Source organism: Barbatula barbatula, assembly GCF_947034865.1.
Source record: "Barbatula barbatula genome assembly, chromosome: 9".
Taxonomy (NCBI): Eukaryota; Metazoa; Chordata; class Actinopteri; order Cypriniformes; family Nemacheilidae; genus Barbatula; species Barbatula barbatula.
In genome coordinates, this window is record NC_136772.1 from 9,887,145 (window position 1) to 10,001,940 (window position 114,796).

The 114,796-nt window shown below is 38.9% G+C and overlaps 6 protein-coding genes across 17 annotated transcripts; 2 read left to right on the top strand and 4 right to left on the bottom strand.

Annotated features, from left to right (window-relative positions):
• Positions 1-8,783: 8,783 nt before the first annotated feature.
• On the bottom strand, positions 8,784-22,138 carry LOC306898289 (serine/threonine-protein kinase pim-3-like). The gene is made up of 9 exons (XM_079463637.1): positions 22,079-22,138; positions 11,315-11,557; positions 10,929-11,033; positions 10,668-10,829; positions 10,330-10,518; positions 10,075-10,160; positions 9,870-9,926; positions 9,280-9,640; positions 8,784-9,165 (listed from the first exon to the last, which is right to left on the bottom strand). Exons 4-9 carry the CDS (start codon positions 10,672-10,674, stop codon positions 8,948-8,950), a joined length of 918 nt encoding a protein of 305 aa, XP_079319763.1. The 5' UTR covers positions 10,675-10,829; positions 10,929-11,033; positions 11,315-11,557; positions 22,079-22,138; the 3' UTR covers positions 8,784-8,947.
• creb1b (cAMP responsive element binding protein 1b) lies at positions 13,634-20,871 on the top strand. Of its 4 annotated transcripts, none has more exons than XM_079463503.1 (9): positions 13,634-13,799; positions 16,365-16,436; positions 16,512-16,686; positions 16,778-16,927; positions 17,082-17,182; positions 17,257-17,396; positions 17,563-17,745; positions 18,326-18,479; positions 18,627-20,871. In XM_079463503.1, the coding sequence occupies exons 3-9, from the start codon at positions 16,582-16,584 to the stop codon at positions 18,769-18,771; spliced, it is 978 nt and encodes a 325-aa protein (XP_079319629.1). In that variant the 5' UTR covers positions 13,634-13,799; positions 16,365-16,436; positions 16,512-16,581; the 3' UTR covers positions 18,772-20,871. The 4 variants fall into 4 exon arrangements, with proteins under 4 accessions (XP_079319629.1, XP_079319628.1, XP_079319630.1 ...); XM_079463502.1 differs by having other exon boundaries at positions 13,664-13,799; positions 16,574-16,686; XM_079463504.1 differs by having other exon boundaries at positions 13,716-13,959.
• Positions 22,139-23,374: 1,236 nt separating the features above from the next.
• ccnyl1 (cyclin Y-like 1) lies at positions 23,375-32,797 on the top strand. The gene is made up of 10 exons (XM_079465032.1): positions 23,375-24,418; positions 27,443-27,517; positions 28,496-28,530; positions 28,611-28,711; positions 28,903-28,938; positions 29,047-29,098; positions 29,491-29,610; positions 29,914-30,080; positions 32,136-32,298; positions 32,409-32,797. Exons 1-10 carry the CDS (start codon positions 24,265-24,267, stop codon positions 32,523-32,525), a joined length of 1,020 nt encoding a protein of 339 aa, XP_079321158.1. The 5' UTR covers positions 23,375-24,264; the 3' UTR covers positions 32,526-32,797.
• Positions 32,798-33,284: 487 nt separating this feature from the next.
• Positions 33,285-37,339, bottom strand: fzd5 (frizzled class receptor 5). Its single transcript, XM_079465031.1, has 3 exons — positions 36,828-37,339; positions 36,580-36,694; positions 33,285-36,456 (listed from the first exon to the last, which is right to left on the bottom strand). The coding sequence occupies exons 2-3, from the start codon at positions 36,597-36,599 to the stop codon at positions 34,686-34,688; spliced, it is 1,791 nt and encodes a 596-aa protein (XP_079321157.1). The 5' UTR covers positions 36,600-36,694; positions 36,828-37,339; the 3' UTR covers positions 33,285-34,685.
• A 4,516-nt stretch (positions 37,340-41,855) lies between these two features.
• On the bottom strand, positions 41,856-75,923 carry plekhm3 (pleckstrin homology domain containing, family M, member 3). 7 transcript variants are annotated; one of them, XM_079464204.1, is made up of 9 exons: positions 75,876-75,919; positions 75,652-75,784; positions 73,309-74,189; positions 69,215-70,159; positions 62,941-63,086; positions 62,662-62,855; positions 54,016-54,079; positions 47,458-47,615; positions 41,856-44,884 (listed from the first exon to the last, which is right to left on the bottom strand). In XM_079464204.1, exons 3-9 carry the CDS (start codon positions 73,760-73,762, stop codon positions 44,713-44,715), a joined length of 2,133 nt encoding a protein of 710 aa, XP_079320330.1. In that variant the 5' UTR covers positions 73,763-74,189; positions 75,652-75,784; positions 75,876-75,919; the 3' UTR covers positions 41,856-44,712. The 7 variants fall into 7 exon arrangements, with proteins under 7 accessions (XP_079320330.1, XP_079320329.1, XP_079320331.1 ...); XM_079464203.1 differs by lacking the exon at positions 75,652-75,784 and having other exon boundaries at positions 75,876-75,923; XM_079464205.1 differs by lacking the exon at positions 75,652-75,784 and having other exon boundaries at positions 73,309-73,959; positions 75,876-75,912.
• Positions 75,924-79,285: 3,362 nt separating this feature from the next.
• Positions 79,286-88,237, bottom strand: idh1 (isocitrate dehydrogenase (NADP(+)) 1). Of its 3 annotated transcripts, XM_079463562.1 has the most exons (11): positions 88,104-88,230; positions 87,684-87,784; positions 86,640-86,887; positions 85,724-85,853; positions 82,649-82,940; positions 82,344-82,449; positions 81,581-81,758; positions 81,219-81,370; positions 80,973-81,113; positions 80,687-80,849; positions 79,286-80,552 (listed from the first exon to the last, which is right to left on the bottom strand). In XM_079463562.1, the coding sequence occupies exons 4-11, from the start codon at positions 85,843-85,845 to the stop codon at positions 80,459-80,461; spliced, it is 1,248 nt and encodes a 415-aa protein (XP_079319688.1). In that variant the 5' UTR covers positions 85,846-85,853; positions 86,640-86,887; positions 87,684-87,784; positions 88,104-88,230; the 3' UTR covers positions 79,286-80,458. The 3 variants fall into 3 exon arrangements, with proteins under 3 accessions (XP_079319688.1, XP_079319687.1, XP_079319686.1); XM_079463561.1 differs by having other exon boundaries at positions 87,684-88,236; XM_079463560.1 differs by lacking the exons at positions 86,640-86,887; positions 87,684-87,784 and having other exon boundaries at positions 88,104-88,237.
• Positions 88,238-114,796: the final 26,559 nt, after the last annotated feature.

The following is a 114,796-nucleotide window of genomic DNA, read 5'->3' on the forward strand; positions in this document are numbered from 1 at the left end:
TACACCGATTCTGAAGATTTAATTAATATTTCTTGACTTTCATAACGTTATTAATTCATATATTAATATTAAGACTATTAATATTTAACATTAAACTGGTTATGTTTCTTAAAACTTCTATATACAAAGCACAAATGCATTGCATTTTCCTGTCCTCTTTTGATTGACCGGATATATCGGCCATGATCTCATGGCTGTTTTAAAAAAAAATGTTTTTATCGACAGATACCGATCATTGGCCGATATATATCGGTGCATCTCTAATAATTAACATATTTGGGTAGTTGACAAATATAATATATATATATAAATAATATAAAGCACAAAATAAGAAAACAAACTGTTAATTATATTTTAATTTTATTCACATTCATATTTAGCCTATAATATAAAATTGCATAAGAGAGATTTGTCTTCATTGTTCTCTAAATTTTAGCCGTCACACCATAGGACACATTTTTGGTTTATTTGTCAACTACCCGCATGTAAGTGATTCTGAAAATGACAACTACTAGATTTCTGGAGGATTGCCTCTTACACAAGATCGCTTCCTCTGCATCATCCAGCATGCAAAGGATCTAACAATGTCACAGTACCAATACAAGAGATGATGTTGCATCTGATTTACGTTTTATTATTGTTTCACTTTAATTAGGATTGAGCAATCAGCTATTGTCTCATGAAAGTGTATGACACATGGCCCGGAATATAAATTTCACAAACACTCCAAATCCCAATGCAGCAATAAGAGCGGACACACTGTGTTGTAATTCACCATATGTTTAACTATTCCGACATTAAAATGTGAAGGACCCTCTAATATAAAGCCTTGTGATTAACTGCCTTAGGAAGCGGATTTAAAACTGTTCTTTTAGCGCAAATGGATATGGTAGCCAATAAAGAAAGGCATCTGTTTTGTGTGAGCATCCTTTCCTGATGAAATGTGGAATCTCACACCTGCTACCTGTCTCTTTTAGACCAGAGGGGATTTCCTAAAAATATTACACGCCACAGGATACGAAGCTAACATCGCGTGGCAGCTTAAAAGCAGTTGTTCTCCATTTTGTAGGTCACTTTGGCTCTGCATTGTTTCATTGTCGACTATAATGTATTCATTTCAGTATGCCCAAAGCACAGAAAGGTCTGAATATTTCCAATTATTGGGAAAGCATCAGGCAGAGCTGCTGTAATTAAAACCCGGTTGACACTGAAGATAGTCAGCGCTCTCACAGGTCACCAGCTCACATGCCCCAGGCCTTATCCTGCACAGTAATTGCCACCCGATTTAATTATGTTTTAACATCTTGATACGGAACCATGTGACAAATACCTGTTAAGAGAAAATGCGAACGTTGCTTTATTCTTTAAATTCTGCTATTTCATACATGTTGTTGTTTCGATCCTGTGCGTCAGATTTGCGATTTCGTTACATTTTGAATGTATTACACCGTAAGAACGCTGTTTATAAATACATCAAGTTTTAACAAGCACTGACTGTGTGGTGCGCTCAGAGAAATACCTGACAGTTCTGTCAGCCCAGGTGAGAAATACGACTGGAGAAAGAGAGGATTTCAGCATTCGAAAAAAAAAAGCAAAACATTTTAATCAAATCCCTTCTGGTCTAATAGTTCATGACATGAATGACTGATTTGTTACAAGGTCGCAGTCACAGGGTGATGAGAAGAATTTATATACAGACAAATGCTCAATGGTCCACAGTCACGTCCGTGAATATACTGGGGCACTTAGTCTGAAAATGAACATGAACGCAAAATATTTTTTTCATGAGTCACTGCAGATTTTAAATCACGTTCTGCAGCACGACTCAATACATTATTCATATCAAGCTTATAAACCAGGTGACCTGCTATGCCATTAATATGCTGATCTAGTGCCAGTTTTTTCTATGCCATGACCTTATTCAATACCAAAACAAACTAAATTTCAAGGCTGGCAATACGACTTTATGGACATTTACTCGTCATTATGAAGCTCCCATATATACTCAAGTCTCACTTATTAAAGTCTTGGCTCAGTGACAGTGACAGTTTTAATAAAGCGCTAAAGATTATCAGTCAATCACTGATGACTCATAACAAGAGGCCGATAAAAACTATTATAAATACAATAGTTGTTTAACACATTAAAACACCGTCAAATAAAAGCTGTGCGTAATGCAAAATCAAAACAAAACTTCAAACAGATACTTCGAATCACGCTACCAAGCGGTTTTAAGATAAACAAATCCAATCATAAAATAAGTGAAAATCTCAAATGTCATTACTCTGAGATGCAATTGAAGGTAGCAACAATTTCTTTTAAAACACAACTCTAAGAAGTAGGCCTTTAAACTTTACTTAAAGGAACAGTTCACCCAAAAATGAAAATGATGTCCTGATAGTGGCCATGTTTTGTTACAAGCATTTTTGTTCATCGGAACAAAGAAATGTATACAACTTGAGGGTGAGTAAATGATGACAGAATTTTTTGTTTGGGGTGAACTGTCACTTTAAAATTACAAACAGGACTTACTGCGGTGATAACACAACATGTAAGAACCGTGTTTCATCAACGAGCACCTCCAACTTAAAAACAAATAAAAGAACCAAATATCAAAGCAAACCTTTTAATGTTCAAGAAAATAGTAATAATAAAACCCTGTGTGGAGTTACCTGGAATTTGCATAATTCTTCAAAGTTAAAAGAATATTTCAGAGGCAAATGATGCAGGCGTGTCGTAAAGTTCTGGTGACGAACGCGGCATTTTTCATTTTGTTCCAATATGATAACTTCTCCTCTGTGCGGGAGCTTTCGTCACCACCACTTGCCGGAAAAACAAGCCTCTGGTTCACGAGCAGCCGAGGGATAACGGAAGTTAGACATTAATGTATCATAAACGCATCGATTCGCTTTCAAAACTTTCGTTATGACCACAGCGCCGTGTCGCGCAGTTCTTTGATCGACGGATGCACTATTTGGAGCTTCAAAAAATTGCCTCCCAAATTCACTACCATTCTGTTGCTTGTAAGAAAAATTATAAATGGTATTAAAACTCCAACTGCATTATTCTTCAAAAAGACATATTCAGTCAGGATGCCTTGAGAGTGAGTAAAACATGGGGACATTTTGTTTAGCCTCTGAAATATCCCTTTAAATCTTATTAAATTGCCTTCTTTTTTTATACCTTCCTACATGGCAAAATAACTTCCAGTATAAAAATTTCTGTTAAAATGTTTTTATTAATAAATTCATTACTTCTATATAAAACTACTTAAATATCCTAATTTAACAAAGTCCTAGTCCTGGTTTTTAACTAATCCCTGTGCGGGAAACTGCCCCTTATTGTTTTTTAGAGTTTACTTTTAAAGTTAAGCTATCATTGCGCTATAAGAACATACTCATTTACTTTTTACAACTTAGTCCACTTAAGTCTATTGTGAGAACTGTACAACCTTTATGTGAATATTAATATTATAAGTTAATATCCACTTTACACCTCCCCTTGGATGTAAACTGGCTGTAAGGGTTACGGTCAGCACACCATGATGCTCGGGTCCAGAGAGTGCACCTGGTTGTGTAACACCCTAGTGCTTCTCCACAGGGGCCATGCATTATGCAGCGATTGCATTTCCATGCTGCTTCCTCCTGCACGGAAGTAAAAATAGAAACGCAGACCTCTGTGCTCCTGCTCCGTTGTTTACGACTGTTCAGTCCTCTCTCGCTCCTGAGCACCAGCGGTTATTACTCAAGCACGTACACATCAACACCACCATACTGGAGATATTAAGACCAGAAGGGGTCAGGCTACACAAGGAGACAATGTCCTGAGATGTCAAAGATCCCAAAACACAAAGCTTTTTATGACTGTGCATGAATAGGAAATAAATGCAATCGCTGTGCTAAATACATTACATTTTACTATACTGTTTTTTTTTAAATAAACAACATGTTTTGACTGGTAACGTGATGTAGATTTACAAATTACATATTGAATCTGATGTCTCTTTGGGAATTTTGAGTGACAACTTCGCTTTAGCACTACCAACTTTGTGTATATTTTAAAACAACAGACAAGGCCAATGAGATTTCCTCCGGGTATACAATATCTCTGTCTGTTTATTGTTGTCACCATTGCAGTTCTAGTGCCTATTATAAGGAACAGCACGGTATAAAAAGCAAGTTCAACTTTACTGACAGCTACACTGAGGCAGCCTTTGAGCCCACGCATCAATAAAAACTCCGGCTCTTACTTTTTCTTTAAGTCTACCGATTTTAAGACAAGCAGACACACAAACAAGAGAAAAAAAGAGAAAGAAACAAGACGGAAGTACATACCCACAGGATGAAAGTGGCAACATTCGAAACAAGAAATGAAAAATGCCATTCTTAATTGAAATCACATCCATAGTTTCATTTCTGTTTTATAATGATAAATCTGTTGGCATCTGAAAAATCTGATTTGTGATTCTCCTTGTGTATTCTCCTAATCTTGTTTCAGAACATGGATTTGTTTTCTTAATTTTTTGGGTTTCATAATTAGTTATAAGAATATAAATCAGTATCTATAATCTTTAAGAATCGTCAAAAAGACATTTCTTCCATCAGCATCTGACTGATCAGTTCTGACTTCTAAGTATTTTTTTGTACAAAAAAAGAGTTGAAAAGAGATAGGTCTCATATAGCCTACCACAGTATACAGAGCTGTTTTATTACACGCATGCTTTTTGTTATCCTTATGTTTTTCCAATTGCTTCAATTGTACACCGCATTTGTAAGTCGCTTTGGATAAAAGCATCTGCAAAATGACTAAATGTAAATGTAAAATACACTGCAAACTATTGGCCATTGAGTGGAAAATTATCATAACATATGATTTTCTTATTCTAAGTATGAGTATATGGAAAAGAATATGGTATAAGATGCAAACGAATAAATTATAATCAATTTGTTAATATTAATCCATCAGGAAGACCATCGGACAGCTGACTTTGAAGCCCTGTACCTTGCATTACAAACACAGCTCCAATACAGTACCGGCATGACTCTTGAAATACATGAACTAGGCAGCTCTCTCTCCTTCATCTGACAACGTTTGATGAATTTTCATTTGGTGATGTGCAGGGTCTGCAGTATTGAAAAGGCTTTAATGTATCCCAGTATATTCTTTTCATCCTCTCCCTCTTTTTTTTTACCTTAAGCACCCTCACTGCACCTTCCACCATCAATGGAACAGTTCCCCCTAACTCATGCACAGGAAGTCCTGTTTATCCTAATGGGTCCTCTTAATGTGAGAGGAAGATACAACCACGCCAGACTCAAACAAGACACTGCGAGAAAAGGAGCATTTTCTCGAGGGATGATGCGCCGCAGGAGCTCCAACACGAGAAAGATGTGGAGGAGGGGGTGAGGAGCACCAGGAAGAGAGAAAGGAGAGAGTCTCTCTATGGCCAACTCTGAATCTAGTTCCCTCTCAAGGTCAACCTCAGTGCTGGATACATACACAAAAACAGCATGCGTGCAATGTGCACCCCAATAGTTGCATATAACAGAAAAGCTCTTCAAAAGATTCTTCTGGATATATGCATTCAATAACAACCACAATTGTATCATACGAGCCAAGCAACTTGCACAATATGGGTAATTTTAACGTGCCGGGGTTATGATAACAGAGCAAATTCTTTTATTGATTTGCCGTATATCACAGTTTTCCCCTATCATCACTCCATAGGTCTACCGTCATCCCACGCACCATCGTAAAGATAATTTCACATATTGCACAGATTTGTCACTATTTCCCTGAAGACATCCACCAAGCACAAATTCATGGCTGTTCATTAACAAGACGGTCAATTCCCCAAACAATGTGCTTCGTGTCACAATAAAAAGCAGGTTTTATGGCTTGTAGCAGTAAAGCGCTATTAAACAGATAAAGCACACCAAACGGGCATCTGGAGGATTATAAAAAGGGCTGCCACACGAATAAACTCACACACCCAAAACACATAGCCATTCAGAGAGAGGGGTTATTGAGTGCATGCTGTAAAAACTGCATAAATGCTGCCCCCGTGAGGGCGATCTCGCTGTAAATGTGCGCCTCCGCAACACCTTTTCGATTGTCCAATGGATTTTTCAGTCTTCTCCCGAAACAGGCTTAATGCTGCCCCCTTGTGTTAGCAGCGTAGAACTATGGCTCACAATTTGAACGTTGTAGGGATATAACAACATTCACCCCCCATGTAGGATTATTCTCTCTACTAACATCTGGGAAGACTGAGTAACAGCTTCTTCCCCCTGGCTATTAAGTTACTCTGTCTGTCTGTCTGTCTGTCTACCTCCCTAACATCACCTCAAAGACATTTCTCATGGACCTCAAGTATATATGTGCTTATACTATTGTTATGCTGATATTTAATGCTACTGGGTATATAATGTGTCACAGGACACTGTATTTTGTATTAGCATATGGGAAATAAATACTGTAACAAGAATACTGTGATAAAGGAAGGTCACAAAATTCACTTCATCTTTTTTGTCCATCTTTAACTACAATGACGATTTTAACACATGGTGCTAATAATAGGGGTGATTTGCCTTTCCGGTCTTGATCATTTATCTTAAATTAATTAATAATTATGAGCATTACCTAAATGAATATTTTGCCTTTGATGAATTACCATTATAGATACAGTGTTAAAGGTTTCTGTCTAAATATAACATTTAGATTTAAGTCGGATGTCTATTTGCAAATCTCTAATTGTAAATAGCGTGACAACTATTTTTATGTCGCTGCAAGTCACTTTTTTTTATTAAAGAATTGCATTAGAGATGCTTCTGTTGGATGCAAAGAAATGAAAGGTTTTTGTTACATTGGTGATCCACGTTTCTCTTGCCACTGTTCTTGCCTTACACATCAAAATAAATGTAAGGTATAACCTAATGTGTTCATCATGACGTCATGAAAACAATTAAAACAATATTCATATTCAAACAATGCTTGGTTTTGTAGTAGACAATTCTTTGAAAAGCAAAAACTGTGAGAGAAAATTAAGTTTACTTTTATTTCATATTAAGTAATTTATACGAGTTTTACCCACTTTGGCACAAAGGTAGACTTGTTTTGCCGTGTATCTATTAAACTGAAAACTCTGTTATACCAAGTCAGTGTTTCCGCTCATATCTCAACAAACAATGATCCAATAGTCTGTAAACAGTATAATTTGTGAACATTATCGTTGATTAAAAAACAAATAATAAACCCCTGACATGTCTCAAGTTTACTTTTTCCACCATTTCATATTTAAATGGCTATGAAATAAAAAATCTGATGTCCTTGATGGCACATTTCTTTTCACTGACATTACACATTCTAATGAATAAAATTTTAGTTTGGCCATTATTTCCCTGGGATCCAGTAAACATTTGTTTTCGCGGTTGTCGCTTTGATTATAATCCTTGACAGGCAGGCAATTTAACCAATAGTTACTTGCAGGTACGGCACATAATCGACCAATAGACTGTTTCATCGGACGCGCATGTGCCTAACCCCGTCATCTTCAGGTTTGTGTTTGGCTAGGGTCTATTATGTAACTATTTATATTGAATTTAATTTATGTTAATATTGATTTGTATTATTATTTTACTGTATCATAATTGTATTAAATAAACGCTTAGTTTAATTTTGTTGTGTTTGTTTTATTAAATAAAACATTTGTTGATGTTTGATTGCATTTAAAGAAACCGTATGGCACATTGACATCTATCAGTTGAGCTTGATTCACAGTCTTAATTCTAAATATTGAAGAGACAAGTTTAGCCAAGTAACAGACACAAGACCGCTGAAGAACGCATATCGAGAAACGGCCATTGTGTTTTTTAGAAACACTTGAGGGGCCTCATTAGTAAAACGTGTGTACGCAAAGATTTGATCGTAAAGCATGCAATAATGCACTTTGAGAAATGATTGTAAAATCGAATTACATTTACATTTTACATTTTGTCATTAAGCAGACGCTTTATCCAAAGAAATTTTCAGGGAGAAGTAAGCGATACGTCATACTGGAGCAATAATACAGTAGGTGCTAATACAAAGTTACTAGTTTCAACAAAAGCCAGACTGATACCTTTTGAGAGAAAGAGAGGGTTAGGGTTAAATTTAAGAGCAGTTTCGACGAAACATTTTATAAATGAGGCCCCAGGTTTGTGCTGAGTGACAAGAGAGGAAATGACGGAGTGTAGAATGTTTAAAATAAACTATCTTTTTTTGCACTTCTACAAAAGATGGTGCTCCAACTCGCCCGCACTACTCCCTGCTCTAATTACTCTTGTATATGGGCTTTAACAAGATCATACTGAGATGGGGGAAGTCGCCAATAGCTCTGCCTAATTGGTGTATCATCGAGTAAGGGGATTTCATGTACTACCAAGTTGGTACACCCCAAATCTCTGCCACCTTGCTAAAAACTATACTATACATCAGTAGCAAAGCGTTAGATTGTTCTTCTTCCACGATAGACAAATTTGACCTCAGTCTAACCTGGCACAATGTGATTTCCTGCCTCAACTGACTGAATAAAAAATACAGCTGGTTAATTGCTAATATGCTGAGATGACAGTGACCTCTTGTCCTAAAGATGACCATCCATGACGCTACATAACCAACTAAAAACTTACTATACAACTTACTTTAAAAACAAAACCTTCGAAGCATTCTCTTCTTACAAAATAAGATTAATACTAAACATATAGATACAAGTGTTAAATCAATATTAACTGTCAAAGGTGATTCATATTCAACCAGTTTTATTGTCAGCTATTTTTCTGAAACCAGGGGTGACGTTCGATCTCCTCAAAAGTGGGACGTTTATCTGGAGTTTTACGAAGACACCAACGAAGCAAGTGTTGGCATTCTGTTAAACAAACATAGTCCTTGTCTTCAATAAAACAGAAGATCAAATCACTTCCTTATTTAGTCTTGTGATCTTAATCTTACGTTTAGAGAGGAATCTCGGTACAGAGAGTCTTCGTTCGATGATGTCCTCTATGGTGGAGAACGGGATTGAACCAATCAGAACTTCATATAGTAGTATGCCTACAGACCAGACGGTCGTAGTTCTCGCTTGGTACCGTCCGAAGCGAAACAACTCAGGTGGAGCATAGAGAGTAGTGCCTGAGAGAACAAAATGGATGAAAATAAACAAAAAACGTCCCAGTCAAAATAACCTGTAGTCACTATCACTTAAAATCGTTCAGGTCTTCTCTGAGGGACTCTGCTAGAACCAACCTGCATACTCTTCGTAGGAGTCCTTCAGAAACTCTCCACACCCGAAATCCAGAAGCTTGAGTTCGCCCGTGTCTGTGCAGATGAGGACATTTTCGGGCTTGACATCCCGGTGCAGGACTCCTCTGTTCTCGCAGTGTTTCAGAGCGTTGACCAGCTGCAGAGTCACCACTTTGGCCATCTTCTCGTCCATATCCTCATTGAGGTTGGAGAACGTCACCAGATCCATGCATGGATCGGGACGCTCCATGATCAGCACATAATGTTTTGGCTGCTCAAACCACTCCAGAAGGCGCACGATGTTGGGACAGGCTGGAGGTGAACTCACGCGTAACATCAATGCCACCTCCAATGGCATTGAACCCTGCAATGAAGGAAGAGGTTCCTAGTTCCGTTATTTTTATTGCGCTTTCTTTAAAGGCTGAATTTGGATGTGCAGTGACCCCCGAAATTGCAAACAAATGATATAATAGACATTTTTAGGAAGGTTTGACACCCAAAAGAATTTCAAATTAATTTTTGTGTGTTTTGCATGTTCTATTGAATTTGATACTTTGTTGTTTAATGCAAAACAGATTCAAAGTGGAACTTACAGTTTGAGAGTCCTCCACCTTATCTGCCGACTCTTTAGGGACGTACTTGATGGCAACCTACAGAACAAGAAAAAACATATATTCAACTTACAGATTGTGTGAAACAAGTATGAGGGTGAAACCTGTAATGTAGATTTTGGGCTCTGTTGAGATCAATTCTAAAATAAGCCTAATAGAAAAGATAAATAGATAAAGCCTAACTTACTTCCAATCCATCAGATATGCGGGTCCCAGCATACACAACACCAAATCCACCTTCCCCCAGTTTAGGACCTTGTATATATGGCAGTCCTTTCAGGAGAAAACATGTCAGAGTAAAATAAAAGCAATGATGAAATACTAAAGGAGGAACATTTTTAGTCAATGTCATTTTCACTCACATCAAGCATAGGTTAGATATGTTTACACACATGTAAACACATGGACTTAGAAATGGTATTTCCTGTGAGCTCAATCTTACCTTCAATGGTATGGAGGTCGCTTTCATCGCTCTGAGCTTTCGGAGTGCTCTCCTCTTGGGCCTGTTCTGTAGAATTCGATGAGAGCAGCCCTGAATTCCAAGATGACTCCTTCCTTGGCTGTCCAGGCATCTTCTTCAAACTTGATTGTTGCGCATCTTCCATGCTTTTCTGAGCTTTCTGCAAGAGATCTGAAGAACCTGATAATGAACAAAAACAGGTCAAGTGCAGCGACTAGTAAACTTAATCATCTTTCACTAAGTATCTGTGGAACACAGAGCGTTGTTTAAAACAAAATCATTGAAAAGATTTGCAATTAATTTTATAAGCACGGTCATACCTTCCATGGCACGGAGGCCTGATGTGATGGAGAAGGGAGAGGTCAGGTCTTCCTTTCTAAGCTTCACATCTGGACACTCGCTGTCTTGATGTTTTTCCACTTTTCTATTCGACGAGGACGGTCCAGAAGAACAAACTCTTTTCTGGGACGGACCAGTGGAACCTAAAGTGAACAGCACATTGGGAAGAGGTGCGATGAAGCCACTCGGTTGTTGAAGCTAAGTTGGTTTCTTAAGAGATTTGCAAAAGGGGTCATCCTTACCCTGGCTCTCTGACAATGTCAGCCTCTTGCTTAGATATTCGCTGTCTTGTTTCTCATTCTTGCTTTTTCGGACAACACGTCTATTGTGCGAGGCATCTTTAGAACCTGAATATGTGGGATCAAAATGAAATTTGTCATGTATCATTGCAGACCTCATATTTTTTGTTGAAGTTGAATTTGCAATTTTTGTCAAATAATTGGCATGGTTAACTTTAGCTTTACTAAAATTTGTTTATTGTTTTCTTGCTATATTGACCTAAATATGTGGAAAATCATATTAACTGAACCACACCCTTTCCACACATCATTAACATTGCACTACAACATGTATCAATAATAAAGAAATCATAATTAAAAAAAGAAAATATGTTGTGCAGATCTCTTACCTGGCACTTCATCTCCCTCAAACTTGGATGTTGACACCGGTGAACCCTGCAGCTCAAAGGACAGAGTTGCTGTGATGGCACTCTGCTGCTTTGACTTGCTCGGCTTTGACGGGGGTTCCAGAAAGAGGTTACTCCTCTTCCTTCCTTCATCTTTCTGGTCAGACCGGGTCAAAGGACTTCTGGACCTGTAGCGCTTGGTTCCTTCACAAGAAGTGTTTTCCCTCCGGTGAAGGTAATGTGAGGCTGAAATAATAGCATTAGGTGAAAACAAATACATTTTTATTATTCTACCATCATTAAACTTGATATGACAGTGTTTATAGTAAAAACGGGTATCTGTGGGGCAAAACAGGACACCTGTCATTGAAGACTTCAGTGTTGTATAAATGTTTTTTTATAAAGCTGCTTTGATCCAATGTTCACAGGAAAAATAAATTAAATGTTGCCATCTTGTTCATGCTTTTACAAAAACAACATCGATGACTCATAAAATAAATGAAGCACATAAAATAAGCATTAAAAATGTTGTATCCATGTTCCATGGAGAGTGAAGTCTGCTCTGAGAAGAATACAAACTAAATAAGTGATCAAATTTGATTCAATGTTTACATTATCTTGTGGGTGTTTTGTTTTTGTTATTAATAAAGCCCATATTCCTAATGACGCTGTTGTTTGCCTTTTTGACGAAAGGCAAACTTTTTGTCCTGATGGTTTGGTTAAAAACAAATATTGCTCAAATTGACGATTCGGCCATCGCTTTTGGCTTCTGCTAGGTTTCTGATAGAAACATTTGATGGTGTGGTAACGTTAACTTCATTACAGCGTTTTATCCTTAGTGAGATTCACCCAAAATGTGACACGTTATAACTGATGCTCGTCTGCCCTATATGTCATGAATATTTACCGAAACACCACAAATAGCCTACTGTATGAGACATAAACAAAAAATAAATAACAACGTAGAGATACTTACCTCGCTTTTCAGATCCTCTGAACGCCATTTGTGCAATCGACAATATATTTGTACCCCAAAGAATAAACTTTTCGCACTAAAAGCTTTCTCAAAATATCAAACGCTTTGACGAAAAAACAAACTCAAGAGACCAGTGTAGCTATGAGTCGCCTGAATTCGCCCACAGAGAAAACGCGCTAAAACATCGGCGTTCACCTTTATGACGAAACATGTTTTGCTTCGCGTTTTCGTTTTAGGCGCCGGTTTGTACTCAAAACTCATATCAAACATTAGAAAAAACATCGGAGGCCGTGTGTATATGTGCTTGACACAACGTGAGGTCGTATTTATTTTCAATGTGTGGAACTTTCGACGCACATTTCGGATTGAATGTGCAATGGCTCATTACTAATGGTCAGAAACCAGTTGTTATGGTTTGGTTATAAGCAATGTAGTAATAACAAAACAAAACGATTGGTTTATACTTCGATTTATACAGAAAGCACTGTTTGTACTTTAAAGTTGTGTCTCTGTCTATTTCATATTTCCCTGTACGTTGTAAAGAAAGCTTATTACTTATTCGCTTTTCTTTTGGATGCTGACATCATGAAGTGGGATGAGAAGGCTTATGTCTAGTGTAAATTAACCAACATATACTTAACTTTGCAAAGCTTATAAATTCGTTGCTTAACGCATTGTGTGCTTGCATACACAAGTTTTGTGTGTGTTGACTTACCCAAATTTGAATGACACATGTTCCCTAAAGTATTTACTCCGTGAATTAAATGAATCCCTATCCACGTTTTTATAGATTTGTGCACATGTTTTATTCGTGATGACGTTGAATACGGTAGATATTTCTCTATTATTTCTGTAATACGTTACAATTGTAATGATATTACGACTTCAAGTAGGCTATGTAAACCCCGCATTTAGAAACCGCCGTTTTTAGGACAAGCCGTTAAAACCGGAAGCGGGTTTTTAGCATACTTGTGTTTTACATCGTAGAATAAAACGTGTATAAAATATTTAGTTTTTGTTTATCACAGACATTAACCAAGACTCACTAAAAAACATTGACTTTGTGGCGATGGACAGAGCACTCAAGAAAAACAATACATATGCCATTGCACAAACATTGGATTTTTTGAGAATAAAGAGGTAACGTATTTATAACCACCTTTCTGACACCCCAACGGTACAACAACGCCATGCCTGTATGCTAAACTATTGTCCGTAAAAGAAACATTTTGTTGAGGCGCACACGTTTACACATTCTTTGAGTTGACAGATAAAATCCTCGCAATGCTTCGTTCGGCTTCGTCTGATTTCGTTAACACTCGTCATTTTCCGCCACGCTCTCGGCCACTCTCGCTCAGTGCAGTGGGGCTGATGATCGGATTTTCGTCTCGTTCTCTGTGTTGTTGTTCTCGGTGACGCGACGGAGGTGTAGCCTGACGCGGTCTCTTACGTGTCGGCCTGAATAAAAGTGGAGCTCCGAAGGCTCGAGAGTGACGGAGAGAGTCTGTATCGGTAAGAGGAGACAAGTGTCCGGAGGGAAAGGGCTCGTCCTAAATGGCACATACGTCTGGTTTGGGTTCGGCCCGTTGGAAACAAAGAGATCATGGCGGCTGTCTCTAGTTGTTGCATGCAGAGGGAGGGGAAGCAAACGGGAGACCATCATGAACCCAGGGTGGGAAATCTGGATGCATGGATGATCATTTAAAATGCATCGGGTGCACAATATGTCCGGTTTTCTGTGCAATTGTTCATATAATCGTTGTGAGGTTTTCCCTCCTTGGTGGCTTTTTACACATCCTCGCAAGAAAAATGTACTGCTGGGTGTATCGAGGGTATAAATACTGTTATATCATTCTGGGAATTGTTTGCTCTGATTCAGTGTGCTTGAAGCGTTGAGCAGTTTATTGGACACACCCCGATCATATTGCAAATGGTTTACATGGTTTTATACTTTTAAGAAATGCTGTTGTTAGAAAGCTACGACTACCCAACATCAAACATATGCACGCTATTTGATGGTGTGTGTGGTCAAGGAAAACATGACTTCTAGACATAACACATGAATAATAAACAAAACCAATATTTTAATATGTATTGCACTGTACACATGATTATGCCCTTTGGGTTAAAATTTGCATTGACGTTATTCCCGATCTGTCAACAGTGTAAATGTTTTTGATACAGAAAAGTGTTTTATTGATCAAATCAAAATCAGCAGGTGGTCATAGAATGCATGCAAATAGCTATTGATATAAAGACCCACGAATGATCTGCCGCTTCGTGTTTCCAAGAAATATCTGTGTGGCAGAAAATAGGATTTGAAAAGTAGAGGGAGAACTATGCATGACCAATCAAACCGCAGAGCGTCATGAGGTCACATTACTGCCTGTTCACACTTTCTGCCATGCTCGATCTTTTTCTGTCTCTTTCAGTTTCAAATAATCAAAATCATTGTTTTACATGCAACATTTACATATGTCCAAAACAGAGACGCTGATAGGAAAAAGTCCCATTAATGGTAATAAAGATAACATTACAATAAGGTTTGATAGTTTAAAAAACATTCTCTCTTGTATATAGACCCAAGATGGCTGCGAGCATTTTTACATAAATAATGACTGCATGGAAGTCATACTGTTCTACAGTCCTATAGCCTTCCTATCCATATGATGTAATCCAATCCAATTATATATAGCTTTTTAATATCTGCTGCTTAGGAAGTCAGGGCAGCACTCACAGTATATTCTAATGCACTATCAATAAAAAATATGCTGTGCGATGATATCTTTATTACAGTACTTACATTTTATCACTGACCGGTGCTAGAGTCATTTTATACTCTCATATTAGTCATTATTGTACACAAAGGCAGAAAGGGAGACTGAAGGAGCATCTGGGGGCTCTGCACTGTTAATGTTACTTAAATGAGAAGAACTTCTTTAAATTCACCCTGGGAGTTTTTAGTTATTTCCAATGTGCACTGTAAAGAATCGAAAAGAGCTTTATTGTCAAGTGTGCTTTACACACACAAGAAATTTGTCTTAGTGACAGAAGCTTCCAGTGCACATGTGGTTGAAGGTGACAAGACATGGAACAAAAAAGCGAAAAATAAATTTGTAAAGACAGGACACTTTTGACAAAAGACAATATATGACAAGAGCAACAGAGTAACAGACTATAGTGTATGTACAGATGTATATGAAATAGTATTAAATCAGTAGCCAACGTATAATAAATCAATAGATATGAGTATATGTAAAGTAGGGAGTTGTTTCTATTACTTTGGCTTTTGATAAACAGCCCCCCCCCCCCATATTTTGGACTAAAATGTTGAAAGTCGGCATTGATTGTCCTCTGACCCCATTTAACTGTGCAGTTGATGTTCAATGCACAACACATATACAGTGTGTAAGCAACTTTATCTGCATAGGCGAAGTTCTATATTAGAAAAATATAGGCTTTTATTTAATTTTGTATCTTACACCTGCTTAAGCATGCAGGTGCGTTGTTTTTGATAGCGGTGTGATATCAGTTTGTTTAGAGGGATAGTTCACTCCAAAATAAAAATTCTGTCATCATTCTAAAATCTGTATAAATGTCTTTGTTCTGATGAACACAGAGAAAGTTATTTGGATGAATGCTTGTAACCAAGCTGGTCTTGAACCCCATTGACTTACAAGCATTCGTCTAAATATCTTTTTCTAAGTTTAACCAAACAAAGACATTTAAACCGGTTTGGAACAACAAGACAGTGGGTTTTTGGTTGCATTATCCCTTTAAAGTGCCATTTTATAGCTCAAATTAATAATCGAACCATTTTAAACTCTTTATAGCTTATTTTTGTTGTATCTTTAACCCCAAAAAAGATTACAAATAGCTTTTTAAAGACAGTTTAATCAATGAAGAGAACAGGGTTTGTTGAATAAAAGACCCATTACATCAGTTGGTAGTTATGGGTGGATGCTTGAATACACAGAGTACACTGCATTTGTTTGTCCTCACGTTTTTAGAAATATATTTTGGTAGAGACATAAATGTTACTGTCTAATGTAGCAACTTTTCTGGGTTTGTTAACAGATTTTCCCCGAGCGAGGATTCACAGGAGTTAGAAGACGGTGTGAAGATTCTCTCTAGGAGTCCCATTTATAGGTAAGTAGTGAGAATGAGAATTAGCTGAAGTCATTTGAATTCTTATTTCCTTTTTTTCATTTCACATTTTTTGAGGTGTTGGCTCAGATGAAAAAACATAAGGTTCTTCACGTATGTTCCTTGTCCTGGCTCACCAGCTAACTCAATGACCATGGAGTCGGGAACCGATGCCCAGCAGGGTGCAGAGACTGCTGTTTCTGAAATTGAAACCCAACAGATCACCCAGGCTCAAATCGCCACTCTTGCACAGGTAGGAACTAAGAAGACGCATCCTTTTGAAATTAACTTATTTAAAAAAAAACAGAAAGGCCGTGTTTAAATGTGTATCGTGTTGGGTGTAGGTGACAATGGCTGCAGGAGGACACGTAACTGCCACGGGGCCAACTGTCACGCTTGTGCAGCTGCCAAATGGTCAGACAGTGCAGGTGCATGGAGTTATCCAGGCAGCTCAACCTTCAGTCATTCAGTCACCACAGGTGCAAACTGTCCAGGTAGGACACTGTAACAGTTCCAGCATATCTCTTAATGTCCTTGACTGTTGAAAAGTGTATATACTCATTCCTACATGATTCCAATAAGACAAATGTACATTATCTGTAATTTGTGTATACGGATTGTAATTAGGCATTTTGTTATCTCTGTCAGATTTCTACAGTAGCAGAGAGCGAGGACTCACAAGAGTCTGTGGACAGTGTGACCGACTCTCAAAAACGGAGAGAGATCCTTTCTAGACGCCCCTCTTATAGGTATTTATAGACTTACATGATGACAAAACACTTATAAGGAAATCTTCCAGTCTACAGCGGTTTTTGATCTATAGGAAAATCCTGAATGACCTGTCATCAGACGCTCCAGGAGTTCCGAGAATCGAAGAGGAGAAATCTGAGGAGGACTGTGGACCTGCCATCACTACAGTGACCATGCCAACCCCTATTTATCAGACCAGCAGCGGCCAGTACAGTATGTGCATATATATCCATCTTTTTATTGTTCGATAATTGAGGAATTGACCCTGCAGCTTCCTCATGAGCCTGACAGCTCAAGTATACGTGGTTCTTAGCTGTATCATGCCAGATGCAAACCTTGTAAATAATCGCTAACAGCCTCATTCCCATTTCTTCATCAGTCGCTATTACGCAAGGTGGAGCTATTCAACTGGCCAATAACGGCACAGATGGGGTGCAGGGGTTGCAGACCCTCACAATGACAAATGCAGGAGGTGCCCAGCAAGGCACTACCATCCTGCAATACGCCCAGACCAGTGATGGTCAACAGATTCTTGTGCCAAGCAATCAGGTGGTTGTACAGGGTGAGTTGAACTATACTGTCTTCCTACAGTCAACATTTAGGATTTGGGTCTCTTAAAGGAACAGTTCACCTAAAAATTTTTTAATTCTGTCATATTCACTTCCCCTTAAATTTTCCCAAATCTGTATAAAGTTCTTTGTTCTGATAAACACGGAAACAGATATTTGGAAGAATGCTTGTAACCGAACAGATCTTGGCTTTGTTCTTTTGGACACAATAGAAGATATTTTGAAGAAAATAGGAAAGCAAACAGTTCCGTTTTGACGACCATTGTAATTCTTCCTGCTATGATTATCAATGGTGGCCAACAACTGTTTGGTTACAAGCATTCTTCCAGATATCGTTCTCTGTGTTCCTCAGAACAAAGTTTATATAGATTAAGACCAACTCTAAGATAATTAAATGATAGAATTTTATTTTGGGGTGAACTATCCCTTTAAAAGCAACAGGAATCAGTATTTGAAATGCATTTATCTTTCCAAATGGAAAACAGAATATAATTTTTTTATTCATCTGCAGCTTTGTTTTCTCTGTAATCTGTAGTAACCGATTGCTTGTTGGCTCACACATGTACCCTACAGCTGCTTCTGGAGATGTTCAGGCCTATCAAATCCGTACTGCCCCCACCAGCACAATTGCCCCAGGTGTGGTCATGGCATCCTCCCCCGCCATGCCAAATCAAGGAGGCACTGAAGAGGTCACACGCAAAAGGGAAGTCCGCCTTATGAAAAACAGGTACAAACCAAACATGTTCTTTAAACATTAAGTCTGGGTCTATCGATACTCTCTCGCATGAGATTCTCTTATGTGAGCTTTGCTAATTTCCAGACAGATAAACATAATTTGCATTAAGATAAGCAAATGGTTTTTGTTTTTTTACAGGGAAGCTGCGCGGGAGTGCCGTCGGAAGAAGAAGGAATATGTCAAGTGTCTGGAGAACCGTGTGGCTGTTTTGGAGAACCAGAACAAAACTCTCATAGAGGAACTCAAAGCTCTCAAGGACCTGTACTGTCACAAATCGGAGTGACACGGCACCAGTTCTCTTCTCATTCTGTCGGATTTACTCATACAGGGACTAAAGGTTGAGTGAGCCAGACACGGACGCATGTTTTCTAGATGTTTTCTTTTTTATTGCTGAAAAACTACCTGTTTGAACACACAAGAACATGAGGGAACAGAACAGACACCTCCTGGCCAAAAAAATCTTTTGAATTATTGGATCATGTCATTAAAGACAAAAAAATGCTGGAAAAACTTTACTGTGGACATAAACAAAGTAGTACATTCTCCACCGTCTTCAGTCCAGGACTTAAACTGGGGGGTTTTGTGGGTAATGTCAGCTTTTTTCAGTGTGTTGGTGTATACTGTAAGTGGGTGACACATTTTAAAAAGAGATATAGATAATGATAAAGAACAATTTAAGTGACATCTCTGTAGTGCAGTAGAAATCATCTCTAAGCTGAGAAATGGAGTTGACAACATTCCCTCTTGAGATTTAAAAAGTTGAACGTGTCTGACTGTTACGCTTATTTTGTGTATAGTGCTCTTGTGATTTAAGTTCATGTTTTTACCTTAAATGTCATCTAACTTTCAGAAGTACAATATATAAAAGTTTTATTGATTTAAAGATTCTATGCCATTTATAAAATGAAATATTAATGTGTACACAGAACAGGATTATTACCCCCAAATATTTCATATTTTTCAATTTGGGAGAGGTAATTTTTTTAAATTAATTTTATTGTTCACAATTTTGCCATTAGTACAGTAGTAGCAACAAATGCACAAACAAAAAAATCGTTTTGGACATTGTCACTTAATTCAGTAAAATCATAGGAATTGGGGATTTTGAGCAATATTTTCAAGTTAGGATGATTCTTGACACATTTGGCATATTACTCATGTTAAGCTTTGTCTATCATAGACCTATTGGATGTAATACTGCATTCTGTCTCTGGCATTATTAGGCTAAAGCATGTTTTGTAAATGTTATATTGTTGACTTTGGTATCATAATATGGTCAATTTTCTATTGCGTCACTACAAACGTGGAGACAATGTCTTCACGTGATCACACTAGTAGAAAGTAAAACATTATCAGTCTTTTATGGCATATGCTTTTTGGCAGCTATTTCATAAAAAGATCTGTAAAATATGTTTCTCTCTGTTTATGTTTGTCTGCATTAAATAATTGTCTGGCTTTTTTAAGAAGAAAAAAAATGTAATTTTGGATGCATGTTTGTCTTTATCAGCATTAGTTTTTTCACTCCTGGCCTGTGACAAATTGCCTTGGCTTTTTGAACGGTTGACAGATTATCTAGAAAGAGAGATTAAAAGTTCTTGCAACCCTTTCCAAATTAAACCCTGGAAAATACTCTTTTTAAATTAAGTGTAGATTGTTTAAAAGCAAAGCTAACAATTCGAACAAAGACATTTAAAAATGGGTCACAGCGAAGTGTTGTCATCTATTTAAAATAACATAACTCACTCTGACACAGGTTTTAAATTGAATGTTCAATTCAAGCGGAAGAAATTAAAGAAGCCAGGACGGATCTACTCTCTCACTGAGGCTGTGCAAGATGACACACCTCACTCTGATCCCATAAAAAGCAATAATAATATTCTGACCCAAGAATTTAAATGTGAATTGGCTCATTAAAGAACAGATCAACTTAAAAGTTTCAACTTTTAGGGGAAAAAAACATTCAGTTTTGATGATAAGATGTTTTTGTATGTGTCTTTATCTTTAATGAATCTTCTATGTGTTGGGGTTGACCTAATGCCATGCAGGCTAAAGAGCATGCGTGTTAAATTCATGCATATGCATTATCAATCAATTGCAAGCAATGCTTGATGTTAAAAACATTATTCAACTCATTTTTGGATAAACACATCATGCACTTTTTGTATGAGCTGTCACGTTTTGGACACTATGTACAGTAATGTTGGGTTTTATAGTGTTTCAAATGTATAGAGATGTGTACTATGTGATATGGCTTACATTTTTAGAAGCTTTTCACTCTAATTGTTACAAAACAATTGTGTATAACCATTGTTGTTTCCCCACTACCTTTTGTACACAATAATGTAAAGCTTTAATAAAATATTAATTCTACATGAGGTATTGTAACTGCTGTGCACAAGTGTGCTCTTTGAACATCGGAGTTGCATGCCTATAAAGTAAAAGCTAACAACTAACTTTTTTAGTTTCTGTAACAATTTGTTTAAATTGTGTAATTAGCCATTTGCATAGAATGCCTTGGTTAAAACTATAGTTAAGATCCATTTATGCAGTGCTCGAATTGAATCAAGTCTTATGTGGGATGGCTGGGTGCGGGTGGGGGTTAGTCTCACAATATACAATTTATACAAAATACACAATATATTTGATCATAATATGCCTAACTATATACTAATTAAAAACATGCTTACATAAAAGAACAGGCTTTTACTGTATTTTGGATCAAATCAATGCTGGCTTGGCGAACAGAAATTACCTTTGAACGGTAGTGTTTCGGCATCCAACCATTTTGCCTTAGAGACGGAAAAACGGGGACACTTCTGTACGCGTCACAGTAGTTTTAATTGACAGAAACATTTTACTTGTACGGTCAACGGAAAGTCGGCCATCCCATCGCTCACCCCCTACGAACCACGACAAACAATTTGACACACCGGATATAAATGAAACGGAAGTGACCACATCAAAACACGTGATTACAAATAACCAATAGGAAGATAAATGAATTAAGGCCACTACAGATAGTGTAAGTCCAACAGAATAATTCTAGAATTATTTACTATTTTCCCTAAAAACAACTGGATGATTGACACTTTAAATGCATGAAACTAGGTTATTAGATATTACAAATATAAATTGTGACAAGACCGGCTGTAAATCAGTGTGTTAGTGTTGTCGGGATTTTTCAACGATTTCAGTGCAGTTTACCTAGTTACGTCCAGTAGGTGGCGACAAGGGACTGTTATGAGTGAGTTTGTCAGTCAGCGGACTATTCAACCATTTCAGTCCAAAAGTCTGCTTTATTCAGGAACTAACTTTGGCCGTCAATATGTCAATCATAGCTATTTCATGAGTGAATCCCGCGTTTACCGTGCATGTGTCTTAGCATGAAAAACACGTTTTGTACAATTCTGAATGGATTATATATAGCACACAAACCGCAAAACCTTTATAATAACTAAAAAGCCGTCACTTCATCAAGATGATCTCTAGCACCCACAACCAGGTCCAATAATAATTTACGCAAGGAATACAAAGGCCCAGACATGGAGTTTATACATACAGTGGAAAGATATAGAGAGAGAGAAAATTACCTCTAAAGTTTCCTCTTCCCGACCCGGAGTGGAGGTTTATTATTCTCCATTGTTTAGCTGAAGTTCAACGAGGCAAATCAAGCTAATCAACGATATCCTAGCGGTCTTTAGACGTGGGGCGGGGCGTTTCAAATTTAAAGAGACACGACAACTAGGCCAACAAACTTAATATCATTTTTTGTACAAATTCACGAAATTGACCATATCCATTGCAAGAATTTAATCACATTTGTCATTATCATTTTTACTCAAATAAAAATATCTGAAATATCCCCCAGCACCCCTTCAATCCGAGCACTGAATTTATGTGACATTTTCCTAAACTAAAAACAGGGATATTAAGACAAATTTGTCAGAACAACTGAAATTGTTCAAAGAAAGTCCTCAAGGTCACGTATTTGAAAGTTATTCCACATAGAAGTTGACTCCATAAATTAATACGTTTTAATTATGATAATTATTGTTATTTAACGTTATTTATATATTTTCCAAACTTGCTTGCGTGATATTAAATTACCCCTTGATAAGAATTATTCTTTGGTCATATAAACATGGCATTTGCCATGTATGTAGCATATAACAAGAGCACATTTAACTTAACGTCATCATGAAACGGAAGTTACTATTGACTTATTTTCCGTATCGTGACGTGTATCCGTGAAACGGCTTCTGAAAATAGAAAAAGCAGAGGGTTGACTTGCCCTTCTTTTGATTGGTTTGTTGTCAATTGGGCCTGCAGGGGAGGGCTAAAATGCCTGGCCATTGGACAGTCGATAAAGTCCTACCTCTTTTTTATTTCTTACGTCATGTGGTGAAAAGTTGTGATGTTTTTAATGAAAGATGAATGAATTGCCAATGCATTAAAAAATAACGGTGGGCACCTATAAATCATTAATTCTGCACCTATAAATAATTTATAATAATCACTGCAAAACTGTGTAAAACCCTTAGACATTTCCTGTTTGATTGCATGGTGACTTTAACGTATGTTTCTTGATGACAAATAATAAAAAATTTCATACAAAATTAAATGGATAAGTATTTTCATTTTGGAGAGTATAACTAGACACAGCAATGGTATAGCACAAAATATACAGTACATGCTTTATTGCGCTGCATGCCATACAGAAGCATTCCTAACATTTCCTTTCTATTATATTCCCACGAAAAGAAAGAGGTGTGTAAATGGGCGGGGGTTTAATCCCCAGCCCTCCGACGTGAGTGACAGGCCTACTCGCCAACCCGTGAACACTTCTCTATTTTGTTTTGATATATTACCCAATCGCAACTAACGGAATGTAAAAACAGGCGGGTCACTTCTGCGTCACTCGTAGCAGATGGCGGAGGTGGTGAGGAGCGGATCGCTTCTGCTGCTGCACTGGCCGGCGGGGCGGAGGGACTAACAGGGGACTCCGACGAGACCCGGTGGACGAAATTGTATAACTTAACACAATTCTGCAGTTTGATTTAGGCGCAAGTGAAGGGACGGGACTTTATTCACGCTCTGCGTCTGAAGGTCTAATTTCCTCCCGTTGGCAGCACCGAGGCCTGAGGATTTAGAGTGCTCATTGGATCTAGAGTTTCGACCAACACACAGATCTTCTCGTTAAATTAAGGATTAATACTCGGAAGTTCATTCTACAAGGGCTATTTCACCTGTTAGCGATCTGAACTGTCGAACCGGGTTCGGTTATTGAGAATTCATGTTTTCAAGCCAGAGTTTAAGGGATGGTTTAGCTCAGTTAGCTCACCGGCTAATAACTCACTCATTCACAATGAATCAATATTAGCAGTTAGCAGTTAGCATTTAGGGTTAATTTAAAAAAGAAATCTGTATTCCGATCGATATGTTGAATTGATATGTCGTCTTACTCGTGTATTACATCCGGCTGTATTGATTTCTTGGATGCTAAAGCCTTAGATCCTCTTTGGCACTTTGTGAATGCATGGAGTCGCATTAAATAGACTGGCACAGATAAGTTAGTAAAGTATCTTGAACCCAGTGCACTGGCAGTAAATGCAGACCCTGTTTCAGTGTGTTCATATCATCCCTTTAAACACCTTCATACAGTTCTCATTCATTAGATCCATTGATTCACATCTGATGACAGAAGCAGTCCAGGCGTGAGATTTTCAGGTGTTTGTCATAGGGTAGCACACCTGAGCAGGTGTTTGAGTGTGTCATCATGGGGAATACAGTATCCTGCTGCGTGTCCCCCAGTGGGAGCCCAAAACTTCCCCGGCAGCTGGAACGTCTGGACGACTATCAGAACAGTACGGACCTGAGCGACGATACAGGTCCATATCTACAGCACATCAGTGATCGAGAGGTGCCTGACGGTAAGTTCTGTTGGTTGATGTTTATTCATGGGTTGCTTAGTCTTACAAGATCTTCCTTTTGAGTTAAAGTGCTCGACTTCAAAATTTCAGGTAAGTGTGGTAGAACTGGAATTGAACTTCGGAGAAGGCAGATCTCAAGACTGAGCACCCCAATTGAGACTAGAAGGTTGCGGACCTGTCAACTGTCACACCAGTGACCTTGATCATTACACTAAATACTTTTTTTATGTTATTCTTGTTTTCATCTATTCTCAGTTTAACCAACTTTGGCCAGCACACGGTATATGCCAGCGTTTCCTGCTGGTGTGATCTGACTCCTTGACCTCATGTGCGTGTCAGGTTTCTCTTAAAAGCCAAACATGTTTAGTGCTGTTGGTTTTCTTTGAACTGGACAGTCTTAAGATATTTCCAGTTGAAATATTACATTCAGGCAGTCATGTACAGTAAAGACTGATGTCTTGAGGAAAAGAGTTACCTACATTACTGGACTATATTCGATTTATGGAACTTTTGAGGTGTGCGTGTTAAATATGAGGAGGTTAAAATAGTTTGCAGGCTTTACTGCTGTTTATTTAGGCTGTGCTAATTTACCCTCTGGGAAACACACATAGTCTCACATACACACAAATAACTTTCTCAATTTAGAGCTGTGTAAACCGTACCGTTGCGCCTGTGGTTAATCCTTCACGATTAGAATAGTCTGTGTCACGGTTAATTTTCTTGGATGTGAAAGTAACTGAGATTCTAAGGTTAATTAACAGAGACGATAAAAATGTGTGCCATTCCTGGCATCCCAATGATGTAGATCTTTGGGACAGCTGCATTCTGTCTCCTCATCTCTCTCTATCTTTGGGAATCTCCACTAGGCACATTTCTTTCATGGGTGTAGAGGTTTGAAGTCACTTTGCTGAATGGATTTCATGTTGATCTGATCACCATTATAAAGAACCATACATGTTATTTTGGTGTGCCACCCAATAGTTGTGTTTGTCATTGAGGACATCTGCCCCACCCCCAGGGGTTATTTTTGACTCTGGGGGAGAATGGGAGTATCAGCTGAGTATACACTGCAGAATGGGTGAATCACAGTTTTTACCACATGTATTGAAAGTACTTCATGTAAAGTGGTATTAGTGATTGCTTTGCCAAGTAATACAGTTAACCTGACTTGGTTCTTTATGGCTGCAAAATAATAGATACTTGAGAAATAATTTCAATATTAACTACCCATTTTATAGAACTACGTTCCATTTATTATTGTCATTTTTAACTACAAACGTCAAATAGATTTATCTGTTTTAGTTTTACAGAGTGCGTTTTAAGATTCATCTTAAGATTCAAAGCGATTTTCCCCAAAAAAGCATTCTCTCATTATTTACTCACCCTCTTGTCATTTTAAGCCCGTATGTCTTTCTTTCTTCTGCAGAACACAAATAAATGGTGTTAACTCAACAAAATCATTACCCATTCACTTCACACAAAACCAACGCAAGTCAATAGGTGCTGTTAAGGTTGACTCGATTTTTTTTGGGTGAACTGTCCCTTTAATGCGAAATCCACCAAGTAAAGAACACTAAAAAAAAGTACATGACTGTATTAAAAAGCACAAGGGCCACATTTCAGAGTTAGCAAACAAATAATTGTCTCTAGTCTGCCGTGTCACCAGGCAAACCTGCACCTCCCTGTTGGCCAGCATTCTCTCATAGGCTACACCTCAAATACAACAAAAGTTCAGTCAATAAATGTCTTCAACATGACGTCGCTTTGGAATGCTGTTCATTGTTTTCTAGTTGATGGATGTGATAAATCTCTAGACTGGCACTGCCAGGTTGTCATTTAGAAGAGTTTCAGTTTGAATGCGCCTTAGTTTAGCACTTGGGAATACATTTTGTTATGCTGTTATCATTCTGTAGCATGATAGTAGATGGCCATATAGGGTCTTAGATTGACTCTTTTGTGCAAAAGGACATTATGCAAGCTTTTGCTCCACCATGGGAGTAGTTGAACTAATGGGATATATAATAGATGGGATGGAAATTATGGATAGAAAGGCCCATTATAGTGCCTCTTCGTTGTTTGTCTTCTGACACTTTAAGTATGCAATTGTGTGTGAAGTGCTTGTATTATTTATGGGTTGTGTTTCAATCCATAGACTGCAGGATAAAATACATAACCTATACCTCATTACATATATCTTCTGTTCACCTGTGCTACACCTCCTGCCAGGTTTAAAACTCTTATGACATGGTTTACGGCTGTCCAAACATCTCCTTGGAGTGTGTTTACTGTACAACTTAACAGCATTGGCACACAACCTTGGTCACGGTTTCCATTCAATTCCAATGGAATGCCTCATTGGCTTATGCCAGACAGTTTTCTATGCCGTGATCTTGGGCACACAATCCTAAACTTTGGGAGTCGAAATGCCTGACCAAGAGACAGATTATCCAGACAGTTGATATTTCTTGCATTTTTTTATTGATGGTGACTGATGGATGCTGATCAAATGCATCTGAAATTTATGATTCTGATGGACTAGCACAGCTCTTGTGTCACCCGCCAGCGTGGGCGGAGCGCAGGATGTGAGGTCTCTGTGTTCTACACTAGTGCCCATACAATGGCTTCATTGTGCCTGCTGTGCCCGCCGCTTCTCTCACCCCTGTGGCCAAAGCGGGTTGCAGCATGCCCCTGCCAATCAGTCTGCTTGTTAACAGTGGACCGACGCACAACCTCCCTTGTGGGGGTTGTTTTACTATGTTGTGAAAGAATGCTGTGTGGATGTGACTGAATGCATCTTCTGAGAGACAGGAAGGTATGGGGAGAGAAAGGAGGAGAAATGTTGCAGGCAGGACTCAAACTTGTGATACCCATAAGCACCAGGGCTTGATATGTTTTCTACATCTTTGTTAACCACAGCTTCCATTTTCACTTTCATTTTTAGTACATCTTCACTGCTCCTATAGTGTTTATATTTGTAATATTTGTCCCATCTACTGTCGATTGATGTTTCGTCTTTTCTTTTAGATTTGGCTTTTGAGTCGAACCCCTCAGATCACGCCCGCGCCAGCACCATCTTCCTTAGCAAGTCACAGACAGACGGTGAGTATTTTCAACGTGAATCATTTGAAACAAAGCTGTTTAGTCATTTAGTCACTTCTGTAATGCTGGTATTGGGCTGAGCCAAAGATAATATATATTAGCAAGGTGCGACGCCATTACAATGAATAGGGAGGAAAGCTACTCTCAATATGGCCGCTCTAGCAAAGAAAGTTAAAAGATCCAATCATCAATCGATACAGCCTGACAATTCCCCTGGGCAGGGCTCTTGTGAGGCGCTTGCCAGACTGTGCCGATGCATAGTAGCTAAAGCCACTCCGAAAGAGGTGTTTTTTAGCACAATTGAAGTCTAGCAAAACAAAGTTATGTTACAGTCCGTGTAAGGTTTAATTATTGATCAGAAATATGCTATTTAATTGTGATTTTCAACAGCAATTTTAGAAAAATTCTGACTTCCACCATTCAAGGCGATATGACTGTTGACCTGCTATGACGTAAATAGCTGCCCAGAGGTGCTGTGAACATGGCTGCCGAGTGGTACTACTTCCGTAAACAGTCTTTAGCTGTTATTTAGTTAATAATTTAACATTTCAGATACTAAATATCAGAGATATAATATAACTTATGTGCTGACCATAAGAATGAAGGTCAGTTTAATTCAGATTCACTCATAATGTCATCATTTAAAAAGTGTTTGCAATAAATTAGTGAATGGTATATTCCTATTAATACATGTAAGAGGGTCACAAGTTGACCAGCCAAACACTGTTTACTTTATCTCAGCAAACCCAGATATTTCTCCCTCTCAAATAAAATAAGCATGGCCAGAATAGCACCTTCCTGCTGTGGCATTGGTTGTTTTGTTTTGTGTGCTGCTGCCTCTACACCGCATAGGGTCCGAGTCCAGGATGCGTGTACCAGTGCAACATAAGCGAATAAAAAACTGAGTCCACGTTTACATGGACAGCCGTACAGCTTTGTCGATACACTTGATCATAAAACCTTTGTTTATGTTTTTAGTTCGGGACAGGAGGAAAAGCAATCACATAAATCACGTAAGTGGATATGGCATGTGAAGTTGGCATCAGGGTTAATGAATATTCTGTAAGTATATTAACTTTGCTTCTTTCCGAAGGTTTCTCCTGGTTTGCTCTCGAAGAAGTACAGCTCCTGCTCAACGATATTCATTGATGATAGCACCGTTAGTCAACCCAACCTTAAGAGCACAATCAAATGGTATGTGATGTTTTGTTGCATACCTTTTAAGAACAAGTTTTGTTTATAATACAAAATATTTAATCAGTAACTTGTAAGTGCACAAAAATAAGTTTCACTGCATGAAATAACAGTTAGCTATGAAGTAAGCGGTGATTTGTTTTTCTTTGTCTTGCCATTGTATCTGACCTTCTTTCTGTTTTCTGTTGCAGTGTTACATTAGCAATATATTATCACATTAAAAACAGGTAGGTTTCAATGTTTTTTCCACTAGCAAATAATTTGCGATGTATTGAGGTTTTGCACGTAAAGTTTGAATATGTTCAGTGGTTTGAAGTGTCATTAATTCATTATAGGGACTCGGATAGGTCATTGGACATCTTTGATGAAAAATTGCACCCCTTGTCTGTAAGTAAATCGACTGTTTTTATATCTATCCATGTTAGTCCCTGTATTTAAAGTCTCTTCAGAAGAAAATCGCTTCGAACTTACAGCTTTGTATTTGACCTAATGTGTGATTTTGTATCCAAATGAAATTCAATTAGGAAACGTTAAATGGTATATCCGGATATATGATATAATATGTCCATGTTATTGCTATTGACAAGAATGTATAAACAGATCAAATTCCATCACTTGCGAGAACAGTCAGTCCTTAAAGTTCCAATAAAAAAACTGGGTGCAGTGTGAACAAAATGTACTTTAGATATAAAAGTCAATCATGTTGCATTGCGACACCAGAAATATTTCCCCGACACCCTACCTAGACGTATGATTCATATTCATCCTGTCTGTGTCAGAGAGAGCAGGTTCCAGATGATTACTGCCGAACAGACCCAGAACACAAACTCATCTATCGGTTTGTCCGGACGCTGTTCAGTGCGGCACAGCTCACGGCTGAGTGTGCAATCGTCACTCTGGTAAGTGTCCAAGTCATCTTGTAAATAGTTTTTTATCAAAAGTGACTATTTCTTGAATAGTGATGGAGTTTAGGGTTATGGCCACTAGAGGGCAGCAGAGCTCCAGAATCATTTGACCATCCAACCTGTCTTGCTCCTAAATCACTTCCAGCATCTCCTTTTACATACAGTTAAATAGAGCACTGTTCACATCCAGTCAGTGTGGCTCATTCAATAGTAAAAAACAATCTACCGTTCTGTATATACACAAACTCCAGTCTGCTGAGAACAAACATGTTAACGTACACGCTGTCTTTGCTCCAGGTATATTTGGAGAGGCTGTTAACGTACGCCGAGTTGGACATTTGCCCGTCTAACTGGAAGAGGATCGTGCTGGGGGCCATCCTGCTGGCCTCGAAAGTCTGGGATGATCAAGCGGTGTGGAATGTAGACTACTGTCAGATCCTCAAAGACATCACTGTTGAGGACATGTGAGTGAGGGCTGAAATTATACAGGCAACAGTCTGCTCTTTCCATTCATACCAATATATTTAATTTTCTACAGCATATTTATATAATGTTACTTCAAGATGACCGCTGTAAGTTTACTCACTTGCATTGTTTAAGAAAATGATTGCTCATTCAAACTTATGCTTTGCTGTTTTGACAACCTAATCCAATGTAAGTGACATAAATTTCAATATGCCCTAAAAAACTACTGTTTTAAACACTCTAGGATACAAAAATGTAGAGATGTTTAAAGGGAAAGTTCAACCAAAAAGGAAAATACTGCCATGAAATACTCAATAGTGGTTCCAAACCTGTACACATTTCTTTGTTTGATTGAACATATAAAAAAATAAACAATGCTCCAAACAATTAAGGGAACACCTAAATGATACTGTATTGGATCTCAATGAATGAAATATCCAGGTTAAGACTGTTCACTAATATACTTTGCATAATATTCTGAGAACAAAATAATGTAATGTGCAGTATATGTTGCTACTTGACGGCTTCGGATACATGAGATCCCACAATTGAACCTAATTTAGGTCTGGGGAACATGAGGGCCAGTCAATGTCACCAGTGCCTTCATCATCCAGAAACTACCTACAGACTCTAGCAACATGAGGTTCGGCATTGTCATGCACTAGGAGGACCCTGCACTGCACCAGCAAAAGATCTGAGTACTTCATAGCACATGGTGGTCTGACCTTCTGAGAATGGTCCTCCCCATTGTACTTTTTGTCACTTTTATTTGCACCAAAACAAGTAAAAATGGTTTACAATCATTAAGCTTGCTTATTGGGTTGATTGACATTCCTTAAGGTCAACTGACTTGTTATGCTGCGACGATCGGGTGTTCCCTTAATATTTTTGAGCAGTGTACTTGTAGGAATGCTTGTAACCAAACAGTTCTTGGACCCCATTGACCAACATTGTAGAAAAAATTACAATGGTAGTCAAAGTCCCCCAGAACTGTTTGCTGTTCTATATTCTTTCAAATATATTTTGTGTATAACAGATCTAAAGGATATACGTAACGTTTCTTACTACGGTAGGTAATGGGATCCAAGAACTGTTGTGTTATAAGCGTTCTGCCAAATATCTTTCTCTGTGTTCATCAGTTCATCAAATGTATACAGATTTGTAACAACTGGAGGGGGTGAGTAAATGGGAGAACTAGCCCTTTAAGTTGATCAGTCTTGGTATTAAAACAAAAATGCACCATGAAAAAGATGAGTCGTCTCGTGCAGTACTGTGTATTACTTCACTCCTCTTCTGAGATATTTCAGTCTAAAACTCACCCTACTTCCCCTGTCCCTGGAACAAGCGCATAAGATTTTCAAAAACATGTAGCGCAGCACTTCAAAACCTTGTTTTAGTGTTTGTTCTCTAGCCTCAATATCCATATAAATGACACAGACAGGGTCTGTGTGTACGTGTGTCTGGTTTGCGAACTTGTACCTGATTGTCTATGTTAAAGGCCACGGCCCTCTTCTCTCCACTCTGCCCCTCCGCTCTATTTTCATCCCTTTCATTGAAGCCGTCTTTGTGAGCCCGGGCTGGCGGGCTTCAAGTGCTCTCAGAGCCTCTCTACAATGGTCCAGGCTCTCGCCCACTCCATTTGTTGCCCCTAGCAACCGCCTCCCTACACGGCACACCACCCGTACCCACCTCAACCTTATGTCTTGCTTTTCCCAAAACATTCGGGTCACTGTCTCCACTGTGACCATCTCCGTGCTTGCTCTTAGATGCAGTGGAGCATCTCCATGATCAAGATCTGTTATTTAGTATGAAGAGTTTATTAGAGTATTAAGAGTAATGTAACCTTTATGATGTAACCTCAAGTCTTTGTGTTAAAATGTATACGGGAAAGTGTATATTGTAGGTATTGTGACTGACTGGACATGATTGTTTCAATATTTTGCTTATTTCAGTTTATTTGTATAGTTAATGATATAAGAATTTCTAAAAGCATAAAGATTATACATATGTTACACATGTCCACTTCAATCATTCATTCACATTCCTCTTGTCAGGAACGAGATGGAGAGACAATTTCTGGAGCTGCTGCAGTTTAACATTAATGTACCGTCTAGCGTCTACGCCAGGTTTTACTTCGACCTGCGATCCCTCGCAGATGACAACAACCTGAGCTTCCCTCTGGAGCCTCTGAGCAATGAACGGGCTCAGAAACTAGAGGTGGGCAACAGATCCCTTAACATTTCAACTGTATAACTCAATCTAAAAAAAAGACAGAACTGATTTTCTCATCCTCCAACACCAAGTTTATGACATGTTTTTTTTTATAGGCAATCTCAAGACTGTGTGAAGATAAATACAAGGACTTGAGCAGGGCAGCCATGAGGAGATCGTTTAGCGCAGATAACCTAATCGGCATCCGCAGATCCAATGCTGTTCTTTCATAGAGCGTTTCTTCCGATTGGTTTCTGCTTTGAGACAGTGCTCGATGGATGAAACCTGTTTTCTCTCCCCGCCTCTGGCTGCAACAGTACGGCAGCCAACAGATCCTACAAACACTTGACTCAACTGATGCAGAACAACATAGAGACAAGAACAGACTGAATGTTTTTTTTGTTTGTTTTTTGCTTACTATGTAGGCTACTAGCTGTGAACTTTGTCAGTTTTTAATGGAAATCATTTGCAGATGGAGTATTTTAAATAAACACTAATCATGTATGAGTCTGCATTTATGCTGGAGCATTGTGTCTTGGGTTTCCTTATAGAAGTTATCCGTGGTGTTATGCAGTTCTTTCAGATATTTTTTACTTTATCTGGTTTAAAAGGTTATTTCACCCAAAAATTATTTACCCTCATGTAATTCCAAATGTATAAAACCGTGTCTACACCAGATGCGACAAATTATATTGGGTTCTTTCGCGTTTCTAATGTCTTTTATCACATCCTGTATAGACACTGTAAGACAACATTGGCCCCCATTGACTTTGTATGGAAACAAAATCACGGAGACATCTCAAAATGTTTCTTATGTGGAAGACAAAAGATGATAAAGTCATACATGTTTTGAACAACCATTGATAACAGAATTTTATTTTTGGATGAACTAGCCCTTTAAATGCCAAAAGTGTTTAGTCCCTGTAATATATAGGGCTAAAACATGTCATCTGAAGAAAATGTGTTTATGGCCTTAATATCTGTTTAGGGACAGCGGTGTAAATGTTTACCCCTGAAGAGCCCTGACACTATTGAGGACAATAAATGATTGACTAAACATCGAACTTGCAGGTTCACAGATTGCTGCACACTTTTATTCTCTAACAGTAAGAGAAACAAGAAACATGTAAGACACTTTTCATAAATATCTAAAAATCTCTTTAAAACAGTAGCACTCATATTTTTTACTAAACAAAATATGTACAAGTTGCAGTCCGGACTCTGGTCTTTTTCTTAATTTACAATTGAATTGACCCCAACAATTCTGTACACAAACACGAGCAATATAACTGTAAGTGATGCAGAGGAAATTGGCTAGAGCTCAGAGTTCGCTTAGGATCATTTAAGAATTTCAAAAGTGGAAAACCTATTTCTAAACCAAAAATAATTCAAAACAGATACAAAAACAGAGGTTAACAGGTTTAAACTTGAGCATTCAATCCAAATAAGCATTTGACATATCGAGATCAAAACAGACACATGCTCTACAGTGTTGAAAACTTAATATTTGGCATTTTTTCTCAACAAAGCTAGTGTGTCTGCTGGGTAACAGTTAAACCTTGTGTGAAGGTTGAACCACCGACCACAAGAGGGAAGTCAAGCTCAGATTATAAAACTAAATATTCTTTAAACTGCCTTATTGATCTTCAAGATACATCCTATCCTTTAACACTGCCCAACAGATGCTAACCAACAATCCATTAGCAGTGAAAAGAAGGACATTGATAAACTGTAAGTAATGAATTTAACACTAGACTACCGCATTTTCCTCCCAATTTCTTACATGTTGTATTAACCTGCTCAGTAAGCAGTAAAAGGTGTTGCTGTCATTCATAGATGACCCATACAAGCCTCACGTTTTACCTATAAAATACATTTGTAAATTATATTAGGATGGCGTTTAAAATTATGCCACAAAACAACGTCTAACCCACATGCTGATAAAGTCTCAAACACGACAGAGCGACTGTTAGCTGCATTATCACAACGTTCTTCAAACGCATATTTACAAGAATAAACAAATAAATAAAACATCACCATCAACAGTAAGAACTTGATTCAAGCATTAACCATCTCAGATCTTTTTTTCCATAATTCATGCTCTAAAAGCCACAGACAATGACTAAAATGATGGTGACACTTTTGTTTAGTACAGTATAGTAGAATTTCACTGCTTTCGGAATTAGATTCATGAACGAGAAGTGTTCGACTACAATGAAACAACCAAGAGTCTATAAAAATCCTTCATAGTGTAACTGTGTTGTCCATCACATCAGTTGCAGAGATGTCACTGGAAGGTCGAACAGACACCTGCTCATTCAGAGTCACGACCTGCACTACATGCGTCACTCGCTTGCAGAATTTATTAAGGATGGGGACAATCCAGCCAATGTTCAAACGTGTGAGGATGGGGCTGATTTGTGGTAGGTCCCAGTGGGGGCCGTTCCGGCTCGGGCCGTTAGGCCATTACTGGCCTCACTGTACATGGACGAGGCCAACACAGGCAGCTTACGGGTTCTACAGGGGACGTAACGTGCCACAAAGCGCCTCCACGACTCCAGAGTCTTCCCTGACCAGATCCATACGCCTGAAGTGATGCCTACCACCAGACACATGAAATACTTCAGCATGAAGACTGCATAGTCTGGGCCCATGTCCAAGCGCTGGCGTTCAGACGGGCACGAACAGGCCAGCGCCCGCTCCCAGCCTGGCCTGAAATGTTGCTCGTACACTAGGCAGGCCACTACGATAGTTGCGGGCACAGTGTAAAGGACTGTAAACAGCCCAATCCGGATCATTAACTTTTCTAGCTTGTCCGTCTTAGTTCCTCCTTGCTTAATGACGCTACGGATTCTGAACAGCGAAACGAAGCCGGCGAGCAGGAAGAGCGATCCGGTGAAGAGGTAAACCACAAGAGGGGCCAACACAAAGCCACGCAGGCTTTCCAGGCTCTGGTTGCCGACGTAACAGATGCCCGCCAAAGGGTCGCCATCCACCGAACTTAAGGCTAGTACAGCAATAGACTTGACGCTAGGCACAAGCCAAGCAGCGAGGTGAAAATACTGCGAGTAGCCTGCGATAGCCTCATTTCCCCATTTCATCCCCGCTGCCAGGAACCAAGTAAAAGACAGCACCACCCACCAGATGGAGCTGGCCATTCCAAAAAAGTATATGAGAAGGAAGACCAGCGTGCAAAGCGCCGGACCCGTGGTGTCGTAGAGAATGTGCTGTTGATCGCCAGAGCCCTCGCAAGCCACCCGCTCATGGCCCGCAAGCAGTCGTATGATATACCCCAGCGACACAAACAGATAACAAGCAGCCAGAAAGATAATAGGCCTCTCTGGATATTTGAAACGCTCCATGTCTATAAGAAAAGTGGCAACGGTGGTGAACGTGGAGACGAAGCACAGCACCGACCACAGGCCTATCCAAAAGGTCGTAAATGTCCGCTCATCCGAAGAAAAGTAAGGTTGGTGGCATGGCAAAGCACAGTTGGGCACAGAGCCCGTATGCACACGGTTATAAAGAAGATGCGCTTCTTTTTTGATGGGCACCAGGGGGTCTCTGCACCGGCACTCACGGTCACATTTCTGGGGCGAAGCTGATTTGGCAGTGGCTTTGTGCCTCTGCGTTTCCTTAGGGGTGGGTTTGGGGAAGGGAGGCGATAGAGTCGTGGTCTCGCTGCTGTTGCGGTCCATACACAGCCGATCGGTATCGCCCAGCATGGGCAGCTGCTCACAACTCATCCGCTCTGGCCACTCGAACCCATACTGGATCATGAGAGGAGAGCAGCCCCTCTTGGCTCTCTCACACACGGATCTGCACGGCGGCAGGGGCTTTTTATAGTCCTGGAGACAAATGGGAGTGTACATGCTGCAGAGGAAGAAAAGCAAGTCAGGGGAGCAACGGATGCGGACGAGCGGCCAGAACTGGTGCACTTCCAGGCCGACTTCCTCTTGGGTGTCATGATTGAATTGGTTGGGCATGTACGTGAGGTTGTAACCGATGCCTTTGCACATGGGGACCGTGATGGCCTCACACACTATATCCTTAGAGGCAGCATCACAGAACCGAGACAAGAGGAGAAAATGCAGGTAAAATCCAACCAGGTGCATCCCCGACGTCGCCACGGGGAAATGAGGCTTGTCTGCAGGTTTCCTCATACTGAAAAAAAGATGCATTTCAATTCTCGAGTATTTTCTCAGCTCGGCTTTTTCCTCTTTCTTCTTTTTTGTCGTTTTTTAATTTATTGCTGCTTTTCGGAAAGAAGAAATCCCAAAAGGAAACCTTAATAGCTCCAGCAGCATGTCCGCGGTCCACAAGGTTGTAAATCACGGTGAAGTTTCATTCCAGACCTCGAGCGCACTTTCTTCCAACTGTGCGAGTGCATTTCAAAAACGGCCTGAAACGAGTTAAAGAGCAACTTTAGTGAAGCGAAACAATAATCCGCTTGCTTTGTTATAAATTGAGCAATTTTCCACTCCTCCCTCACAGAGAAATAAAAGTCATGAGTAGAAATAAAAGTCTAAACTTACCCTAAAAATGCATCCGTGGACTGAATGCTCGATCAATCATTCACCGAGTATACGTGTAAAGGCCGAAAGTTCATTTCCCGCAGATTTTTTGTAAAGAAGTAACACTTCAAGCGTCAGTTTCCCTTCGACTTACATTCCTGTCGCAGGTGAACGCATCCGATGATCCCTCGAAAGGTTACGACTCACAACCAAAAAACCCCCAAAAGCACAAAATGAGCGACGAAAATATCAGGAAAAAAATAAAACCCCGACGCACAAAAAGGCAAATTAATTTCCAGGCATAATAAACCCTGCAAAATAAAATCACCTCACGCGTCAGAATTGAACGCAACAGGTTTCAGGTGCTGCCTGCCACGTTACCTTTAATGCGCGTCCTAACAGTCCTCCGGAGTTCTTTCCCCCCACTTTATGATCCATAAACCCCACAATTCCAAATTAAACTCTTTTCCATCATAAACCACAGATATCTGCAGAGTTCGAGCGGTGAGCTGCCTCCTGCGTGCCGCACAGCCAGTAATAATTCACTCAGAGGTTCAGTAGAGTGAAAATACTCCACCCGCATCGACACGCCCACAACTTTACACGCCACGCCCCTTTCACCAGAGGCCACCGACAGCCCGCTCCGTCCATCGCCTTCCATCCGTGCTCGGTATTACTTTCGCATCTGCCGTATTGAAAATGGCATGTTTGTGCAACAGGTGTCATCGTATTGTATGAAACCGAGCTTTTAAATAGTCATGAAGGGAGGGTCGAGGAAAAGGTGATTGTTAAACTGCATGAGCTTATAAAATGAGTCGGTAGTCGGAGGACATCCGAGGGGATCTGTTGAATGTGTGTGTGTGTGTGTGACTATGAAAAGGCCTTGAATGTCTTGTGCAAGTGTATCCTGTATTACTTCTGTGTTGTTTACCCACTGGGCCCATTCAATACAGACGGAGCTGTGCAAACATTCACATAATGACTCCTAACTCAGGCTTAATCACTCATGCCTTAACATGACAAAGAAAGCGAGCAAGAGGAGCAACCTGCCACACTGGTACTGCTATGATGCACTGGAGTTCAGAGGTTGTGTGCGTTATTGTGATGTTGGGAATACATCCCATAAAAAAACGACACAGGGTTTAGAATAAGCATAAATGGCACGGCATTACATCACCTCTAGAGCTGTTTGTGTGCAGGAACCCTTCGATTAAATGTCCGCTCGTGCAGTAACAGTATGTATGTTTCAACTGTGAATTGTATGATATTTTATCAAATATGTTTTAGAATTTTTCTATTCATTAAATTATATTTATTGATATATTAATTTGTTTTATTTGTATTAGTAATTGAATTAATTGATTTATTTGACTTAATTTGATTTAATTTAGTTTTTTGGCTGTTGGGGCAAGCATCATTTTCCATCCTGATGCAATTGCATTTCCACTATCTAAAGTCCTCTGCCCAAGTATTCACACAGGTAGACCTTGGAATTCTTTGAAATTCTCTAAGGAGGGTTACCTCTCTCTTCTCTTTCTCGTTGTTGATTCAGTATGTAATCTCACAGATTTCTAAGGTCCAAAGGTCTTCCAGGGTGTGTATGTAAGTGCGTAAGTGAACGATCAGGCGGCTCCATCGGGTATTTCTACTGCTCAATAACACTTTGGTTACGTTGGCTAACAGCACGTTTGAATAGAAGACACGAGTAAACAGAAAGTCTACATGCCAAAGACTAGCTCAGGAATCAATCATTGAGACACGCGCGGCCATAAATGTGCGTACATTGTAACGCTCGAGATGTTTGATTGTGGCTATGGTAACCAAATCAATCATGCCAGACATTTGTGCACCTGTTTATTGGTTACCTATGCACAATGTCACACATTAACTCCTGAACCCCATCTTGAGGTAATCACCACCAGCTTCCTGTTTATATACTGCGTCCATGGAAATGAGGCCCCGTAGACTAGTGTACAAACTAATAAGTATCCAATGTAACGCTAAATAAAAATGCTTCCCTGTTCCAATGGCAATAACATTAAAATGGTGCGATTGAAATAAGTCTCAGTCATGCTCTAGATAAGGTGAGCTTGGGTTTGCTTTACTTGAGCAGTGGAGCGTTGCTGTCCTTGTGGAGTGATTCAGTTAAATGATGTTGATGAGGTGTGGTTCTGTAATGTCTCATGGGCATGAAAACATACCATGGTGGTTGGTTTTCCCTGTCTTGTCCTGCAAGCTTGAACACATGTCTGCGCGCATGCCTTTATCTGATACATGACTCTCTGTCTGCGTGAGGACGGACAACAATTCATTCACAATAATGTGTGATGTAATCTGACTAAATTAGCTTTTATGTTCTTGATTTGCTTTGCTTTTCTTGTCTCGGTCACAGACAGATGACAAGATACGAGACGCTGCTTTTGTGTGGTTGGAGGAGTGCAGATAGTGAATGGACCTGGAGCTGCTTTAGATGGAATTGTTTTTTTCTGCTGCATTTATGCAATTACGTTTTTTAAAACAAATGTCATTTTTAATGGAAGTGTATGATGTCAGGAGTCCTTTCAGAGTAACCATAGGTGCAGTTCAATACATTAAAGTGTCAGTTTGCCCAAAAATAAACATTCTGTCATCATTTTATCACCCTCTAGTTGTTCGACATTGTACAGATTTCTTTATTCTGATAAACACGGAGAAAGATATTTCAAAGAATGCTTGTAACCAAACAGTTCTTGGCCACCATTGACTAACATAGTAGGAAGAATTACAATTGTAGAGACAGATGACAAGATACGAGACGCTGCTTAATATCTTCTTCCGTGTAAAACCAAACAAAGCTATTTACAATGTCATTTTTTGTATGTGACTCATAATGTGATTTATGAGCCTCAAATGCGCCTCAAATACACACATCAATGCACACGTATCCCATCTGACATTGTAAATGGACGTTGAGTAACTTGTCTTTGTGCAGCAGGTGCACGTTAGAAGACCACTGTTCTTACGTGTACTGGGAAGATTGAAGCCGACATTCTAACCCCTTTACATGAGAAGCAGACCCTAGCGTTCCATCCCATGTCACTATTGTCTCCGGCGCTCTATTCTGCCTTCGTCTTTTTCTCCTTAAACCGCCCTTTTGTTGTCTTTTTTCATGGCATTTCTGGCCCTGTGTTGTCAGAGCCCTAAATGAGTCTTGACTGGCCTGTGGGCCACTGGAGAAGCACAAAGGAGAACGTTCCCTTCGCTACATTGGAGCCATTGTGCCTTTCAACAATGCACTAATTGGCGATGACAATTAAGCCTGACCAACACTCAGGTTCAATTTGCCCACTCCTCAATACAAATCACGGGCAAATGAGTTGGACCGCGCACAAGCAGCTCGTACACAAACACATTCACACGGCCCCGCAAAAACAACAGATATCCTCATGTGCATAACATAACTAGCAAATATACCCTCCCACTCCTGAGACTCCTGTATTGGATGTGAAGGAACGTAGTGAAGAAGTCTCATACTGTGACAACCATGGAACGGTGGAATGGATTTATTTTAATGGTCAAGACTTTACACAAAGCAGCAGGTTTATTTATTAGATAAACTCTAAACATAATTTATCAGTTCTTTGTGTGCAAACAAAAACGAAAACGAAAAAAACCGACAAAAATCAATCCCACAGATCCTCAAAAACACATCTTCCTGGCAAGAAAATCTTCACCGTTCCAAACAAGGACACAGCAAGTCCAGATATGTGTGAAAACACCTTTTTAAAGTAATCTTTGACAACGAGCTGTCACACACATTAAGACCATAATGGAGTTTGGGATCAGCAGGACGCCTCGATTTTAAGCTCATGCTCGAAAACCAGCTTTAAGAGTTAGTGAACAAACACATCCGCACAAAAACACACACAAAGAGGAGACTTGGCATGTTCCGGCCCATCAGCAGTGGCTAGATCCTGGTGGATTATTCTCTGTCAGAGAAAGGCTTTGGAGCGCACTAAGGCCAGGACAAATTACTGCTCTCTTTCAAGAGAAGAAAATGGGAGGGGAGGAGAAAAAACATGAGGGAAGTGTTGAAAAAGTAAACCAGGGAGGAAGCGTCTGGGGTGGCCGACCATTAGCTTTACCCAGGCATCAGTCAGTTAAGAATTTGGGGAGGTTTGTCAGACCGTGTTTAACTAGTCTGGTTCTTTTTTCCTGCATGTTAAAAAGTCTAAAACCATAAATGAAAATGCAATTAATAGTGTAAACTGTATAGTGTAAGTAACTGAATAATAAAGTACAGTTTTATTGTTAATAGGAATTAAAAGCTCAGTGAAAAAGTTAGAATCTTGAATTTTTTAACTTCTTATTTTGTAAGTAATTTGTCCACAATTTTTCTGTGGAACACAAAAGAAGATATTTTAAGAAATGTCTCTGTGGTTTTGTGTCCATACAATGGAAGTCAACAGGTTAAATATTGTTTGGTTACCAATGTTTTTCAAAATATCTTCTTTAGTCAGTCGTATAAGTTAGAACCTTTCATCTTAACATTTTATTGTTTTAACATTTTTCCAATCCCAAAACTTTATTTCCAGGTTTTTCAACATGGACTCTGACTACAAGGCCACATTGAATGTTGGCCAAATATTTAATATCCCCTCAAGAAAATACACTGCCATGGTTACTGTTCTCAGTAAAACCATGATATCACTCGACAGAATTTCAAATGTTTATATGTGGTGCAGTTAAATCGGGACCACAATGCATCAGTTTAGCAAAAATTAGAAGCCTCATGCTGTGGTCTATAACAGGTCCAGTGGTTGTTGGTGTAACTCCAGACAGAAGCACATACAAGCATGTGGTTTTTAATTTGGGATTAGCTCATGAGTCAGCACCTGGACCTGCTCTGCTGCACCCGGACCCAAAAGGCAACACCATGACCACAGTCACGGCGTGATGCATTTCTTCCACTTCTAGCAGGTCCAGAAACTCACCTTGGATTCTGATCAGGAAAAGAATCCATGGAGTCAATTCAGATTATTTAATAAGTGATCAAACATACCAAATGTTAGAATGTGTGAAGTAATTTATTTTATTGGCATCAGTGGTAAAAAAACAAGGAACCTGCAACATTACTGAAAACAATTGTCTGTAGTTGCATAACAGGTTGTCTATAGTGGCGAGTTTACAGGGCGCAATCCAGAAACTGAATAGAAATACAATAAATACCAATGAAACAAAAACCTGATGACACAAATATACAACAGAGATCAACATGATGGCTGAAAAAATGTAAAATACCTTAGCAAAAACATGAAAACAAACACAAATTTGGTGTACAGAAATGACAAAAACAAAACAATAAATTAAATTCAGATCCTTTTGCTCAATCCTCATGACCTTTTCCAGTGATAAGAGTCCCTGATTCAGTGTCAGATATTGCAAGTGATAAAACCATAATACACCAAACTCACAAAGCTAACAGATTTCAAATACACTATTTAATCCTACAGTTTCATTGTTTCCTCAGAAACCGTAAAACATGATGCAGTTCAAGCCTCGAAAAGAAAATGACAAGATCTCTCATGGGAAAACAAGAGACTGCCAGATTCCAGGACCCACAGTCTGGGGTGATTCCATTTTTTAGCAAGGTAAGTAAAGGTGTTCGCCTTTAAAAACAAAACAAGCGATTACATTATGATATCTTCTATAGCCTGATATCCTGATTAGATTAAATACTGAAACATTTTCCTCTCACAAACTGAATGACTATAGCTTGCTAACAGAAGAACATCAACAGGCTTACGCATTGGCTTTCAATTTTAGACAGGCCAAGAGACAGACTAATAAATACATTCTGAACAACTACCAATCATTCATCCATCTCTAAACACATCTAAACTAAGAATGTATTCATTCAAACTTTAAGTATTCTTAGTACAAATGTCTCAAAGTAACACACAAGGTAAAAAAAAATTAACATAAAAATGTACACTGTAACAAATGATATGTACGTTAAAGTTGACCTAGTCCCACTTTCATGCTCTCAAAGGTACAGTTTACCCCAAAATAAAAAGCTTTCAGAATTTACTCACCCTTGAGTTGTTCTAAATCTGTATAAATGTATTTGTTTCGATGAACACAGATAAAGATATTCAGAGGAAGCATGGTTAGCAAACTGTTCTGGGCCACCAATGACTACCATAGTAGGAAGAATTACAATGTATCTTCAAAATATCTTTTTTTTTGTGTACAGCAGAACAAAGAAATCTGTAAAGCAATTTTGGTAGTCAATGGTGGCCAAGACCTGTTTGGTTACAAGCATTTTCCCAAATATCTTTCTCTGTGTTCATCAGAACATATACATTTATACAGATTTGCATCAACTTGAGGATGAGTAAGAGAAGACAGAATTTTCTTTTTTGGGTTAACAGTTCCTTTAAGAAGCCACAACTGTTGGTCAGAAAGATCTAAATCTGAGCTAAAGGTCCATGTTGTGAGCAACTTGAAGCAATTGTCCACCACTTCTAAGTGCTTTAAATTTGTAGCCTAGGTGTGCTGGTAAGGTGATCTAACAGATCCAAGATCTAAAAAGTAACGAATTAAATATAATAGGGATTTTAAGTGTAACAAAAAGCGAATTAAAATGTCAGTCGGATGAATACATGTGGGCGATGGAAATGGCCAGACATAAAAAAAAATCTGTAACCTGTTCACATTTGGTTTCTTTGGAGAATAACAGACCTGAACATCAATAGCAGGACATAAAATAAGGCAGCAAGAGCAAAAGAAGTGATTATTGCCAATTCTTGTCAACTTGGAGAGGTCAGCTGGACGACTTGAATTATGAGCTTGTCCATGTCGGGTTTGCTTTACAGTTCTTGTTAAAAGGACCTTACCAATACTAAACCATGCCAGAGAACTCTGGACTGTAATTTTGGGGCTTGGTGGCTAAGGATAGTTTGTAATCATAGTATAGGCGGTTATCAAGAACACCATGTTTCTGCTGCTCATAGGCAGGGCCACTGAGTGTTGATAAACACTCGCGCAACTCTCCGACTCCAGCTGGACGGGAAAAAAAACACCAACCCTATATCCCGCTACACCGTGCTTCGAATCATCAGTCATGCTGAATGTGACATCAGTTAAAAACATATGGTGACATACTGTAACCTAAAGTGCAAAACACTGATCATAAAAAGAATATAATTGACAGTGAAACAGCTTAAGCCGTGTCCAGGTTACCCCTCAACACGAGAATCTGTTTTTTCCTTCATAAAACGTAAAAGTGCAAGAATGAGATCATGTGAAAGGGAGCGTATAGTTTGAACAGGAAAGCAGATGTACCCCTCCCAGGTAGTTAAGCAGATGATATTTCGTTTCTAAGGATGTTTATCTTCAAACGTTGAGAACTTCAGCATCCTAGGTTAACTCCAACACGGAAGAAACCCAAATGCAACAGCCAGACGTCCACCTCGCAGCGTTCATTTTGTCAGAACCATTAATGGATTAGAAGCTCTATGTGTGTCCAAAAATTGGTTTGAATCATCGCTCTTGGATTGTGAGTCTGCCACAAAGTGCATTATTTTACATCTGTCAGCGAGCGTGTTTACGTGCGAGTGTGCTAGCGTACTTCGCCTGTATTTGTCGGTTGGCCCCTGCTGTCATTTGGTAGATGAAAGGGAAGGGTAAATTGGTATCATTATGAAGCCTCTGCTCTTCCGGAGCTGAATTATTGTTTCTGCGTCCATCTCTCTCAGGTGAGAGAGAAAGTAAAAAAGAAAAACATTGCTGTGTCTCTGTCACTGAGCACTTCCACCAGGAGACCGCAGAGTCTTGTTTTTCACGGATACGCGCACAAGCACAGCGGCACTTTATTAGTGTATTGGGCTCCTTCAGAGAGCTGCAGTGCTCTTCGTGAACCATCTCAGGTGTCCAGCTCAAAGCAGCCCAGCACTTCATCGTCCGGGCTGCCGTGAGGGCCGTGCCTCCTCCAGAACGACGCCGGTTTCTTGTGCAGCTCTCTGCGCACACAGCGTGGGCACGGCTGGGCTCGCATTCGGCACTCGGCGTGGAAGACGGCACTGCAGCCCTCACACCTGAGAAACGAAGAATATCAAATAGTCAAGACATTTAAAAAAAATGAGTTTTGGATGCATTGTAAATGCATAAATAAAAGTGAAGCGACACCAGATTTAGAAAAAAGTACAGATAGGTTGAGTAAAAAACAGCACTGGCTGACAGATATAAATATAACACAAAAATATATAATATACAGACTCATTCTGTACTAGAACAATTAGATGTTTCTATAAACAGAAATTTCCTCTTTCTCTAAACCAACATGGGCGGTAGTTTTTGGACTGCCAAGCCCAAACTAAATTCCGAGTTCACTTCTGGCCAAGAGGTGTGGCTATACTGTTCAAAGTTACTCCTGGTGGTCAATTTCTTAAAATAGTACACTTTGCATACAGGCACCATTAAAAACAATATATAACGTTACTCAAACTCATCTTTACTACACATAAACACACGCTACAGGAGAAATTTAATACGCGCCATGAATAGTAGCTGAGACCACGGAAAGTCTATTTGAAATCTGCCTCCATAAATAAATAATACTTTCCAATGTTTTCAGGTCTAAAAGCCATACAGTTATGGTACTTGCTCATCTGTGAGGTGTGGTGGTGGTTTGTGGAATTTATGGATTTACACTGGGGCGTGGAAACAACTTTAGCACTTATGGCTGCACGCTAGCATGTGTTGGTTACAGATACAAAAGCAAACGCACACAAACACACCCATAACATTCTGGATAAGCTAAACAGGCCGAACAGTAAAGCGGTTAATATAACACCTGGATCCAGCTGGACTAACATATCTATATCATTGAATCCAAATGTGTAGATACTAGGGCTAATAATAATAATAATAATTCAAAATTAACCTCAATTGTTTGTAGTTTAAACATGTTAAAGCACACACATAACAGAGATACGATATTTGTCACTAGCCCCAAAGCAATTCTCCATCACTCATCTCATTCACGTTGTGTTTTACTGTTAATAATATTTAAAGTCACCATGAAATCAATTTGTTTTTCAATAGAATGTTGCATTGTATAATGGATTAATCCATGCATGTCATTATTATTATTTTAAATTCATGTCCCCCTCAAATGAAATCTCTTCTCTGCATGACATATATCTTCGCCTGTGCTTCTGACTGTCCATTTGCATGGCTTCCAACAATGCAATTAATTCCCATAGAACAAAATCAAGCCCCACCTAATACCTCAATCCACAATTTGTTGCACTCAGATTTGTCACAATTGTGACCCTGGACAACAAAACCAGTCATAAAGGTACATTTTGTGATTTATACATCATCTGAAAACTGAATGCATTCTATTGGTGTATGGCTTGTTAGGATAGGACAATATTTGGCCGAAGTACAACTATTTGAAAATCTGGAATCTGAGGGTGCAAAAGAAATCTAAATACTGAGAAAATCTCGTTGAAAGTTGTAAATCAGAGGCGCTGTAGCAGGTCGTTGCTATGAAGAAGCAGGTTTGTTTTAACATTCTCTATTGGCTTGCCGCTGTAATGATGTTGTGGAGAGTAGATGAACCAGAAAGCGAAAATTCTAAGCTTGAGTGGGTAATTCAGCGACAAGTTTGTAGGTGTTTTCTGACATTTGTGACATTATTTTCCATTCACAAAAAAATTGGAATGAAAGGGAAATTTACAAAAAATCTTCATGGAACATGATCTTTACTTAATATCCTAATGACTCCTGGCATAAAAGGAAAATCTATAATTTTCACCATTTAATGTATTATTGGCTATTGCTACAAATATACCCATGCTACGTATGACTGGTTTTGTGGTCCAGGGTCACAATTTTGAAAAATTACAACTTCCGTTCCATGGTGTCTTTAAGACTTGTTATACATTAATGTTAAACATAATTATTAACTTTCTGAAATACTTGATTCTGATTGGTCCGTTGCGACATTCCCCGGGTCTGTTATCCCCCAGAATATCTAGGTTAATCATTTTAACATCAAAGTTTAACAAAGGTCCCGATCCAATTTAAATGCTTTAATCTCAGATCAACCAACAGTCATTCAGGCTTTATCAGTTTTCCACAGCCCTGAGTGAGGTGCTATGTTTAAATACTTGCATCTGGTCACCTAACAGCTCTTTACTACACAGTGAGGTGAAGAAATTCTTGTCTGGTGTGAAATGCACAGAAGTTTATCAGCTGCCAGCCATAATCGGAGCCTGCTTAAAGATGCTGGAGGGATTAACTGTCCTCTAACACACACTGACCTATGCTCCATTATACCTCACACGCCTTCAATTCACTGCCTGCTGGGTGTGACTGACATAAGAAAGGAAAGGACAATCATCAGATATGAGCTGACCGTTCGGTACAGAGCTGTGAGATCAACAACACCATTATCATCATTAGTGATGAAGATGATATTTAATGCATTTATGATATTTAATCAAACGCTATCCATCTGGTTCAAACTGACTTTGATTTTGTCATCAAGTACAATGAAATGTATACATTTTTTGCCAATACTTTTGGTGACCGCAGCATGCAGCATTCACACCTTTCTAGACCTTCGAGGTTAAAGATGAACGGTGACTGTAGGTCTAACCTTTTGGTGGCGTTCTCCTGGAAGGGATAGATGACCTGGCTGTTGTGGCACAGCTCACAGATGAAGCCCTTCTCTCGACACAGACTGCAGCTGTACACGTGAGAGCTGGCAAACTTGATTACCTTCGAGAGGAAGGGAGAAAGCTTTCCATCTATAACCTACAGGAAAGAAAAAGATCAAAGTTATACAGTTACCTACAACTCTTACCGTGGGGCAAATCTGCGTAACAGATTGAAGTATGATAAAATGTGTTAAACAGAATTCAGAGCAGTCTTGTAGCTGGAAAACATAAGATGGAAAGCCATGGAGGAGGAACTTTGGGAATATTGAAGTTTTCAAACGTGACTCTTGTGAATCCGCTATCACATAAGTTTGACATAAAAAAGCAGCTGGAGTCAAAAATAAGAAACCTCTATTATTCAACGGACGGTAATCCTGTTAACAGTTACATGTCCATCTGAGAGTTTTAGCAACTGGACAAACACTTCAAGCGTTAAATGGGAGAACAAAACAAGAAAAAAAAGACAGCACACGAGGAATCAGGAATGAAACCTAATGAATGCTTCGAGAGTGGGGGGATGGCGATGGATCGAGGGTGGGGTAATTCCTTTCGGGAGACTGTTTGTAAAAAATAATATGTGAATGCCATTTATCGGGCAGAGTAGTTAAAAACCGGCATGGTCTTTGAAAGTGGGCTGCTGAAGAAGGCGTATTGTAGGCAGCTGAATGAGACAGGGGAAGGGGCCTAGACTTCCAGTGCATATTCACCAAGGGGGCAGAGACAAGTGGCTACACCTGGCAGCACTGCGGCGGACCAATTAAAGGGCCTGCCAGCATTCTTCAGCCCTTCCACAAGGAGCCGACCAAAGAATGGTGGAGGAGAAGAGGGGACAGTGAAGGAGAGCTTGCGAGGGTGGGACGGGAGGGCCAGGGGGAAGAGACAATAAAGGAGGGACCACCACAGTCTCCCACGAAAGACGCGCGTGCACGCACACATGCGCAGCATGAGCAAGGAGAATGGGGTGGAAGGGGGAAGGTTTGTGTGGGAAGGGGAGTCTACGCATAAAGACACTGTGACCGGAGGATCTGCGAAGTCTCAAGTCTGTGACACAAATGCACTGAAGCTGTATTAAAAGAATAGGAAATTATTCAACCTAATGTTGTTCACAACCTGTACGACTTACTTTTGAGAAATGGTTTATGCAATGGAAGTCAATTAATAAAGGTTTGGAATGACACAAGGGTAAGTAAATGATGATGAATTTTTCTTTTTTGTTGTTTAAATAAACTGTTCTCTTAAGCGACTGGAATAAACTGGAATTATATTTCCCCTTCCAACAGAGCTCGGAATACAACACCAGTATAACCAAAAACCCACAACGCTATAAAGCAGTCACTGTCACTGCCCAATAAACACAGAGGTGATACTGTTGGCAAGCTTTCTCAGCATAGGCAACAAGAGAGCCCTCAACTATCCATCCATCAAAAAGCTTTCAGTTCAGACATCCCTGTTTTTCACCGGCCAGGCTGACTGAACCTGGAGGCAATAACCTGACTTTTCCCATGCGGGAGAGTAATATAGCGAGGCATTAAGGAAACGTTGCAAGCCACCAATCAAAGCGTCCCGGGGTAAAGATGATATATACCCCTCTTGATCAATGCTGGCGGGGGGAGTAATTAAACGTTTTAATAATTTAGAAGGGCCGCTGAGATACAGAGAGTTCACTTACACCAGGCTTGATGGGAGAAAGCTTTACTGAGAGAGCTTGAGGGCTGTTAAACAGAGTTACTGACAATGAATTCGAAGTGTGAATTTATGTATGAAAAGTGAGGTGTTTGAGAGAACCAGAAGCTGAAATGCAATTATTAATATTAAATGAGCCGAGTTTAGAGTAGCTGTATTTCACACCTACCTTTTATACTTTCTCTCAGTTTAAAGTCATTTAATCATACTTTTTTTGCTATTATTCTACAATATATGGACTATGGAAAGTATGAAACAGCTCAAATACTGAATTATGATAAAAAAAATTCTAAATAGATGCAAACTACTGTAATAAAGAATATAGTCTCACTTTGGCTTTTTGCAATTTATCAACCAGCTTTAAAAGGTCTTACGGATCCTTTATCAGTATTATTCAATGTGTTCCCATCACTTCCGTGCTTTTATTGGCAACTTTTTCTTTATTATTCGGTCCAAGTCATTGATTCAAAATCATTTTTAAACCGTAGCGTAAGACACACATCCGTTCCAAATGAAAGACTTACAGGACGACTGATAAAAATTCAGGGTTTCACATAATTTCTTTACATTTTTTTCACAATACATATCTTTCAATTGTATTACTTAAAAGAGAATATTAACTTGTCTTTGCATTATTTGAGGTCTTTTATCCCCCACATATATCCTTTCCTAAACTATCCTCTATCACCATGAACTCAAATCAGCATCTCTATCCTTGTTACGAGGGGCATGGGTGATGTCCGCCAAATCACCACCACCCCCCAAATCCCCCACCTTCCTCCTGTCTTGCCTATGCTTTGTCGTCAGCAGCTTAATCCCCTAAAACCACAGTTTAGTGCCTACTTCTTCATCCCCTCCTCAGCCCTGGTCTTAATGTCCTCACCCGCTCCATTAAACGGCAGAGAAAGGGCCCAGATTAGACAGATAATAAGAGTGTGAGCTCTGTTTGGATAACACTGTTCATGCCAAGACCTTGCAAAACAGGATTAAAACTAGCGTGTAAAGAAGAGAGAGGGTCCACCACCAGGGTATCGCGTGAGGTGGACACGAGGGACATGGTATGAGGATTTATCCCGTACATGGATAAAGAAACAAGGGTTTTGAAATGAATTAAAAGGGAATTTCCAAAAATGAAAATTCTGAATGAAAGTTCATTTTCTCACCCTCAGTTTGTTTTTTCAGTAATTTTCAGTTCTGGGACATTATCCACTACCATAGAAGGAAAATAAATATTTTAAATATATATATGCTTTATCGAACACACATTTTGATATATTGAAGAATCCAGGTGCACCCGTTCTGGGGTATTTGACTACCATTTCATTTTTCCAACTATGTTAGTCAGTGATGTTCCAGAACTGAAAATTGCTAACATTCATCCAAATATCTTTCTTTGCGTTCATCTGAACAAAGTAATTTATACAGTTCTGAGACAAAGAAGGTGAGTAAATGAAGATAGAAATGTCCTTTTTTGGTGAAGTGTCCCTTTAACCACCCTTATAAAAGAGTTACTGCCACAAGATCGTGCACATTTCTCCAAAACATGTAAATCCTTACGCGTTTAATTCTTGCAAACCGCTGGGGAGACTGCTGCGATTGACTTTGACACAATAGATACAATACAATTACAGTAGCATTTATATAATGCTCTACGTGTGGGTCAGGTTGGGCCTCTTTGAAAATTGTTTAACTCTTTAAAAAGCCACATCAAACAAAACACAGTGGCCAAACAAAGATGGCTTCTGGGCGAGCCTTACGCAAACAAATATGGTCAATGAGGTCATTTTTCATAAAAGAACACAGCCAAAACCCTGGTTTAATTGTTAAAAGTGAATAGGCAAGAGCATTTGGTTTTGGTCTATGGTGCTTGGAGGCTTGCTTAGAGATAGTTCAGCATTCGGTGACCTCTACACGAAGGCAGAGCATTCCAGAGGCAGAGGACCTGGTATTAAGTAGCAACACTAAAAGAAAATGGCTCCTTAATAAGGTAAGCCAATTAAGAGGCTGAAAGAGACAGCGATGTGATGTGAATGGGAAATGCCTCAAATTTGGGCCTCACAGAAGCAATGAATAAGGGTTTGAAGCAGTGGGGGAGAGTATAAAGGCTTTCCAACAAATGCAATGAATGAAAACTCCACAAGGAGTGGCGAAAGTAGGAAAAGATGCATGTAGGTGCCAAATTTTCCCAACTAATGCTATTTGTTGAAATTAAACAGAGAAAGCAGCACATCACTTGCAGTATTGCAGAAGAGAATGTAGAAATGTAAAGAAGGACAGTAAGGTGTTGTCAGGCGATGGGATGTTAGAGAAGAATAGAAGGGAACAGAAGCAGAGGGAGGACTGTTACGCTTTGTTCTTCTGCCTGTTGCTCCTGAATGGCAGCAATTAGTTAGCTGAGTGGGGGGGGGACACCGGGTAGAGAGAGAGCGAGTAAACGGACTCCAGCCTCACACCAGGAGACCGAAGGGAGTGGGGTTGTGGGACAGGAGAAAATATGTTCTGAGAGTAACAGAAGAGTGACAAAAAAATCAGCAGGGGGTAGGAGGAGAGAGAGAACGAAAGGGGAGGAAGAACAATAAAAGCGAAATACAGTTACATACTTTACGTCTTACAGCAGAACATAAGGATGTATAAAACAATGAATATTAGTTTTATAATATTAGCAATTCTTTCTTCTCCTTAATATGAAGATGATAATCAGATTATTTGTTTCTATCCTGAGAACAATGTATTCCATGTTTCTCAATTACTTTTCTATTTCGATCTAATTGAAGCATACAAAATAAGATTTACTAACATATATACATACGTACGTATATACATATATATATACATACATGGAAAGACACATTTTTTATCATAGCAATATACACAATTGCACAATTAGCCACAACTAGACAATCTATTTATGATTTGGGCAGCAAATAAATGCCATGCCATGACTTTTCTTTCAATAAGAGGTTATTTTATTTGTAGTTATGTAACTATCAATTGTAACCTTTAGTGAAATTTGTCGTCAGGTTTTCGCTTCTTTGTCAAAGCAGGTACCGTATTTACAAAATACGCTCTGTAGAGCAGTGTGTCCATGTAGGACTCCTGTAGAACAACATGGGGAATTCCATGCAAGGGGACCGCTGTGTATGTAGATAGAAATAGGTCATTATAAGGTAATAAAAACATAATGCTTCATTATGTACGGTCTTTAAACACCTCTAAAGACATACAGTAGTTATATTATATTGCATTTCTGCCAATAGATCCTCCAAAACAAACACACATCGGACCTTTGAAATTTGCCTGTTATTGCAAAGAATAAGGAGAAAAAAACTGTTGGTTAGGCAAAATGAAGTCAACCATTTCAATGACTAAACTAAAGACTTCCAATGCACTGTTTAAAGAAAACCTCCAGATGGATTTACATGTGCATTTCAGGTGACAAGAAGGTTTATTGGAGTATCTTAACTCTTAACGCTCTGGGTTTTTGTGCATATATCTACAGTAACTCGGAGTAACACTTCAGCAAAGGGTGTGAAAAAACACACACACAGTACATTCTCACAGCCTCTTAACTCCAACTGCCAGATGAGACTGAGCAGACACACAGTCCACATTGTGATGATGTGTGCTACAGGTGTGTGTGTGTGTGTGTGTGTGTGTGTGTGTGTGTGAAAATGTGATGACGTCTTTTATGTGTACAGTGTCAGAATCTGATATGTCCAGGAGGTGTGTGTATATATATAGTGGCCCATAAAGAATGTCAACACTTAAGCCACACTTAAAAATCTGTGAACTTCATTGCATTACTGTACATAGCAAAATATCATAGCAGGTAGCATTTAAAATGTAGTATAAACATACATTTAACACATTTCACACAGAAGTTTGTTGAAATAGACAAAAGTATTTGTTTTTCTGGTGATGAACTGCTCCTGTGTTTCCTTTGCTTTGACACCTATGTGAACCTGAGGGCAACTGACTTCATCCATAAATAAGCTGGAAAATGTGCTTGTAAAAATGTTCAAACAAGTTATTTCTGAAGAAAGCATACTTTTGCTTTTTGCTATGCAATGCAATGAAGATCTAATTTTACATGATCAAAGGGCCATAATGTAATGCATCTTCTTCACCTCAATTTAGCGAATCTGTGTATAAGATGTTTACAAAAGAAAAAATAATAATTTACAAAGTTCTACAAATCATCCACCATTTATTAAACAGACATACAGCCCTGGAAAAAATAAGAGAGACCATTTCTTCATTTAATCAGCATTTCTAGATATATTGTGGCTATTCCAGTCCAATGTCTGTGGAATTTCAACAAAATCAAAGGGGCAGGAGTGACAAAGTCATCCAACAGCAATGTGAAAGACTGACAGAATGACAGGAAACTGTGATAAAATCAAGGTTATCACATGACATTATTTTGGGAACTTTTCCTAAAAACATGTACAAATATTACTGTTGTATTATGAACTTGTTCTCTATGCAGTATTTGAGGTCTGAAAACAGAGCATCTCTTCTTTAATTTCAACCAGTGTCTACAGTTTTCATTTTCTGCAAATAAATGCAAATAGAAACAACCTTTTTATTTGAAATTTGTGCGAAATATTGTTAGTAGTTTACAGAATGAAATGATCATGTTACCTAAAAACATACCAATAAATAGTAAATGTTGAAATCAGCAAATCGGATTCTGTAAAAAATCGTCTGTATAGTGCATCTTACACTATGAATGTAAATTAGGTAAAATGTAAAAAAGCATAAAGCTGTTTTTTGCAGGCTTAGTTAAATGTACAAAAAGAAAGAAAACGTACCTGCTGTAAATCTGCCAATGAATAGAGGTGTACATGCTGTAACAGATATTCCCTTGGAAAGATCCTGCAGAAAGAGCAGAAAAAACACATTAGCATGAAAAGCATATCAATCAGGGATGTAACCATATCAAAATCTCGGTATATCGCCCACGGAACAATATTTATTGCAATATTTAAAATGACAGACGGTGACTTGGAAACGTTCCATAAGCGTCCTTTTCTTTATCCTCTAATCATAACTGTTTTTAGAGGCATGAGGTATAGTTTGAGATGGGTCAAATGACCTAAAAATCCCTTTTATAAAATTAATTTGCACCAGATGGACCTTGCCAAAGGTAATAACTATTATTTCTTCTAACATTCTCTATGTTCGGCCCGGAAGACCTATCGTTTCATACAGTAATGTGAACACAATATTATTGAGAACATTTTGCTATTCCGATAGCAAAGTATCAATAATATTGTTACATCCCTAATATCAATATTTTGTTAGTTCATAACATAAATCTGTACATTTCTAAAAAAAACATTTATTGCATTGCTGCGACTCACATCCGCTCGCAAGTTCGTTATTTTAAATGTAGACACGCAGCAGGCACATGCATCAGGGCCACATCGAGATGAAAATAGTTAAACATTTCATAGTGCCCCGCGCGCACCTCGGGGGTCATTTGACTAGAGAAAGCGTAGCGGCTCGCGTTTTCCGTACGGTTTTAGACATAAAATGTGAATCGCCCCTTAGGCTGCACGGACCAACATAGAAAACCATTCCATGAGCAACACTAGTATCCTGTCATCCCGCCTCCGTAACCATGACAACATGGGTCCAAATTGATTGGAAATGGGGTTAATTCAATTGAATTGGAAAAAGGCTGTAAAATAGGCATTTAAAAGCACTACCCCTTATTATGGGTGAAGTGGGGCGGCTCTGTCTCTCTCTCTCTCCATCTGGCTGGCTATTGTGGCCCTCTTCACCTCTCTCCTCCCATGAGTCTACTCTGGCGCTCTCGCGCTCTCATTCACCCACGGCTGCTCACATTACAAACTCAAGGGCCCACAGAATCATTTGGAAAAGAGGGGATGGGAGTGGGAAAGCAACAGGCATATTGTGAATGGGGGAGTGAGGGAGGACAGGCGGAGAATGAGAGGAAATAAAAGATACAAAATATAACTGAAAAGAGACACACAGGGTGGAAACTTTGAGGGTAACGTGGATGCTCAACATCTCATCTTGTACTACATGACTGGATAGATCATAATAAGCAAAGACATCGGACCAACAGAACAGAAAAATCCTCCTAATGAAATGTGCATAAAATAATTCACTCGGACACATTGCCAATAGCACAGCCCCACCACAGACAAGCATGATAATATTATAAAGATCCCAACAGGATAATTGGGTCGATTCAATAGTCTGGTATTGTAATTTTCAATGCATCTTTAACCCTAAACCACTAATAGTTTCTCCCCTCAGCGGACGTTTGTTGAGAATTGATTCTTGAGACCCAACAATGTAGCTCAGAGACACCAGTGAGATATTTCTGTGGCATTCATGCTCCCAAAATGGAAAGCAAAACGGGTAGTTTTGAGCTCTAATGATCCATTTAGGGATATTATGGAGACGAAGCGACATATCATTTCAAATGGCGAGCAGCTGTAATTTCGAGTGTGCCTTTTTAGTGTTTGCATAGTTCAAGTTCTGAGACCTCTGTCTATTACTTTGTGGTTTGTGGTAGAGCTCAGTTGTTCTTCTTCACTGCAGTAATCTCAGCGCTGGCAGAAGGAAAGCATGGCGGCACTCCAGACAGCCCCATTCACGGCTCATCCCCCAGGCCTCATTAGGCCGAGCCATCATTACAGCACTAATCTAAAGTCTAAACTGAGGCACGGACGCAGGGGGTGGGATGTTTACTAAGCTGGGGATGAATTCTCTTTTCATTTGTTTATGGAAGGCTTAAGGGTCAATAGACAAGAGTTGCAGCAGGTGTCATTAGTACAAATAAAGCTGCTGAAAGCTGCTTTGTTACTATGCGTTTGACACATGGCATGTCAAAAATGATACTTTATCAAGAGCCGGGTTTATCTGTGGTTTAAGAAATGAATGCTGTAGTGCCCATAGAGGGGGTGAGAATGTGTTTACCTGAAATGACCGGGCTGTACTGTTTTCAGAGGGGGAGGACAGTGTGCGCGTGTTCTTCAAAGTAATGAGAACGCTATAGGATGAGACACTTGAAAAATACATTTGTCACCCAAATTCAATGTTCGGTCATTATTACTCACTTTCAAGTCGTTTCAAAACACCAAACTTTTGGAAAATAAAGTAATTATTGAAAATAATCTCTTGATTGCTATTTTCCATGTATTGAAAGTGAATGAGCACGGGGCTGTAAATATGCAAAAAAGCAGAATAATGAAAGTAGTATTGGGCAATTCCAGGGTTATGGATGTGACACTAAGTAAAAACTTGAAAAATACATTATTAGAGAATGTATTTATTACAAAGATATTGAATTATCTGTTTATATTTGACTAAACACCTGATGATAAACTGATGTCTACATACCGTACAAACCAGAAGCAATAATACCCAACAAATGGAGAAATGATGGCTCTTCATTGAGCATAAAATAGTTAAATCTATTTTATAAATGAGGAATTTATGAGCAATATGGACCATTATGGATGTGACAGTTCACTTACCGAACTATAGAAGACTTTGTTTTAAAAACAAAAGATACTTTAAAAACTTTAAAAGAGTTTCCACATAGGTATTGAAGCCACCAAATACTGACATCTGACTTATTAGTATGAAGAAAAGCATTGGTAAAAATTAAACATTTTATCGTAAGGTTAACATTCATGAAATAGTCAGATTCAGGAAATTTCAGGCTGTCCCTCTAACAAAGCTGTCTTATGTCACTCAGCTCTACATACCGCTTTAGCTTGGTAATAATTTTGCAGTAAACAATTATGTTCCTGTCTCGAAAACTTGGCTCAGAAACTATTTTTTACATCTGGATGAAGACAAAACAAATTGTTTAATTAAAACCAAACGATAAAACTGACTTTAGTACTGTTTACTTGGGCTCTCTCACCCAATACTGTGTACATGCCGCCAAGAACTTGGGTTTTACATTCGACAGTGGTCTCAATCAATGCCACTGTGAGTTCCGGTTTTTATCATCTCCAAAGATTGGCAAAGGTGAAACCTCTCCTGAGTAGGAAGAGCTTCGAGACTGTGATCTAGTTCTTCATTTCCTCGCTGCTTGATTACTGTAATTCGCTGTTTTATGGGCTGGCGGTGTCTGCTGTACACCGACTTCAGCTGGTTGAAAATGCAGCTGCCCGTCTGCTCACAGGCTGTCGCAAACGGGTCCACATCACAACAATTTAATGTTCATTACATTGGCTACAGATCCAATAGAGTATTGAGTTCAAAATGTAGCTTTTCGTTTATAAAGCTGTAAATAATCTTGCTCTGTAGTACCTCTCGGAGTTGATCATTGCTCATAATCCAGCCAAATAACTCAGATCACAGCCTGCTCTAATGCTACAGGTTCTCAGATCTGAGGTAGGGATGATAGAGCCTTCTCCGTTGCTGGCCCGAGGCTCTGCAACAATCTGGCAGCATCTATTAAAGCTGCCTCAACTGTGCCACAAATGTTAAAGTTTGTTAAAAACTAAGCTTTTCTCTCGTGTGTTTCTCGATCTGTGATTTGTTCCTTTTTCTTTCCATTTATTTATGTATTTCTATTTTAATGTTGTGTTAACAGTAGGTATATGAAAGTTGTACAGCGCCTTGGCAGATGCAAGTTGTTTTAAGAGTGCTTTATAAATTAATTGAAATGAAAATATGACTCGAGAAAACCAGATTTTATTATGATTTTGCGATGTCCGTTTTGTAATCTGAAAATTGTGCAGCCCACAATTCATTCAATTTTATTACATAGACTAAACAGGAAAAACACAACATGAGTGTGAGTAAATGACAACGGAAATTGTATTTTTAGTTGAACTATCCCTTTGAGATAACAAATCAGTCTTTACTTGACAGATTTAGAGCCTTGGTGAGACACCAGTGCTTAATAAAAGAATCTGCAAGCCGCAGACCACAAAGCTTTACATACCCACAAATCTGATAGAACAAGTGAGGTATTACTGAACATCTTAGGAAGGCTGACAAAGAAGAGATACAGCATTGACAGGATTCCACGGTCTAATGCGGTATCTCCACTATGACAAGAAGAAATCCTAACTTAATCCCTGCGGATGTGTTGTAATGCTGATTTGGTCGATTTAGTCAAGCTTGTTCAAGTCAGGATGTGTAAAAATGAACCTGGATCTTGCTCTCCTTTAATCTCGCAGTTACCCATGGACATGGTGAACTTCTATCTCCTCGTGCGTAAATTAATCTCTGCTCATGGAAAATATGATATATGAATCTTTTGTCCTTTCTCAAGGTAAATATATATATACCACTTGGAGGAGTGTTTGCAGTGTTGGTAACCAGGCGATATGGAGCTTGTTGTCAAACAGAAGAACACCGAATGCACCCACCGTTATCAGTGGGTGGAAAGCACACAACCGAGAGGCCAATGTTGATTTTGCTGTCGAGCAGGCTTGTTTTTACAAATGGTTGTGATGAAAGAATCTTACTCCGGAACCAGATTATTTTTGAGAGAATGCCATTTGGTGTAATGTTACTTGTAATAGCTTAACAAACAGGCAGCCACAGAAACTTCTCAAAGAAAAAATATGTTTCTTAAAAATCTTTTATCCAAATACAAAATGTACGCATGCATAGTCTCATTTTTATAGGTTAGAGGAATAGTTCACACAAAAAAATAACATTTGTAATCTGACATGACATGCGAGTTTGTGCAAAATTATAATTAAAGTCAGTACAGCAATGAAGCAGAATTTTTTTTTTTGAATAAATAAGAACTTAAAATGTAGTCTCGACCTCACTATTTTAAGACTTTAGGACAGGGTTTTCAAAATGGGGTCCGGGACTCCCAGGGGCATCCAGAAGATTCTAGGGGTTCCCAGTACATTATTACGGTTACATTTTGAAGTGTGCATATTTGTTCTAAGTGTTTATCTCTTCTTCTTCAAAAAAGAGATGACTCAGTTTTTCAAATTGAGTCATGCTCAATAAAAACATGATTTAAAACAAATTATCTCTTTTTGGAACTAAACTCTTCATATATACACATTAACCTTGTTTGTGTGTGTGTGTATATATATGATTTTAGATTAGAGATAGAGAGATAGAGAGATAGAGGGCGACAGAAGTTACCTTTTTATTAAACTAATTCTTTAAGGCAGCTATTGATGGTGCTTTAGATCAAGCTCAATGGTGTGGGCTGTGACATTTCTCCCCCTCCCGCTATGGCTTAGAGTAAACACACTGCTGAGCCGCTCATGAGCGTCCGGACCGGGCGATGGATGGGTAAGGTAATATTTTAGCGCCACTGCCCTCATCAATCCTGCAATGTTTTGAAAAGCGAAGCATTAGCCGTTGCCTGCTAATAGCCTGGTTGTAAACACCAGCCATCTTGCAGAGCCTCCTGTTAGGGTCAACACTGCTGCACCCCGCTGGACCCCGTAAACAAGGCGGCCAGATAAAGTCACCGCTCAGCGGGCAGCTGGGAGAGCTCCGAGAAAATGGACCTCAGAGGGAAAATTCAGTTCAAGCCGAGGTTGCCTTTGCAAGAGCCCCCACGTCTGCACTTCAAACGACCTTCCCGGCTCGACGTCACCGTGGAGTTCAAAGGACCAAATACATACGAAAGGGTACTGGCCCATTCAATAATTCAGAGATTCAAACAACAAACAGCGTTCTGAACGTGTAGGTAAGAGTGCATTAGCAACACGATTAAGTCAACGTCTGAAGTTCTTTTTATATTTAGTGAAAAGCATTCGGCATGCTGATCACCTCAGATAAAAAGAATAAGATGGAAATACTTATCCTTAAAAACTGTACCTGATTTTTTTTCATGAACAGTTGCATATGGAAACTTTAAAACGTAATCGACTAGGAATGAGCAAAAGATATTTCAGAAATGTCCAAAAACAAGTTGATGAGAAAATAGGGTGGTTTGTCTGAATGACTAGTAAGAAAAAACGTTTTTATTGTAAGAAATTACAGAGTTTCACCTGATCTGCAGCCGTATCAATTTAAAGGTACATTTTTAAAAGAGGGTTTTGGGCAATTGCAAATGTCAACCTTAAAAGGTTTTCAACATACCGATACTGAGACCAGATGTCGATATTTGGTGGTTTAAATACCCATGTGGAGTATGGGAAAGCATGTTTTGTTTGCTTTTAAAGCAAGGTTTTGCATTATGCGAATTGTCACATCCATATCCCTATTCCTCATAAATGGACACATGAAAAGTTTAATAAAATAACCATTATCTTAGAATCACCCATCTCCATTTGTTAAGTATTATTGCTTCTGATTTGTACATCTTAATACGTAGAAATCCTACAAGGTGTGCTGCCTGAAAAATGTGTGTCCTATTTTGTCACATTCATAACACATGAATGTGTCTCTCTTTTAAAGTAAAGAACTTGTGCATAGACTGATATGTTTCTGATGTCTGGACTCCATCATATAGGGTTTTGTAAAATATAAACAGATGATTCAATACATTGGTAATAAACACATTCTTTATATTCTATTATAACAAATGTATATTTCAAGTTTTGAATGAAAATCTCCCATAGCGCTGGAATGGCCCAACCTGTATTAATTATAAAACTAATAGACCTCAGTTATCAAACTCTCAACCACCTCCCTGTTTGTTGTACCCAACTGTAGCTTCTCTTTCTAAACTTATACTTAACCCTGACATCAGTAAACATTTATCTTTCTTGATGATTAACTGTCAATGGATGCAGTGGTAGCTTTCCATTATGTCATACTTTATCACAGAGCCGTACAGGCTTTCTTCTCTCCTGGTGTGAATGTTTAAGAGGGTTTCCACACATGAGACTGACCCTGGTAAGAGCATGAAGCATTCATCACCTAGACAAGCCTTTTAGTGCCAAGACCTACAGATAAACAACGTTCCTTTACATTCTCGCTGAACCTGGACTTAAGAATCCACCGAAGATCTGAAGGAATTTCATTTGCATTCCCAGCAACCAAATGCATTACTTATAATACTGTTTAAAAATGCACTATGTTTGTGTCAAAGTCCTTAAACTGCAGCTTTCTTGTCTATAAAGAAATTAAGGTCACATGCTGTGTTACAATTTCCAGTTACACTGTTCTTTACACATTGGCAGGACAAGAGTTTCCATTTCTGTCTACACAAATGACGTTAAGTATTATGTTTTCATTTTCTTCCACTACTAATGTGCCTTTCAAGATTCCACAAATATTTAATGTAATAACATATCGTAACTCAAATGGATAATGCAGCAGATGCTGTTATAAAAACAGTGCAGCGATTACAAGCAGATTCTCCTAAGGCGCTCATTATTCAATCAACTTGTTATGGGTGATTTCCTGTTTGGAACAAAATCAACAGCTTTACAAATCCTTCACTCCCAGTTTACAAATCTGCACCGCTGAACAAGGAAAAGCTCAGTGTGGATCCATGCCGGACAGAATCAAACACTGTATTGGAAATTGCAGGAATAGTTACTGGCAAACCTTACCAAACCTTAGGCACTGATATAATTTTTTATCGCAATGTCTTCCAGAATGTGCTTCGATGTCTTTAAAGGCAATGATAATATAATTTTTTTTTTATAATTATTCACATCTCTTAACAAAATCCTACATATCCATATATAGGCTGATACATTCTCAACAAACTTCCTCCCTGTGAACTATAGGGATAGTTCACCTAAACATGAACATTTTGTCATCATTTACTCACGCTCATGTAATTGTTCCGATGAACACAGAGAAATATATTTGGAAGAACGTTGGTAATTTTCAGTTCCGGGGACATCATAGACTACCATAGTAGGAATAATTAAATGGTAGTCAAAGGTGCCGAGTACTCTTTATTTTCCTAAAGTCTTCTAAATATCTCCTTATGTGTCCAACAGAACGAAAAAAATACAATATTTTTTCCTAATTTGGTAGTGAATGATGTCGCAGACACATTGATGTCCCGCCAAAATTATTCCAAATATCTTTCTCTGTGTTCATCAGAACAAATAAAGTTATCCAGGTTTGAAACAACCTGAGTGTGAGTAAATTATGACTTTTGGATGACTTATCCCTTTAGGCTCAAAGTGTATTTGTATCATATAAAAATCAGTCAAGGAAATTAAGTAAAAAAAATGATTCTATTTAAATTCTATTTGTCTAGATAATAAATGGTAAAAAGCAGACCCACTTAGGTACTCTTTTAGACCAGTTTGGCCAATCTTTCCACTCCAAACAATGCTGTAATGTTTTTTTAACCAATTCTTGGGTCAAATATAGACATTTTCCAGGTTAAATAATTTACATTTACCAGACGTTTTATCCAAAGCGACATACACATGAGGTAAACAATCAACCCAACCGGATGGATTAACCATATTTTACACAACCATGGGTAGAAACATTCTATGACTACAGAAATGGGCATGGCTTCTGGAACGTTCCTCTACCTGCTCTGTGACATCACTCACCTGCGACGGAGGTCTTCCGCCACTGTAGCTCGGCAGCTGAAGAGGTAAGCCCTGAGAGACTGAAGCTGCTGTCTCAGTTTGAGAACGGCCGCCAAAGCTTCGCAATGCTCATACAGACATGGATTCAACTGCTGGATGTCTAACAATGGCTCCTCGTAAACAAACTCCAAAAACTCCTTAGCCTGCTTCGACACCTGAGCCACAGAAACAATGTGATGAATCATTTTTCACTTTCATAAATTGAAGAGATAAACCTAGTATAGAGGTCTCAACACATACCTTGTGTTTGTTCGTGTCCCAGTTATGCAGCAGACGAGCAGGTATGAGAAAGAGATTGTCCTGGTGACAACTTGGGCAGTAGTACCAGCCGCTATAAGAGCAAACTTTGGCCTTCCCGCGTGACAGACCCACTGGCCTCTGACATCCTGAAAAACAAACCAACAATAAATGAGGTACGAACCTCATCTACAAACACACAAATCAAACCGGTGACAGGAAAGATCGAGTCCCTCATTAGAGATTGCCAAACCACACACAGGTCTGGTGAGGGAAAAAGTTAATGACCACCTAATCTACTGATGAGGGCACGACCCTTTTAAAAATGGACAATCATTAGCAGAAGGAGATTGAGTTAACATACATTGTGCTGATGTGTCAAGGTTTACAACATAAGATAAAGCAACAGCAGATTTACATGGAAAAAACATCTAGACTCTAAACTTCTTAGTACTCAACAGGCAAAACAGTAAAACACTGATCTCATTTTATAACAAAAGATTTATCTTGAAATTGCTTTGTCTTTTAAACTTTTTATTCAAGTTCTTCAAACACTACAGGGCATCTACAGCAAAGGGCTTATCCCAACCAAACCAAAACAGGTGATTGTGAACATGGCAGGTGTCTCTTATCCAAACCATCACGGGCCAGACCCAGGACAGTGTGGAGGAAAAAGAAGAAAAGAGAAGAAAAGGAACAGGCAAAGACGGATATAGACCTGCACAATCTTTTCGGTGGAGCGTAGCGTCAGCTATACACTTCACAGAGAGAGGAAGAAACGTGGACAAGATGGGAGGTATGATAGAGAGGACAAAAACGGCCAGAAACACAGTCTCCAAAATAAAGGCGGTAGACTGTTATCAGAACAAATGTATGTGGAGGTAGACACAGATTAGAGTTTGTCCAGACAATGCTGTAGGGTCTATTTATGATGCATTGAGTTCGTTTAAAAATCAAAAACAGCTATGTAACACGTGCACCCTGACTGTAAGCTGAATTAAATCACTTTCTCAACCAATTCAACTTGGTCTATGTTAGCTCAAACATGTTATCATCCAGAAAGGGTTCTAAAAGAGAACTGCCACATATTTTTAGCTGCCGTTCATGCCTGACAAAACAAAAAAGTAAAATGTTATTCTTTGAATAAGACCCTTGACACGGACGTAATGTCGCCAAGGTACATTGCCATATTGGACCAAGAAAAGAACATCCACTCTACTTGTTTCCAAACCAATACGTAATGGGTTGTTCTAGCTGAGGTTAGGCGCTAGCATCATGCGCTGCACTATGCTGCCAATGTAAACTTGAGGTTTTAAGGGGCAGGGACCCCATACTATAAAAAGTCAGAGGGGGTGTCCCCCATGCCACAGCTGATGGGTGCCTGATATTCGGGCTGAACCACAGAGAGCAGCGGGGTGTCGTGTGTCAGGGCTGCCTTGTAATCAACATACAGGCAGAGCGTAAGCCCGCAAATACCACCCTATACCAAAAATAGCGCATGGTTGGGCACTGCCGGGGAGACTGTTATTAAGAGAGATCTAGTCGAGGCTGTGTTTTTCAGCACAAGGAAAACATAACTTGTCCATAAATTTAAGGAAAAGCAGTGACTTAAAGTCTTGACATCAACGTTTGTCTAAATTCAACTCACTTTCAAATGATTCTACGTGGTAAAAAATGATGTGTTCAATAAGTCACATTTTTCCATTACTTTAACTCAACAAAATAATTTAACAAATTTGTACTTTAAGTCAGATTTTTAAGTCAGTTTAATATAATTTAGATTTGTAAAGACTTGCACAGTACGAGTCGTTCGTTCTTGCTGACAATGGGTTTGAAATGATCCAGTGCTTTTTCAAGTATCATAGATAAATGACTTTTCCTGAACTCCTCCGTGGTTAGTTTAGTTTTAAACGTCTCATTTATAAAATCGTTGGTCCTCGGGCTCAAGAAATCCGTCACAGCAAACAGCAACTCGAAGTAATGGCTTACATTGTGTGTGTGTGTAAACTTGTCAATGACAACCTGGATTGTGCGCTGCAGCGTGGAACATCAGTGCCGCAGTCGGCTATCCCACACAGCCTACACTGGTGGCGCTCTACTCTTCTTTCCACATGAAAAAACAACTACAAGAAATTCCAAATTTGCAGGTCGCACAAGTGCGAGTACTTGTATTATGCCCGCTCTGTCAAGAAACTGGACGCAAACAGCGACCATTAAGTCGCAGTCTGGAGCCCTGTAAAATTGCTATAAAAAAAAAGACAGAAGTACACTGCAAATGTACATGTTGGGTGTAAACTAACATGAAAAACATATAAACTTCATGGCTCGCTTTAAAAATCACTAGTAGCCCTTTGAGCAGGCCGTCTTCAGATTTTGGAAGCCAAAAATGAATTTAACTAGCACAAATAAAGATTTTTTAATTTTTATTTAGAAAACTGAATAGGAGTTGAAACATCAATCAAATAAATTTTCAACACAAATATCAACAATAAATTGTGTTTAAACCTATAAAATTACAATCATCGCTACAAATATGCATTTGGTTGTAACTGAAATGTGATTTCTTTGAACGTCTTTGAATGAATCGGAGTCTAAATCTTAGATATCGTCTTGCCCAAACATTTAAAGAGGAGAGGTAAACACACAGAGTGCCTATGAAATATATATATTTTCCTCCAAATCCAGTGTATTTGACAGATGCTTTGAAACTGTCCGTCTTCAAGCAAATGGTAAACGGCAAATGGTTTGAAGTAAACTGTAGCATCGGGCTAAACTTTGCTGCGGACCAATCAGGGTGCTTACAAACTTGTATGATCATACTGTATCTTTGACTTCAGACAACAAGTAAAAGAGAACACAGTGTGAATCAATTAAGGAATGTAATTTGACTATTTAAGGTAGCCCATACGGGCAGGGCAATGATATATCTTGGTAACCCTGAACTTTATATACATACATGTTATTAAAAAAAATCCAGAATATAATTATTTTTCACTGCAGTGCATATAAATTTGATATACAATGCATAAAAAATAAGGTATGGGATTAAGAGTAACATACGGAGTACAATGTGAAGACTTTAAATAGCAAGATTTAAACACATTCTCTGCAGTTTTAGCAGACTCTGTTAAGAAGATGCCACATTATCCAAAGAGGATTTGACTACAGTTGTAGGTAACTGTGTAATCTATCCCCATCAAGCCTATTGGACTAGACTGGTTCTGGTCAGTAGACAGAGAGCATGTCACTTCTGGGAAGGAGCTGGATACTTCTGTGTATTGTGGACAATACATCCCAAGCCAGCAAAGTAGAGCCCAAAGCATGAATTCCCACATACGTACAAATACACAAGGTGTGAGTTTGCACATCTCATCTAGACAGACAGCTCAGAAAATATCCAGTGTCACTGCCAAAGAGAAGACAGTGAAGAAACCAATCTGCATTTCAGCCAACTGAACCCTCTGATGTGTCAAAAGAGAAAAACAAATCTAGCAGAGGAAGAACATGTTCCTCACAAACAGAACGGGGCCAACCTGGGAGTGTGGGAAAGACAAAGAACGTTGCCAAATAAGAGCCGTTTGATGTGTTCAGTCCCAAACTATCCCCAAGGTTTCCCGCTTTCATTTTTAGCAGCACTGTTGCCCTAAAACGGCAACTATTTGCAAGAAAAAGGAATTGGAGTGGGGGCACTCTCACAATGGTTTCCTGGTAGAATAGCTGTTTCTGTCCTTAAGAAGGTCGCTACGTTTTTCTTGCAGAAAAAGCCTTCAACTCAAGCTACTTTCAACTGGCCGCCGATTTCCGTGGGACAAGCATCACAGGGTGGGCCTTTGCGGCCCCATAAGCGAAAGACAACAAGACCTTAGTCAGCTTTGATGTTTTCTATTCAAACACTCCACTCCACAAAATATGGCATGAGGGGCAGGCGTAAGGTTGTGCGTGTGCAAGTGTGCTCATACGTGCGTGTTTGCTTGAGAAAGATGCCCATCTTTTTGATGTAAACAGCAGTCCTTTGGTCCCCATTCTCTCCCCCTGACCTTGTACTGCCCTATCTCAGCTCTTTTGTCCCACCTACAGCTGGATCTTCCTATTTGATCTGCCGTCCTTGTATACTCTACAGGGTACTTTGGTGGCGGTGTGTGAAAAAGAAACCCCAGGCTGCAAGATAGGGTTTAAGCAAACTATGTGATTGGCTTGAGAAAGGGAGTGTGCATGTGCTTGAGAGAGAAAGGAAAGGGTGTCTTCTTTAAATGGATGACATAAATAGGTCAAACAAGGCTGATATGCGTTGGTGTTTTTAGTATGTAGCCCTGCAAATAAAGGCTTTTTACATACCAAAATATATTTGCAAGTCCCTGAATTTGAATTCTCTTAGCATTTTTGGGGAAGAATGCAGTTTTTCAGGCCAAACTAAATCTTGTTTTTCGGCAGGTCTATACATTTGAATAAAATGCTCAATTCATGTTGCTCAGCTGTGTTTTAATGTGAGATGGTGGGACTAAGTGATGTGAAAGTCAGTGCGCCATGGAGGAAAGGTGAGGACAATTCTTAGGGCCTGTGCACCTTTGCACACTGCTAACGGATGGGGCACCTCCCCCCGGAAGGCGATTGCAGACGGGGCCCAACCCACAATTTAAAGTCAGGAGGCACAAAACAGCTAGCTGTTTATACCCTGTTGACAGTCAAAACACATCCATCTTAAACATAGGAAAGGATATACAGATTACAAAATTAAAAGATTAAAAGTAATAGGATAGGATATACAGATTGCAAGAATAATTATTTTATGTACACTGACTTTCACGTAAAAAACTTGATTGAAATGCTTCTCATGATCTTAAAACAAGAAAATCTGAAGGTTTATGTTTTTAATTGTAAATTTGTGGAGTATCCCCCAAAACAGCTCACTAGAAGCCAAGGGCACACAAATTAATTGTACTACAGCCTATCACAAAAAATAACCCATCAAAGTAAAATTCAGAAAAGAAAAATAACATTGAAAGAGAAGCCAACAAATCAAAGAGTAAACACACTCCATTAATACTTGAAATTGTACGAGGGAAATGAGGAAAGAGACAGAAAGACTGGGGGGCGGCCTAGAGCCGGGATGTACCCAGCTGTTCTGTTCTTTTTAGGCAGACCTGTCCCATTCGAAAAATCTATTTTGTGGCCCTAAACCAAACAATTAGCTTCCGTGCGCCTTTGATTCTAAAAGGGGATTTTTACCGCTTTACATGGGCCAATTATCATAAGGTGCCTGCTGTCCTTGTGCGGTGAGGCTTTCAAATATCCTGCATTAAAAAGCTGGTTGTAACAACCAAGGAGGAAAGCGTTTCATTCATTCCCATTTAAGAAAAAATGACTGAGAATTAACACCAAAAATGACATAAGTGTAACTCCTTAGATATCTAGCTGGACTGTGAAAACCGGAACTGTGAAAAGCATAGACTCATAAGACCAAAAAGCTTAAACAAACAACATATGGCATGAAATAGTTAATGTACTAAAATTACAGACTTGCGTTAGGGGTTGGTACAGCAAAATGGATACTTGTTTATTTAAGGAATGATATGGCATATGTTGAATAGACAGGCACTTGGTTTGAAACAATAGTTCAATGAGAGGGAAAACTCTTAGGGTTGGGAAAGCTTGACTCATGCAAAGGTAAACTTCATATAAATACAACCAATTGAGAAAGCAAAAGTGAAAGAGTTTGCAGTCTGTGTCTGTCATCTTAAAGGGATGGTTCACCGAAAAATCTATATTCTGTCATGACTAATTCACCCTCTGATTTTTCCAAACCGGTTTAAATTTCTTTGTAAGTCTGAACACAAAGAATGATATTTGGGAAAATGTTAACAACTGACATTTCTGGGGCATCATTGACTGCCATAGTAGAAAAACATTTTTTGAGCTGTTGAACACAACATATATTTTGAGGATTTTAGACAAGCAAACAGTTAGGGCGCCTTTGACTACCATTTTAATTGTTCCTACTATGGTAGACAACGATCCCCCAGAACTGTCACTTGCTAACATTCTTCCAAATATCTTTCTCTGTGTTTAACCAAACAAAGGCATTTATACAGATTTGGAACAACTTGAGGGTGAGTAAATCATGACAGAATTTACATTTTTAAGTGAACTGCCCCTTTAACTTTGATTATTTTTATCTGTTGATACATGCAGTTAATTATAATATCATTTAAATAATTTCTTTAGATTTAATCTATCGCTATATTATAAACCAAAGTCTATTGTGTCTAGATGTGTTCACCTGCACATCGGAAGCCCTGAGCAGTGAGGCCCTTCTCTATAGCCAGACAGGTAAGGATGCTGAGAAAGCTTGTGGTGACGGACTGACGTTTTGCTCTTTGGGCCTCCCGGTGTCGCCGTTCCCTGGCTGGCTTACTCCTCATCAGCACTCCTGTGGGACCCGACTGATTATTCTCCCACTGGGGTCGCTGAGCTGTCACAGCTGTGCGCAAGGCCTCCACCCAATCCTTGGCTTTGAGCTCGCTCTCCGCCCGTAAGCGTAGCACATCATCAGGAAATACAGCCTGGAGGTGAAAGTTGGTTCCACTGTTTTCATCATCCCGTTGCACAGCCAGACAGGAAGCCAGCGGGTACCGCAGCACGGGCTCCGACACAGGACCCCTCCCTTCAGTTGGAAAGGCCTGCAGCTCTGTGTGGCTCAGCACGAATGTAAATGCCCTCCAGTTGTTGAGGTCGGTGAGTCGATGCAGAAGGCCAGCCTTGAGCACGTCGGCACAGTGCTGGTTGAACAGCGGAAGGGCCGTGGGACGAATCAACGGCCGAGGGATTGGCACCGACGCTGCGTCAGGGTCGTGGGTGGTAGGGGAGGTGGCACGAGACAATTCGCCTTTACGATGAGCTGGACGTGCGGCCAAGACTCGTTCCCAGAGGAGTCTGCGCCACTCCAGTGCCTCCCACTGGCAGGGTGCGCGTAACTGCACACGGGTGCTGTTGAAGAAGACCGCTTGGAGCACGCGTCCATCTTGGGGTTGGGGTGCGCTCACCCCATGGCAGTGAGATAGAGAGAGGGCGGCACATAACTGTTGGTTACCGCTGCTGTCCAAGCTGTAGAGACGTAGCTCGCAGGGTGTAAGCTCGACGTGACATGCACTCCAGCGTCCCCAAGGTCCCTCTCGCTGCTCCAACATTCCCTGCTTCACCAGGCTAGGGCTGCTCTCCTTATGAGCTACAGAAGAAAGTGAGAGAGAGCATCTTTAGCTTCCAAATCATACTACAGTTTAAGAAAATGTGAGTTTTTGCATCAAACTGATTTTGAGATTTTCATTTCTTAGCTTAAAAATAAAACGCTCTTATATGTTTATCTGAAAGATTTGCGTGGCTGATGCCATTGTGCATCTTCGTGATAGTGGTCTGTCCAGCCACCACACAGCAGGAAGACCCATTATTGTGTACTGGACTACTGTTAAAACAAAACGGAAAAATGTAACCGTTAATCTTTGACACTCCTTTTCAGTCCTTCCTTTCTCCGTCTGTTTCTTTCACACACTCCCTCCTTTATCTCTTTTCCTCTCTTAGTTCACAACAACCCCATCACTACACTTCCTTAGCTGGAAACAGCCCGTTTCCCTCTTAACCCTCTGGAACCTGCTGGGTGCCCGGGAATGCCAAGTCCAGCAGAGGCCAGGAGGAGGCTAAAGTAACAGTAAATGCCCATGGATTGTTTTCTTTAAGTCTTATCTATCACGTACCAGTAAAAACTGCACGTTCTTACATCTGTAACTTATAATGGGCAGTCCCCTCCCTTTTTTGTTGTTAACTGTAGGTCTGTGGGTTGGGTTCATTTGGGTCGTTTCAAGGGGAGCCCGCAAACACTCAGGCAGCTTTGGTCTTCTAAAGAGTTACTGTGGATAGTTGGGGCTCCTTGCGCACCGAGGGCTTCAAAGACACGTAGCTTGCAGCTATGGAAAGTCACTACTAATTTCACGGCAGAGCGGATGCTAGGCGTGCTGACATGACCCAATTAGTGAGCTGGTGCAAGGCCAGTGTGCTTCCAGAGCTTGTACGTTTGAAAACCTGCCATCTGCAAGTTGCAAAAAGACTTGTTTGATGAAGACACGGTAGATAAAAATGGTACTACGGAGTTCTGACTGAATATACACTCATGTATGGACGTGAGAGGTAAAGACTCAAACCTCTTCAAGCCTAGAGGGAAGGGCAAATGAGGATGCAGAAACAACACCAAACCAAATACTTCAAGCAGTGATTTTCCAGAAAGATGTACTATGATTGCGGCTGCCGTACATCTCCATCTTATTACTGATGATGAACTATTCAACAAATAATAACACAGTTCTGCTTGAGCCAATAAATATGTTGCAGAATGGGGGCACATGTCATTGTGACTGCTTGTCTCAGGGACTCATCTCAGTCTGGCACATGAAGACCTCACAGTGCACCGCTGCAATGAGACTAATAAAACATCAACATAGCCACATCTCTACTAAATATCACTCTGTAATACTGCGTCATCCATAGGGCTGTAATCAAAACACAGACAGCAGTACTCCCATAGAAGTCACATCATTACGGCTGTCATGATAAACACAGTTGAAATGTTAAGTATATAGTCTCTGCACATGTTACACTTTAAAGCAAAACTCTGTAGTTTTTCGACCTTAAAATAATGTCTCAAAAATTATTTCAATGGTAGAACAACTCTCAACTGGACGAATTCTACTGCCCCTACTACTTAAGCAACATCATAGAGGCTACAACCACCGACCAACCATAACAAAACAGAGGACGGACTTGCCCAATAGTAACGTGCACCTACATTATAAGAAGCCTAATATGGAGTAAGGGACTCTATTTACTAAAGTATGATTTTCTGTAAAGCTATTAAAAAAAAGTGACATGACTTTTGTCGAAATATTCTTAATGTTTCCAGTAGGCATTTCCTTTTGAAAAACTTTTTAAATTATCAGTTCACCATTGCTTACAATACAGGGGAAAAATTACAATGGTAGTCAAAAGTGCCCCAGCATTGCTTTCCTACATTCTTCAAAATATCTTCTTTTGTCTTCAACAGGACAATGAATTTTATAAGCATTATTCCTACTATGGTAGTCAATGTTGGCCAAGAACTGTTTATACAGATTTGGAACAACTATAGTGCGAGTAAATAATGATTATTTTGGGGTGAATTGTCCCTTTAAGGTAACAAAAGCATCCATCCATTGTCCGAACCCGCATCGTATGCAGGGTCACAGGAGGGCCGTTGCCTATCCTAGCATCTTGTGTCACAGGCAGCATACAGGTTACCCTGGAAAGGTGGCCAGTGCATTGCAAGGCACTCACAGATACATAACAACGCTTGCACAGCTATATTTATTGGAAAAACGTAACACATAAAGGCTATCCTGGCTCTACCAGGCTCATATCAGGATCTTTCTCACTGAGAGCAACTAAACAGTATAATACAAAAAGCTTATATTCTAAAATTAACTAGATTTAGACTTAAAACTTAAATCTATGGAAAAAACTGGTTTTGAAAATAAGCAAACAAGGCATACCATATTGAAATGGACTGTTTTAATGAACTACAGAGACAAGTCAAGCATAGCACAAACAGCGAGAGTAATGTGGTGAATGGTGTATGGATTTCTCAGGTCTTAATCAGTACATCTATCAGCATTAGAAACTGGCTGGATTGCCAATATCTTAACGTCACCTAACATTCAGCTCTTTTCAATCTTACTCAATAAAGAAACAGTGCATTCTAGCATGAAACGAGTGCCTCTTTCCACAATCCCTTTGGCACATTGTGCAGTAATTAACAACTTGCTCTATTAGTATTTAACACAAGCAAGAAAAGCCAGGAGGATTGCTATCACCGGCTGACATGCAGTATCTTGGATTGATTTAGTACTAGATGCTGAGGTAAATCAAAGTCTGTTAAAATGAGTAAATACAGAATTAAACTAGACTGCAGTGGATATAAATAAGTTCAAAATGTAGTCACAATTTGTATTGGTGAGGATAAGCACATTTATAAATTATAATCATTGTAAAGAATTCCTAAGTGCTAATGAAATGTGCCCTCCCCCTTCCTACAGACTGAACATTTCTTGAAAAGCACATATCATCCAACAGATATGTTCTTTCTGACAGTTGCTGTATGGCTTGGCATCATGCAATATATTTGATTTGTGGCTAGAAAAACATTATAATCTTGTCACACAATGTCACTGTCATGTATAGACAGTCAGGTTTTGAAGCAACAATATATTTATATGTTTAACATACCATTTCAAATTAAATGTTCAATGAAATCTACTCTGTTTTGTTGCTTAAAGACAAAGGTTTGAATCTTACCATCCCTGTAGTCGTTCAGCGCCATGTTCTTGAGTGTATTTTTGTCAATAGCTAGCATGCCGTTATCTGTGTAACTACGGTTGTTGACGTCTGAACGTGAGCGGTTGTGGCCACGTTTGAAGCCTCCACTGGATGTTGTGGTGGTAGAGTTTGTCTCTTTGGCATGAGCTGCCAAATCATTGGTGGATCGTGCCCGGTTCCTTTTTCCGTGTCTTAGGCCCAGCACGTGAAAGGACGCCTGCTCTGCCCAGGCCATGTTGCCAGGTGATATCTCAGAATGCTTTCCTGTCAGTAGTCCCCACACACCGCTGGAGTTCAGCTTATCCAAGGTAGAACCTTCTTTAAGCTTCTGTGTATGTACCTGGCCATCTCCTTGGTTGTCATCGAGGCAATGCAAGTAATCCTCAGTGGCCTCGAGGGCGGGGCTAATGTCCTCAACCTCCAGACCCTCCATCACCTCCACAGTTTTGCTGAAACGGAGAGTGCGTTGAGGTGGAAAAGGCGGAGGGATTCCTTACGTCCGGAGGCGTAGGAAGAACGGGATCGACGAGCCTCAAGGCACCACAGACGGAACATCTGCTTTATGATAGATAAACAGATGGTCCAAGAAGGCCTGAACTCCGTCCAGGAATGTCAGTTGATGAGCCAACACTGTTAATCAAGCACATAATGAGAACCGATTACTATGCCAGCAATCAGTATCAGCACTGGGCAAGGGGAATCCGGCAAAACCCAAGTGCAAATATAGAGCAGTCTAGAACAGGTGTTGCTTCTTATTCAGAGCAGCAACTCAATTCAGTCACTGCAGTCGATAAGGCAGTTATCCAGTGACTGATAAATGCAATGTGGAACCAGAACGTCCTTCCCAAGGGCTCAACATCCTGAATTCAGACAAAAGAGAAAGAAAAGCACAAGACTGTCAGAAGGTACAGTAGTGACATAATTTACAGCTGATAAGCTATGAGAATATCAATACTGTCCTTCTACAACATCAAACTCAAGTGCGCTTCCTTGCTTTCACATTCAAAGTCAAATGGAAGCGACATATTCAAAACACTTTACATAGTGCAAGACCTGCAATGCTGGCCTGAAATTCAGATAAAACAGAATCTGATTATGATATATAGATACAACTTACTAGGTAACTGAACTCCACTTACCTTTAAACAGTCTTTACACTCACAACACCCTTACAACAACGCTGTCATTTCACGTTCCTACCTGACGTCTTAACTGACTACTGTAAATTTTTGACCATAGGGCACACAGACACCCCAACATCATCAGTGAAAGTTTCTAGCTTGGGGTGGGGTTCCCTGCCTCTATACGGGAGCATGTCTTTCCGTTTCGTTCAACAAGATTACGCAGCCTCTCCTCATCTTACACTGGCATACCTCCTCTGGCACTTACATCGATTTCCTGTTTTCCTTTGTGCTCTTGCTCAGGGTCTTTCACTGTCTTTAAAGCATAAATTATTGAAAGACCATTACATCATCTCAGAGCAGAGACTCATTAGACTTCATTAAAAGAAGTGGAATGAGAGACAGATACCGAGAACAACAAAGGGACAGATTGTGAATTTGAGAATGGATGTCTGAACAAAAAACTGAAAGGCATTACAATAAAAGAATTGGGGGGAGAATTTTTATATGCTTAGATAAACTCTGTCATGTTGGTATAGTAAAAACCTAAGACAGTGATGTTTTTAGAAGACAAATTATTCTGACAGAGATGTAAAGGCCCTCCTCTGCTAGTCTATTTTTAGCCATCAACAACAAGCATCAGTTCTCAGCACTGACAAAGCAGATTTATGGTCTGGACCCGTGAAAGTGGTAGTGAGCAGATGCATTGCCCCTAGATACCATTTTATAAAATGTGCAATTTAGTGTAGTACTTGCTATGTTCTGATGCTATAATATACTGTATGCTATAGTCGTGCTAAGGTAACAATAAATTACGTTTAATCTATTTCAAACATACTGTAAAGAACAGAGCATCACTATTTTATCATCATGCTCCAGGTACATAAAGTGACATCATCAAAGAGGTGATCATATATCACCATGTGGAAAACTAAACATCATTGATCCTTTTTATTTAGCGCAGAAAAAGTAGACACCGAAAGAAAAAAAGAAAAGAAAAACACAGCCACAAATCCATTCATATACCACCAATAATTTTCAAAACTTTAGGCAGAGTGGAAGTACATCCATGTGCAGCTAAACAACATATGCTAACATACCAAATAAACTGCAGGCAATAAAAACTAAAAGAGCGAGACTACTGCAAACTAAAATATCTAGGTTTTTTTTGTATCTTAGTGATTAAACGTTTAATACTCACTGTGTTATCAAATTCATCCGATGACTTCATATCATGATGCTAGTTAGCACACCGCTACATCCTCTCCCAATGACATTTGTGTCACCCAGTTGTGTTTTATTTACAACCAAAATACTGGTATAGCACACATTTGCTTAACAACGAGGAGTAGATGTGCATTATATTAGAATATAAGAGCACGATTAGAGAGATTGCTCTATTATTTGAGTGTAAAAATGACTCACCCGATTCTGTTTACCATCTGTCAATTTCAGATCCGTCACCGTGTGAAACCATTTCCGGATATAAATGGTTCCGGCTTCCGTAACGCATTTGGCAAAGTAGCACGATGTTCGAAGTACCTCAACCTATCATTTTATTACAATGTATGTATTTTTATAATTGCTTTAGTTTTCAGTTTCTTTATGCAGCTGTATCTACAGGGCACTAAATCAGGGTTGTTGTTGTTGTGAGGGACATGCGCTAAAGTTCGGATGATTCATTTCCTTTTCTAGCGTTTATTGTGTGTAATCTTTGGTGCTATAGTCTTTAACAAAAGCAATATCCCCGGTGTCAATGCCTAGAAACACATACAAAAATCACGTATCTTATTCTTCTATGCAATTCCCAACTGTTCCGGCTTAATTTGTTGTGTGATTTTCTATCATAACATTTCTAAATTTCTTTCTGTGATTTGACGAATACTGTACTGAAAAAATTGACTCTGTTCCTCATCTACAACATTATAGGCTTTTTAACATAATGTCTTCAAGTCTCCATTAGTAAACATATAGCATTGATACATACTAAATAAAATATGATAGGAGTAGGTCAGTGTGTGTAAAATCTGCATTATAACCCCCCCCCCCCCCCCCTCTCTCTCTCTCTCTCTCTCTCTCTCTCTCTCTCTCTCTCCTGCTCTCAAACACAAATAAACAAACTGTATTTTGGTAAAGACATTGACTTCAATTGTTTCTTTGATTGTTAGAAAATAATGTATTTCCCTACCCCTAATCCTAACACACATACATTGTAACCTTACATTTAAATCAGTATGAGTTGACTTGGCCAGTTGACAAGTGTTTGTTTGTCTTTTTAACCAATTACGACCACCTATAAAGTCATCATTATTACACACTGTAGCCTATTTGTGAGGATATTTGCCCTTGTCCAGCCAAACTTGTCCACACATACAAAAAGCAACATCCCCCGACAGTACATATACAGTAATTAGCAACCCGCTTAGAACTGGACTGAAATGGCATACAAATTCTCCCAAAAGAAGTCTAAATGCATAAAAGAACCATGCATACTTAATGTGTAAATTGTGGCCGACATTAAGACTTCGTTCCATAATGAAGCTAAGAGGTTCGGCGTTGTAGCTGGCCCTGTATCTATTGTTCACTACAGAAAAAGAAACATTAAAGTCTTTTTCAGGCCACAGACAGAAACACAGTAATTATCGTGGGTTCTCGGCTAAACCTGCGACCTCCCCTCCAGTTCTCCTCCGCTCCTCCGCTCCCCCTCTCTACCCTTTCTGAGAGCTCATTGTCTTGGCTTGTCCAAAGAAAGGGTACGATAATGAAGGAGGAGGGGACGTGGGCTAATGGGCTTAAATAAGTTCCCCTCTTCGATATTGTTGTGGGATAATAGCAGTGCGAGCCCCAGCTGTAAACTTGTGGGCACCATATTGTGCATGACCTACATAGACCCTCAACTGAACCCATGCTGAATGCTTATCTGCTCCAGAAACTCAGCGTTTCTCTCCCCCTCATTTTTGTCTGAGTCAATTAAGAGAGTCAGCAATTGGACAGGACGCTGTGACATGTAGAGGGAGGAGAAATTGTGAGGGCTTCCTTAAAAATCACTGTTAAAATGGGAAAGTGCTAACTTGGACAAAATGATGGCACCTATAAAATGTTTATATTTAGCCTAAAACGTTTGCAATCTTTTAGAATGTATTTTTGAAGTCAAGCTATTTATTTACAGGAGTAGGTTTTCAAACAAAATAGTCAGTAGATTGTCATTACTAGGAGTGCGATCAAATATTCCAACAATTATTGTTGACCCTCAAATGTGTGAATTACTTTGCCCTCAAATTTTTAAACAGATTCTCTAAAAATACCAAAACAATAAATGTAGTATAGTGTTTGTTTCAAGAATAAATCAACTGATTTTCAGTCTGTTACATATCTGCTTTGAATCGGCTCTTTATGACAAATAAAAGATGCATAATGTCATAAACAACTTTAATTGTATAGAAATGAACTCCATCGTTCCTATCATGCCAGCACAAACTCCACTGCATAGAATTGATCATCTCTATAAAAAACATAACTGTTTTTTTATTTCTTTGAAATGTATCCTCATGTCAGTCTCTCATCTCTCTCTTGCTCATATCTTGACCTACTCATCTCTCCTTTTTCGTGTTTGTGTTTTCTCCCTCTATTTGGGTTTTGTGCTCCTGCGCTGATGACTAAATTATGATTGGCCATAAGGATAGCAGGGCTTTCATCTGTCCAGCGTTGTTCCACGCTTTCCTCTCCAGCACAAAGGGGCCCTCTACCTCTGCTTGGCCTGCTTTTGAAGAGTAGAGTGGCTGTGCGTCCCCATGGAAACCACTGCATTTGCTACATAGATAAGGCATGTCTCAAAAAGACAGACAGAAACAATATCAAGTCTTTGTTTGTGTATTTATGTTCGATGTTAGTGTATATCTGAAGTTTCAATAGATTCATGCATGCTGGTTTGATTATGATGAAAATATTTACTATTGAACTTATGGATAGGTAGTCTGTTTATAAGTGGATGGGTACTTATATTTATTAGTTATGCAAATATCCATCAGCATACACTTTCTGTACTTTTTTAATTCATTAGACAACTTTGCTTTCACAAGTCAAGTGGATAGGTGCTATACTTTCATTTAGAATAATCTGAGCAGGTTTGCATCTCGGTAGCCCTCGTGGTGGTCCACTGAACTCTTGGCTTGTGCACGATTGACGTCATAACATCAGAATCACCATTGTGCCTCCATTTCATATTCATAACGTTTTACTTCTTGTGAAATAATGGTAATCTTTATACTAACAAAGCCGTGAATATGTCTGTATTCACACATGGAGAATCCAATTATCACGGTACAATGGTGGCCGTCTGAGAGATGATCTCCCTCTCCTTTTCTCTCTACATCTCATGCCAAATGTCCTTCCTTCCACATTTCACTTTTACCGGAGAAACCATTGTGACAGATATCTAATAATGTCAAGGGCACTTGCCATAGAATTTGGAGGTGTAGCAATATGGCTATGTTCAGAGTACAGTGGACTGTTTTCTTTCTTTTCAGAGTGTGATGGACAGCAAGTGGAAAACACATCATGTGCAGTAGGCAAGTGAAATATATTAAACTCATTTTGTGAGTTGTTTACTTTGCTCTAAAAACAGCAAAAAGGACAAAAATCCTAAATAAAAAAAGCAACAATTCACAATTACCTATTAGTTACAAAAAAGGAAAATCTCTGTCTGCCATCCTCTCTGTAGATGCACACCAGGCTGATCTCAATGTCATGGTGCTGCCATCTGGTGAAGAAAGTGTGCTAGGTGAAATTCTGAGCATAATTTCTAACTTATTTCAGTGATGACATTCTTCTAAATGGATAGTACAACATTACATTTGTATTTATTAAGTAAATACATTCAGTGATTTAACTATATAAGAGATTTGGGCTTGGTGCACTGTAGGAACAGTCTTAAATTCGTTTTTAATTCTATCCTCCAAACTAAATGTGTATTAGTAATATATAATTGGTAAAGCTTATATGTAATAAAAACAGTGTGAATATTAACTTTATAAAATGTATTTCCCTCAAATTGTTTAACTGTGTTTAACAAATATGTATTTTTTTTATACAATTCACTCATTTATATACCTTGTCTATATACAGAGTTTTATACAGAGGGGCAACATGACCTATTAAATGTTAGCTTGTGTTAAACTGATGTTTACAAATCAGTTTGACTGTCATTGCTTTGTGGATTTCACAAAGCAATTGTAAAGCGGAGCCCCCTATCATGCAACACTTTAATATTAACACCTTCTTTACTTGCCAAAAAAACATTAATAAACACAGATCAGAATATTGCCATGTTAATCTCTTAAAAACAAATTTATTATTAAGGTCATAATAACACAAACCTGATCACATGAGCACACAGACCACACTGAAAAGAGGCATAGAATATTATCTATGCTGCATACACGCAAATTCATTTGCAAACCGGTGACAGACAGTGGCATTGAGTATTTGACCATAATAGTGAAAAGGAATGTCTACTGATTGTAACTACAGGCATTACAGTTAAATCAGGTATTCACTGCCATGTTGGTATTTACACTGTTAATACCTAATCTCACTCCTCCTAATACAGGCATCTTTCTGAAGACAAGACAATTACACACTGAGACTGATAAGGCAACAGGTATTCAAAGTGGACCATAACCACAAACACATTACGCACGGCAGAGGGTATAATGCAAAATAAAAGTTGCAATGTTAAAATGATACACGTCCTTCATGAATGCAAATGCATATCAGCAGTTTGTTTCTAAAAGTGTAATGAAAGGTAGCTCCGTCCATTTTAAAAGGCCCTTTCATGTTTCCCAGCTGAAAGTGCACTGCTCCCCTACTGGTTGTAGTGGTACGGTCCATAACTTCTGTCTTTGGTCACAGTTAGACAGTAGATGGGACTAACAGAGTTGGTGGCTTGCCGTGGGTGGACGGTTGCGAGTCAGTGTGTGCGCCTGTCGCGTCAAGAACACCCGGCAGCTTTACAGTTTGGGTTGGCTCGACAACTTGATCTTCAGATTCTCAGCAAGTTTGTCCAGAAACTCAAAAGTGTTGAGGTAATCCGAGCGTGCGACGCTGTGGAGAAAAAAGGTGTTTTTACACACTGAGGGATGAAAACATAACAATGAAACAAACAGGCTACTGAAAATAAAATAAAAAAATCACGTTTTGGAGACATTGACCCAATGTTAAGCAGATCATGGACATACCCGGACATGCCCTTAATGCAGATGGCCAGATCCTTAGTCATAAAACCGGCTTCGATGGTTTCGACACAAACGGCCTCCAATGCCTCTGCAAATACTCGCAGCTCGGCATTCTTATCCAGCTCCGCCCGGTGCAGCAGTCCTCTTGTCCATGCAAAGATGGATGCTGATAGAAAAGAACGATGTGTATGAAGCCAACATAACATTTCATGACATTAATCATCATAAGCGAATACGATGTTCTTGCTGTGCATGTGTAACAACAAAACAGCAGGTTTGTTTTTCTCACCGATGGGGTTGGTGGAGGTCTCCTTGCCCTGCTGGTGCATACGATAGTGCCGTGTGACAGTCCCGTGGGCTGCCTCAGCTTCTACCGTACGCCCGTCCGGACACAAAAGCACGCTGGTCATCATTCCTAATGACCCATAACCTATAGACAGAGACCGGAAGGGTTCGATTTCAGAATTCGTTAACTTCCACAAAAAACACTACACAAATCATTTTTCATAAATTATTGCACATTTGTTTTACTCACCCTGAGCAACAGAGTCTGACTGCACATCTCCATCATAGTTCTTGCAAGCCCAGATAAAGCCTCCCTCAGACTTCATGGCTTGAGCCACCATGTCATCAATTAACCGATGTTCATACCAGATGCCTTTGGCCTCATACTGAGCTTTGTAGTCTCTGCCACAAACAAACACACACACAGTTTTAAACCCACTTACATTCCCCATTTAAACAGTTTTTTCCTCATAGCCATATTTAGACTGCGCTGTCAGCATGTAAATGCAATGTATTTGTTCTTGACTAAAAACTCTATAATGTTATGAGATCTTTAGAAATTGCCTTGTAGAAGTTATTACTAGGCAGTCATTGGTTTAAGACATGACTCACTTTTCATAGATCTCCTGAAAGATGTCTTTGAAGCGCCCGTCGTATTTCTTTAGAATTGTGTTTTTCGTGCTGAGATACATGGGCCAGCCTTTGGTCAGCCCCATCTGGAGAGAGCTGTGAGCGAAGTCGCGGATGGAATTATCGGTGTTGTACATCCCCAGGGCAACTCCACCAGTACCTAAAGCCAAATAAAATACAGTGCCATGTCTGTTGTTTCAATCGATTATATAAAAAAGCTAATTATATTCTGATTCGTTTAATGTAAAAGTCCAAAAGGTCCAATCAAAAAATATAATAATGAAAGTGAATGGTGCCATTTTGTGTTTCACATATGATTCTAAGAAAAATGATGGTGAGTATTTGAGCAATTTAATTTTTAACTATCCATTTCAAAGCCAAAAGATTATCTACTAACATGTTTAAATGTTAATCTTGTGTCAAAAATCAAATCAAAAGTTGAGAAATATTAAAAATAAAAAAATAGCATCCCAACATAGACCCATAAAGCTTTAAAGCAAACACTGATTAAAGGAAATAAACTAACTTTGGACAATGTCCATCGACCCGAGTAGCCTCATACTGGGCTCATACTGGCATTGCAAATGCATTCAATGCCCAGACAGGTGAAAGTCTGCTGCTATGACATCATCAGAGGATGACTTTAGAACACTTTCGATTTATGAAAGTTTGCTCATGGGGACTGTGCCACAAATTTGTGCAAAACATTACAAAGGTTATTTCACAGTTTTGCTATGCAGGCGACCTTCAAAGTTGTGGACGACAAAGTTGACTGGCTCTCCTCCGTTCTTGGGTGTGTATTTCATCTCTACTTTTCCAGGACCGGGCACAACAAAATCTGTGGCCTTGTACTGTAGCAGGGAGATGGAGACAAGTTATCAGAAGAGAATTATGATACCGTGTCATTACTGAAAAAGCAATAAGCCTAACACATTAAATTTCGCTGCAGTTACTGTAAGTAGAAATGATTAAAAAACAGCAGTATTATGATAAAATAGAAACATACAAAATACATACAGCAAGAATATATTTTAATGTGAGAAATCATACTTGGTCTCCATGCGCGTGCCTGCCGATGATAATAGGCTTGATCCAGCCTGGAACCAAGCGGGGAATGTTTTTGCAGATAATAGCTTCTCTGAACACTGTTCCACCAAGGATGTTCCGGATTGTCCCGTTGGGAGAGCGCCACATCTCCTTAAGCTTGAACTCCTCCACGCGCATCTCGTCAGGAGTTATGGTGGCACACTTGATGCCGACGTTGTACTGTCTAACAGCCTCTGCAGCCTCTACTGTCACCTTGTCATCAGTGGCATCACGGTTCTCCATTCCCAGATCATAGCTGCCACACACAGAGGAATACAGAAACTTACTTTAAGGGTTTTGTGATCTAGTTCAAAATGTGCTTGACATATTTATAAAGATTTCTGTGTGTACACGGGCCTATTGTTAGAGACAGCTTCTGCAAACAGAAAGTTCATCTCATCATCTTAAATGTCGTATTGATAACTGCACACTAGCATAACACTGTAACAAATCTATGCATCTCTTAGCACTCGGTCAGACTCATGAGCATCTCATCGCGGCATACTCAGAATGGGGTCAATGGGAAACCAGTGCCATGGTAATGTATGCCTCATTCCTTTCTGTATTAAAACAGACAGACCATGGTTGAAATCTTCAAAACAACTGAATAAAGCTAATCCCACAAGAACAGAGAGAAAAACTGTTTAATACAATAATGCAATAGGTGCTGATACAAAGTTACTCGTTTCACCAAAAGCTAGACCACTACCTGTTGAGAGAAGAGGGTTAGTGTACATTCTTTTTTATTTCATTTGTCTGTCAAGTATTCACAGAAGAGATGGGTTTTAAGTAGTTTTTTGAAGGTTGTGAGAGATGTGGTTGACCCGACCGAGTTAGGAAGAATGTTCCACCAGGAAGGAGTTGTGAAGGAGAATGAGCGGGAAAGCAATTTACTGCCCTTATGAGAAAGCAATACGCAGGGTTCTTGATGGGGTGTAGGAGGGTGTGAAAGTAGGCCGGTCCTGTAGGCAAGCATTAGCGGCCTTTACCAGTAGCCAGTGGAGAGAGATGAAAAGCGGTGTCACATGAGCACTTTTGACGTTAATATTGAGCTACCATAGTGTAGTCGATTTAAAGCCTCGTGTTAACTTCCATTCATTGTATTCAGGCTTCAAAAGAAACACATATTGTGTTCATGTGTAAAGATTAACTTGATAAACAAAACGTGTAAACATCATCAACCTTTGATATTCACAGACTTTATCTTTTTGCGAACTTCCAAAAGTTTATAGGAAAAAAAACATAGGCTTGCGGTTGAGGATTCCAGTATGGCATTATCTCTGCAGTACTCTACTTTCTGGCTATTGTGTTAACAATACGGTGACCTTTGACCCATTTCTCCTTCTACTCCCTAAAATATAATAGGCTTTGGAAAAATGAATCCAGTGCGAACCCAGTACCAGTATACACTGCTTTAATTTAGGTATGAGTGTTCTTGCTGGCAGGCGATGCTGTAAATGTGAACAGTTCAATGAACTGCTCTAGACACTTTTGATCTGTTCAAGGGATTCTGTCATCATTTCCTCCCCACAAGTTGTTCCAAACCTATATAAATGTCTTTGTTCTGATGAACACAAAGAAAGACATTTAAAAATATTTTAGCAACTGACATTTCTGTGATATTACTGACTACCATAGTAGGAAAAATATTTCTGTTGAACACAAAATAAGAAATTTCGAAGAATCTAGGAAAGCAGTGCTTTGGCACCTTTGACTAACACGAAAATTGAAATGGCAGTCGATGTTCTCCCAGAAATGTCAGTTGCTAAAATTTTTCCAAAATATATATCTTTGTGTTCAACAGAAAAAAGAAATGTATACAGGTTTGGAACGACTTGGGGGGTGGAAGTAATTTATGACACAATTTCTATTTTTGGGTGGAGAATCTCTTTCATAGGACTACAACTTTTGATTGGCAGTTCTTAAAATTGACATTAGAAACCTACCAAAGACAAAGTCTTTCAAAAAGTAACAAATTTATTTTTCCAGAAACATGAGACAAAGAACAGTACTAAAGAAATCTAACAGATATAATAGTGCACCTATGCACCTTGGATCTTGACCCCTAACTAAAGCGCAGAAACCTTGAACATGAGAATAGTTTACGTATTCTTTACTCTCTAGCTTTGACCAGTAAAATAACTCCATTGGACATTGCTTGGATAAAATGTATACCATTGATTCCATTACGAATGACTGCAGCATGGCTAGTCAAGGCCAGTGTTGCAACTCCACTAGCAATCCCCGGAAAGGCAGAATGAATTCATGGAATGTAAAGAGGATTGGCTGAATGTTACGCTACTCTCAAAAGCTTAAATTGAACATGCACTGTAAATGTTACGTTTCATCTCTAAAAGTTTGGAGAGCCTGCGACAAATAGTAAGCATATTGTAAATAAAAGCATGACAGGTAAAAAGACACAAATCATTTAATGACTCTACATGCAGAGCGTCAGAGGTCTCAAAAACAAATTCAAAGTTCTGAGGGAAGTGACATAAAGCACAGACGTTAGAGAATCCCATTTGATGACACCTTGTTCACTAACATACTTCTTCCCGAGTAACCTAGAAAAATGTTCTTAATACCCACAAGGTCTCAAGACAGAAAGCATTCAGACAGCAGTCTGATTCAAACAATATGCTTTTGTTCCTAAAATGTACACATTCATAAATACTGTATCCACATACTGCACCTACATTAATAATGTTGTGCTAATAGCAGTAGGTGAAGGATCACAGTACTGTACAGTATTTTAACTGTGAGCAGAAGAAGTTTAACCAGAGGACATTATTTATGATTTATCAGCTATGTCGGCCTAAATGTTATTATCCGCCGATAACATTAAAAATGTAATTTATCATGCTTCCCTAAAATTTGTTATTACTTAGTCATTGTAATTGGCTTAACGACAGCATTAAGGTAGAAAGGGTTACCATGGTAAAACAATGTAAGGGACTACCAACTGGCACTAGAGTGTCACAAGGGAAATCAAATAAAATGAGACAAACGTTCACCTGCTCTGAGTGTCTCTAATCTCACCTGTGCAGGTCGAGCTCCAGGTAAGGGAAGATGAGTTTCTCCTTGATTAGTTCCCATATAACTCTGGTCATTTCATCTCCTTGCATCTCGACCACAGAGCCAGCTTTGATCTTCTCAGACATCTTGGAGCCTGCAAGATTGATGATGGTTAGATGTATATTAACAGCAGTGGTAGTAGCCCCTGCTGAATGAATAGACTCCATTGAAAAAAGATAGTTGCACAACCAGTGAGTCAGCATTTTACCCAGTAAACTTGTTATAACGCACGGCATTTCAACGTGCGTCGTCCCTTTTGGGGCCAGGAATGAAAGAAACGATATGTGCATGACCTATAACATATAGTGCCGAAATTTGCTATGCATCATCGAGGGTTCAGTTTATGTCTTGTTTAACGATTTACTTTAAAGAAAATAGGTTGTCAGCGCCTGTCAACCATTGTGTAACATGTACAGGCCTTTCACTCACAAGCTATTTCACGTCAATGTTACGCGGCGCTTATAGATTTGTCGTACGTCTCGTTGTAGTTCCACAAACCTCGACGTTACGTAACAAAACATTTAGGACAAAGTTCAAATGTTTCGCGTGTAATTACACCTATCATTCATAACGCGATAAGAAGTTTTACTAACGATGCTTTACAATGGGATGTGGATTATTTTACATATTTGAACGTATTATCAATTCACGTAAAGAAATGAAACAACTTACAAATCTTACGCTTCATAAGTATAACTATTGCGTTTTGATCGCCTTTATTTTCGGTTTTTACAATATAATTACTTTACACTATGTGTCTTTTCTATGTATAGTATGCATAACCGGTAACGTCAGCGCTTCGCTGAAGATAAACGACAGCAAATGAATCGGCGGCTATTTTGAACAATTTTAGACTTAAAATTCAATGCACATCGCCTACCTTTTCTCTTGAGTTTATATCGGAGTAAATTGAAAGGTCTTATCGACGGTCGATGTGTCAGACTTGAGAAGGCTTTTGAGCTGGACTTGACAGGCGTCGTTTCCTATCAGCTGAGAGGACGGCCCGATCAGACGATCTCCCACCAATCCAAGAAAACACGGAAGTAAACTCGAACCACTAGCCCCGCCTTCATTATCCACCCCATCAGGCGATCCACCCGTCAGGCACTTGTTTTTCTCAAGAGGACGCTTGGGCCAGTGTTGCCAACTATTTTTCAGGGGAAGTTGCTAAAGGCAGATCGCTTTGTTGCTAAAAGTTGCTAAATGACGTTGTGACGTCATTGCGCTATGACGTCATTGCGTAATCGCAACACAAAACTACGCCATTATAAGTAATACGTAGATATTATTGTTTATATTATATATACATACATACATACATACATACACACACACATAGCATTTGTAAAAGTAATACAAACAACACTTATTCATGATAAGATTTTTTTCATTTTAAATACAACATTGACATTGAACAGTTAAACACTTTTGAACAATTACAGTTTGTGTAGGCTATTTTCTAATTTACCATTGAAACTACACGTTAACTGAACAATTAAAGCACTGTGGTAGTTGATATACCCTAAAACAACTTTTTTAATTGAATGATCTGTAAGACTTGGGCTTTATTAATGCTGTTCATTTATTCAAGTAATTTTTTTGACATTTGGGTATAAAGTGTTTTAATTCTACAATATATGCTGTAAAAAGGTAAAAACGTCTGAGTGCTGCCCTTTTCTGGTTGAACGGTGGCTACTGCAGTTGAATTTTCCTATTGGAAGTTGTGATGCCCTTACCAGCTCACCACGCCCTTGCCATTTCATGTGTTTTTTGGATTAGAGTCACTTTCCAAAAGTTGCTAAAAGTTGCCAAATAAATAAAAACAAATGCTAAATTTGTTGCTAGGTGCTTTATGAAAAAAAAGTTGCTAGGGTAGTCTGAAAAATTGCTAAATCTAGCAACAAAATTGCTAAATTGGCAACACTGCGCTTGGCGGCCCAGAAAAAGAAATCCTCCTTTGAGGGATCTGAGGATGTTTGACCTTACTCCGGAAATGTTAGAAGTATGTGTTTATGCGAAAACGGCCTATGGTCCAGACCGAACAAGCGCAGAGAAAAGTAAAAGTTAACACGCGCGGTGTTCCCTGAAGCACGTCTCCATTTACAGTAGGTGCCGTCAAAATGTACGTGCACGAAAACACGCAGTTTTAAGTATGCAACAGTATATCGTGTCACACTCCCACTTGCGCCTTGATATCATATTACAAAATAAGCGCGTACCACACGCCCCATACAAAACGAATGAATTGCAACGTCAAACGCCATCAAATTCAAGCCATCAACAACACTTGAAATAAACAGTTCATGCAGGTAAGAAATGTACAAAATGTAAAGAGCCACCCAACCTCCAAAACGCAATCTGTTTCCAGTGTAAGCCATAACCACCTGATGTTGATGTGCTATTTTTACAGAACGCACGGAAAAGCTTGGGGTCGTAGTATTTTAAAGGCTGTTTTCGGTCCTGCGTGTTTCAAAAGGGACCGGTAGATGTCGCAATTTATTTACTTACCAGGCACGGGGTCAGCGTTGTGACCAATGTCCTCGATTCCCTGTGTAGGGTGTATTGCACTGGCATACCCGAAATCTGCATTTTACTTCGTAAACGATTAATAGCAATGTATGAAATGCATACATGAACGTACCGTTGCTTATTTCATCACAATGGCATTATTTATTCAATGCACTGTGAGGTGGAACGCAATTAGAGGCCAAAAGTAAATGTAACAGTAAAACTGGATGAGGTTAAGCGAGGTTCACAGCACTTCTTGTCTACTAACGACTTTTCCTTTTGTAATAAAAACATGTTAGTCATCTGGAACATGATTTCACTTACTAAAGTGACACCAAAGCTTCAGATTTAGACGATTTGGAGCCACTCACACCATACGTATAACAGCACCATCAATAAATAAAAGAATGCACAAATTTAGGTGTTAAGATGTAGCAGGATAGATCTTTTATACATAGATTTCAGGCGCTTTCACGTTATTTCTGCCTAACAGTGTTGCATTTATCCCTTACACATTTTTTATTGTGCATATAGAAAGCATACATCCCGCCTTCCTTTTGTACACAATTTTGCTTTATACATTTAGCAGTTTGGTAAGAATTAAATAATTTCTTTAGCGACCACTTACACTTTAACATGCAGTCTAACATGTAAATCTAAAATGTAATAAAATCAAACCGACCACTGCTCGAGTTATCTCGCTAGTCTGCGCTTACCACGTGATATGACATCTGCTGGTTATAGCAACTTGAGAAAGCCAGTAACATAAATGTGGAGAGAAAGAACGGATCCTGGTGGCACAGAGGAGTCCACACGGCATCAGTGCGCAGTCGCCTCACCTTAGAGCTCCAGTCTCCAGCGCTGCCATTACGCACAGGTTCATCACATCTCCAAACACCTGTTTTAGAGAGACAGATTTTTGGGATTTTCGCTCGCCTTGTGACATGGTATAAGGCAGATATGTGTTTTTTCCGTTGAGGGATATGGTCACTGTTGAGCTGCCAAAGTGGAGCCGCACGTATCACGGATCGGGGCGCTCCTGCAGGGTCTAGGATGCGCGCCCGGAACATCTCGATTCTTACCGGGGTTCGGGGCTGACCAAGAGTCTGCCTCATCAGGGCGCAGAGGCGGACGGAGGACCCAGTCGACCCGCACCAGAATGCCCGTGATGAGAGGTCTGCTGGCCCCGCAGAACACCTTCCTCGACACCATCGCCACCCGTTTCGATGGCACCCGTAAGTGCGCAGAACTTACCAACTTACTGTTCCTTCCCAAAGTGTCAAATGCAGCGTGTTTTGCGCGAATGACACAATCATCTTTCACAAGCTATATACATCAGTGCGTAAACTGCCACAGTTGAAGTTTGTGAGTGCGTGTGGAAAGTTTTACTCTGTTCCAATTATTATAAAATGCCTTTATCAGTAGAATATATTATTATTTGTCTTAAAATATTGTTTTTTTATAGCCTATGCCATTACTACATTGAAAGCAGGGTTCCTGTAGTTTGACAAATTATTTTGTAAATTTTATGTGTAGCCTCTCAATTAATATTTTGCCTTCAAAATGCAATGCATGCAATTATAGGCAAATGCTGGTAATGGTTTTATTGAATATTATTGAATATTTATAACTTTAAAAGGTTTGTCACAATACACAATTTAAATTTAAAGTGAACAGCCAAAGCATCTAAAATATTCACATTTGCATTACCATTCATATAAATGTCAAATAGAAGTTAGGGATGGATAATGCTTGACTGAACTGCATGGATAATTTTTAAGAGATTTAAGAGTTATTGAGTTCGATATAGCAGAGGCTGGAGATGCAAAAGCGATAAAAAATGTGTTCAAGACAAAAACAGGTGCATTTGTCAGTATTCCATCACTGAAGGTGATAATGAAACTCCTCAGTCTCTCATCTCATTATTCTCTCTCTCTAACTGTCTTTATTACAATCTAGCCCACTAAAAGTAAATCCGCAAATGTCTATTGATCTCATGTTTAGTTTGTGAAGTATTTGAGAACAGAAGGGATGAGTAACTTGTGCTGTCAGAGTGCGCAGTGGCTGTGTGGGTGGATAGAGGGTCGCTAACATGGCACGGCACATCCAGTGGCTATAAAGTCGGTCTAATGAAAGGGTGATCCCAACTCTTTTAGTGGGAGTGGTGTAACCTTGTTTTTAAAGATTCCGGCTGGTAAATTAGAAGAATTAAATCGCTCAGGGTTTAACTATCACCATTGTGTCATTATGAAATGTTAAAGACAATAGTTTGCCCTAAATTAAAAAATCACTTACCTTTTACTTTTTGTTGTAAACCCTCATTTTCCCAACAAAATCTCGCTGCACTTCGTATTTTATGAGGTGGCTAATTCGTATTTATTTCCTTAAGTGTGATTTGCTTCTGCGCTAGTGGGTTTAGGGATGCGGTATTGCTTTTTTACAAGAATCATACACTTTTGTATAATTCACATTGTACAAATTTATACTGATAAGCATTCACATAAAGTAGTAACGAATTGAGATCAGGCTTTTTTTCAGGAACAGTATGTATGCTGCCATTTTTTATTATTGTTAAAGCGGAGGTGCACATGCAGTTTTTGCCAATCTCATATTAATCTTGAGTACATCTTGATTGAGTAATCTTGATTCACTATAATTTTCTGTTGTTTGCATAATGCGCCGGTTGCCAACAAAAACAGACATTTGACGCAGTTTCGCTTACCGCATGTGGTTCATGACCGCCATCTTTAAGCGCTGGGACCGCTCGATCTATCATTTTCAACAGAACTTCAAATTCAGCGTTTTATCCACGTCTGTATTACATTCCTGCAGTGTATAACAAACCTAGCTGATCTTCAGTACAACGTATGAAGCGCATTGTTGGGCGTGCTCTTTTTCCTGCGTTCGCTGGTTGATGCGTGGGCATGCTTTTCCAGCAGAGTTATCCAATAAGGGACTAAGAAAAGTTGTTACGTAAGGGAATTTCATGTTCAAAAAAAAGTTTCCGAAACCTATACGAACCCTAGGGGGGTGGTTCGAGGACAGAAATACTACGTGATGCGTCCAACTCGTTTTTTGACAAGTTGACCATGTAGCATGAGAAGCCAGCATGTATAACATAGTAAAGAAGTCAGAATGCATAAAACACTGTTGCACCATCCCTTTAACCATCATTTGGTCAATGATAAACAAATGAACACAGAGGAATCTAGACTGAGTCGAGAGATTGAGCGTCATGACTGTGGATAGAAAACAACACAGAATTAATAGTGTAGGAAAACAAATGCATGGAGATCCCTTGTTCTTGTTTAAATGTCCTTTTCTAAAGATTATTCAGTCATCAACATAATTACACAGTGTACCAACCAGAAACAGCTTGATGACGCAAAGTTTCTACAGCTGTGTGCAACCGAAATTTAGACCAATGAGGTTTTATTGAGAGAAAAAAACGGTATTACAAAGGATACGAGCCAACATATGATCGCTATTGCTCTATTCTTTGTGTAGTCAGGGTCAGTTAAGACAAATTGCTTTTATTACTTAAAATGTTATGTTTGGTCAGTAGGATTTAAACTTGCGATGCATTATCAAAGGTTTTATTCTGCTGTTTGATGCCAGAGGAAAGGAGAGAAAGAGGGAGGTGAGTTTTGTGTTGCTGGATAGCTGCCATTGGTGAGGAGTTCAAAGACAAGCTCAGAGAGATGGGATAGGACTTTATTAACACTGTAGGGTGCCTCAAATTTGCACATTCTGCCAAAAAGTGACGGTTCCAACATCCAGCGTGTCTGTGATATTTTGAGTATGCATTCATAATGTGCAGTGTTCCTTCTTAGATAGTTGGAATAGACCTTACAACCATGTACAAGAGAATTTGTTGTGTGGTGTAGATGTCTAGGTGTTTTGATCCCTACACATCACATCCCGCTGCACATTTAACACCTGAACTGAATGTGAGCTAACCAAAGCCAGCCAGGAAGAGTGGAAACTCTGAATAGCTTTGGTTTGGTTGCGGAGAGAATGTAAAAAGAATGTAATTTCTCTTTTGTCAGTCATATTCAGTCAAACAGTCATCCAGAGCGATCAGCACATTTCCCACAGATTAAACGCAGGCCTTTCCATTCAACGAAAAACCAGCTAATTACAACCCCCAGCAAAACGAGTGCAGTCATCATAATTATCCGGCACCAGTGTCAAGAATTCATCTCAGCGTTTCTGAGAGCTGGTAAATCGGAAATGACAAGAAAGCAAAAGTAAGAAAAAACATCAGTGTGAGTTATAGACAGACTTAGTTTGCTTCCTGATTGCAATTAATAGAGATGAATCTTGTCGTTTTGGTGAAAGTATTCGGAAACTAAACATCAAGCGTATTAACATAAATGTATCAACCAACAAATTATCGTAACGAAGACAACAGAACAACATATAACCTTAACCTTAAAGTGGCATATGCAAACAAATCACTTTTTGAGCCATTTTTGCAGTTACTTTGTGCAGCGGCCCCAAGGTTGTTTATTATGTTTATGTCTAATATACATTTTTCGCCCCAAGTAACAATAGTGCATTAAAATACACTTTATTTACTTACACTTCCATAAGCGTACTTTGTCTTCTATTTTCACACATTTACAAAATTGTCCTTAAAATACTTACGTACTTCTAGTCATGGTACGTACGTTTTTATCTTAAAAATAACTAATTTTTTGTACTTTTAGTACAAAGTTAGTGTGTGAAAATAGAGCACTTCAAAAACATTTAGGTGTATTTAGTGCACTTTTTTCACGTGGTCCAATGGGTGAGAGTTGTTCTGTTGTTGTTTCTGTCATCATTTACTCATCTTCTTTTCATTTCAAACATGTATGACTTTCTTTCTTCTCCAGAACACAAAGGATATTGTGAAGAATGTTTGTAACGGAACAAAGACGGTACCCGTTGACTTTTATTGCACCGACACAAAACCAAGGCGTGTCACCGTTGTTTGGTCACCAGCATCCTTCAGAAATATCTTCCTTTGTGTTCTGCAGAAGAAAGGAAGTTAAACAGGGCTGAAGAGATAAGAGGGTGGGTAAATGATGACAGAACTATCACTTTAACAACCTCAACATTCACATTTTGTCTTATTGCACACAGACACACATTCAAAACCAAACGTGTGTGTGTACTTTGTAAAAATGTGTGTGAGAAAAGAAAGCTTTATGAATTTTTTAAAATCTTTTAGTCAAAGCTCTTGATATGGACATAGGGGTCCAAGCCTAAATTTCCCTAATCGAGCCTGCAAGCCTTTATATTAGTGAATCGTCTATATTAATTGTGTCCGTCTGTTCTCTGTAATCGGGTTAGAGTTTGTTCACCAGATGGACCCTTTCTTGGCTTGTGTGTGTGTGTCACAAGTCACACACACACAAACACTGCTCCCATTTAAGCTGCAGACCCCCGTTCTGTATTTGTTCCAGTCAGCCATTTTGGCTGCTTTTCTTGCACCTCTGTGGAACAGTCAGACGGAATCCGGTTCCTGCCTTTCTTCTGTATCTGTTCATCTGCTGTGATTATCATTTCCATCAAAATTGTGTAAAATTTTCATAAACTGTGTGAAGTTTTCAAGTAGTGTCAGAAGCTTTCACAATTTTTATGGGTGACAGTAGTGGCTGATACCGATTTAGCACATTTTTTGTGTAGTAACAATGGTATTTTTAACTGTGGTTACCATGGTGAATTTTTGTAAGGGTTCGCTGTGACTGTATCTAAAAGAGTGAACAGTAGAAAGGTAGAGAGGGTATTGATAATCAACAATCTACAACTGTCCATTTGGGATTTTAGAGTCGAATTAACACTGACCACGGCTGTCTCAGGACGTTAGCATGATGATTTTATGCCAGTTTTTTTGTCTGTCTCCAGGGTAGAGTACTGAATCCACAGTTAGGCACAATCTGCCCCCATTATAAACAGCAGACAAGAAAACATTGGCCGCTGGAGAGACATCATTTCGGAGAGAGCCAGGCTGTGAATGACCTGAGAGACGTGTCGTGGAGATCATCCTGTGCCAACATAAAATATCAAAGTTGACATTCCTGACAGAACCCTATGTGTATTATGGATGAGAGGTCTGGTATCCAAGCACTCCATCTACTCGGCATACAAAACAAGCCTCCGATACTGTGTCCACATATTGAATCCTGCATTAATGCAGCTAGAGAATTGTCTTCAGTAAGAATTATATTACCCGATCGAAAATATTTAGTAAATCTTTTTATATTTGTAATAATACTGTACTCATTTATTTCAAAGTATTAATAGGTTACAACCAGGATTTATCAATGGCTGTGACGTTGCTATTGTTGTTTTAATAAAATATGACAGGGTTTGTCATTGTATCCGAATGTACGTGGTTTATGTTTTTGTGGCAAACATTTACATTCAAGCACTTGCTCTTGACTCAACGACATTGTATTCGATTAATTCAAACTAGATTACTAAAATTACTTTTTGACTAGCAAACAAATTGGCTGCACCAAACAGTATAAAAATATCTCTTTATTGTGATTTACCGGTTATTTACTTAGTATTGTCGGAAAAGGGCAAGAGATTTTAAGCAGCTGTGAAACACAGTTATGACCGTGGACCACTAAACCAATACATCATCTGAAAGCTGGGTAAATAAGCTTTTCATTGATATATGGTTTGTTAATGTTAATATTTGGTCTAGAGACAACTATTTGAAAATCTGGAATCTGACCATGCGAAAAAATAAAGATATTGAGAAAATCGCCTTTAAAGTTTTTCCACCAGAGGCCCTGTAGTAGGCCGTGGCTAAGAAGAAACAGGTTTGTTTTAACGCTCTCTGTTAACTTACCACTGTAATGACGTTGGGGAGAGTAGATGAACCCGAAAGCAGAAATTTTAGGCTTTACATTGATACCAAACTTGAGTGGGCAGCAGCGAGCATAATTTGCAGGCTTGTTTTCAGCCATTTTTTGTTCATGGTTTTGGTGCATCCAAGTTTTCATATATTTACGGAAATTTACAAAACATCTTCATGGAACATGATCTTTACCTGATAACATAATGATTTTTGACCAAAAAAAAACCCTTACAACGTTTTGTTGACTACTACTACAAATATACCTGTGTGACTTATGGCGGTTTTTGTGGTCCGGGGTCTCAAATGTCATCAAATCACTGTATAAAACGACTTCAATGGTCTTACTACAGTATAATAGCTATTGAAGGCAATCAGACTGTTTGTTTTGTAACGTTTAACCCATGCTTGACATGGTAAATAAGTCCTGTAAATGTTATTTCTAAATCTTTCCTTATATCGGTTCATTGAATACAGGGCTGAATCTGATTTAATGCATGTTGTCAGTATTTGTGTAGAGTAGGCTAAGAGACTGTTAAAGGGAGAGACAGAACAATAAACTGAGAAACACTCAGCATGTTGTGCGGTGTAATCTTCCAGAAATATTCCTTGAACATCACGACACCTACATAGACACTCACACAAGCAAGCACATTTTGCTGTATGCCGAAATCCTTTGATAGCTAGAATGTCACAGTGACTTTAATTGGTTTGAACAAATGAACTCCTTTTCATTGATCTATTGGCTAAGCAATGACAAAACCTTTCTAATAAATCAATAAGGGTTTCCTGCTTTAGGAAACTGCTGTAATCTAATGCCATAAAATGTAGTTTGTGAAATGGAAGGTCTGCTACAGTATGCCTGGTTAATAAAAGCTCAATTCATAGAAAAGTCCTATACAATTTGATGTTGTTAAAACTGTTAAATAATAATAATATCTAAAACTAACCGTGAGCTGTGGAATAACCATTATACAAATGTTGTCATGAGCCTCTGGCGAAGAGACAAACCTGGCGGGAACGTATTCCTTTCTCTGTATAAATAAAATCTGCTTAAATTTGTAGAGGTTTTTTCACTCAGTAAAATCCAAGTGGCCTTGGTGGTGATGTTTATGCTTAGGTTTATCATTTATAAATTAGGAATGCCTAAAATAAGTGTTTTTTTTTGTTTGCTGCTTTTTAATTTGTTTAAAATCCATGTAAAAATTATGTTTAAAGTTACTTAAGCCACAGTTTGTTTAGTATACCAACAATCATATTTTGTGCATGTTCCAGGAGAAAGAGATTTCTCTCAGGGAACAAAACTGCTCCTTCATATGGACAAATGATGCTCAAAAAAGTCTCTGAACACATGACCTGGTTCTGGTTCCAGGCAATGCTTCGATGAATCCCATTGAATCCTTGAATGAACGGAAGCAGAAATATCAATATCACCATGGTGTGTTCCTTCCAGTCCTGGAACTCCGTGTGAATAAGAGTAGATAGCATTGAACAATGTTTTATTATACTTTCGGTGAAATATGGATTTATATTTTTCGTTGAAATGAATTGATAATCAATGAATAACATAGGGTGAATTGAGTGAGTTTGTTGTTCTCAGATTTTCAGAATTTCCACTCAACTATTACAACATTTATTTCTGCAAAATATTCACATAAGTGAATCACGTTACATTGACTTTGGATGTTTGCACCTGTTAAATCATTAGTCCCTGTCGTCGAGAGAGAGAGAGAGAGAGAGAGAGAGAGAAGTGCAGTGTTCTGTGACAGCATTCTGGTAATGTTTGTGTGGGGATCTCTCACAAGAAACACTTTGTGAAAGAAGAAGCTGTGTTTACTTGTGTTTATGAAATTGTGTTGTGGGAATGCAGTATAAATTATTATGTTGTGGGTCACGGCATATACTAACATTGGTGAATTTATATTTTTTAATTCAGTATATTTAAAGTAATAGTTCACCCAAAAATGAAAATCCAGTCATCATTTACTCTCCTTCTTGTCATTTCAAACCTGTATGACTTTCTTTCTTCCACAGAACACAAAAGAAGATATATTTGAAGAATGTTATTTATACGCATCCACATATACGCATGTGTCCATAAAATAGAAGTGTATGGGTTCCGGCGCTGTTCTGTTTCCAACTTTCTTCAAAATATATTTTGTGTTCTGCGAAAGAAAGTCGTACAGGTTTGAATTGACAAGAGGGTCGGTAAGTGATGACAGCATTTTCATTTTCTGGTGAACTATCACTTTAAATTTTCAGTTTGGATGTTTAAAGTAGTTTGTTCATCTATCATTGCAAGTAAACTTGCTCACAGATCGTATTTTCAGGGGGTAATTTTCTCTGCTTAAGTGTGTCATTAAGCTTTACTGGTTGCAGTGGTCTGGAGGTGTGTGTTACGTTACATAATCTGCTGTTGATTTAACTTAGACCCACTGTGACTCCAAATGTCAGCCATTCACTGCCTGCGATACCCACGCTTCACATCGCGCTCGACACGCCCCTCTGGGGAGCCACGCAGATGTGTTGTGCAGGATGACATGAGCCATCATGTCAGGCCCTCAAACTGAAGTACTAATTAGCTTTAGCAATGAATTGCTTCTTGAGTGTAATTCCATCCTGCTTCAAGACATCTGTCGTTCTTTATGTCTCTGTTTGGTGGCTGTTAATGTGCTTTTATTTTCCAATTACACACATGTGGTAGTCTGTAAATCTTTAAACCAGTTATAGGAGCAATGAGGAGATTTTAGCGGCGTCTAGTGGTGAGGCTGCGAAATGCAACCAATGGCTCACTCCTCCCCTCCCTTTTGAAGAAGTACGGAGGCTGACACAGAACTAAGATGTGGTCACGTTCTTGCTTCTTTGCTTATAAAAAACAAGCTCTGTAGATAATTTTTTTGTACTCTAGAAACAACATGGCGAATTCCATGTAAGGTGACCCGCAATGTATGCAGATAGAAATAGTTAATTCCTAGGCAATTAAAAACAACGCTTCATTATGTAAAGTCACCTCTGAAGACATAGTTACGTATGTTATATTGCATTTCTATCAATAGATCCTCGTAAGAAACTACACACTGGACCTTGAAAAATTGCCATGAAATAATAATGTTTCAAATTACATTTTGCAATCAAAAGTAGTAATAAAATCGCCATGAACTGGAAATTGCAACCGACTTTATTTCCGAATCATGACAAATGTGAACTGAAACAGCATATCGCGCAAGAAATAAATATGTGGGTTTGGTGCTTTACTAGATTTCAGTTGGTTTTATTTGACAGGTTCTTGAAGGTGCAGGTTTATAACTTATTTGGCTATCGCCTTCGCTGCCACGTAGTCTTGTGCATGTCAGCACAAAAGTACGATTGTTTCAGTTGGAGAGTTAAATTTTTATTAAAGTTCACAAGGACCAAACCTAATAGAATTTCATGTTGACTTTGTCGGGGGTAGATTTGTTCCCTCGGACCGAGTAATTCAACCCAGCTTCAGTGATACATCTGTGCTATAAAACATCTGGTTGTGACCCTAACGTTGGTGTGCTTTTCTGTGCACGTAAGATGTTCCACATATACCTAACCAACACCTGGCACACGGTAGGTCTTCAGCAAAGTTAAGGGAATTGTTTTTACATTTCTCTAAAGCATTTTCAACGCTTTACAGATGACTCAGACTTCATGGAATAGAATTAGAAATCTGCCTTGTTTAAGTGACAAGCAAACAGAACAATACCACTAAGCCTCAGTTAAGCGCTCGCTGTTCCGTCTTTCCTTTCCTGCATTTTTCACTGCAGCCAGGCCTCAGCGAATCAGCCGGTAATTGGCTCCGCTTCGAATACGAAAAGACGCTTAGCGGAGAAGATGGAAATATCTTGATTAAATATCCTCTGCTCCATCAGAGGCAAATGCGCCGTGAACTGCTTCTCTTTAACACACACACCGGCATGTTAGAGAGAACGACCCTCCAAAACCCAAAGGCACTGAAGAGATCATGGTTCAGATTTATGAAGAAATATTTTGCCAACAACTGCAATGTCAAACTATGTTCTCTGCCCGGGGTCTCACAAAGGAAATAAGTGATAGTTAATTGGGTAAATATTAATGAGAGAGAGAGAGCAGGTGCACACATTCTTTCGCAATATTTAGATGTTTTAGGTGTCTGATTCTTTAAATGGTAAATGTGGTAAACCACAGAATGAACAACAAATCGCAAAAGAGCAACAAAGACTGTTTGTGGTTTAACGTCGCTCTCCATGGTCCTGAGGAAGTAGACCAAGAATACTCTTTCTCCCTGTCTGTGTGAAATAAAAAAACATGTTTTGTTATTTATAAACCATATTACCTGACGGATGAAGTCAAGCTTACACATTAGCTCTGTTATTACACTATAATGCTGCTTAGGTCATTGGCATATGCTTATATGCCAATGTTCTAGCGACTTATGAGAGCACATCAAACAACTATGCCTTTTTGAAAGAAACCTTTCTTGTGCAGAAATGTTGTCTGTTCAGATTAAGAATAAAAGTGTGGCCAGAGTTTGTGTATTATGCATGAATGGCACTTAGTGGGTGGCTTGTGGGTTTTGTTTTTTTGGATGTGTTCAACCCTACAGCTTTAAAGGGATAGTTCACCCAAAATTGAAAATGCTGTCATCACTTACTCACCCTCCAGTTGTTCTGATCCTGTGTAAAGTTTAATGTCCACCGTCCAGTCAACCGGAACAGAGTATTCAAACAGACTATGGTATAAAGATTTTTATACAGTTTTAGAACAACTTGACAACTTGATAGTTAATTATGACAGAATTTTCATTTGGGTGTGACTGTGTCAGACTGTGTCTTTAACTTTGAAGCAATTTTGTGAACTGTATAGAGTGTATTTAAACTACATATTTACATTATTGAATCCCTTGAAGTCACACTAGTGTTTTCCATAAGGGTTCATATTTTATCGCTATGCCCAGTGGTGTAATTAGTCTCCTGACAGATTTAAATTGACAACACGAATTATTTAGTGGTAATGATTCCTGAATGCCATGGACTTTTTGTTGGCGTGTGTCCCAGTGTAAACACAGAATTTGTAATTATGCCAAAAATGACAGTTAGTAATTAGACTTTTCATTCATTATGTAGAATTTGAAGAGAGACTTTTCTGTTTAGGGTTCTGCCAGATATGAGCTTGATCCGGTTTTTTGATCACATTCTGTTTACATAAATCTTTGTTTCTTTGGTGGGTTCAGTTTTCATTGTTCTTCTTCTGCGTTTTAGACAAGATCAGATATGTTTCTTTAAGATGCCACACATCGTTCGCTATGCTATGTAAGTAAGGACTGCATGCATTCTGTTATCTTATACTGTCAGGCTAATTATAATGACTGCAGGCTAACTGCAAGTATGTCCCCAAAGGGAGGCCTTGCCACGTTGTTAAATTCCAGGTCCCCAAAGTATAGCAAACTCAACCCACCTAAATAGAGAAATACATTTTTGCTTCTTTGCTATTTTCTGTACCTACTCGGTATTACAGATGTGTTTGTTCTGTTGTGTGTGTGCGTTTGTCAGATGGTTGGGGTTGTGTCCTCTCTGGACCTGGAAGCAGCAGGCAGTCTTCTTTAATTGGAAGCTGAAAGACAAGACGCAGTGAGCTGAAAGGACCAGAGAATAAAAGTGTATATACTGTAGTTCTATGCAAAAGGCTAGTGCATGTTAGATTCTTCACTAAAAAATGATAAATTAAAGATTGTTATGTAAATTTTAATATTTAGCTTTAGTGCTTCAGTAGGAAATATAAATACAGATGTCCGGTCATTCTTGGCCATTATCTATAACTATAAAGGGAGATTTTTGCACAGCCTATACTGTAGCAATACATGGTAATGATACTGCTAAAATTGTAAATCTTGTAGAATGAGGTAATTTATACAGTGTCAAAGCCCACATGAAGAACTCATCACTACTAAGCACCAAAAAGGCTTGATAGATAGACCAACAATCTGAGGATGTTCTGGAGGTTTGCGGAAGGGCATCCCTTATTGGACACCAGGGATTTTACCACTTTGTAGTGTGTAAAGGCAAAAAACCCTTGATCAACCACAAATACAATAGAGTCCCCTGGTGTCTTCGTGTCCTGTATTGAACTTGTTGATGGGAAATGCTTGTGTCTGCTACTACAGATCGAAACGGCCGTGGAGAATGAAATAGCAAGAGTGGTTTATTTTGTCTGCCTCTTAATTTCTTAAACTTAACTTCCAACTCTTCTCTTATTATATTTTATGTATCATATCATATTATATTGTACAGATTCTTTTTTCCTGCATAGACCACATCGCAAGATGTAAAGACTGACCCAAAAGCACTTCCGGTTTCATTTTTTTAATCTTTCGTGGTTAAATCTTAAACTGGCATGTTAATCTTTTGTATTTACAGAATAGTGCCGTACCCTTCAAATATCTGTAGAGTCTTTAGTTTGATCACATTTATAAAATACAGATATAGCTGTACGATTATTTCGGAAAACATACAACGCATGTGGTGGGAGGTTGGAAAGCACCGCTCCATCTATCAGTTTCAAACGATCTCCAAATCCACCGTTTATATAACATTCATCACTGAAATGCTGTGAACAAAAAAACACAGTAAGAAACCGAGACAGGGTATTTTTTGCACCAGCATTGGACCAGTGTTGTTTATGTTTTCTATTGTACCATATTATGTAGGAATCTGCCTTTAAACTGCTACTTCGCTGAAATAAAACGATACGATTTTAGAAACCACACAAAACTGAATAAAACATTTTTAATGTTGTTTCATTTATAAAATGAAGCTGTTCTGTCACTGTAGCTCTTAAAGGTCCAATGTGTAATTTTTGGAGAATATATTGACAGAAATGCAATTTAATAAACATAACTATGTCTTGAGAGATGTATAAAGACCGTACATAATGAAGCGTTATGTTTTTATTAGCTTAGAATGAGCTATTTCTATGTACAGTACATACACAGCAGGTCACCTTACATGGGATTTATCATGTTGTTTCTACAGTGGCCCTAAACTGACAAACTGCTGTGCTGAGTGTTTTTTATAAATACGTTACATCCTTTGGCAAAGCAGCGACAACATGACAAAATCTTAGTTCTGTGTCAGCCACCATAATGTTTTGAAAGGGAAGGATTTGCTAAATTTGATATGCTGGATATTTTTTTCATATTTTGGAAAGAAATGCCACAACGTTGTGGGTGAACGGTGATGGAATTTTCATTTCTGGGTAAACTGCTAAAAACATAACAAATAAATGTGTCTGTTAATTCCCAAATTAGTTTGTAGAAATTTGTGTTCTATTTTAAGCCGTGCTACCTCGTTGAAACAGCTCAGTTGTCAATCAACCGCATGTTTAAAGGTTATATGTCAAGGATAAATCGGGCTGACATAGCGTGACTGACAAAGAGTGTGAATCAGAAAAAAATCTTTCTTTTTGGAGGTGTGTGAGTGTATCTTCATTCCCTGAGGCCGTGTGTAGACAGAATCTTGGGAGGATCGCTGCTAGTGTGTTCAATGCAGTGTTTTTCTTGTTTGATCAGAACATATAACTAAGGAAGGTCAGTCTTGCTGTGTTATAGACTGCAATAGCATTACACAGAGTCGCTCAGCAAAAGCCCCTGTTTCTTTCAATTTCAAACAAGTATATTCAAACAAAACAAGTAACGGCACATATCAAAATAATTCTAGAAGTGGAGTATGATCCTACCAAGATGCCGGTGCCACTGCAACATGTAACACGCAACACAGGGCGTGATGTACAGCTTCACATTCTCTATTTACTTTTTGAATAGTCCAAAGAGTCAAAGTCATAGTTACATTGTCATTGTTTACTGTTCCTCATAAATAATGTTCATGATTCTACCCATTTGCTGTTTTTCAGTGTAACACAAAGGCATTCTATTCTATTCTATTCTATTCTATTCTATTCTATTCTATTCTAGTCTATTCTATTCTAGCAAAATACATTTTCTCATTTTCTTTTTATATTAACAAAATTATTTATTAAAAACATTAATTGTATACATAACGTTTATACACTCACCTCCCCCAGACTCTAATCTAATTTCCTGTCTGTATTTTTTTTTAAACGTTCTTTCTTTCTCTATTATGTTATGTCATGTGTTTTTCTATAATGTCATGTTCTTTGTATATTCAGTCACACTTCCATCTGCCATTATGCTTGGACCAATTACACAGTGACTTGAATACACAGAGTTTGGCTTGGTCTTTCATCCGTGACAGTATTACTTCACCTTTCCTTACAATGCATCGGTTTATAATAGTCATTCTGTCTTATGTGATTTTCAGTATAATGACAGCCCTCGCTGTGTATTAATTCAAAGCACAGGTTTTACTCTGTGCTCTATTTACCGCGGGCTTTTTGTGCTCGACAGCGGTACCTGTCAAGAAGTGGATGTTCTTTTTGTGCTTGCAATTCTGAAAAATATGGGTTTGATTATTTAGTATTAAACATTAAGCTGACAGCATCCATTTAATAGGAACGTTCTCATCAGGGACATTGCCTCAAAAAGACCTTGAGTGTTGCTATCTGTTCTTTAGAGAACATATAATAGGTGTAGATGACAAGACTTCTTTGTACCGTGTCCTGTAGCTGAAACACATGCAGTCAAGTCTTTGAGAGATTTCATCAGGAGCAAATTAAGTTAATGTACCACCCGGTGTGATCCTGACTGTATTCACAGCATGTGTAAATGCCACATTTACGATAAAAGGTTTGTTTTTAGATTCAGTGTAATGGGTGCTATACGTTTGTTATAATCTTTATAAGAATTTGTAAGTATTTTCATTACTATGTAGTCATGATTCTCCCGAACAAACCTTTTTTAGTGGTTTATAAGTATGACATGAACCATCCAATAGTAGTGCTTTATAAAACTTTTGCTGGCTGTTAAAAGTTTTTAACTGTAGCAAGAATTAGCAAATTAAAGGTTTTTCAACAGTTCTTTTTCAACAGCAGTAAAATTAAGTAGCAGATATTTGAGCAGCATTGAAATTCATATATACAATGGTAAACAATTAAAGGCATCTTTTCACTTTTACAAGTCTTTACGTAATGCATCACAGTCCACACTGCCCTCTGACATCATCAGTTTTCCCATGATTCTCTGTTAATTCTTTATCTTACCTTTATACTCTTATATGTAAAAAAAGGAAAATGCAGTGATTTATTTAATGTGACCTAGTTTCTCCAGAAAATATGTGTGATCTACCTCTAAGCAAAGCTGCCACCTGCACTAATCTTATGAATTACCATGGCAAACCCCGCTACCAGAGGGATGTGGCCACGCTGTGTTCGTGATGCATGTCAGTCGAACCACAGCGGGAGGATCCAATCAAATCCCTTACTCAAGATCCATTTGCAATCTCGCACCTCTTGACAGTGGCCTCTACTCTGGGAATAAAGAAGCCAGGGATGAAAAAAGACCCAAAGTGCAGACACAGATTCCGTTTGGCCTACACAATTGCTCTGCCGCTTTTGAAAGACGGGGCATGTCAGTTTTGTCAGCTACAGGTGCACCTCTTTCTATTTTAAGGAAATAATCTGTGTCATTAGTACAATACAACTCACCTTTATACATCACAACTTCTATTCTAATATTACAGCCACACCCACGTGGTTTGTGTGTTTCCAATAAAATTCTCTAGTTCAATAGCATATAAAAGACTCATTAGAATAATTTGAATCATCTGTTAGGATTGGATTTCTTTATCAACATTGCTTTAAAGGCCATTTCACACTGATCTAGCAAACATAGATGTTCTGCTTTTGAATGAATGAGATTGTTGGTTGGAGTTTGTTAGATCAGTGTGAATTAGGATTAAGAAGAGAGACTTGTCTCTCAGCGTCCGCAGGGAATGAACGTGGTTGTGGAATACTCCCAGAAGACTTTTCATTGCATAACTGTGTGACATAGCAACAACTGAAAGAGTCCATTTAAACATGGTCCAAAATGATCCTTTTTCCACATCTGCCAGTGGTGATGAATTGAGAAGATTTTCTGGCCATAAATATTTTACTTGAAATTTTTAAACGATAGTTCACTCACAAATGAAAAAAAATCATAATTTACGCAATTCTTATGCCCAGTTTCTCAATGAATTACGGTTAAATGCCGCCACATCCAAAAGCCAAAGGACTCTATCGTGGAAAAACTCAGAATATGGTAAACAGAAGAAGTACAATTTACACAAATTAGCTGTGTCCCAATTCGAAGGCTGCTAACATCTCAGGTCACAGACTTAAAAACAAGGTCTTGGTCTTCAAAGTACGCAGCCCCCGAGGTCCACAAAGCAAACCGAAATGAGACGGTCTAGTCTTCTGCAGGATTTCCAAGTTGCTTCCTTTTGCTCCTGTCACGTGGTGACAGCAGCAGGACATAGCAAAGACTTTTTTTAAAAAGACACAGAACCTAAAATCTTTTTTTATTTTAGAGAATATGACGGGTAAAAGTAGATAACAACAGCCCAACAGTATATTAAATTAACCAACTTTAGATATGTACATATGTATAGCACAATAATGCATTAAATATATGAATGAACATCATGTATCAATATAAATATATATTTATATATATTTTTTTATCAATATAAAAACACAGACGGGCACAGTTTTCTGCAGATTATATACTTTTATTAGTACAGTACATACTGAATTTGAATAAGTACCTAACTATCGGCCCTTAAAACAGTACGTTTTATATGTGGGAGTAGTATGAATACATTTCGGACATACTGCTTCCACCATGTTTTTTGGTCATTTGACCCATATGTTCTTTGACATATGACGTATTAACAATAACCTGCATGTGAGCATTGATAAAAACATAATTTAGTCACGAGAATTCATTTATTGGCACTTGGCACGGAACTCCGCTATATTTATTTGATTTACTTTTGAAGTTTGACATTTGCTCAGCTCCGGTGGCATGATGGGATAGATATGTGTACATCGGATCCACACTCGCGAATCACGGCAGAAGTAGTAGACCATCCGAGTATTTCTCGCCTACTGTCTTTTGCATACTGAGGTTTCGGACATACTATTCATGACACATACTCATTTTCACCTACTATATAGTAGGGAAGTAGGCGATTTCGGTCGCAGCCTTTGTCTTACCAGCCTTGAGTCGTGCTGCTGTGACGCAATCGGTCTTGAAAGTCAGCCTTCGAAGCACGCAGCCTCGAAGGGGTCACAGCTGTAAGCTACCTAATGCTACCTGTATGACTTTCTTTCTTCTGCAGAACACAAAAGAAAATATTTTAAAGAATGTCATTAACCTTGACCCATTCACTTGCATTGGTTTTGTGTCCGTCAACAGTACTTTTATTTAGTGAAATATTTGTATGGCTTTGATTTAAATTCCTTACATCATTTAAATCAATAAGTTAAAGAGTATTATTAATATTACAATCAAATCATGTAACGTTTTAGGAAGGCCTTTTCTGTCTTTCTGTGCTTGTTCAGATCTTCAGTTTGCTCTGAATTGGTCATGTTCAATTGGCTCAGCAGATAAGAGTCACACAGAATGAGGTTTGAGAGATGCTCTGTAATTCCCTCAAATGACGTTTGGAATGACCTTCACATGAAAGAAGAAGTGAGGAAGATGAGGACGAAGAAAGGTTTGTTCATGCATTATTGCAATACTTAGGGGACAGTAAACATTTCAGCGAGAGAGTATATGATCAGTAGGCTACTTAGTTGGAGTTTATACTGTAAGTGGCGAAGTATGACATTTTCTAAAGTTTACAGATAGCATTTTCAAGAAGGAAGGAATTGACATAGCAAGAAAGAACCTGGTTTAATGTCAAAACACCTCTGAAAGCCTGACTGTCTCCTTGTTTCTCAGTGTTGAGATCCATTCGATACTTTGACGTAAACCCCCTGCTCTTTTATGTTTCTCCTGAGAAAAGATCACAGTAATCTCACGTGTCTTCTTTTAAATTTCTGCACAGATCTCATCAACGTCTGTAACTTAGACGTAGCTCAGATTCGACAAGTTGCCAATGTTTTCATGCTAAAGTCTGATCATACAGATTATTCTGAAACCAAAGCATCTTATCCCTTCAAATATAACTCACATGAATGGTATAGCTCTATACTTTTACAATATGTTAACAGTTTTCTTATTTATGACTTGTGTTTTATTTGTCTTATCATTTATGTTTTATTTTCCCAAAGGGAATGGTAAGAGAAAAATGTATGCAGAACCACATTTGCACTTAAAGGAGTAGTTCACTTCAACATTTGCCCCCATTCACTTTCCACTGTCACTTTTTTGATTCGTACTATAGAAAGTCAATGGGGCAAGTTTTGAAGTGAACTGCTATAAGCACCAGCCACCTGCCGGAAGACATACATCACACAATGACATGAATACAGCACTGGACATGCAACAAGTGACACATGGGAATGTCAACAAAACTGAAAAGTAAACAATGTTTATTTAGTGCCCATGTCTCTTTCTGAATCCCTCCTCAATTTAGGTGAAAAAAAATGATTTTCTCTTCTCTGTCCAGAAATTGCAATTGCTTGTCACCTTCCAATTGTCTTCCTTATACTGGATCTCTAGATTGACTGTGGCTTCACTGTGTTATTAACCATGGAGATATCAAGGCCCTGGAGTCTGGTGCAGGTGTCTCTGACTGGCCTCCTGTGAGGGGAATGTTACATGCTGTCTCCTAATGGGCATTATACCCCCCCTCAAGTCCTGCTTTACAGTGCCCAGCCCCCCCATGACCCCGAGAGGAAGTGTGGGAAGAGGGGTGGAGAATAAGATATAAATACGTGGGGTATAAAAGCAATTATGGGAAGAATCGAGTAGAAAGGATAATGAGGTGATGAAGGGGTTGGCTGACTTCATGTCTGTAAAAGAAAAACAAGAATAAGTTTCATGCGGACTTGACATGTTACGCTTTCGTAACGTACAGGACGAAAATCCCAATTATTTGAAGTATGTACCACAGTGTTGGTAATTCATTTACTGTGTGATATAAATTCAGAGCCACAGATGCAAAATCCAATTTAGTATTGGGAAGTGTAGTGTGTTTTTGCCAGTTTTGCCCTTTTCCTTTAATCAGTTTTAAGCTATTTTTATTTAAAAATATTTTATTAACAAATATATAACAATATTTATATAATATAACTATATTTACAGTAAAAAAATATGTTTATACATAACATGTTTAACCTAATCAAAATGTTTTTAAAAAGATAAAGAAAAATGAGAACCGAAGTGCTTCTGGTTTAGTGTTTACATCTTGCGAGGTTGTTTATAGATACGTTTTTATTATGTTAAATCATTATAATTAGTAAAATGTATGCATACCGCATTATGATCAGAAAATAAATCTTGAGCATGCCATTAAAAATTACGTCTCTCAAGACGTTACAACTCAATTTGCGGTTCTTTTGTTTTTGCAGCCTTTTGTTAGTGCGACCAGACCATTCATTCCCTTTCTATCTCAGATCACCAGAACCGTACTCCGGTGTCCAACATCCCCAATCCTGTTTAACCAGTGCAAGTTTTCCCATTTGTGCTTAATCATGCATCTGGTTAAAGGAACTAATGTTCTGTAACAATGAGCGCACGAAGCCTGCGCTTTCTTAGCAGGCGTGCACCTGGCAGAGAGAATTAGCAAATTCCCTGCAGGGATCTGGATTGTGTTTTCCATGTCACTCGTATGTCTCCAGTCCCCGCACCGGCGCCAGGGGAACGGTCGGTCACGTCACCGCCAATGAAGGGCTAATGCGAGACCGAGAGCAGGGCCTTAGGGAAAAATGTTAGGTCTTAGACCGCAGCCCCAAATCCGGGGAATGCAATGAGATTGAACAGATTGATTCCTGAGGCCATGCTGAATCCTGCTCCCGTTAATGCGCCTCGTAATGGAGGTGCTCCGTTCGGTGCCCTCAGGCAGGTAGATACAAAAGTGCACCATTACGCTAGCCTGCGTTTAATGCTAGTTGCGAATGGTTACTCTGGAGAAACATGATAACCCTCTTAAACCAATTATGATGAAGCAATGGTGGTCTGAGTCACCATTATCCTGAACCCATGTGAAAGTTCACAGAAATATGAATATCATGAGCAGGTCAGTCCTATTTGTGTAATATATTTAGTTTTAAGAATGTATTACACAAATTATGCATAATATTATTGTGAAACTGTGTTTTCATTTTTTAGCTTTTTTCATTAGTTGCTTTTATAGCAACAGTTTGTGTAGGGCCATTTTCTATTCCAACGTGACAATGCGCCTGTACGCAAATACAGGTTTAAAAAGAAATGAATGTTTCTAGAATGTCTAGTGTGAAAGAACTTGTCTACATAAAGCCCAGCCCTGAAACCAGCTAAAAACCGGTATGACCTTCAGGCTTTAAACAGGGGTTTAGTCATTTCAGAAAAAAAGCCTTTCCAAAACTGTTGCAACAAAGATGGAACTTTGTAAAAATATGGTATAGTGTTGTATAGCATTAATATTTGTTTTGATAACTGGAATAGATGAACATTAATTATAAGGGGGTGTCTCAATAGTCTCGCCGTAATATTGTAGCAATCTAGCAGCACATCACAACCATGTAGCTTTGGCATTGCTCTAAAAGCAGAGCCAAACCCCATTCAGAACTACAAGTGTGAAACATTGCTTTACCCAGGGATAAAAGAAGTCTCTGGGATTTAAAAAGACCTTAACCCCAGGGCAGGGCCAGATAATCCAATGGGCATTATGGGCACCGGCCGAGGGGCCCATCTGCGCTTGGGGCCCAAGAAAGGGGGAGACATTTTCACATAACAATGTTTTCGCTACATTCATTTTGCTATGTGCCTCTCTGGCCCGCACACACGCAAGTGCGCATACAAAACAGTGTTCCTAACATACGCAAGTCTGTCTCTTGATTTGTTCACTGTTATAACCCTTTAAGCAACTTTTCAGGAGAAGCACGAGGCGAAACTTCCAGCACTCTTCAGATAAAGGTATCATTCATTGGGAAAATGTCACCAGTGCTGTCCGGCGAGCACAATGTCTCTCTTTCCCCGCTCAGGGATCATCTCAGTTAGCAGCAGGAAGAGGCAACACATTCGACAGGTGACTCATGAATGAAATGAGTACAAAGCAGCGTTTCCAAAAACCTGTCAACCTGTAATCGACTGTTTGAATGTATAAAAATTTTAAACATTTTGTCTGTAAATATACACATCGTTACCTAGACTGTGTGAAAGAATATATCCAAATATAATCTATAGGCTAAGTTAGAATACACTCACGGTGGTCTTTAAAAACTCAAATGGTAAGAGTTTTTTACATGAATTTGGAGGTATTTCTTGCCAATAATGAATTTTGATATAATGTTGATCAGGTCTAACTGCCATACTTTACCAATTTTTAACCTTCGTTATTAGAAAATCCAACTCAGACTCGTAACATATAGGCTAAAGAAGTACCTATAATATTTGTTAACACGCTTACATAAGGACATGAGTCGCGAGGTGCTTTGTTACACAAATAAAGTTAAACAAATGGACAAATTATTTTTATAGTATAATCATTGACAAAGTCTGCCCTTTTATTCTTAGAAAATATGAATATGTTGGTAAGAAAATATTTTAGAATTACTCACATTTAAGAATATTCTTAAGAATTCATCTTAATAAAGTTCTTATATTTTCTCTTAAGAACAGTTTTGTTAATCCAGCGGTTTTGTGTGTGAATTATGAAAGAATCTGATAGAACTGAATTCATAGGTAGAGGCGAGGCAGTGTGTGCTTGCAAATGCCATTGAGTTACAGTATGAACAGAAATATCTTGATATTGTTGTTGCTGGTCTAGGAAAGCATTGGTGTAAATCCTGTATGATGGAGAATGTGTACAGGTGTTGATATTGTCCTTCAGATTGTGATCATAGTTTGTACCTTGGCAATGTATTCCTCTATAAGATACAGTAGAGGTGTTTCCTACATGTAGTACCCTGTAGGCTATTTCAAAACTTTATTGTGTGCCCGTGCGTATGGGGGGGGGGGGGGTCTACAACACACTTGTGCCCAGGGGCCCCTGAATTATTAATCCGGGCCTGCTCCAGGGGGTTAAGCGTAGCGCCAAATGCGACATTAACCAGCCACAGTCTTCCCTAACCATCTTCTGTCCCTCTCTGATCTCATGATTTGTTTTGTTTTGCATATCTTACTCGTTCTCTCTCAATTTATCTGGTCATCACGCTGCCAGGGTTCACAGCTGCAGAGTACGTTCTGATAAAGACGGCCCGCTGAGCTGCAAAGAAGCGCTCATGGTTCCTGCTGCTCACACTCAGTTTTGAAGCAAGTGGCACTCTGGCGTTCCTTCTGTGCACATGCCCAAAATACCAGACGAAATGGTGTAAATATTTAAAAACAAAACAGGGCGAAGGAGGGGGCTGCTTGATTGCTTTCTTTCTTTCGGGTTGAACATAAATTTGCATTTACCATAACGTTATCCCATTGTTTATGAAATGCTCTTTAATGTGACTTTGTGTGGACTTATGTTAAACCTGTTGTGTTCGTTTCAGTCCTACCACACCTTAGACATGTGCGTAGTATACATGTCAAGTAGCAGGTTAGTAGATGGTTTCGTGTTTGTGTCTTCTTTAAATTCTCTTACATGGGAAATCTGTTGATCTCACATGCATGGTTTCAAACCTCTTTTTTTAACATTGTCCAAAAAGCACCAAGCTAACTTTTTAGTTATTTTGCAATGAAAATGCCATACATGTTTGATAGTGTCACTCAGAACACACTTTGAAATTGTCTTGGTATATTAACCCACTGAAATGAATGTGTAGACTGTAGTGATCCATCATCGGCAGAGTGCATTGAAGATATACAACATTGGATGACCTGTAATTTCCTTCTTTTAAATTCTAATAAAACAGAAATATTACTTATTGGACCAAAGACACGCAAAACAAATATTTCTGATTATAAACTGCAAGTTGAAGGATGTACTGTTACTCCTACAAATACAGTAAAAGATCTAGGCGTTATATTAGACAGCAACCTGTCATTTCGAAATCACATCTCAAATGTCACAAAAACAGCCTTTTTCCACCTAAGAAATGTTGCCAAGTTACGAAATATTCTGTGTGTTGCTGACGCGGAGAAGCTTATTCATGCATTTATGACCTCAAGACCTGACTACTGTAATGTGCTACTTAGTGGTTGTCCTGCATCATCAATAAACAAACTACAGTTAGTTCAGAACGCAGCTGCCAGAGTTCTAACCAGGTCCAGAAAATACGATCACATAACCACAATTTTATCAACCCTTCACTGGCTACCCATTAAGTATCGTATTGACTTTAAAGTTCTTTTAATCACTTATAAAGCCTTAAAGGGTTTAGCCCCTACCTACCTAACAGAGCTTCTATCACACTACAAGCCATCACGCTCTCTAAGATCTCAAAACGCAGGACTTTTGATAATACCTAGAATATCTAAATCCACCAGAGGGGGTCGAGCTTTCTCATACGTAGCACCTAAACTCTGGAATAGCCTTCCTGATATTATTTGAGGATCAGACACACTCGCCCAATTTAAATCTAGATTAAAAACACATCTTTTCAGCCAAGCATTCACTTAATGCAAATATGCTAAATAAACCACCAAGAGATGCTGACATTAGATATTATTTACTAGAATAATTGGATTTATTATATAACACACCATGTAGTGTGTTTTACCCTTTCTTGGGTTTTTCGTTTTTCCCCTGTAAAGCTGCTTTGGAACAATGCAAATTGTGAAAAGCGCTATATAAATAAAATTGAATTGAATTGAATCGCTGATTGCAGCTATATTATTTATTGATATTGTTCAAATAACAAGTAAGTTTAACAAAAAATAAACATCAGAAGACAATTTTAGGCCATTTTCCTTAGATTTTCTATTCCAAGCTTTTTGATAGGTTGGGTAGACTTCATCAAATTTCCAACAGCGTGTGACCAATATAAGCCTTTTCACTTGCACCCACATACTGAAAAGGCAAAAGTCTGCCGCTGATGTTTATTTCAACCTCATTCAAATGTAAAGTGATGCTCATTTAGTGTTCCAAAAATCAGTCTGTCCAAAAATGCTCCCATGGTTCATCTAAGTATAATTTATTTGTATGTGAATATGAACAACCTGTTTCTTTGTATTGAGGAATTATAAATTATCTTATCAACTAATCTGCCAGTTCTTTCCTTCTCTAATGGCGCTTTTCCATTGCATGGTACCATCAGGTGTAGTACGACTCAGCTCAGTACAGCTCACTTCACTTCGTGTCGGTTTGCTTTTCCACAGCAGTTTAGTACCGCTTCAACGTGGGTGGGGATTATACAATTATCGTCTTAGTTGCGCCGCCTCTACAGCCGTAACATAATTGTGAACGCGACATAAACACAAGCACAACATAGGAGATATATGGAGCATATCGATGGCAGCAAAATAAAATACTGCCAAAAATACCAGAGAGTTTGGGAAATCTTACAGCAAAGACCAGACAACGATCATTTGGTTTGCTCGACGGATCACAAGGTTAAGCTAATGTAGCATTTAGCATTGCGTTAAGGGTCTCAATCTCTATATAAGCCTACTGTCACGAAGCATATAACGAAATGCCAATATTACGTATTAAAATGTGTATTCATGTGTTGCAAATCCAATGACGCTTGTACGGATTCTCTCCGCACAATCAGTGATCTGTGTGTAAACACGTCACATTTTGATGTGGGTACAGTACGCTTGAAACCTCAACCGAGGTGGTACTAAAAAAGTATCAGGTACTAGGTACTGTACCCAGTGGAAAACCCCCCAAAAGTGAGCTGCACCGCACCGTACTGTGCAGTACTATGCAGTAGAAAAGCACCATAAATGACATGGGAAACAGACATGCGGTGACTCCACAAAAGGTTTACAATGTCTGGCATTTTGACAGGTGACAACCCTTTTTTTCTTTAAAAGGCCCACATTGATCTGGTCCATATGTGACAGTCTTCTCCAGTGTTACAGATTTCGCGGTCTACGAGATAACAGAGGCCAGTGAATAGTACAAATGCTATCTGATGCCTCTAACTGGCGGTTCTTCTCCTTTTCCCAGCCCATCGTGACAGCCTCAAAATAGCAACGACTCATCCCCAGCAATAGAATTTTCGGATATTTGCGATGCCCAAATTGAGCAAAATACCTTATTGCAAAAGAGCCACAGTGTAATTTAAATGGCTTATTTACCCATGAAAATCCTTTATAATTTTCAGATTATTTACTCACTCTTCTCTAGAACACAAGTTCACAGAATGTTTGTATTTTTGGGTTAACTGTCATGATTCTCGTGGTGAGACACGGAGAGAGGACCCAGGTGCAGACAGCGGGTAAGGGGTTAACATATTTTAATAATAAATAATAAAACATAGACCCACGTGGGGGTAACAGAACAAAACAGGGATACAATAACATGACAGGACTAAAACTAACTACACTTAAACAAGACTTAAATTAACTTTTGACATGAACTACAAATAACTAATCTGACAAGACATGAACTCAACAACCAAATCACAATGAACCAGCACAAGACAGAAGACACAAGGGCATTAAGTAAGGGAGCAAATCAAGAGGGAAACAG

Coding starts and splice junctions, on each gene's coding strand:
- LOC306898289 (XM_079463637.1), bottom strand. Junction 10,161..10,329: donor CGACCTCCATACCATTGAAG/GTAAGATTGAGC, acceptor TTCTCCTGAAAG/GACTGCCATATATACAAGGT. Junction 9,927..10,074: donor GCATATCTGATGGATTGGAA/GTAAGTTAGGCT, acceptor CTTGTTCTGTAG/GTTGCCATCAAGTACGTCCC.
- creb1b (XM_079463503.1), top strand. CDS start 16,582: ATGACCATGGAGTCGGGAACCGATGCCCAGCAGGGTGCAGAGACTGCT. Junction 16,687..16,777: donor AAATCGCCACTCTTGCACAG/GTAGGAACTAAG, acceptor TGTTGGGTGTAG/GTGACAATGGCTGCAGGAGG. Junction 16,928..17,081: donor CACAGGTGCAAACTGTCCAG/GTAGGACACTGT, acceptor TATCTCTGTCAG/ATTTCTACAGTAGCAGAGAG.
- ccnyl1 (XM_079465032.1), top strand. CDS start 24,265: ATGGGGAATACAGTATCCTGCTGCGTGTCCCCCAGTGGGAGCCCAAAA. Junction 28,531..28,610: donor AAAGCAATCACATAAATCAC/GTAAGTGGATAT, acceptor TTCTTTCCGAAG/GTTTCTCCTGGTTTGCTCTC. Junction 29,099..29,490: donor AAAAATTGCACCCCTTGTCT/GTAAGTAAATCG, acceptor TGTCTGTGTCAG/AGAGAGCAGGTTCCAGATGA.
- fzd5 (XM_079465031.1), bottom strand. CDS start 36,599: ATGCTGCTGGAGCTATTAAG. Junction 36,457..36,579: donor ATGCTGCTGGAGCTATTAAG/GTTTCCTTTTGG, acceptor TCTTTTTTTCAG/TATGAGGAAACCTGCAGACA.
- plekhm3 (XM_079464203.1), bottom strand. CDS start 73,762: ATGGAGGGTCTGGAGGTTGAGGACATTAGCCCCGCCCTCGAGGCCACT. Junction 70,160..73,308: donor GCTGAACGACTACAGGGATG/GTAAGATTCAAA, acceptor TTTCTTCTGTAG/CTCATAAGGAGAGCAGCCCT. Junction 44,885..47,457: donor CAGGAGAACGCCACCAAAAG/GTTAGACCTACA, acceptor TTCGTTTCTCAG/GTGTGAGGGCTGCAGTGCCG.
- idh1 (XM_079463560.1), bottom strand. CDS start 88,137: ATGGCTTACACTGGAAACAGATTGCGTTTTGGAG. Junction 82,941..85,723: donor CTGGAGCTCGACCTGCACAG/GTGAGATTAGAG, acceptor TGTGTGTGGCAG/CTATGATCTGGGAATGGAGA. Junction 80,553..80,686: donor TGCATTAAGGGCATGTCCGG/GTATGTCCATGA, acceptor TTTTCTCCACAG/CGTCGCACGCTCGGATTACC.